The 144,179-nt window shown below is 46.4% G+C and overlaps 1 protein-coding gene across 4 annotated transcripts; it reads right to left on the bottom strand.

The window, feature by feature from the left end:
- Positions 1 to 64,371: 64,371 nt before the first annotated feature.
- ephb3b (eph receptor B3b) lies at positions 64,372 to 116,875 on the bottom strand. 4 transcript variants are annotated; one of them, XM_084675539.1, is made up of 16 exons: positions 116,214 to 116,875; positions 90,358 to 90,422; positions 85,780 to 86,452; positions 82,559 to 82,714; positions 81,033 to 81,368; positions 78,374 to 78,498; positions 77,400 to 77,562; positions 76,710 to 76,818; positions 75,035 to 75,087; positions 74,352 to 74,570; positions 72,371 to 72,618; positions 71,233 to 71,448; positions 70,884 to 71,033; positions 70,414 to 70,610; positions 67,960 to 68,115; positions 64,372 to 66,167 (listed from the first exon to the last, which is right to left on the bottom strand). In XM_084675539.1, exons 1-16 carry the CDS (start codon positions 116,275 to 116,277, stop codon positions 66,059 to 66,061), a joined length of 3,039 nt encoding a protein of 1,012 aa, XP_084531665.1. In that variant the 5' UTR covers positions 116,278 to 116,875; the 3' UTR covers positions 64,372 to 66,058. The 4 variants fall into 4 exon arrangements, with proteins under 4 accessions (XP_084531665.1, XP_084531666.1, XP_084531667.1 ...); XM_084675540.1 differs by having other exon boundaries at positions 74,436 to 74,570; XM_084675541.1 differs by lacking the exon at positions 67,960 to 68,115.
- Positions 116,876 to 144,179: the final 27,304 nt, after the last annotated feature.

The following is a 144,179-nucleotide window of genomic DNA, read 5'->3' as shown; positions in this document are numbered from 1 at the left end:
GCACCCCAGCGAATAAACACTTAAAAAATAAGAAACCATAGCAAAACAAAAACAGACATGGATTATAAGCATTTGACGTGAGCATAATTAAAGAGATTTCACAAACAATACCACCACTTCATTTAAATTAATAATGACACTGAGAAAGATTCCACAAATGTAATAGTTCTGATCACATCTGGTTTTAGGATACTATAATGATTAAACTTTAAAAATGTTAAATACAGTATGAGGTTCTAATTGTGAAACACAACTGGTTCCAGAATGTTCTGGCATAGATGGTAAGCTAGTCTTATTTTTCTCAGAACATTCTAGTAATCCAATATGTTGTCATGGTAGCCTCAAAGTAATTGGCGTCTTTCCATCATGGTTTCCTTCTATAATTGAATTGGACTGGACATATCACAATATATCACAGCCTATTATGGACTAAACAAGTTTCAAAATACTGGGAATTAATGACTATGTGCAGGGCTAAGAAGGAAAAATTGCCCACACGTGAAGAGATAATCATAATTTTACACCATAATTGCTTTAGTTGATAAAGATAGCATCTTCGCAAACAGTGCACTTATAATATTAAAGCAAACAACCAACGTCATGGACAGGAAATGATACTGTACCTGACATTGTCTTTATATTGAAAGGTCCACATTACTGGCATATGAGTCCTTGACCATTTGTATGCTTTTTAGGGGGAAAAACAAATCTCTTTTCACGACTTAAAAAGCACCAAATGCAAGTTTCTTTCTGAGGCGTGATCTGATAATATTGAGGGCACCTTGGACATAGGCCCAAGCCCCTTTTGCTCCAGAGTTTGGGATCCCAGAGTAGTTACTGAAGCTGGATTGTTGTCTTCCACAGACACAACAACCAACATAATCAATAGGCTCCCAGATAGTGAATAATACAATTTGTTTTGTTTTGGAAACTGTTGAGATTGTAACCAGTGTACGGATGCAGGACTCACGTGTAGAGAATCACTAGACCCCTGCAGCGAACAGTGAATCATTCATATAAAACAACAGCAGCACAAACAAAACCATTTGACAAAGCAAAACCATCTTCTGAGAACTTCATAAAGCTCCTAGTTCAGCTTGTGTCTTGAGCAGCAGGCTTTTTTGACAGCTTGACAGCCGTCGATGCACGCTGTACTATTCCTCACTACTTCATTGCAAATACATCTACATGTAGCCAGGAAGGTCCTATGCGTAACCCATGGCATTCCACGCCATTCAACTTGACTGTTCGGCACTCGACTTTCACATTAAATCCCGGGCACTAGCGCATTTCATCATTTATTCATCTGGGCTAACGCTACCGTCTTTGGGGAATCCATGATCCCCTCTCTCCGAAGAGATGCACTCTCTTCAACCCCCAGCAAAAGCCTCTTACACCCCACAAATTGCTTTTTTTATGAATAAATGGGGGGGCAGTCGTGTTGTCCGAGACATGGCTGTCGGCTCTCTGGGGAGACCCGGGTTCCCTGTAATTGACTTGGAGACACTGTCCCTGTCACTCTGGTCTCCATCTGGGAGACCGAGCGGAGTAAGTACCTGAGTTGCGGATGCCTGTGGTCGGATTAAGAGGCTAGCGCAGGGAGCACCATTAGAGCGGTGAGAACTCTATGACTCTCCAGTGAGAGGCTCTCTCTAAATGGGCTGGCGGTGGCGCTTTAGCATTGTGCTCCGTTGGGACAAGCACGCTTCTTCTTTTCGTTTCTGCTCTCAAACCGGCTGATAGGGGAGCAGGTCATGACATTTTTGGTTGCTGCGACTGTCTATACTGGATGCTGTATACAGCATTCTACCCTGTAGCCGTGACAGTTAAGGCAACTCCAAATGTAATTTGATACACTCAAATACAGTAGGGAAACGTGTCTTTCGTTTTACGTCAATCGAATTGAAACAAGACAACTTTCAAAGAACTCTGAACTGCTATTTGTAAGTCAGTTAAAGGAGACATAATTCAATAATCTAATTTCGAAACCATGCATGTTTGAGAGACCAATTGAAGTTCAACAGCAGTGTAAAATACGATTGAAAAAGTAACAGTGTGCCGGGGGAATACCCTGCTCTCAATCAAATTAAATACTTTGTGCTGGATGGTGACTCGCCCCCCCCCCCCCCCCCCAAAAAAAAAAAAAAAGAAAAAAAAAAAAAGATTTGAAGGATGCTGTCATAGAAATTAAAAGCCCTGTGATGGTGTTTTCAGCCAGCAGGAGACAGAACTGATCACTCTTTGGTGACAGAGACAATCCATCATTAAAGAAGGAAATGCTGAACGTAAAAGCAGGTTCAAGCCAATAATCCTAGTCATGTTATTAAGAGGATTTCTATAGTCAAGGACATAACAAATATTAAAAGCTCAAGGAGAGTTGTACCTTTCTTGGCGGCCAAATAAGCTCATCCGTGAATAAACTTTGTTCATGAAATAATAATTATGTATTCCTTATTTTTGCATTTTGCAATAGGGCCCATGGACAAGAATGGAGACAGGATTGAAAAAGTTGTATTTACTTGTTGAATGTTACTTTGCTAGATTCGTAAAGTTTGTGTGCATGTGGATGTTTATGTGTGTTGGTGTGTGTGCATCTGTCTGTGTTTGTGTGAGTAGGGTAAGGAGAGATGCAACATCAGTCACCCATGGTTGACCCCTAGACTTGCAGCTCAAGAGATGACCTGTGAGGCAGTCTTATTTTAATCTGATGGGCTGCAGCCTCACTCTAAATCTCTTTCTCTATCTCTCATGCAATTACAAACACACATGCATCCTTCCATTTTAAATTTTTTACATTTTTAGTCATTTAGCAGACGGTCTTATCCAGAGCGACTTTCAGAAAGTACAGGGACATTCTCCCGAGGCAAGTACAGTGAAGTGCCTTGCCCAGGGACACAACGTCATGTTGCACGGCTGGGAATCAAACCAACAACCTTCTTATTAATAGCCCGACTCCCTAACCACTCAGCCATCTGACCCCCCTCCAAATATACATTTAGTCATTTAGCAGACGCTCTTATCCAGAGCGACTTACAGTAAGTACAGGGACATTCTCCCCCGAGGCAAGAGGGTGAAGTATTTTGGCACGGCCGGGAATCGAACCAACAACCTTCTGATTGCTAGCCCGACTCTGTTCACAGACACATTACTCAGTGAAGTCTGTGAACATGTATGTGCATTTGCATGTACACACGCACAGACGTATTCTCCTATTACTGTAAACCGGTACAAATTTACAAACATGTTCAGGTCTGTTCATCTGCTTCCCTTTCCAACTGCATTGTTATGAGTTTTCCTCAAACACAAGCTTCAAACGTTTGTAGTGGGGCTTTGAAGTTACAGTAAGTCTGTAAATCTGCCGAAGATTTGGGTTTTTGAGGGACGTCAGGCTCATGTGAGAACGCAGAAATATTGTTGGAAATGACTTGTAATTCATCAATATTCGAACTGTTCACAAATAAAGAGAGGATTTACAATTGGCGGAATCCAGAAAATACTGCCAATGAATGCAACAGAAATTCAAGACATATGTTCAATACGTCCCATCTGTCTTCTGAAAGTTGTTATTCGCCCCAAATGCCTCAAAGTGAAAAGACAATAAAGAGCCCAGTTGCTTCCAAAAATTCATGAGTTTCTTTAGATGCCCGTCAGGATAATAGACCGCATACATTTGTATAGCAACCCCTGGAGAGCCATGTTGCTGCTCTCTAAGTGTGGCTCTGTTTTGGTGAACGGGCTAATAAAACACAGAAGCGGTCTTTCCCTTGTATCAGGGAAACCATTCCCTGGCACTTGTTGATGCATTTACCCTTAGATGGCTTCAAATGAGTGGTATTGATTTGGTTGGTCCCGTTCAATGGGGTGGAGAGGCATTGAAATGTCTCTGAGTGAGAGTCAGCAACTTAACAGTCAGTCCATTTCCCAGCCAATAGGAACGTGTGAGTTTTAATGATGTCTGGAGCGCAGCTTTGATTTCAGCTACTGCCACTGTTTGGAAAATTGTAACTGTATTTTTTTTCTACTTTGTTCTTCTCACTCTCTGCTCACACGCAAATCGTTTAGGTTTTTGGATTTGATGTTAAGCTTTGGAGACCCAAGTGTACGCCACAGGAGTGATCCACAGTGCCTCGCCATTCTACATTTCAATGAGACGGAAACAGACAGCAAAACATTTCATGACAGAATCAACCGGAGAGATTGACAAAAGACCAGCTCAAAGCTGAATGTGACCCCATGAATGTGTACCGCCGTGTGCTTAATGAGGGGTCAGATGGGGGTCAGATGGCTGATCGGTTAGGGAGTCAGGCTATTAATCATAAGGTTGTTGGTTCAATTCCCGGACGTGCAACATGACGTTGTGTCCTTGGGCAAGGCACTTCATCCTACTTGCTTCGGGGAGAATGTCCCTGTACTTACTATAAGTCGCTCTGGATAAAAGCCTCTGCTAAATGACTACATGTAAATGTTAATGAGGGACGACAAAACTCAGAGAGTGTTGAGGGAAGTTGATAGGCTTTTTAGACGGGGAACAAGAGCTCTAATTACCAGCAAATGAGCAGTGGACAAACATGGGGCTACAGCAACTGGATTGTCTGCAAATATTTAAGCTTGCGGGGTTGAGAAAAGACTGAGGAGTGTGCTTTGGGGGGGGGGGGGAGGGGTGCAATTAAGGCTTTTACAAAGACGGCCCTCCCTTTCTCTCGACCAATCCCGCAAACCGACGGACCCAAACCCCACCTCCTTCCCCTGAATGCACTCACCCTCCAACCGTCTCTCTATACAATCCCTCTTGAGCACTTCCTTTTCAGGAAACTGTCAGTCTCCAAAAGTTAAGGCGCCCACTTACGGCGGGGCATGGTGGGTGAAAGGTCATAGGTCAACTGCCGCTCTCTCGGCTGAAAGGAACTTTGATGACAAGTTGGGTTGCTGGTGGACAAAGTGAGGGGGTCAAATGGTCCCTGGCAAAGCTAAGGCCTCTCCATCACTTTAACAGCAAGAATAACAATCAATTTGTCAAGCCAGCCAGGGAGAAGGACTCCGCTGTCCGGCACTGATGCATACACATTTAAAGTATACACAGCCTTTGTGAGAGATTGAGTTGATTTTGTGAGTTCACGGAAATGGTGTTTTTGGTGTGAGGGATTTCTGGGAGAAGTAGTATACCCTTGACACTCGGACACTTGGATACAATCAGGGTTTTCCGTTTTTCGATCGTCAATCTATCTGAGCTGAAAGGGATTTACTTTCATTTACTCTGGATACCATTAGAGAGAAATCCACTTTTTTTTATCCTACCTCCTGTCACACAGCATATCGCTAGCTTTAAGGCCAACAAGATCTGCCTGAGAAGGCAATACATAGTATAATCTATTCTCGATAAAATGCATGTTGGTGATATACAGCCTTTTTTATTGATGGACCATTTGAAGACAGCGTTAACTGCACGATGCATTTTTGCCATTACTTTCCTGACCCCGTTCTGAAATAAAGACAACATTAGTCATGCATGTCGCAATACTAGGCCCATGGGGATGGGAGATTGAAGGGGGGGTGCTTGTGGAATTATCATCAATAACCCAACCTAACCCAACCTCTCCATCATTACATTTGGATGAAGGAGAGAGAAAGAAGGAAGGTGTGGGGATGGAGTGTTAAAACTGGTGGGGGGGGGGGGGGTCACAACCATTACCCCCCCCCCCCCCCCCCCAAAAAAAAAAGAAGACTGTCTTGTGCTATTTATAAGTCTTTCTTTCTGTTCCGCCACAGCTTGGGGTAATTTAGGAGTGTCCGGACCAGACACTGTATGGAGGAAAAGTCATTTATCACCCCCAGTCGACACCAGTGTTCATAAGGAGAGAGGGATGAGAGACCCAAGAGATGGAGGAAGAGAAAGGAAGAAAAAAATAGACAGGAGATGAGGCAGTGCTCTTGGCTTGCATGTTTGCGGATTTAAAAAGGTTTTTAATGTGTTTCAATGTGTGTGAGAAAATGTGGGCTAAGTGTTAAGAGCATGCGTCTGCGAGAGAGCGTGTATGTGCAGTATGTATAGCTTTAGCCTGTGTGCATGTGTGTCTCTATTAACCGTATATTTAGCTTTGACCTGTGTGCATGTGTGTCTCTATTAACCGTATATTTAGCTTTAGCCTGTGTGCATGTGTGTCTCTATGAACAGTATATTTAGCTTTAGCCTGTGTGTCTCCATGAACAGTATATTTAGCTTTAGCCTGTGTGCATGTGTGTCTCTATGAACAGTATATTTAGGGTTAGCCTGTGTGTCTCTATGAACAGTATATTTAGCTTTAGCCTGTGTGCATGTGTGTCTCAATGAACAGTATATTTAGCTTTAGCCTGTGTGCATGTGTGTCTCAATGAACAGTATATTTAGCTTTAGCCTGTGTGCATGTGTGTCTCTATGAACAGTATATTTAGGGTTAGCCTGTGTGTCTCTATGAACAGCATATTTAGCTTTAGCCTGTGTGCATGTGTGTCTCAATGAACAGTATATTTAGCTTTAGCCTGTGTGCATGTGTGTCTCTATGAACAGTATATTTAGCCTTAGCCTGTGTGCATGTGTGTCTCCATGAACAGTATATTTAGCCTTAGCCTGTGTGCATGTGTGTCTCCATGAACAGTATATTTAGCTTTAGCCTGTGTTCATGTGTGTCTCTGTCAACAGAGTGGTGTGAGCATCTGTTTGTCCGTACGCGTGTGTTCCGTGGTCATGATCCGTCCCTCTTGTATGAGAAACCCAAACATCTGTTAGAGTAAGCCTCATTAAGCCTCTGGACCAGATCAGAATAGTCAGTCAGCCATGGGTCTGCAGCCAGCGCTTTCTATTCACACTGACCCTCAGAATCACGTCTTCGCCTCTGCCTGCGTTTGAAGACTCTTGTCTCCCACGCATAGAAGTCCATGGTCCTGGTTTCTGTGCCATTGTTTTCAGTTGATACCAGCTAAATCCAGATCCAGTAAAACAAATCATTACTGCATTCTTAGTACTTGTTCAAACCAGAGTGTATGAGGGCCCAAGAGCCCGGAGCCCTAACTTCCTTAACGGCATGTGTCAGGTCTAGCATGTCAAATACCACACGGGAAGACAAGACTGAGGAGAACAGGTGAGGGCAAGATTCCAGTCCGCTCCATAAAGGAGAGAGAGAGAGGGAGAGAGAGAGAGAGACAGAGAGAGAGAGAGAAAAAAATTACCTTGCATGCACGTCTGACTTCACCTTCTGCTAATCAGGCTGTCAAGTGCACTATGGGAATGGACCGTATCAATGCGTCTTCCAGCAAAGGCGTATCCCCGTGGCAACAGAGCAAATCAGACTCAAAATGGATGTCAAGCACACGTGAAATTGTCAACATGATCACCTGAAAAAAGTTAGCTTGCTTTCACCCGAATAGCAGGCCTACATTGTTCCTTAATAGCATGTACTGTACAGTAAATAACCACAGTTACCTCAACATCGCATAGTTATAGTGATCAAATGTCTCAGTGCTTAACGGTTGGATATTTACATGTATTCATTTAGCAGACGGTTTTGATATATAGGTTAATTTACTTAGCATGGATTGCCACTAGATGAGGCCGGACACCAGATAACTCACTGATGGAGTGATGTCCGACTGTAGTCTCTTGTGTCTAGTCTCTTGTGTGGACATCAAACATCTCACGCTGGCTCTGTAACCTGTAACCTGGCTCTCTGCTTGAAACCACACACAAATCTCATCTCTAAATCCCTAATCTGACAACCGTTGTGACCTTCCATTGACTCGTAATCTGCTCGCGTCTAAACAAATGTATCAGGCCGCACAGCAAGCCCTCTATTTGTTGTGCTGTGGCCGGTTTTAAATGGCTTTAAAAGAGGAGACAGAAGGAGAGGAGACCGGGGGATTATAGAAAATACTACAAACAAGCATACTATTTATCTTGAAGAAAGATCTCTGATTTGAAGGAAAACCCAGAGGAGGAAGGAAGAAAGGCAGCAAAGTGCAAAAGGTGGAGAAGTGAGATGGGATGGGTAAACAGAAGGGGAAAAGGGAGAGGTGAGAGGAGAAGGACAGGGCGTTAAAAGGTGGCCCTGTTATGCTGTTTCCCTCCACCGTCTCTCCCCACCAATTAAGAGTCCGGGTCTTGGCCTAGCTATCTGGCAGCAAGGTGTTAACCTAACGTGGCGTGAAAAAATCATTATGCCCAGCTACAGATGGGGCCAGTCATGCAGAGGGACCCCAGTGCTCTTCTTCAGAAGGGCTTTTTAACCAGGGACTCCTAATAAACTCAGAACCGACGGGTGTTTGTTGACTGCAAAGACCTGCTACGGAACTCGGGGGAGGCGAGGAAGAAAGCAGAAGGAATTCAACCGAGAGGAAGGGTGGATGGGAAAAGAATTGAGGAACGGAGTGCGACAGAGCAGCCAAATATGGAGGAGGGAGAGGAAGAGAGAGGATGATGATGATGATGCGAGAGAGAAAAAAGGTCAGGGAATCCTAAGGGGGGAAGGAACAGACACAGATACAAGATAATTAACTTACACAGGAAGTTGGGCGTGCTGAGAAACCAAGGGAAAGATGGGAGAAACTAGTTAATTGAGGAAATGGTTAAGCATATGAAAATAGAGTGTCTAAAAAGAGAAAGGTTTCTTTTATTGCAGTTTTATTCAAGTCAATCTTTTATTGCCGTTGTTCTCCTCGTAACTTCAGAACATTCTATTTGGTTCAACTTTACAAGGTCACCTCATTTCATGTATTGATCCTCGCAGTGTCTTTCTTTCCCAGCACCATCGGCAGCACAAGCTCAACCTCTTTCTCTAAATAACAGAACGTTTCTCTTCCAAAGGCAAGTGCAAATACAATAAATCAAAAGTCCCTTCATTTTCAACCGCCCTAAAATGTTTGTTTGAAGTTTGGACCGATGTCCTGCACTTGATAACCTCTTCACCTTTTTGCCCTGGGCCTTCGAACAGGCTGAACCCATGTAAACATGTTTTACAGCTACATAAAAACTCTGGGGAGGTTGAAGCATGTCTGGACTTCCTTTGGCTTTTATTGGGAGACCGTGAGGCATGTTCCCTCTGAGCTCTTGAATACAGAGGCCATAAACATGTATGACTAAGTGCAAGGTAATGGAGGGGGGTGGATAATGGACTCTGTAGTATCAGGTTTAACCCTTACCTCACCTCACAACTGTCATGTGAGCCCTGTTAGACTAGTGGGTCAGGGTTATAAACATGTTCAGTTGAACAAATGTTTGACGTTCACCCATTTCTGTTACAAATGGGAATGGCGTGTAAGTGACAGTTGCTTGTTTGGTTGAGTTGGATGGGCAGTTATATGTCTGTCTTTCCTGGGTCGTTCCTATTGCCATAGATACCTTGTTGGATTCACAAGCATCTTGGCAGGAATTCTGAGGTAGACTGGAGACATTAGCCAGGTCCCAGGAGACTGATGTATTTACTAGCTGTTAGTACCACGAGGGTTAGGCTTCATGATTTTTATTGTGTTCTATACAAGGAACAAGGCTCATAAGTTTCCTATAGTTCAACCGAACAATGAAATGGGAGAAAGGCTTTTAAGATAAACAATTCTACATGTAGTAGTTGACCACACATGGGATTAATTCACCTGCATGTTTGTTTGTAACTAAGGGTGTATTTAGTTTGTAGTTCTCTGAACCTTTTGTCATGCGTGTCTTTATGTAATAAAAACTGTATCTGCGATTACATCATGAGAACAAACCTTTCTTGTTATATATATATTTTGACCAAACTTTTGTTTTAGAAACTGTTTCAAGTTCAATTCTAATCTTACCACTTGGTGGCAAAGGTGGTTCACAGTCAATGCACTTCCCTATAAGATACTGGGGGGCCTTGGGAAACCGTCCCACGTGTTTACCTCCCAAATTATAGTGTTGCAAAAAAAATGACCACAGAACTCAATTATTTGTGGAGCAACAGTGATTGAAATAACAACCACTACAGCGATAATTAATTCAAAAACATTAGCTGTGGTATTGTAAGATGAAACCACCACGAAGAAGAAAATATCCCAAAGCCCCAAACAATTACTGACATATCACACACTTGACCGCGAACCTCTATAAACAAACAAAGAATGCGGCATGAAAGCATGCCTTAATCTCTAGAATCTCTGGTCGTAGATTGGCAGAGCTTGCAACAAAGCCCTGTAAGTCAAATGACGACACAGCTTTTCAAATTCCTCTGCAGTGGGTGTATACAGTAAACCAGGGAACTCTTAGGAAACTCCATTTTGACAAAGTTTTGTTACAGCCTGATCTCATATTTAACCTTTTGTTTTATGTCTCTACATCACTTACAATTTCACAGTGACAGAAAGGCTTGTGGATTGCCTTGGTTGAGAGAACATTGACATTTTGGTGGTTGTTAAGTTATAAATGATTCGCCTTCAGGGCAGAGTGACTGTATGGGATGAACTGGAAAACCTAATGGCTGAAAATGAAACGGATAAGTAATTTTGTGAAATAGAATGCCATAGCCACCTATGGAAATGTAGGGTAACAAATATCAAAAGTATCAAATGCTAAACCAAGTTTTCCCACATTTGTACCTGTGATTGGGATTAGAAATGCACTTAACCTTGCTAAAGTTTGGAAAAATAACAAACAGGGTGAGCCCGAACACAGCACGCTGATACACACCTTTTACTTCGACACATTTGTATTACACCGGCAGTCTTAATTTATTTCTGAAAGTCCTAACCGCAAAGTCAGCTGTACAGCACAGTATGAATAATGAGCTAGGTCTGTGTCGGGCTTTGAGTGAACAAAACTAAACCGAAAATTTACCATGAGCTCTGCAGATATCAGCTAGGAGCATTGCTGGCCCGCTGTCGGACTTTACTTCTGGTGAAACTGATCCATCAACGTCTTACCCACGCTTACCCTCCACCTTACCTGTGGCACACTTATTTATCTTCTCTCAGCTCGTGTGATTAATGGACAGAAACGCCGGGGATGAATTAATAACGCTGTTAGCACAGATCATAACGGAGTGTGCTAAGATATTATTGATGACTCAATCATAGACATCCAACGTTCAGCCTACGCCACTGTAATTTGTTCCTGGTTTACGAATTTGCATTTTAACCTCTGTCAAACCTACCAGCGCACTGTTAATAGACATTATTTTCATAGTTGGTCACCATTTTTGATCGCTACGTAAAGCTGTTCTGCAATTGTGTTTCGGATTGGTTTGTATTTCTACAGTACAAGTGTGCATTCATTTGTTTATACTTCCCTTCTCAAGTTTGACATCTCCTTTTTTATTATTACATTATTGCTTTCACGCATAAGCTGGTGGGAAAAGTGGGACTAATAGAGCCACACAGTCATGCAAAAGGACTGTATAAAATTTGCCCTCATTTAAAAATGTCATCGAGTGTTTAAAATAATGATACTGTAAAAAAGATAACTGTGCTTGGCAAAAGATATATAACCAGTGTCCAAAGCCATATTTTGTGCAGTGTATAGCTCATGGTTGAAAACAAAAATGAATGATGAAAATACATACTGACCAAGTAATACATTTACTTTCTATCTCAACATTATGAAAATTAGTCTCTCCCTGACATACTTTTCCAGCTAAAAATATAGACTCGGAACAATGTCAATGAAGTGTGGGAACATCGCACCACTTACAAATGAGTTGTGTCAATTGCTTGTTATTTGAGCTGTATGAGTGCACTATGGGCAGATAATCAATAACCAATTCAGTCAAACAGGCAGGAGCAATGTTTGAGATCCCTGGCCCTTGTTTGGCCTGGCCGTGCTTGAGAAAGAATTAGCCATCATTCATGGTGTGTCCGCATACTCAGCAGTGACAGTTCTTGTTTGGACAGGTGTGTGTGTGTTTACCTGTTCTATTGGCCTTCACAATGCCCTGGCTCTATGCTTGTCCAGGGAGGGGCTGATAGGTTGGTGTTTGTGTGCCCACTCTCTTTAATTTCACTCTGAGAGTTTCTTTCCACAATGAACTACTGGCCTTTCAGACCCCTTAGCTTCTGTATTGGTTTGAAAGAAGGTTGAAAAACGATACGGCAGCATGAAGACAAACTTACGCTGAGTCATTCCCTGACTCCCAGCCCAGAGAACATACCGGTGCTCTGATCCTCCCAGGCCTCTGAAAAGGTCCTCATCTTTGTCATCGGACAAGGGGGATTGATTCGATTCCCTTCGGCGTGCAGTTGGACCATCTCATTTCAGCTATGCGGGTCCAAACAAGGAGGCCATTCTCTCGATGCCGCTCGGCGCATGGACGCGGAGAAGGCGAGGCAGCTTCCAGCAGAAACCAGACGCTACCCCTATCCCCGCAGAGCGATACCCAATACCCCCCCCCCCCTGCTGTTAGCACCCCCATAGCCTTCAACATGCTACACACATCCCCAGCGTTGCAACGACCCCCCCCCACACACACACACACACACACACACTTTGTCCCCCTACACTGTGCTCAGCCACCTCAATGCAACGGTACTGCAAAACTTAGACACGATGTCAACCCGTGGTGAGAGGTCTGGAAGAATGTGTACGGATGTGAGAGAGAGAGAGAGAGAGACAGAGATAGAGAGAGAGAGACAGAGAGAGAGAGAAAGACGGACAGATGCCACACGACATCTTTTGCGCTCAACGTCGCTGAATGGGCCTTTTTTCCGGCATGTTCCCGATGACACACAGTTGTCCGGTCTCCCAGCACCAAACACGGGCTGAGTCACTGATGAGCTGCCAACAGATGAGCTGTGGGACTCGCGGCCGATATCCGGATCAGCGCTCGCCCTCAGGGCCGTGCTCACACGCTAACCTGGACACAGCAGACTTCACACTGTGTACATTACACAACACGGAAGCGGGACTTTCCCGTAGCGTGGCTGCGCGCCACTCGCGCCCGCCCGTCATTATCGCAGAGTTCCGGGCCTGGAATGAGAGTGGATCGACGTCGGTGTCGACAGCGAGGGAATTGCTGACGCGTCCATGTGTCAGAACTGTACCAACGATACCATGCTGGCCTCTCCTGTTCTCAAAGCACCACCACTGCCTTTTTTAACTAGGCTGTGTTGATCCCTATGGCTCACTGGCAAGGATGGATTTCCCCCCTCCTCCACCTCCCTCTTTCCAGCTGACCTCTCCTAAACTCAGGTCCGGCTTAGCGCGCCACTGCCGGGGGAGGCACACAGAGGGAACAGTGTTGCACATTTGTCGCCCAGAGTGTTAAAATTCCTCCAGGAATGTTAATCTCCCGGCCCTCCTCGTCCGCGCACACTTAATAATCCACCTATTGCTTAAGAGGGATTTGGACGTCCACCCACCGCCGCCACTGCCCGAAGCCTTCCAACCTCCCCCCCCCATCCCCATCCCCACACACACACCCTCACCCCCGCGTCCTCACCCCGCCCACAACCACCTCCAGTCCTGGCCTAAGACGAAAAAACAAGAAGTGGCTTCGCAGTCCGAATGAGCGAGGACATGGGGGTGGGATGCTAATGTTGTGAGGACAGGGTCCGAGTATGAGGGGGAACACCGTTCGTATGTGTCTGTGCTGCGGGGTAAAGGTCCGTTAGAGGTGTGCGCGCGCGGCCGTGTCGAGTTTAGCAGTGGCGACGGCTGCTGCGGTGAAACGAGCCGCTGTTTACTTTTGGAAGAACATCCTCCTGCTTGCCTATGTGTCCTCATCCTTGTATACGTCTCTTTGCCATCAGAGGTAAATATGGAAGCTCAGGTCCTTTTAACTTCTCGACCTTCAGACAGGATTGACTTTGTGCTGCTGCCAAGCAAAACAACGATCTCCTGGAAGTCACAGTCAGCTTATGACTCGGCCGTTGTAAAGAGATAGAACGAGAGGAGGAGGGGGGAGAGGGAGAGAGAGAGAGAGAGAGAGAGGGGGGGGGGGAAGGGAGGTCACCAGTCCTAGGCAACCTTTACTTATTCAAAAGCTCCATCTGTTATGTGGCATGCGCTTGGCTTCCCTGTACACATAGCCCCGCACAGACACACAATCCCACACATACACAAACAGATACACAATCCCACACATACACAAACACAAGGAAACTTGGCAGCAGAGACCAAACAGTTTTGAGTCATTTTCCACCATGGCGCTTACCGTCATGCATTTCCAAAGATCCCGGCCAAAAGTCTCGCATCTCGTTAGGCAAGTCGGGAGCACATAGGACACAGACCCAACCCCAACCTGTTTGTAACTCGTGAATTTGACCCCGTGACCCAAGTCGATATTTTGGTCGGTGTCCAGGCAGGTCACTGTGACAGGCCACTTAGGCCACTAACTAGCCACACTACAGGGTTGGTCAGCTGGCTAAAGGATCAGGCAGACTTAGTCACCTTTGACCTGGATAAGTTGCACAGCAGGAGGACTGAGTGATCACTGGCAGATAGAGTCCATGCTGACGTTTGACTACTTGTGTGCCGAAAGTGGCTGTTTTATTTGTAGACGACAGAATCACGCACAGCAAGCTACGAGAAGGAGAAAAAGATTTAGGGTTCCTCAAAATGACGTCACGCAACTGCCAATCAATGATCTTATTGGGTGTAGCTTGAAGTATTGTAGCCTGAAAGTCAAAGCTTGTTGAGAGATTAACCCGCAACCGTGAGGTCAGATAATAAGGAAACTTCAAAGGCAAACAGATCAATAGTCAGGTGTAGGAAGTCCCTCATGTTTCTCACTGCTTTTTCACACACACACACACACACACACACCGCACACACACACACACCACACACACACATGCACGCACACACACACCACACACACACATGCACACACACACACACATGCACACACGCACACACACCACACACACATGCACACACACACACACACCAGCTCATGGGGGTAGTGTTGATAGGCCTTGTAAACAGACAGCTGTGCAGGTGTAGGTCTATAAGCAGTTATGACACAGAGACCTTGTACGGTGTTGACTTGCCGACACGACTGCTTTGTGTTATCGACCGAGGAAATCAGTCACTGTGATGATGATTTACTACCTCTGGTGACAGGCCTGTGGGCGAAAAGCAGGGACCACTAAGCGCTGAAATGTACAAGTGTTCAAACACGCACGCATATACAGAAACCCATTCAACAGCAAATATCAAATGCGCCCTTAGACAAGAGAACAACCACGGATTAATCCAGAATGTCCATGCCACACACACACACTTAGACACACACAGACTTTTACATACATGTGTAATTTGAAACACAGACACATAATCAAAAGCAAATTATGTTTTCTAATACTAACACACAGCTACAACCTTTTTTTATTTATTTATAAAACACACCACACACACACACACAATTCCTTCAAATCAAATACACTATTGTGGGGTTTAAAAAATGTACAGTTCAAAAACAGACCTGAGAGGGGTATTTGGACACTGACAGCTTGTCCTACAGCTCCTTTACCAAGTGACTCTTTGTAAGACACCTCGCTGGCAAGGGGAGCTCGCCAGACAACGAGAGACACCTAGCGTATCTTTTTCCATCCCACCTCTCCTTCGCCCAAGCCTGAGTAGAGGGTCACAGAGAGAAAAGGGGTCTTACCAGTGGGGTGAGACAGAGGGAGAAAGCGAGAGGGTTGAGGACAGAGTGTATCGAGTTAGCCTCCTCCTGCCAAAAGACCTAAGGAGTCACATTATTGGCATTTTTCGTTTCAAGATCCTCATCCTTGCTCGGTGCCCAGGTTACCAGATGCTTTTTAGGAGACTCCTATTTCACTCAGAGAACAGGCCATTGTGCTCGGGTAGAGATCTATGGCCCCTTCATCTGCTCTGCCTATACCGTAGCCCGAAGAGTGGGCATAGCTTATGCCAGAATGTGTACGCAGTAACCCTATAGCATTGAAGAACTTGCTTGATGTCAGTTATATACATCTTCCAGGTCTTGTGTGTCACCGTAAGAAAGCAGTGGCCTTTTTTATTTTTTTCTCTTCACATAAAATGTCCAGACACGGTGCTTACAGCGTCTGTCTTGCGGTATCTCAAACTGAGAAAGGAGGATGGGTGTGTGGGTGTGTGTGTGTGTGTGAGGGAGGAGGGAGGAGGGGGGTGTACACCAAGGCCAGATGGTGAAGTGGCAGAAGAGAGAGAATAGGCGGGATCGGTAGATGTTGACTCCTGGGACTGGAAAACGTGACGGACGCTCGTGATGGGCCTCCTCTGTGCCTCGCCAATCACGGAGCGGCTAACTGGGTTAGGGTGGGCAATCACTCGAATATCCGCTAGACGCACGTCAATTACTTTCCAATTAATTACGTTCCACCATACTGGTATTCTACCGTTTTCATCCAGATCAAGTTACAGCCACACAATCCTGTCTCTTTTTAAAGACCCGGGCCATTAAAACAACACTGGCAAAGCTGTTGTTATCTATCGTACATGCTTTTCTATTTTAGACCGGAGAAGATGGAGGCGTTTCACAGAAGGGCATCAAGTCAGCCAAGATTGAGACAGAATCCGAGCACTTTGTTATCAGTATTTCAAGCTCTCCTCCAGATTTATGAGGTGAACGAGCTTGCTTATTTTTCACCCGTTGCCTCGTTCTGTCTCTCTGCCTAACTGGAGACAGCATACGCATTGTAACATGTGATTCACTGTGATTTTGATCTCACCAAGCCCCGCATATACGACAAACTCTGCTTGAACTCCAGCAAGTCCTCCAAGTTCCCCCCGTCTAGTGTCTTGCTCCCTTCTCTCTCTCTCTCTCTCTCTCTCTCTCTCTCTTTCTCTGTCTCTCTCTATCTCTCTCTCTCTCTCTCTCTCAATCTGCCTTCCCCACTCTTTCTACATAAAACCCATGATCGACAAATCGCTTGTACAAGCAGAGGACAGCAGTAGTACAAGATCGAGAAAGGGAGGAAGAGAGAGTGAGAGAGGGTGAGATGGAGGTAGAAGGAAAGAGAGAGAGACAGGGAGCAAGAGAGAGAGAGAGAGAGAGATGCATAGGGTAACAGAAGGACAGCAGCCATGGCAGGAATTACTACCAGGGGGTCAATCTGTAATCCAATATAGTTAGACTTCATTACACCATCTAATTCTGGAGTTCAAATCAAGTCACAGGAGCATATGCTGTCCATTGTGTAGACAAGGGGTTTGGAACAAAAGCACTCTTTGAGAGAAAATCATATCTGAATCTGCTAAACCTGGTCAGGGGTGAGAGAAAAGGACACAAAGGGCCGGTGTGTAGACATGGCTCTGCGTGTACAGTATGTGTGGGCGTATGAGTGCCATACCTCTGGTTGACTTTATTGGTTACCTGATATAGTCACCCCTGACTGATAAGAAGCATTAGCCCCACAGTAATTGCGTTGGGAAATGTGTTTTGATCACTTAGGTGACAAATCAGGTGCTAGGCTGTGGCTAACTTGAGCAATGGGGTGTGAGGGATTTCCTTTGGGTGATTTCTCCTAGGATAATAAACAGTTTCAGAGTTAGGATGGTGAAGGGATGTGAGTCATGAGAGAAAGGCCACAGGATGTTAGATAGCAGACAGAACACATTTGCTGGACAAAACGGGGCAAAGTCATGACTATCTGTCTCCAATCACAGTATGTGATTCAATCTTTGGAATGCAACTTACAGTAAGATTCAATTTAGCCCTTGTGTTATCTTCGGGTCATTCTGACCCATCAGTCATTGTGACCCACCGTCGTATTGCGACAACTTTACCGAATACAAAAATAAAGTTAAGCATTTTCTTTTCACGGGCGGGCTGTCTCAGAACCCCCACATTGACAAGGTTAAAAGAAAAAGAAAAAAAGTAGTTTTTGTATTAGGTAAAATTGGATAATACAACGATGGTTCGTCATGAACCTTCGGGTCATGTGACCACATCCAGATCGAGTTGTGTTGCACTAATAGACCACATATCTGATTGTAGGTAAGACATCTGGCACTCAGAAAAGCTTTTTGTGAGATCTCAACCAAAAAATTCAAAAACTGATCAGGAAAAGTGTCTGGTAAAACAATGTAAAAAAATTCCCACACATGTCTAGCCGAATTTGACCAGCCTTTCTTGCTCAGTGAGCACAGTCAGAAAACCAAAGGTCACTGGTCCAATACACATCCATGACATTGTGTACTCTGTGGTATTTTCCTTCCACACATTCCTCGGCATGGGGTACCAAGACCCATGCCCCTGACTCTTTATCGGCTGTGGAGAGCTGGTGTCTTTTTCCATGGTCAGCGATTCTGAGCTGTGCGTAGTGGAAGTCCATTGTACATGGGTCAGTTGGGTCATAGCCATACTCATATTGTGGCACACCATTGACATGCTAATATGGGCATGGGGCTGAGAGTCAGAGAGCGAGGGAATTCGAGAATGGCAGTGAGTGAGAGTAAGAATTGGCGAGGACGAGAGAAATGGAAAGAGAGAGAGAGATTACGCGAGAAAGCGATAACAAGAAAGGGAGCTAGGGAGAGAGTGACTGACAGAGAGAGAAAGAGACAAGGCAGAGAGGAGTGAAGACTGTCGAAGTTGAGACTGAGGGTTACGTTCTTAAGACAGGGAGACACTTTTTTTTTACAACAGTGTGCTTTTATTATCCATGCACAGTATTTACAGATACATTAAGTTTTCCACAGTACATACTCTGAATGGACTGACTTACATGTCAATCATCATCAAAGAAATCCTACCCCATATGTCGACCAGTCGCGTCAAGTTGGCTGCTTCCCTTCAAGCAGATTAACACTTCTTGTAAACACGTCTTTAGTGGGGATGGCAAAGCTCTGCGAGTTAATTCAAATGGATCTGCCTACGCCAAGTATTGTAATACTTCATAGTCACACTAATCTGTTTCAGACCTCCTCAGAAGGTCATGCTGATAGCATCTCAGCCCACAATGTTCAGGCCAGCTTTCACACTGAACTGCACAGAACACCATGTTCTCACTACAGGATACTTTTACCGACCTCTAAGGTCAAGATGGGCGTGGTGTGATATGCCTGTCACTGTTCTACCACATGCCGATAGGCTCCTTAGCAAGGAGTTCTCTGATTAGTTTTACGGACCCGAGAGTTGAACTTTCCGGAACTTTCCAAAGTCTGTATTATGCCCCCCAAAAAACACTATCTCTCTCTCACCCACTCTTCCTTCCACCCATCCTCCCTCCCGTCCTTTCAATCCCCCTCTCCTCCCCTGTGTCAGTCCCCCTCTCAGGTTCGGTATCTCACTCTCTCCCTTCCCTCCCTATCAGCGTCTTTAATGTGATAAAACAGCGGCCAAACATCGGCCCTTCCCCCCGCGTTGCGGCGGGTGTAATTGCAGGCCTCACTTCACCGCAGAGAGGCCTTTATCTCTCCATCCAGCCCGGCGCAGTGGCAGCGACCTCCGTCTACAGCCGACCCGAGCAGGCCCTCCACCCCTCCCTCACGGCCTCACGACAAGCACCCTCACAAGCACCAATTAAACCATTACAGCTCAGGCGTGGTGGAGAGAGGACAGAGAGAGAGAAAGGGGGGGGGTTGTTTTTACCGAAAGATAGTCAGAAGTATCGGAAACGCATCCAAACACGGAAACTTCCAAAACAAGGATAGACAGAGTGGAAGCATTTCATGGAGAAGGAGGACGGGAAGAGAGAAAACTGTGGAGGCATTGATTTACGCTCCCTTTCGTCTTCATGTCCACTAGGGCCTGCGGGGAGAAGACAGTGGCAGGAAGCACAGGGAGATAAGACTTTGTTCTACTGAGGTGTGGAGATGATTACATTCCTGCCAGACAGCCTTACCCCCTCTTGCCTACTTTAGTCAACAGTCAACAGAGAGTATGTGTCTCAAAGGCCAGCTGACACTAATTAATTGTTGTGTAAAAAAAAAAAAGTTAATATATTGTGTATAATGTACAGAAATATTATGTGCAAAGATGGTGTGGCCATACTTTAACTGCAACATGGCAATATTTGTGTAATTGTTTTCCAATTTGTTGTCAGACAGTGAAGAAACACAATAACAAAGTTGTTGCAGACCACCAATTAAAGTGCAATACAATGATTTAGCCTACCCCGAAAATTGGTATCATCTTCCCTGCTTCCTGTATGAGTCTTGAATGATGAACCCAATCCAAGTAGAATGCAGGAGTCGCATCCGTCGTTAGCTGTGCTAGCTCTATTCATTATATAGCAGCTAGCTACCTGGGGGGACGTAATACATGATAATACCCTCTGTTTTGTTTGTCATAAATGTTTCCGTGGCAACGCTTGAAAGCGGCACAGGAGAGCTACAAGCTACGTTACCTATTTACCCAGAGCAGCCAAGCGCTTCGCCATCTGTGCTCACCCGCATACGACATAGCACCCTAAGGTGTGATATATCAGACGTAACTGATGCTGGCCAGCAACAACCATTACGGAATCTGAGGCATAGAGAACGACACAAAAATGGCTCATTCTGCCCGTTCTACCGTGCCAAAGGTTTAGCCGCTACTGGCATCGGAGTGGTAACATCTTACACTGCATAATGTGATGGCCCACAACCGTCTCACTGAACTGAATCTCGTGGCAACGGCTGGTCACTTTATGAATGATGAGCCAGCAAAATCATGCTTTTACAGGAAACGTTTATTTTCCTGCTGTATGAATTAATCTGGACCATGAAACCCTTAGAAATAGAAGAAGAAAAGAAGTGTTGTCTACATACGCAGAGAGGGAATAACGAAATCATGAAATCACAAAATAAAGACGTGGGAAGCTAATATTGCATATCATGTGTTGTGCATGAGGAGTGACTTCGATGGGGAGACAAAAGGAAAGAGGAAGAGAGGAATGGATAATAGGATGACCTGTGGGAAATGGATAAGCAGTGGTGGTCTCTGACAGGAGGAAGGTGAGGAGCTACCACCCAGGGGCTTATTTGTGGAAGGATGGGGGGAGATAAAAGATAAGAGAGGATGGGGTCAAATTGTGGGGGCTGACTCAAGGCTCGAAGCAGCAGTGTGTGCAGGACTGTCAGGGTCTGTGTGTGGGTGGGTGTGTCAGTGTGTCTCTGTGTGGGTCTGTTTGTGTGTGTGTGTGTGTGAGGGGGGACAGCCATGCTGGGTCAATATGGCCTGGGAGTCGTCCAAGTTGCCGTGAGGAGAGGGAGACAGATCACCAACCAGAAGGGAGGGGCACACACACACACACACACACAGCAGGAAGCTGAGTGTTTGGACATCCCCAGTCGTCTCTTTTTCCTCAACAGTCCACGTCCACAGACCCAGATGAGATGTTGCTGATAAGACATTCAAAATGCCCCTCTCCCCCACTTGTTTATTTAACGCCAGACACCCCACCGAGTTTCTCAACGAATCCAGGGTCGGAGTACTAGACATCTGATAAACGTATAGGCGATGACAGGCTAAAACACCATTGCAAGCAAGACTAATAGGGACCCCTCGGTGCTAATGGAGAGAATGGTTTATTGCCAGTTCAATCATCCTAGACATGTGTATGGGTTATCTTTGAATGGATCCCTATCGCTCAGCCCATTACGTTCAACCTCTTTCCCTCCGGGTGTGAGCAGGTAAAACTGTCGCACTAATGTCAGTCGTGCATTAACCCTAAGAGTAGCTTTAGGGGAGTTTTCCTTGTAACGGCTTTGACTTATTTGAGATACCAAACACACAGGGACCTCCAGATAATTCAACTCCCTCACTCGTTTTCAGGGATAGAAGTGGGCTTACAGTTATGTGGGGGGATCGGCAACCTTATTGTTTGCGAGGAATAAGGAAGGGCCCCTACACGTGTGACGAATGCAGTCGTCGTTTCACACACCGTTGGAACTACCAGAGAAACCTTGCCGACTGAACCTTCACAGATTCACACACCAAATGGAGAACGTGTGAGTTGAACGTCTGGCAAAAGTGTCATTGCCAGCCAGCACATTCACTTATTTTATTCATCCGGTATCTTGTAGAATGCTAGAAGCTTATTAGAGGCGAGGCCTCATTTGAATTGGCAGCAGAGCAGACAGTGCACATTCTCCGAGGACACGGCGAGCAGCGAGACAGCAAACGGCAGATGGCAAAGTGTTTATGTTACTCCTCATTCAGAAGCACTGTTTGGGAGGTGCCGAGGTACGTGCACTCTTTGCCTTGAGGACCTTTACTTAGGAGTGAGATGACAGATACGTCTGCACATTTTTGTTGCCCTCTGAGCTTACGCAAAGGGCGTACAGCTAGCAGACAACTCATGCTTACTCACACACACACACACACACACACATGCATGTACACACATTAGATCTCATTTGGGAGGAGTGGCTAGGAGACAGAACAAATAAGATAAAGGTAACATCTCGGGAGAAGAAAAGAGGCATGACGTATCATTTTCCGGGGCTTTTGTCTGTGCGGAAGCGCCCACACACACAAAAACACAGACTCCCGTAGCTGAGACAGCAGGCCAACCTTGTCTGCTGACTCATCTAATAGGATACCAGCAGAGGCTGGAGGTTTTCACCTTTGATCTAGTGGCACCCTCCTACATATTCAAGAAAGATAGATGAATTCCTTCGATGACTTAATATAGTCTCGGTTTTAAACAGTAGTCTGTTTGACTCTTTTGTATCCTAAAGAGATGCAAGGAGTCACACATCAACTCTTCTGTGGCTCATTTGATCTCAGTAAAATCCTTCAGTAACTGCAGATGCCCAGTACAAACATTATGTGAGGTAGACTGCCTTAAAATGTCACGAAACAGAACTGCGACATGCAATTCTCCTTGAAGAGAAAACCAAACGACTGCCCTATCCAGACAAGCTGCCAGACATGGTGAATTGGGAGGAGAATGACCACGGGAACCCGCCTCTGACTCAGGTATGACAAGTCTTTTGTCCATTAAAATTCAGATCTAACCACTGGAGAGCAATCGTGTCATCGTTCTAACAACAAGTACTGCTGATGGCTCAGAGAGAAGGAATGCGTGAGAGTGGATCAGTGCATACAATGGCAATAAAAGGGAGTGACTGAGGACATAAAAGAAACCGTCCCTGATGGAGTGCATCGACAAACAGTACAAAGTAACCCAAGACTGACAAGAGATTGTACAGTTTGTAACTGTCTCATCAGTAAAAAAAAACTACTAAAGGATATGACATTCCATGACTTTATTATTGAACTTTTTAAAATGGGTTTCCATTCCTCCTTAAGGCAGTGTCTCCATGCAGTTCTGACCCTTTTAGTAGTACTGTTTAAACCACATCTTTTTCCAGTTATTAATTTTACATTATGGTATACAGCACAACTTTGTGATACTGTAGTGACATTTCTTTCTTTAACCCTCTGAAAAATTCAGTGCAAAATGTAACCACTATTGTTCATTCTTTAGCATAAAATGACAAGGATAGTGTTATAGTTTGACAAATTTAAACTGTAAAAGTTTACTGTTGAATCACATTCTTTATTCATAATTAATAATGAATTTACTGATTTTTACTTACACATATCTCTGTTGGTACTCTACAAAATTCAGAACCAGGCCTGTGTTATGCTTCTGCATTTGTCTTATGTAGATACATGTCAAATAAAGGCCTGCAAATTAATCGAAGGCCAACTTCACTCTCCTTTACTCCACTTAAACTAAATTCCTATAAACCTGACTTCACTCAAGCACTCATCCCACCTGTGTCATTGAGTATTGTGCCAGCTTGCACTACCTTTTCACCACCACATCCTTCAATAACACGCTGAAAAACCTAGTTTCCTTGGCGTTTGAGCTGAAGAAAAGCCATTTATGAATTCAGTGTGGTGAGAATTTTTGGTTCAGTACTTAGTTCTGTTCAATGTAGCAGATTCTCGGCTGCAGTTTAGCCTTGGCTGCAAATTGTCAGTGACATTTTTACTCATAGGTTTGGCAGGATTTCACAAGCTCATAGCCCTGACCATGACTGCATTACTTTAAAGCTTGCCACAAAATTTAAGGGATATTCATTTCAACAAGTTTGGGAAATGGCTTAAGCACAGTGTTAGAGGAAGGAAGGAAACACAATTATATAAATGCCTGGCCCTATTATTAAAGAAAGATACGATTGACGATTGAAATATGTGGGGGGGACCACAAAAAAAATACATAAACAAATAAAGTGTGCATTTGGGGATAAATTAATGCACTTGAAAAGTTGTGTTTAAATAACACAATATAGTCATAAAAAACAACACTTTTACAATAATGTTACAATATGTAGAACAATTTGAAAAGTTCCAATAATAAAAAGAAAAAGAAATTTTTTTGAAGAAAAAAATAAAATAATTGTGATTTGCCTAAAAAGTATCCTACTGTCTTTTCTGATTTGACTTATATATTCCTATCCTGTGGGTGACTCCCAAAAATCAGAACCAGATTGTAAAACGACCTTGGTCACAAGTGATTAGCGGGTACAAATTGGTTTGGTCTATTAGCACTGGTTCTTTATTTTAGTTATGTTCTGTGAAACTGTCACTTTTTAACTCCATGGCATTGACACTTCTGGGTCTATAAATCCATCATAGGGGTCTAAAACATCTTGTGCTAACTTTATACATTTCTATATATATACTCTTCTGTCCACTTTGCTGTTGTAATGCCCGAATTTCCCCATTGTGGGACAAATAAAGGTATATCTTATCTTATAAGAATTTAAACACAATAATTTAGCATAGTAGCATTATAGGCACAACTGTCTGGTAACATTGGAAATTTTGAAAAAGATAATCATGCTGCATATTTGCTTCCAAGTCATATTTTCTTCTTCTTCCATGAGTTTGAAGACCTAAGCCCTACCACACATGCTCCAGAGTTTTAATTTGCTCTTCTTTGGGAGCTGAGATTGTGGGGCGTTCACTGGGGGAAATCGATGGGAAAATGGTTGGAAATCTGCTGAATGGACAAGAGCAAATGGAGTCAGCTCTCATGGGCATTAAGAAAACATCGGAATGAGAAAGTCTGGACTATCTCTTGTTCCAGGGTGGGAGACAGGAATTTGTAGTTCCAGTTCCCTTGTGGTATGCTCACAAAGATTAATTTCTTGTTATTACAAATTGATAGTTTCTGTATGGTTTCGTGATCTCCATCCTGGTCAGCTCCAAAGCTAGGCTACCTGCCAGTGGCACCACATTCTCTAAACACAGGACTCATTTTTCAAGGAGGATGTGTGATTGACAGCTATACAAATCTTCCAATATTACTTCCAATATAATACTTTGGAAAGCTTTGGACTGAGAGCAATGGTCCATGTCTGCATTCTCCGTTTTGCATCACTACCTTACACCAATTTACGGTGAAGCAACAGTTTGATTGATTCTTCCTGTACTCTTGGCAATAAAACATGTTGATATTCGTCGAGGTGAGCTCCATTGCAAACATCCATTTGTCTATTTTGGTTAATTAACAATTACATTTGGGAAGAAAACCTATGTTCCAGTTCACCATGTCCTAACTGTAATCCATTTAGTACAGCTTGTTATAACAAGTATCTGAATTCAAACCATAGCTAGACAGTACGGTAGAAAAGTCCTTGTTTTAACCTTTTTCTAATTGATTTTTAACTCTATTACACTAATTCAATAGATTCTGTGCATGTGCATTTGAAACATGTAGATGTGCCAGGTTAGCTTGTTGGTTCTGTTCCAATATACTTTACATCCAGTAAAGAAATGCATTTGGAATAGGTTAGAAAATAGGGGTCACAAACTGCACTTTATGTTTACAAATGTTTTAGAAGTCCTCTCATTTCATAGCTTACCACAGTTCTCATTCCTAAATATAATCATACTGTCTCCGTAGACTGTATTTCACAATTTACGAAGTTGTCAATTGTTCAACGTTTCCCTTTGAATGTGAGTAAAAAAAACAACAACATCCGAGCTGTGATGAAGATGATCCCCAATTAGCCCAAAAGCAGTCTCGTTGACGGCTCCTCTCTCTCACACTTTCTCTCTCAGTCTAATGCTGTGTCATACTGTGCCTGCTGCCCACTGTGAGCTCAGAGTACACAGACACGCTGTCGTCTCGCTAGGCTCGTCAGTGTCGCCCCCAGTTACATTTAGTCATTAAGCAGACGCTCTTATCCAGAGCGACTTACAGTAAGTACAGGGACATTCCCCCGAGGCAAGTAGGGTGAAGTATCTTGCCCAAGGACACAACGCCATTTGGCACGGCAGGGAATCAATCCGGCAACCTTCTGATTACTAGCCACCCATCTACCCACCTCCCACACAATTCACAAACACACACACACACCTCGTCCGGCCTTGAAGATGACAAAAGTCGATGTTGTCTCCCCGTTTGTGTCAGGGCAAACTGAAACACGGGGTGGGAATGATGCTCTGGGATGATGGAAAGTAAAAGTACATTCGCATTCTCCCTGGGCTTTACAGTTATGGGCTTGGCATGCAGGCCATCTTTGAGTAATTTTGAAATACTCATGGTCAGTATCTCCGCCTCACTTATTCCTAACCTTGTACTGTACTGTATTGCCACATATTTTTGACAAACAGTTTTGTTTTCGGCGTCAACCTGTGTAGTTATCAGTCTAGAACAGGAAGGCTTCCGAGCCTAAGCTAAAATAGTGGACCCATGGGACTGTGTTTTGTGATCTCTGTTTGTGTTTCAAGCACAGTAGTTTCATGTGTTTGTCCAAGGTCTGTTTTGTGCACATGTTGGAGGTGTGATGCAATTATGAGCCGAGCAGTTAGGGTAATTAACACCTATTAAGTGACTAAAACACCGGAGGCTTTTATTGTACTTACTCCCATTTCCTTTTCTTGAACGTGACCTTGTTTACCCTAAATGGCAACTTTGGCCTGTGTGCAATGATTGAGCATGACGCTAAAATGATAGCATTATGTTCTAAAACAAACTTGCTACAATTATATGAATTATCTTAAATGGTTGGGAAAAACAAGATCAATCAAGATATTCAGTTAACACACCTGTTCTATTATGTTCAAGTACCAAGTGTACCAAGATGATGTAATAGATTAATAAAGACATAATACAATTTGTTCCATTTGGTCGGAAATGTGGATGCCTTAAAAAATACAGACAATTACATTTATTGGACATTTTCCACAAAGTGATTAACATCTCCAGCTTAAAGTATGAAATTGAATGTAATGTCCTTGGGGTTCCTAATTATGACGGAATGCTTACACGCAAAATTCTTATATGCAAACCTCAGTATAGTATTAGCATTCTCAATGTGTATAACATGTATTCTAAACGCTTACTGAGCACAGATTTACAGTACTGTGCAAAAGGCTTAAGCTCAAAATAAATAGCAAGGCAAAAAGGCTTTCGGAATTAATGAAATGAAAAAACTAAATAAAACATTTCACATAGCCTACTGCCACACAAATCAGAAAAAAAAAACGACAATATTCATGTAACCAATCGTGGTTGTCTAAGACTTCTGCTATACTGCATACAGTATTATCATCTGCTAAATAAAGATAACTTCTGCTTCTTTATTTCCACTAATGACTTTGTGTGTGACTATGTCTTAATATCAGCAAAAAAAACAATATGGAATTCCAATGCAGCGACCAGTCAGAGAACAAACAGAAAATGCTCCAAATGATGACTTGCGCACACAAAACAGTGGACACCATACTCAATAAGTACAGCAGCTTGGTTATTTTGGAAAGTGGAAGAAAAAAAAGATGCTAAACAGATACCAGTCTCCACTTCTCAAGCAACAACTGGAAGCTAATTATTTCAATGCTGCGTCTGAAGGCTTGATGATGGCTGATACGTGACTGCTCACAGTACGGGACTGGGTTTGATCTTCAGATCTGTCCTCTTTGACTCCACTAATGAATATTTGGTTCAGGCTGCCTCAGTCATCCTTCATCACACATGTGACAAAACAAACAACGTCAGGACAAGAGGTTTTGCACACCTCATAACACAGTTTCATCGCACAGGGGGCCCTTTTGATATCCAATTCTGGCATCGGTTCAGGGGAAATTACCTTTTGAAATCTTGTTTTGCGAGCTTGGTAAATGTCAGGAGCCATATAATTCTGTCGTGGATTGCATGGAATTGATTCGGTTGCGTAAGGTTAGGTTTGCAATTAAGTGGATAAAAAAAGAACCGAGATATTTATGGTATATTGAAACTCCCTCTTGGCCAATGCAAATGAATCCGGAAGTGTGTTTCAGCTCAGCTATACCTCTGTGGGTTCAAGTGATACTCTTGGGTTCCTCTGAGTTGTTGCAGCTTTCAAAGTCAGCTTTCCACTTGAGTCTTGAGCACTGCACGCCCACCTAAAATAAACCTCTCCCGTCACCATGCCGCACCATCATAGACGTAAAAGCAAAGAGAGGTTGTTTACCCAGGATGTATGACAGATGTGACATAATGGACACACAAAACAAAACAAACAGGGACCCTCTCGAGCGAGCCACAACTATTACCTCAACTCTGTTTACAGCAAATGATTCCCAAGGCTACCACCTTCCTTGTCAAACAGTGAGAGCACTCAGCGTCAGCCGTCTTTATTTTTGAACACGGACATCGAAGTACGTACGGTATTTGCTGTCAATGCAAATATCTCATGCCACAGCTTGATGGGAAATTTGTCTCCATGGTGGATGACGGTAGAAAAAAGAAGAAGTTTGAAGCATCATTACAAATTTATAATCACACTGTCTTCAAACAGAGTGGCTTCAGTATCACATTAACCAGGAGCTGTCGTGTTGTGAAAAATTCTCATCTCAAGGGTCATTACTGGTCTTTTTATACATTCTTTCCCAGCTGCGGGCTAGAAAAGTATCATTTCACCCCACTGCATTGGCTCTGGAGCTCTGCAGTTTTTTGAGCGTTCTTCACTTATGAAATTAATGCAATTTTAATTTGTATCACTCCTTTGCCTTGTTAACTTCCCGGCACTGTTCTATTGAGCAGAATGATTGTGACACTGTTTGACTGCAGGACATATTGGAGCAAAACAAAACAGGGGCATTATATATATTAGAGGATTATTGTGAAGAGGGTGTGGAGGGCTGTCTGGTTACAAGTAATTCCATCGCGCAGTAAGTCTGGGGTTCCATGTGTGAACAAAAATATGGCTGAAGATAGGAAATACATAAATAAAAGATGGATTGGAATGCAATAAAGTGCAAATGTGGAGATTAAATTAAAGAGCGACGATCCAACAATTCAACCTAGTTTTTCTATGACTCGATGTATGATTCAGAAAGTAATAACTTTTCCTTCTAAGGGTAATGCACCTGTCACTAAGGGATTCACCTTGAAAAAAGGAGTGATTGAAAAGGGTGTATTGTTTGCCAAAGCAGAGTCAAGCCCTCTTTTGCATCGATCAGCAAGAAGTCGATACAACATCGCTTGTGAATTATTTTTTTCTCAAAGCACAGGTCCATTGATCACCCAAGCTATCATCGTTGAATAAGTCTGTCTTCCTTTAAGGGGGAATTCTGAATTTTCTATTCAAAATGTGGAGACAGAACAAACCCATTAGTCTGGTAGATGACATCAAATCAATTTCACTACATACTCTCTGTCTTTGGTCCGAGTCGATAATCAATGCAATGAATGAGAAGAACCAGGAAAGGAGTTGTCCTGCTAACCATCAGACTGATGAACACAGTGTCATTCTCAAGCATTTGGGCTGCTTGGTTTGGCACTTTAGAAAATGCTTAACGAGGGTCATCGGTTAGAACTATTCATCTAAATGCAAGAAATGCTTGTTAGTCAACCTCACACAAACAGGCATTAGCTTACGATACAAATGCTGTATGCTGACTTAGAGTTTAGTGGCAGCAGTGAGACATGAATATCATACATCGTGATATCTCCAAGAGTCATTTCCAAGGAAATAGGGTTATCCACTTTGGGTAGCGCAACCACGTGTCTCTCGAGACCACGTTGAAATGAACACTGTCAATGTTGCAGTGGAATACTGTTTACAAGTATGGTCCTCTGATCACATGGACACAATCAGAGGTTTTATTCTGGTTTTGTTTATCCTCCCGGTGGGTGGGGGGGAGTTTGTTTGCTAAATGAAATCATAAGGGCCGTCTCAAGTGTGACAGGCAGGTTAACAGACGGTCCCGGCCTACTCCTCCAATCCCTGGGAGACTTCGGATCTCGCAGCGTAGCTGGCACTAATGATTTCATTAACACCAGTAAACAGGCCAGCGCTACACCTGTTCACAAGCCCTCTGCTGATACCGCCGTAACCTTGAGTCAACAGTTCGAGTCCACTCTGGTCATGTTCTACCCTTTTACGTTGAGGAGGATTAGCAATGTTTACGTTGGAAGCATTCATGCAAAATTATACTTTATCTTGAGTTTATGACTTAGCTCCATACATTTGATAGCTGTATGACCGTGCGCTATTGTGTGTCTTTTGAAATCACTCCAAGAACATTTGCACGGGTAGGTAATTATCACCGTCAAAGTGTGTTTGTCTTTCTATTTTCATCAGAACCGGATACATATCCTGGAATGGACCTTTTTTAACTTCCAACCTCGTTGTCAATTTCACAGACGTAGACAGAGATGAAGTAGATACAGGCATCCATGCTTTCTCGGAGGAACGTGGCAAATGCACCTCAAGCACTGTTTACGCTTTTGCCATATTAAAGTCCTCCTGCGGACACCAGCTCTGGCACCTAAATCGAAACAGCTGGATTCCGACTCCTGCTCTTTTTCCAACACCATCGCTGGAGTCTCCTTTGAATCCTGATTGTGGCTCTTCCCCAGACTACTTCCCTTTGTCTGTCTGCATGCCTTTATGTGTCGTGTCAGGGAGGCACATCCATCTCCCAACCTAGTCTTCTGACAGTCTGGCTGGGACTAACCCACTCCATGGTGTTCAGCGTTGATCGATAGACCCAGAGTGCTGTATGACAATCACAGGTGGATCTAATTATCTAGTCCTTGACCTACTAGCTCCCGATCCTTTCCCTTTATACACCCTTTACTGAGTGCTTCAAAACCCCCTCTCTCACACACACACACACACACACACGCACACACGCATGCAGTTAGGCCTCTGATATCTCACTATGGCCCACTGCCAGTAAGGATGCCTTCGTAAGCACATATCCCAGACATGATGCCCCACTTAGTCTAGGGCTTATACGCACAGAGACTCTGATTATACAGAGCTCAGGAATCCAACTTTGGCCAGAATTCTCCCCCAAGTGTGCTGAAATGCTATCATAATACTATAATAAAGAGTTCATAATAACGGATGCTAGTGCTCAACAACGGGATGAATCTCATTTTTTTGTAATGCCATACCCACACGATGTAAGATTTGAAACCACACTTAGCTCCAAGGCTTGCCTGCTGAGTTTTCAGTAACTTTTCAGTAACTTGAACAAAGGAACAAAGGAAGCCAGTGGGGTGATAGCTCCAACCTTTGGTGAAACCACCCCTGTCCTAGCTTTCACAACAAGCTGATCTGATGCCTGACTTTAACAAAGGGTTACCGTGAGCCCAGCCATACTCCAACTTGTGATTCCAGCTGTGACCATGACGAACCGTGCAATACAAGAGTTATATTCACAAGCAGCCTGAACTTAACTCAGGTCAGTCTAAAATTCACACACACACACACACACAACGCACACACAGAATCCCTCTCACAGACATAAACACACACACACACACTCCTGTGTAAGATCCCGTAACAGAACAAACATTGTCCTCTGGACTACTTTTTCTAGACAGGGAAACTATGCATCGCCCCAGCATTAATAACATTATTATTGTAATATGCTTGAATGTTTTTCCAAATGCTAAGGTTGCAGTAGAATAACTCCGTACGTGTTCTGTTGATAGAGGCTCCGAAATGGATTATGAGCGGATCAAAACTGGTTTGTCTAACCTGTGTACCAGCAACTGTGGTCTGAATGACAGAGCTCAACTCTGTGTCGTGGTAGACGTCCGTACGGGCTGTGTCTTGCATTGCTACGTTATTATCGACCCCAGAATGCACAGGGGCGCACGAGTGCTGCATAACAGCAGTTCAACGGGAGTTTCCCCTTAATCGTATTACAGCTTCTAATCACAGTCTTATAAAAATAATTTAGCTACTTACAAGTCGTTAGATATCACCTATTAAGTTCAGCAGGGATGATAAAGGAAGGAAGAAATATGCCAAAGTGCGCTTGCCAAAAGCAAGGGTGGTGGTGTCTGGTGTGTCTCGAGTTATCTCCTTGTAATGAACCTCCCTACCTAGATGAGGAGCCAGAGGATGATTGATCAGGGAAGGAGGGGCCTGAATTAGAGAACACAGTACAGTAGCGCTTGCCAAGACTCCAGGTTTCCTTGGTTCCTCTGTTTAAATTGGCCCAATGTGCGAACGTCATTAAAAATAACCTGCCGAACCCTGACTCTCATTGGTCATTACCGGTATCTCCCCTCCTCCCCCTCATCAACCTGTCAAAACATAATGTTGAAAATATGTGTTTTCTTTTTAATAGATATGTATTTGCACGTGTCTGCACTAAGCTTCGACCACTGAGAGAAAGAGGTGCAGCAAACCTTTTGGTGTTGGCTAGACATTCATTTTTTCAAACATGCAGACACAGACTCTCTCTCTCTCTCTCTCTCTCTCTCAATAAGACATTGTTTGTTAGAACTCCTTTGGGACAAGTCAATTTTAAGAGTTCAAAGAAAAGCTACAAATCTACCATCCACGCAATCCTCTGACTTCTTATCTCTTCAAAGAAAATCCCCCACCTCTTCTCTCAACCTTAAAAAGTCCACCTCTGTGTTGACCTCACAAATATTATATATAAAATACATATTTTCCTTTCCAACTGTCATGTCTATGTGAGGTTAAGAACCTTTTTTACTGAACATATCATTCACAGTATCTGATATTGGAAAAGACTTGGATGGACTTGTGACTTTGCTCCAACTGAATGTCGAGTATAGACATCTAAGATCTTGTTGGGTTACTCTACTGACTGAAAGACAGGAAACAAACCTGCATGCACCTCATTTGTGTCTTCCAACAAGCTGCTAGTCTGCACCAAGCAAGATGCCCCTCACTAGCGATGGTTTGGCAGCGGGTGGGAGGATAGGGGGATATATTTCAGGGGGCCTCATTTATAGAACACTGACCTCTGTCGAGGTTTTACGCCTCCCAGTTGGAAAGTAAATCTAGGAGGTGTCTTTCAGGATGCTAATTTATGTGTCCCCGATGGCAGCTTAAACCCGTCTCCCTTTTGAATTTGCAACACCACCAGCTGGAGTCTTCGCTCCCATATTTGAAAGAAACCTTGTCAAAATGCTGTAAGAAAGGGCTGTGCCTAAACACATCCTCGTTTCTGTCAGGAGCAGACACAACCATTCAGGCAAGCTAAACATAAGTGTTTTTAAAAGAAGAAAAAAAAGAATCAAGGACTGTAACTCTATTTGCACCTGAGCACGCGCCTCTATTGACTAGGACGTGCACACATTCCAACGGAGCAACACTCCACAGACATATCCGACAATGTTTTACGAGCTCTATGATTTTGGAACATGGTTTCTTTGTCCCCACAGTGGAGATATGGTTTACAGCATAATCACGGCAATTCAAAACTCTTTGATCCTCCCTCATATTATTAAGGCAAAAATGCCTGTGAGAGGAGAGAAAAGAGAGAGGTGGAGTGTACAGTTGCAACGTGTACAGCAGAAGAGTGTACTGTAAGTCCATACCTCCTTTCTTCCGACAGCGCAGATAGCGCTAAGATAGCAATCATGTACATTGCTTCTCCCGCATTATGTATTACTGGCCAGAACGTTAGCTTGTCATGATTGCCGGCAGTCTTTAAGAGTGCAAAGAAATTGCGGGGCAGGTACTGGTGTCCTTAAATCTTCACAAACCTGGGGCTGTTTGCTCATTAAATACAAACAGGTTTAAAAGTATAGTATTAGGGGAAATATAACATCCATGAAAAGATTCAAGGTGAATTTCAAAAGAGATTTATTTGCCATGTGCACAACATAACACAGGTAATTCTGGGCAATACAATTATTACAACAAGGCAAGGCAACAGCCTTGATTTGTCAAAAAAACAAAAGCTAAAAGATTATGTTAGATAAAAATACTGGCAAAAAAGTGACTACATCAAAAACAGCAATAAAAGTTGCAGAAGTACAACAGCAGCAATGAAAACGAATGCAATAAATGAGGTATGTTGACTGCAGTCAGGAAAGTTACAACTGTATCTGTTGTACGAAAAACTGAAAAACACCTTTATCACAGACGGAAAATGTTAGATCAGGTCAACACAAACAAGCATACAGTGTGATTTCATGCAAGCAAGCTACAGCAGGACAGTACATGAGATGATTTTGATCATTTCACCATGATAAGCACTGGTAAAGTCAGAACAGGACAGGGACTTAAGATGTGAGTTGTGTGTAGTTTGGTGAAGGCTGCACTTTTAACATCCTCAACCTCACAATGGCAGCATTTTACTTCCAAAACACAATACAGAACAAACCTATTTACAGAACGTAACCTATTTACTTAGTATGGTATTGTTTACGGTTCAAATGAACTAAGTTGTTGAGTAACATAAAGGGAGGCTTTAAATACATATTTGTCTGAAGAGAGATGTGCAAAGATCAACATAATTTACGGAGGAACAGAAGGCAGGGATGCATCGTTAAAGGGCTTTTAACTTAGGGGACAATGAAGGGGTAACCTGTAGGGTTACAGTTCTATAGACATCAATGGGTCTGGACAGGCCCGATACTATCTTTCATATCTCTCTCAGTCTATCTCTCGTTCTCTCTCTCAGTTGTTAACTGAAAGGGTGGGGTTAACTTCAAGGGCTTTTGTTCTGGAAGGTTACAAAAAACAGCTTTGCTATCTCTAATGTTTTATATTAGTCATAAACACCATATGAAGGTAACAATACAAGGTTCCATTGAGGCTTTGCATATAAATGATGAACAGAATGGAATAGTTCTCCTTGATTAGAAGCGCAGACTCGTCACTTGATTTTCAAGGCCAATCAGATTAATAATTTGCCTGAAGGGGAACACAGAATATTTGAACAGCCTTTCTTTATTATCCATCTGTGTTATGACACAAGGCTATGAAACATACTTGGAAAGGGGAGGGAAAATGGCATTGTAAACAGTCAATAGACTCTATGCAAGCAGAAGCATATGGTTTGGGTCACAATGCCCCTATCTTTACAATATCAAATGGCCATCTCCAGTTCCCATAATTCCCCTTGGCTTCCTTCTAAGTATAGAATGTATGTTTTGATGGAAATGTTTCGACCCAGAATGTCCCTTACAGGACACTTCCTTGATCCTCCGCTTACCCTGACGTCAGTGGGCATGTTCCGTATGAGAAAGGCGGGTAGGGGAGGGTGGAGGTGTGTACGTGTGTGTGTGAGTGTGGGGGTCTGGGGCAGGCGGCATCAGATGAAAAGAGGACACTGAGCTTTGTGAGCGTGCCAAGGCTCCGGCAGCACAGGGCCTACACCCAGACAGGCGTTGTGAGCAAACACACGACAACAAAGGTTTGCACTGCGCTGCGGCCTCCAACACCGAGGCCGAGGTGGGCATCAGGCGTCTTTCGAAACGTTTCGCTGCTTTCATGACGACGTGGTCCTGTCGGTCGCTGCGTGGTAATAAATGGCCTCCTCTTTTTTCAAATGGAAGTTTTTTGTTTTTTTTGTTTTTTGCTTTCCACTGAACGTGTGTGTGTGTGTGTGTGCTCTAATATGTGTGCTATCGGTGAGTTAGTTTCTCATGAATAGCCAAACTGGTTATTCTGCTTACAGTTTCCAGGCTTTGTAGCGAAACACCGGTCATGAGTCACAACCTGTATCTTTTATCCTTCAATCTTTTTCTTCCGGCTCTTTGTCCTTTTTTTTCATCTTCTTTCCCTCTGCTCTGCTCTTCTCCACCTCTCGTTCAGTCAATCTCCCGCCCTTGTTCTCTGCCCGCTTTGCTCGGCTTTTGAACCGGTCTGTTATCGGTCGCACAAAATGCAACATTCCTGCGGAATCACGTCACGCCACCTTCCCGATAAGCGCTCACCCCAAGATACTTTTTTTCTTCTCTCTCTCTCCCCATACACAAACTTCTTGAACCACCATCTGTCTCAACCAGCCCCCCCCCCGCCCCTCTTCTGTCACAGCTGATGTACAGTCAGTGGGCCTGACGACATGGCGGGGGTTGAGACACGCAATGGGACAACAGGTATTCCGGACCGATGATGGCTGTCCACACCTGCTTTTTGAACCACCAGTTCACGGGAAAACCAGTTTGTCTCGGTCGGTTTACAACACATCCGTCTGAGGACCGATGGTCTTGTTGCTCTGCTTCTCTGCGTGGCCCTGTGCTGTTTTCATTACATGTCAACCGTCACCAAGAACCAAGGACACTCACCGGCTCTGAAAATAAACTTGTCCGAGCAACTCTGAACATTTTGTTTCTCAATGGAGCTCAGTTTGAGGTAACGGAAAACTGCCCACATAGAGATGTTCAAACAATAAACAAAGCCAACTCTTGCTCAAAACAACAGGACAAATAGTCGACACAATCTGAACTTCCACTGGAGACAGTATGTGTGTACAACATGCTGACTGGGTGTTCGTCCTGAAGTCATCCAGTGATCGCTATCACTTCAGAGGAATGACAACATGCTTGAGGGGGGAACTCAAGCATGTGAGTTTTCACATTGTGAGCACATGTCAATTCCCCATGTCAGAAGGCCCTTTGCGAAGCCGCGTCGAGAAAATGGCTGTCATTCTACAACTGAAACATATATTTACGGCTGAGTCTCACCTGTACATGGTACCGGTGTACCTGCATGTTCCTCGGCTTTGCTCTTTGATGTCATGACTTCAGTACACAAGGAGTTGCTCTCATCAATTAAAATGATGACAGTTATAGTCCCAGGCAAGTGAAGGGGCAGAGTTAGTTGAAAATGAGGGAGAGAGAGAGAGAGGGGGAGAGGGGTGAGAGAGAGGGAGAGAGGGATGATGCACCCCTCCCTGTACTGCCTAAAGCTATACATCTCCCCAGAGAGGTTACCGCTGACAGCAAGACATAAAGATGGAGTGAGAAAGAGAGAGAGAGAAAGAGAGAGAGAGATGAGTGGAAAAGGTAATCACCTGCTAGCGGCATGAGAGGTATGGAGATGGGAGTGGGAGATACCCCGACTTTTCCCATCACTCAAAAGTGATTTTCAGATAAGTACAAAACAACTGACATAGGCAGAATACAGATAGGGGATTTGTTCAGTGTAATACTGACAAACTTTTACCTTGCTTTCGCAGTACGCCACACTGTTGGAGTAAAGCTGACACCTTTACTGTTCACAGCAATCATGAATTGTTACAACGTCTGCCATCGGATGTTGCGTTGTCATAATTAAGCCGGGCATTCAACTAAGATTCACCCAGCAAATGTCATCAAATAATACACAGAACATGTTGCATGTCGTGCAGGTTTCTGATAGTGACAGAACATGAGGGTGCTGAACTACACGCCTTTGGTCTTCCAGGCACGTAGGTGGCGACGTTGGCAGACTGACACTGACTGACTGGGCTTCTGGGACAGCTCCAAAGCCAGCTGCATTGTGTTGACAACAGGACAGATGTGTCAGCTTGATTGAGCGCTTACGTCCCATGCAAGCATTTATCCTTTCACAAAACTGTCACCGCGCTTTTACGATACCCTCACCTTGATGCGACACAAGATGTATCATTTGCTTACAAACCTGGAGTTATTCAGAGTCATCCCTTCGTGGTTAATGTAATAGGGAGATAAGGGTTTGGATGTTCTGCTGTGGCTTGTGTCTTGACTTTGTCAATTTTTTTTTGTTTTTTTGGAGCAACGGTACTTTGCCTGTGCTGTTATTTCTACTTTTGTGGTCACCTGGAGGCAAACGTGTGGATTTAGACACCTCGGTTGTTAATTCAATTCTTCCCCTGTGGTGATTAAATAATACTGTACTACAAGCGTGAGCCTCAAATTTAGACAGGTCTGTCTCAACAGACAACCACTGAGGGGGATATCGACTTTGTTTCCCCGCCAAAAACACTCAGGTGACAAAGAACGCGCCCAGACAGACTGACACATGCACATACACAACCCTAGTCTCTCAAGCACACACAAAGACGGTATCCATCTTGCCGACAGGCAGCGCAGTCCAATTAAAAGAACAGAGCAGAGAGTCATGCTGAATCAGAACAGGAGGACAGGGTTTAGAAGCTGGGGGCGAGGGAGCCCAAGAGCAGAACATCATTTGACAGGCCTGTGATTTGTCTGTTTGTCCAGGCGTGTATCAGCTGGACAGAAACACAAATGCACACACAATCGACTGGAAACAGCTCCTTCTGAACTGGGCCACGCACCCATTTTTGAGCAGCAAGGTGGATGGGTTTCAGATGCGACTGATTCTGATATTTTATAGCAAAATGTTGGTTAAAATGAAGATTGATACTTGTGATGGCGCTGTAGAGATATGCTGAACTGAGAGTTGTCTTCGAGATGGCGATATGTATGACAATAATGCTGCGCATAAAAAAACATTTACACATAATTTTTGCTGTGTACTTTTGGACAGAGCCAACTTTCATGTTAGAGGTGTGACAGTATTTTACCACCATTCAGTGGAACGCTAACTCATATCTTTGAAAGGTAAAGCTCTTCCAATATAACTACATCCAACACACACACACACACACACACACACACACACACACACACTAGCAGCACTGGGAACAGATGGGTTATTTCTCAGACATGTTCGTGTTCGTCCGCCACAGCCAGGTCAATCAAGAAAGCAGCAGAGAGCAGTCAGAGGGAGAGGGAGAAATTGGGAAAGACAGGAGGCAATTTAGTTAAAAGGTACACCAGCAGACTAGTCTACACCACCTGAAACGACGTGAGATACATCCGTCTCTTCATGTTTTCAGAAGAAATGCACATAACACATAATGCAACACATAATGCTACTGTTCATTTGATCTTAGGAAAGTATTCTATCTACAGTCAAACACAGAAAACCAATCACGGTTTCACTTTCCTGAGAAGTTGTTTTCATTTTCTTACGCCCCTTATTCTTGACTTTCAAACTCCCATGTGCTTTCCAACACTACATAATGCACATGTATGTCTAACCTTCATCCATGTCAATTAATAATTTAAAGAATTTGTTAGAGTCCTAACAAACAACGTTGCACTCAGCGATTGAAGCATCTTTGCAGTGCATTCCTCCAGACCAGAGGCAGGTTCAATAAGGGTCTAGTCTATTGGGAATTTATCCACATCGTGGGTTGCCAGGTATTTTACGTTTCAGACTTCAGGTAATGGCAACACTACACAGTGTCTTTGCTCTAACAAGGACTCACCTTCAATATGGACTTCCTGTGCAAAGGCAGACTGCTTGTTAGAGTCTGCCCAACCATGGTTCAGAGCAAAGCCTCATATCCCCTGTGTCATTCTTGAGTTCTGAAACTTGTCTCCTTCTTTTATAAAGCTACAGCTCAGTGAAGTGTACTATTTAGCCACTTTTGTAAGAGTAAAACAGTCTTCTTTTTTTCCAATGTGTTTTATCTTTCATTGAGCCACGTGCATTTGCTACAATTTTGGACAGTTGGCATACAAATAGTTTATTTTCTGTAAGATTTTTTGCATAAATGGCAATATAACTAACCTTAGGGTCTATAGTTCTGTTGTGATCCGCCATGAATGAGTACTAAAATAACACGTTAGTAACACGAAGATACTGTTTGTTTAAAAATGGTTATGTTTATTGTCAGTCCACTGCTGCGTCCACTACTGTGTTTTTGTATTACAAATTACAGCACAACAAACTTTGCACTACCAGTTATATCACCACAAACTTTGCATTACCAATTATATCACCACAGACTTTGCATTACCAATTATACCACAACAAACTTCAAATTCATCTTGAATATGAAAGCAATTTAAAGATGCCATGAGACTTGACAATACAAATTGGTCGTACGGATTTATTATCAGCACCGCATGGCCTCAAACTCCAACACTACCATATAGCCTCGCGACGCGGCCGTGGCGCAGCGTAGCATGGCCCAAATCTCACCCGCCACGTGCCCACCACTCGACGACAACCACCCCTAGACGAGTCACTGACGTGACCCAAGGAGACAATCGACCAACAAACCTATCGGAGAGCACGGTCTCTCCCTGCAGTGTCCCAGTGTAGTCTCCAGGCAGGCTTTAGGAGTAACGTTCCGCTGAGAACTCCGCTCCGCTGCTGCCGTCCCCTGGTGCGGCCCCAGGGACCAGATCAGGCCTCGCGTGGCGACGCACTCCGGGGAGAACAGGAGAGGGCGGAGAAACTCCTGTGGAGAGCGGGGAAGTGAAAAATTGCCTCTCTCCCCTTTTCGTTCGCTCCCTGCGAGGTGTCGTACGAGCTCAAGGAGGACTCTGGAGTGTGCATGGGTGGGTTGTGTCTTTTGTGTGCGTCTGGCTGACAAGACCTGGGTGGCTCGTGTGTGCAGGCCAAGAAATATGGATGTGTAACCGAGAGAGAGGGGGGGGATAGAGAGAGGGCGACTCTCCCTGGTTTCAAACAAAAGAGTGACATGCCACGGCGGTAAACACATAGAGAGAAGGGAGTGAAACTGGAGGGGGGAGGGTGGGGGTGGACCGACACACTGAAGTCGTGCAATCACTGGGGCCACATTTAGTAAATCAAGGCTTTCATTGCAGTGCTGAACGTCCATGAAATTGCTCCCGGTGCGAGTTAACGCCTGCAAATGTCACTCGCTCCATGGGGGCCGGTGTCTGTCCTCTACAGGAAGGACCTGCCTTTTAGCCCGGGTCAGGCCTCTGAGGAGATGACCTGTATCTGTCCCGGCATCTCTCCCTGCGCCTCCCTCCCCTACCCCTTCCCTCTCTCCCTCTCTCCCTCTCTCCCTCTCTCCCTCTCTCCCTCTCTCCCTCTCTCCCTCTCTCCCTCTCTCCCTCCCTCCCTCCCTCCCTCCCTCCCTCCCTCCCTCCCTCCCTCCCTCCCTCCCTCCCTCCCTCCCTCCCTCTCTCCCTCCCTCCCTCCCCCCTCCCTTCCCCTTCTCTCCCTCTCTCCCCCTTCCCTTCCCCCCCCTTCCCTTTTCATTGTGTCAGTCTCTCTTGCTCTTTTGCCCCTTTTCTTTCTCCCTCGCTTTCTGACTCTCCCCGATTCTCTCATTCTTCCCCAGTACTGTTTCCCCCCTTCTCTCTCTCTCTCTCTCTCTCTCTGTCTCTCTCTCTCTCTTTCTCTCTCGTGTTTCCATGACTACCGCCTTTCTTGGGCGAGTTAACAGGGGATTGGGAGGGTGTGGAGGGAGGGCGGGGGGGGTAGTGAGTAGTGGAGGATAGCACAGCTCATCTTCCTCTCCTCCTCTCGTCATTCCTGTCTGTCCATCTCTTTCTTGAGTCTTCCGTTAGTGGGGAAGGTTGTGCATCATCTTGTCTAACTGACCAGTTTGGGGGTCAGGGAACCCTTTTGTCGGTTCCAAGCAAGCTTTGAATTTAGACAATCCATTGCACTTCTGATGCCATTTGAAGTACCTTATAGTGGGGTTTTCATCCTTTCTTCTGAAGTCGATGACCATGTCAAGGCGTTCAGATATAAGAGCTGATTGAAGTTTGGGAAACTAAACTGACAGCCTTTCCTCAGTTGAGCAGACTCAGGGTGAAAGAAGGAGGGAGAGAGAGAGAGAGCGAGAGAGAGAGAGAGAGAGAGAGAGAGAGAGAGAGAGAGAGAGAGAGAGAGAGAGAGAGAGAGAGAGAGAGAGAGACAGACAGACAGACAGACAGACAGACACAGACACAGACACAGACACAGACACAGACAGACAGACAGACAGACAGACAGAAAAAGGGAAGACGGATGTAGACAGATAGAATGGCCAGGGGATGAAGAGGAGGGAGAGCCCACTGCACACTTTCAAGACGCATGAAAGAGGGAACGACAGACGAGAAGGAAGTTCATGCGATGGGTGAGCCTCCAATGCTGATCAAAGCTGAGATGAGCGCAAGGGAGGGAGGGAAGGAGGGAGGGAGGGAGGGGAAGGGAGAAAGAGGAGGGGAAGAGAGAGGGAGCAGGACAGAGGGTGTCTGCGAGAAGGGGGCAGTGATCAAACGAGAGATGAGAGGGATAGCGAGGGGGTAGCGGGGGTTGTATGACCTAAGAGCGACTGCAGGGGCACCACATTTCTGTATTTTGAGTGATCACCCGGACGGCGCTTTACACATAAACCCGTATGTGTGTGTGTGTGTGGGGGTTTTCGGACGTGTTTACATCTACTTTAACGCTTCCCCCCCCCCTCCACGCCTCCCCCCACTCAAATCCTTGGATCCGCCAGGCAGGGAAGCGTGTGACCAAGGGACGTGGGCGCCGAAAGCACGCCGTGCCTTCACCCTCGCCTCGCATACCGGGATCACGGTGGCGGCGTCGAGGAATCGGCGACTGATCTTCAGCGGCGGCGGAGCGCGCGCGCCTCGCGGTTACCTCATCTGCCGGGTTTGGCTTGCTAATGAGCACACACCAATGGAGGCCAAATGGGGGAGCAGCAGGAAAGTTTCAATATACATATCGGCTCGGTTGGTGGAGGAAGACATCATTTACATAATCTCAGCCCACCCGCCTCCATTCTTTTGAAACGTGTCGAACGCGACGTGGTCCGAGAAAGGGAGAAAAAAACATGAAAAAGCGAAACCGGGAGATGGACTTTAAAGGAGGCGTTTAGGAGATGTCGACTGCATGGATGCCGGGAGGCTGAAATCATGACCTGTTTCGTTTTCGCCGATCGCACGGGAAAAATGATTCGCGACGTGCCACGTCATGAACACGAATCCCGGACTGTGACGATTCCACGACCAACGCTCTGCCGAGTCGGCGTCAAATTGCGGTGGGGTCCGAACGTTTGCGCCAAACGTCGCAGCAGATGCGAAACACCTTGTCGGAATGAGGTGAAGAACTCACGGAGGCCTTGTGAGGCTAGACCGCTCAGAAAGTCTGAAAATTGAAGAATGCAGAGGGGCTCTTTCCGACCCTTATGAATGATGCAAGTCGGGCTGGGAGAGAGGGCGGCCATGGAGCAAATGAGCATTGATCAAGAGGGGCTGAAATTACACTGATCTCAGCTCATTCTTCACCGGCAGCCCCCGGAGTGGAGGGTGGAAGGGGGGGGGGGGGAGAGAGAGAAGAGAAGAGGCCGGGGCAGGCCGCATGGTGAGGGGGTTGATGGATTTTGGGGGCCGCGCTAACTTGAGGTTGAGGCAGGTCTGAGGGAGGGCGGTGGGGATGGCAGCGGCGGTGGTGACGAGGATGTGGGTCTTAGCAGAGGACAGAGGATTAAAGGGGGAGATGAGAAGAATGCGGAGGGGAAGAGGAAAGGTGATACGGAGGGGCGGGGAGGCGACAGAGTGATGGATGGTGGGACTCCAGCTGGACGCCGAGCAGAAACAGAGCACGGGGGAAGGGGGGACGGCACATGCGCACCCACGCGCGCTCTCGCTCATTTGCACACGCACGTACAAGCAAACGCGCCTGCCCCCCCCCCCCCCCCCCCGTATGGCGGCGTCACGCTGTGTGCAAACGGTAAACACAGATCACCGTGGGTCCCATAATGGCTCCAGTAACGGTTATTATCATCATCACTCTTCCCTCGATTATCTCGACCCATCGTTACCTTAATGTCTCCCTGCCAGCCAAGTGCACGAGAGGGAGAGGGAGAGAGAGAGAGAGAGAGAGAGAGAGAGAGAGAGAGAGAGAGAGAGAGAGAGAGAGAGCGCAACAAAAGGAATGGGACCACACTCCATTTCTCCCATTAACATCCTCTCCACATCTGTTGACAAGGTGCCATAGTTGTGTGCGCCCTGGCTAAGTGTTTTCTTCATTGAGGAGGGGTGTCTGATTTAAAAAAATAAATAAAAGCAGTTCTTTGTGATGCATTTGTAACATGCAGCTATTTACCCAACAAGCCTGCAACTCTACCATCTGTTTGTGTGTTGTTGCGCAGGCAACAGCAAATGGCAAGCTGAGAGTACAGCTGAAACCACTGTGGGGAGCAGAGACTTCTGGGTAATGCCACGGAGGTGTGTTTGATAGCAAAACAAACATCTCTATGAAAAGACGTGTGTGCTTGTTGATGTCCGCCACATCATTTCCTGTAATGTTGTCGAGGTATGGAAAAAACACGTTAAATGTATTATCTGTCTTTTGAGTGTTTTGGCTGAATTCTTCATTCGAGTGTGTTTGTGCCTGTGTGTGGAAGGTGGTGTATGTTTGGAGAGAATCTCTTTTACGTGTCAAAAGGTGGATGTGACGACTGAAAAGAATGCACTGTATGACTGTGTGGGCTTTCTGCTCACGCACGAAAAGAGGAGATTGGAAGATACTAACAAAAAACGCAAGCAAAGTATCGTTCAAGATCGCAATCATCCCGGCAGTGTCAGTGTTTTCAGTGATGCATCATCTCCAGCTTGTTTATTACAGTCGTAGTACTTACCTCCACGTCCTTGACTTGTCAGACAGGCAATATCTGTATTGCATACTCAATGCGCTAATGCTTTAGCCAACCCCAATCGATAGTAATTGTGTTTGACGACGTGTAAAGCTGTGCATGCCCGTGTTGCAGGACTTCTCAGGTTGCTTGGCCGTCTCCCTTATTGACACTGGAGGTACGCTAAATCATCGTCATTCGATGAATGCAGGCCGCAAACACACTCACATGAAATGTCACTTTATTCCAATTCAAATGTGATTTGATCAAATGATTGAGCCCCAATGCAAAATCACAATCAAAGCTGAAGATTCCCATCAGCGTCGTAGCATTTTGTGTCACCGATCCCTGGCGATGGTGCGCATCGACTTACCGTATATAATCAGTGTAGTGAAAAACCCGTTTTGTAAAGGATTCAAATACAGAGCAAAACAGAAGCCACACTTACTCAAGATGATGAATTACAATGCTCGGCACTTAGAATAAACACAGATGATAAAATTAATTGCTTTTGATCAAAACCCCAGGGGTGGGGGAAACACCAAAAGCCCATTAGTAGGCCAATGTGGCAAAAGTTACGTACCATGTGTGAGACTGTTTACATTCGTTACATGCACACGCGCACACATACTTTCTTTTAAATGTCCCTGTCACACTAGAGTTTGTGTAGACACCAAGGAAGTGGGTGAACGTGTTGATGTATTGATTTGTGTTCCTCCCACTGCCCTGCTGACACATTGTGTGAGTGTAAAGAAATTGGGATCCCGATGTGTGTCAGTATTTCTCTTTAGTCTGTCTCTGTCTCTCTCTCTGACTACTTGTTTCTCTCTCTCTTTCTCTCTCACATACATACAGTCGTTCTCTGACTAGCCTATTACACTCTGTCCTATTACACTCTGTCTTTCTCAAACACACACACACACTGTATTTCTCTGAATAGCCTGATTCTTTCTTTTTCTCACATACACACTCTCTCTCTGGCTAGTCTCTTTCTGTCGTTCTTTTCTTTCTTTCTTTCTTTTTTCTTTCTCTCTCTCTCTCTCTCTCTCTCTCTCTCTCTCTCTCTCTCTCTCTCTCTCTCTCTTTCTCCCCCCTGTCTCTCTCTCTCTCTCTCTCTCCCCCCTGTCTCTCTCCCCCTCTCTCTCTCTCTCTCTCTCTCTCTCTCTCTCCCCCCTGTCTCTCTCCCTCTTTCTCTCTCTCTCTCCCTCTCTCTCCCTCTGTGGGAGCCTCCTGGCTGAGAGGAGGCCCTGCTAAGGGCATGTCAGCCACCTGTGGAGCGCAAGGAGCGGAGCGCAAACACACCAAGAGAGGGGATGAGCTCCGGCGCCCTGTCAGGCCTGATCTACAGAGACGCCTAATCTCCAAGGCAAATGGACCACAAGGGCAGAGCTCCCCAATCCCCCACGGAGCCTGTCTGATCAGTCCCAGGTGGGGTCTCTCCACCTGGAGGAGCCAGACTGGAAGGACGCCACGAGCGAGCGGAGACCGAGGCCCGACCACAAGGCTTGAGCTCTGGATTCTCGCTTGGGCCGTGTGTACACTATGGAGGAATGTGCTTTGGAGGAGTCTGATGTCGGAAGACAGGCGGTAATGTGTACGGCAATGTTCGGGATCTATTCGCGAGACCACCAGGATGTTGAAGTTCTCGATTTAGTCAGTCGTTCTCCTGAAATAAACAGAATGAGTCTGAAAATGTACTTTACAGCTTGTGTATGAGTAAAGGACCGACTACTATTACTATATATGTCAGCACTTAGTCATAACTTTGGACAACTACAGAACACATTCTGTTTTATATGCTGCTTGTCCACCATTTTTATACAGAGGACAAATAAACTTCTATGCAATGTAGCAACACACTTATACAAAATGAATGGCAAGTTTTAGTTGTATTTATTTTTCTCTCAAGGTTTTGCTAGATATTACACTTGCATGGAGTGTAATTGAAGGGTGTTGATTTAAACTGTTAGGAATTAATCTTAGCACTTGTTCCCATGGAAGAACATAATGTTTTGGCCCAGTCATCATAAAATATTTTTTACGACACGTCATGTTAGGTTTCCATCAACTACCATGTATACCTATAGTCAAAAATATTGGCAAATACATCGGAATTGATATGCAATTAAATGGTATCAAATGTTATGGTTTTTAGGTATTTAAAACTTTAAAAAATGGTGTTCTCTAGAGAACATCAACGTTAACATCCACATACCCCTGGAAAGTCCAACCTTACCATAAGTATCCCTTTGCACTGCTAAACTCTATTTCATAGAGTTCTATTTCCTATGTTCATAGAATGTTGTTCCTAAATGTATTGTATTTATTTAGCGGACACTTTCATCCAAAGCAACATACAAAGTGAAATCTGAAACTGCGACTTCTTGACCGGCTGACGAATACTCTAACCACAAAGCCAAACCCATGGAGTTACTTTGCACGATGATACTATGTAGCTACACGGTAGTTTAACCTCGTGTAACCTTCATGCAAGTTTGCCATTTTTTTTCTTCTTAAAACAGTTATGCTACGATAGGAATATACTGTTAGGCTGCTCCCAGAGTCTCTGTGAGAACGAGAACAGTTCATGTCTAGAAATGTTTTCCCATGTTCCCATTCTCTGGAGTGCAATGATATTCATGTCTTTCTGAGGGAGTATAGATGGAGGTTTGAGGTACTAAATAATACATTTCATCCGAGTCAGATCCTTGAATGGTACAACCCTGCTTCCAACCCACACAGTCATACACAGTATGCATTTAATATTTCATAGTTCGTCCTTTACCCTAGAATGTCTGAGTGAATTTATCTGCTTTCACTAAATACAAAATTCACTCAGATGAACGCCACACGGACTCAAGAGGCTTGACATTGTTCCAGCAAAGTCTTTGTAGCCCACCCTCAAAACATTTACATTTAGCAGACGCTCTTATCCAGAGCGACTTACAGTAAGTACAGGGACATTCCCCCCGAGGCAAGTAGGGTGAAGTGACTTGCCCAAGGACACAACATCATTTGGCACAGCCGGGAATTGAACCAAAAATCTTCCGATTAATAGTCTGACTCCCTAACCGCTCAGCCATCTGATCCCTGATACAGTAGGGTAGCCCGGTAGGGCAGCCCTGTGGAATAAATCACCTCTCAAAAGGTCATGGAAAAAAAAACAATCTGCATTTAAAAGCAGTATATAATTTTTGCTGCGCGAAGAGCTAATGAACAACTGGATCGCATGTAGAAGCAGGTCCTCCTTTGCAAATGGCTGCGGTTGTCAGAAAGTGCCTCTTCACATGCAAAGTACTGTTAAGGCCTAATGGAGACAATGGCACTAATCAGTCTGAGCAAACAGATTTTCCTTCCAGGGTAAACTCTACACGCACAACCCCCTAGGCTGGTAGGTGTGAACAGTGGATTGGAGTGGCTCAGTGAAATGGCTCATTTGAATCAATGCCATTTAATGAAACATACTTGTGACTCCATACACACACACACAAACACACAATCACACACACACATAATAAAGGTGACAGGTACAAAGAACGGTGGCCTTAGGTCGGGTCACCAGGAATAATTAAGAGTGCACTGCTGTTCTGATTAGATTATGCAAGCAGGGTGTGATTTATTAAAAAGGGAAGCAGGATAGAGGAGCGATGCACTGCAGTCCTGGTTTCGAGTTGCATTATTTTAGATGGTCCCATAATGCTATAATAATTCCCAAATTGATCTTATCCTCTGGAACGTCGACCACACCAGTTGGACAACCAAACGAATCACAACCGCAGAGAAACAGGGCAGAACATGGTGCGGTCGGCGAACCGAGTACACAAATACCACAGAAAATGGCACAGCCACACATTCTTATTTTGCACTCTGCACTCAAACACACTTCTGTGTATTTGCTGACAGGAATGCTGAATTTGTGTAGAGGTTTGAAACCTTACCTGGAAATCTCTAATACAGATCTTCTCGACAGCCAACAAGCAAGACAAACAGGTATCCTGCACTTCCTCTAATTCTCATCCATCATGTGTAAGTCAATACAGTACATTCCACCTCTGTTACATAATCCACTCCAGAAGTCTCCTCATAGCTGGCACATCTTAACCCTCCCTCCCTCCCTCCCTCCCTCCCTCCCTCCCTCCCTCCCTCCCTCCCTCCCTCCCTCCCTCCCTCCCTCCCTCCCTCCCTCCCTCCCTCCCTCCCTCCCTCCCTCCCTCCCTCCCTCCCTCCCTCCCTCCCTCCCATTGACCTTCCTCTATCATTCTTTCTCTTGGGACGGTGCGCTGACAATTACGCCGAACAATGTCTGTTCTCGTCGTGTTCTGGAGGTACCCTTTCTACCTCTTTGTCAGGTTCGACTGCGGCGAGGATTACAATGAAAGGTGACAATGGCTTCAACGAGGCAGATCCACACCTTGGTGTCCCGTTGCCTGTTGCAAAGATAGCGTGATTGGCCCAAGGTAGCCACACCTTAAGAGTCAGATGTCGAACAGGAGTGCTTCGTTTAGTTACTTGCAAACAGGTCACCCAGGTTGCTGTACAGTCAAACATATGATCAAATAAAGGTGTATTCTTCAGGATATACAGTATTGAGGGCTCATTCGTCTCAGGGAACTTCTCAGATGAGCTGCTGCAATTGTGGATAAACTTGCCACTACTACCAGAACGCTGTAGTCTCCACATAACTTTTTTACCAAGCCCATCTTTTGAAAAGAATACCTGGGTTTCTCCACATCAGCTTGTAGGCTAACGAGGGAAGCTTTCTTCATGTTGTGTATCAAACAAAATCGTGATGGCACTTTGCATGGTCTCCACTTCCCTGAGCACCTTGTGTATGTACTGGTGTGCCCGCGTGTATTCCTTTTGTTTGCGTGTGTGCAAAGGTGTGCGTGCACGCATTTGTGTGTACAGTGCATGGCGTATATTTTCAGTTGGGAAAACGACTCGACATCTGTGGCCTATCGGAACAGACTACGTTCTCCACCTCGCTATGTCCTCCCTCTCGCAGCTCCGATGTAAATAATTGGATCAGGTCCCGGCGCTTGTCGCAAGTCCCTAACCGATGCCCAGTGTTATGCAAAAATCCTTGGCGATCCACTGACAATCAGACAAAGCAGATGCTAAACTGCATGCACCCAAGGTGGGGGGTGGGGTGGGCAGGAGAGGGAGGGTGAAGAGGAGGAGAGGGGGGGGGGCATGTGTGTCTGTGGTCGTTGTGCAAGTGTTTTTTTGTGTGCGTGCGCTACTGCGTCCGTGTGTCTGCATGCACACCTGCAGGGGCATGTGTTTGTACGTTTTCTTTAGCGTGTGCACACTTTTGTGTGAGGAGGAGGGGGGGTGGGGGGGGTGGGGGGGTGATGGCGGCGGTGGTGGGGGGGTAGGGGGGTCAGGCTGTCAACACATGTCCCCCTTCCCCATTCACCCACCCCGGGCTTGACACTTTATGCAAACGGCAGGCTGTGGGGCCTAAGCCTGTTAATGAAGATGACACCCCCAGCCCCACAGATGGCTAATCTAACTATTGTCTTCCCCACCAACCCCTTGGCAAACAGCGCTCCCATTGGCCCTCTATTGAGGGTGCCACTGTTTACCTCATTCTATCCAATCCTAATCCTGTTTAGCAACACTCTCAGAACCTCTGAATGGCCCCTTTTCAAACCTCTCCTCTCCGCCATTTCTTTTGTTTTTTGAAATGATGGAAGAGGGCGCTTTGCCAGAATAGGGGGCATCTTTATCCTTGATTGTGAACAGATAAGGCCAGAGGGTGCAGCTGTGGTGGAATGTTCTAGTTCCTTTCTCACACAAAGTTTACGCCCTGGCTAATTAACGATTAATGTTTCATAGCGTTCAATACTACTTTGGGGGATGACGGGCGTGGCGCTGACATTTCTGGATTCCCACGTCGCACTTCAGCCCTCCCCAGGTTCCTCCTTAGCGTCCGTCACATAAGCCTGTGTCGCTCCTCTTCGGCCCCGGATTCCGCCTCACGCTCCCAGGATTCCTTTCTTCTATCTGGGGGGCCTCTCTGCAACTCCCCCCCCCCCCCCCCCCCCGGCTGACACAGCCTGAAGCAGAGTCTAAATCGAGCTTCTCCCTCCCTAACCTCACACACAGAGGATTGCTAAAGCAGGCCATAGAGGATCAGTGGATTGTCTGAGTGTTTCATGTGGTTCTCTGTCTGTTTCGGACCCTTTTGTTTCCCTGAGTATTTGTTCGTCAAAGCATTTCAGTGATTTAGTTCCCACTAAAATGCGAGGTTTCTCCCCAAAAATGCACTGTTTATACTGATTTGAATAACTGGATAAGGCACAAAGGGCCACGTACAAAATCAAGAAGGACATGAAAACTCATTCAGCACTCGCTCAAAAGCACATTGTCGTTACCGACGGTGCCCCAAAGTTTGCATTTGCCATTTTATGCCGGGTTGGAGGATTACGGGCGACGAAAGAATCCACTTAACACATTTTGTTTTGTATGTCTATCTTTTCTTCTCCTCCTATTTGCTCTGCGCGCCGGTTTTTGAACAGACGGAATTACAGGCAAATGGGATTGGTGTCTATCTGTTACGTCCAGGTACTGGCACGCTCGACTTCAAAGGCCAACTGAGCTCTTTGAAGTGGTTTCCCGAAGAGAGACACCTGTTTTTTCCTGTTGTAATAATTGTGTGGCACACTGACACTTAGCGCAATAGTGAATGACAGAACCGGTTCCTGTGGCCTCACCATCCCTATATGGCACAGAATCCTTCAACTGAAATCATTTGGTGGCAGCATCTCACAACAGGATATAATACCTCCACCGATACTCATTAAAGGCACATAATGAAGTGTCCAGGGCTGCAGATATCAATTTTAAAAGAATGAAATTAGCTCAGCTGGTAGTCACATGGTTTATGAGGGAGGTATTAATGGCAAATCACATTTGTAATATCCCCAAGGTTCAAAAGATTGTTTGAAATGTAAGGTTGAGCAAATCGAATGAGCAAAAAGATTTATGAGCTTGTTAAAGACACTCAATAATCTCATTGTATTTCAGCAACCGTATCTTTTACCAGTGAAATTCTCAGACATGTCATTAATAAAATAGACTGTCTCTAGGGCAGAGGTTAGTGCCGTTCGACCGTGTATGTCTTTTCTTCTTTTCATTTCATAATCCAGAACTCCACGGGGTAGCCTCTTTTGAAGGAAGACTGCGCACACTTTGTGACAATTTGGACAACACTTTATAAAGTCTCTACCTCACCTCAGCCATTTCCTCCAACAGCTCAACCCTGAAGATCGCGCAACCACCTATATCCCCTCCCTGACCTTTCAAAGACGCCACCCCCCCCCCCCCCCAATGACCAGTCCTTTCCCTCGTCTCGCTTTCCTACCGCCTTCCTTCTCCGGACCCCCTTCCTCTTCACCGCACACCTCCTCCACCTTCCCGTCCTCCCCTTTGCTAACCTCCTCGGCTCTTTAAAGGGCTCTTTGCTAACCTCCTCCGCTCTTTAAAGGGCCGTAGCCGAGCCAAAAACAGGAGGGCAGAGCAATAGACGTGGCCGGGTTGCTCCCGTGGCTTCACAAGCAGAGCCGGTGGAAGATAAAAAAAAGCCCCGGGCGCAAAGAGAGCCGCTGTTCCGGCCTCCTGTGATGAGGCAGCACGATCGTCCAGAGCCTCTCTCAATCACCGCACTAGTAAAACAACCCCCCTCCGCCTGCGACCGCTCGTGCCCCCAACGGCTCACTCCGTCCAGCGAACCTCAGCCCCCGTAAAAACCTGCGGCAAAAGGGTCGATGGAATTTCAAATCGTTCGTCGTGTGCTCCGCTTGGAGTAAGTGCAGCGGGAAGAGGGGTTATTTGATGCAGTGCAGTACAGTGGCATTGAGGTAAATGTCCGTAATGATCTGGTTACTGTTAAAGAGGGTATTGCGTTGAAGAGTGGATTTGTGGAGTTATAGATCCAGTTTCTCCCAACTGTATTGCTGTCATGAAATAGATATTAGATTTTTATCCTCCACCCCCCTTGCTCGAAATAAATGTTTTGAATTTCACGTTTTAAGTGCAATAAAAAATACCCAGCAATAAATATGAGCAAAATGGATTTGTAGATTTTAGATTTTGATACAATTCCGACACACTTCAGCTTAAGTAATACAACAACTAATCATCGTAATAGCCTTGACACAAATGAGCAATTAAAGTTGTCCTTCTCATGACCATAGCATACCCAAATCAACATTTACATGTACATCCCATTACTACGTCATAATGCGTTTCATACATAAACCCAGCCACCCCGTCCAGATGTCACTGCCCCGATCCCTTTAGGTTCACAAACCCTTACAAACCCCTCAGACTCCCCACAGTCAAAGGTCACTGACTGCCCTATCAGCACCTGCCCTGTTGGCTAGGACAGAACATGGTGTCCTGTTGGGATGCAACAGCATTCAGATGCTAGCTAGCTCTGCAGGGGGTGGGGATGGGGGTCCAATACGTTGCACTGACCCCCGACGGCATATTCTTAGTTTGCCTGTGACCTCTGGTGCGCTCATGCTGTGTCCTAGGGGGCCCGGCCAGACACCAAGTACTCCCTCCCCACCACTCACCCAACACAGAAGACCATGGCTTTGACAGGACTATGACAGGGGTGACTAAGGTTTGTCACATCAAGTGAGGGTTCAAACATGAGCCCTGTACAAAGAGAAATTCCGTGTCACATGCAATGGTTGGAATTCTCCAAGGGCCATTTGTGTCATCCTCGTTAATACATATGGTGGCTATATATTTTTGAATGATTGAATTTCCATGTAATTGTGTGCTCTGGCTATTTATTACTTTTTATTAAACAAGGGTTACTAACATTAGGGCAGCAGTGTTTGCTAACAAGCATATGGAAAGATGAAATTAAAACTTTATACTTCGGACAAACTTCAGCTTTCAGTAACTTTGTGAATGCTCATGAGAGCAAAAAAACTTGGATTTAAGTAATACATTTCTATGTAATTGTGTGCTCTGGCTATTTATTACTTTCAAACAAGGGTTACAAACACTAGGGGCAGCAGTGTTTGCTAACAAGCCTATGGAAAGATGAAATTAAAACTTTATACTTTGGACAAACTTCAGCTCTCAGTAACTTTGTGAATACTCATGAGAGCAAACAAACTTGGATTTAAGTAATAAATCCTTTTATACAAGGTGAAAAGTGTCTTGATGCATGAGAACAAGGCCTCCTATCAGATTGTAATGAATTTTTTGACAAAGCAAACCAAATAGCCTTTCGCCCCCAAAAGCAATTAGATGACTAAACTCTTTCCGAGTGGTTCCTGAACCCCATTCTGTTCTTAGATTGAAAGCTATTCATCACAGCTGGCACTCTGTCACTGGGGCTTGTATAGCACACTGGGCTGCATTTGAGCCTTTTTAAGTCGTTACACATCTGAAGGGTAAGTCATGTCTTGTGTCTTTATTTATCAGGCCAGACAATTGTGTACAGCCTTAGCATTCATTGGATAATTATCAAGTCCCCAAGGAATAAACATTCCAACAGCATATGACCTTCTACTGTATGACAGCTGTCTCAGATTCTTTAAACCATATGATTGGTTTTCTTCTGTGATTCAATGTCTGGTTAACAACAGGTACATCTGATGCAGTTCGTGGTGCTTTACCCAAAATTGAACTTCTGACTGTGATCTAAAGTGTGATACCACTGATATACAATATGCAAATAAGCTCCAAATGCATTGTGCAATCTTATATGGAAGGCATCTAGATAAACACTGCCACAACACAGACATAAACACAGTTGTTTATTTTATGCACGAGATAAAGAACCACATTCTATGTACAGTACTGTGTCGTATGTGTAAAAACATCTCATCAAAAGTCACTCTAAATGTGCATATAAATCATCCAGACAAACACTATGTGAGCGAGTTCTGGAGCTATTCATGTGAACACAGCCTCATGTCAAATACGTGTGTGAAAGAGATGTGTCGCCGGGCGGTGTGCGACGCGGTTCCTCTATGCGTGCTGATAGCACGTGCTCTTAATTCTCTCAGTCATGCGTTTGTGTCCTTAGGGGAGGGGGGGGGGCAGTAGAAGATAGAAAATTAGAGCAGGGTTGCGAGAGCGTTTTTATTTGATTTCTCACAATAAATACCGAAACATAAACAACGACTTTACAGTAGGCCGATATCGTCGATTTCTCACAAGCAGTTTTTTTTCTCCCGAAAACATGACCGCTCCGTGACCTCAGCAAGGGGGCAGATGGCGGCATGGATTAAGGGGGCTGTGGGGGCTCTGGATCAAAGAGAAGGAGAAAAGAGGAGAGGAGAGCGCCGAGAAATCAGCCGGCCTTCTTACAGCGGCCCCATTTGCCACGGCACAAAGAAGCATTATCATAATCGCCGCCAGTCTCCGACCACAAATTTGTCTGATTCCCCCCCCCCCCCTTTGCTCCCTCCTGGAAGAGACCTCATTACCTGCCCATTCAAGATGAATCGTGCACGTGTGCACATACGATGTGTGTGTGTGTGTGTGTGCGTGTAGGCGCGGAGGAGCGAGCCTGCGTAGGAATGCGTGTGTGTGGGTTTGCATTAGCAGGGAGCACCCGCTACAGTAGGTTCCCTGAAGGAGACTGCACAGCAATAAGGCTCCACGACGCGTCAGGCTAATACCCGGGGCAGGAGTCCGTCTCGGAGCAAACGCCCATGTCACGGTGCACTGTGGAAGCCTTCATTTAAGCAGGTCCTTCCTAAACACACAATCGATGTGATCCCTTACCCCGCAATGGCATTTTCATGTTCATCCATGTTTTATATGCTTTTGAGATACGGGTCGAAACGACCACCAAGCTGAGGACGTTTCTTTCATCTTTTAACATTACAAAAAGCAGGGCCATGACAAATTAGAACACAGTACTTAGACGGAAAAGGACTTCCAGACACACAAGGTTGAAGCCAGACACATCCACACAAACACATTTTCAAGGTATTGTAGGCTAAGGGATCGAATAGGATGTGACACGAGAGCAGCGGTGCTGGGTGGGACTTAGGAGTATTTTTCGCTGGGTTGCTGCATGCTTTGTGACTGAAATGTGCGCACCTCGAGCAGTGTGACTGACTGAATCACATAACAGAAGGCTGCTGAACCGTGTGCTGTTGACTGCCTCGACCACATTCCTACCTGCCTCTTAATCACTTCCTCAGCACGTTCTGCTGGGATGTTGTCAATGCAGTATTGTAGTTACGCCTTTGCCACTCGCCCCACACACAATGCACCCGTGGAAACACAGTTGCGCATTGCCCTCCGCTCCGATTTTTTCAGTTGTGAACCGCCGATCTTGCTAGCGGCTCACAGGCTCGTGGGGATGGAAGAACGTGCACGTCGTGCGCGTGCACAACGCGGTTGCACACATGCATGCGCACGCCGACGCACGCGCACACATTCTCAACTGTAGACAGATTCTAGGCGTCTGCGTACAGGTACACTCTCGGGACTGACTGTGAAATCCAGCCATCTGTGCAAAAGTGGAAGCAAGCAATGAAGAGAGGGATTGCGAGCAAAATAAAAAGAGACGGGGAAAGATGGATTGTAAAAATGGTCAAAACAGTCAGTCTGCCGGTGTGGCAAGCAGTGGCATTTAAAGGGTTTTTGAATCCTGCATGAATGGTTTTACTCAAACAAATCACTTTTCTATCTTTTTTTAAATGTGTTTGAGATCATTCTTGTTGAGATCATTGTTTTAATAAACACTTCACGGCTTGCTCCATAGAGAGAAATTAGCTCACATCAGTTTTACTGTTACATGAAATAGTTAGTGTATTCCATCTTTGTAAGTTTTATTTGTGTGCTTTATGTGATGGCTATTAATAGTTTTGAACACAATAATTTGAGTATGAACTTTTGAACTTTGAATATCATTATTTATTTTTTTGGTACTTGTTTAGACAAAATGTGCCCCTACGTTTTTTTGCCTGTCAAAAAATACCCCTTAGCAAACTTTTTCCCAGAATGCAACATGATTTGTCCCCTGAATGACCCCATCTGCAGTGATGTCACAGTCTAGCCGCAGGCGGGGTCACATATCGGTCACTTTGGTCCAATCAAAATCGTCATAGTCAACTCCTCCTCGCTGTCACTGGTGCTAAGCTCCGGTCTGCCTACGCCATTGGAGGGCGTCTCCGTACCGCCGATAAACAGAAACAACGGCTATAACGAAAGATTCAGACCTAATATGGTCAGCTTCTCTCTTGCTCGGTAAATACATGTCCCACTTTTTCGCTATAAATGTCCGTCTGTATCCTTTGTTGGCGTGAAACGCTTCGCTTTCCTGCTGTGTTCGCCTCATACTCAAAATCAGTTTTTCTTTTCCTTCGCTTTGTTTCCTGACAACGCTGGCTTCTTGTGGTGTTTACAGGTCATTGGTGGTACGAAGAGTTTGTAATGAGTTGACACTTTTCAGACCATATAAACACGCCACTTGCCGTCCTATTTAAACAGCTGCGATGCTTGGAAGAATGTTAACACTGTATCCAACACACCCCCATTGTCCTTGCCTTTGTCCTCTTGTCACCTGGCATTAGAGTCCACATAGACCCTTCCGGAGAGCAGGGTGGGAGACAGTAGCTGGGGAACACCTGGCAAAAAATGTTCATAAGAGAATTTAGTTTATAATCCAAGAAAATTATTTTCTGGGTGTAGGCGGCCATATTGCCCTGTCAACTGTGTCAGTTCTGAATAAGAACTATGATTGAGCTAATGGGTTCACTCAACTTTGCAGTCATTCCCATTCAAGGTAGGAGGCGTCTGTGTTGGGAAATGTGTCTAAATAATTGTAAAAAAAAAAAGTATATGTTCCAGAGTTCGAAAATAATTATTTATTTTTTTAACAAACAAATGTTTGGTTTGAAAATGGTGGCGTCAGTCCAAATCCTTGTAATATCTTGTCAGTTTTCCAAGAGTCTAATGCTCAGCCCCTATAAACCTATAGAGTGCGATTTTGAAGAGGGAGAAAACAAATCGTTTGCCATTATCTCGACGGTACAGGCGAGTGTGCATTATCCCTGTTTGCTATTAGGACAGATAAAGGTGAGCCAGCCGGCTGGCACTTGGCTTGCAGGATGCGTCCGTTTATATTCGATTTGGTCTTTTCACGGCCTTCGCACAACTCGTCCATCGCAGGGACGGTTGGTTTCTCTAGCCTCTGTATCAAGGACGGGGCGGAGGATGCGGCGTGATTGCTTTCTCAGCCAGGAAGTAATCACATCGGACCTGCCACCGCTCTGATTAAGACTGATAAATATCGACGGCCGGCTAATGAGATGTCAAGCGAAAAACAGCCCCGCCCCTCAATTCCTACCACTACCACCGATGAAGAGGGGGGGGTGGAATGACCTTCCACTAACCAATGCCATGACCATCTTTCACAAGTACAGAGCACTGGTGATTAATTGTCCATAGTGATGACATTAAAGGGATAGGCGGAGATGGAGGGGGCGTCACGTCAAGTGCAAAGTCTCCAACGGACGCTTTATGGGACACAGTCCTTCGCATGTAATGACCATATCATGTTGGAGATCGTTATTGCTGATGTTTACCGTTCAATTCTTTTTCTGTATTCACATGCAGAACCGGCCCCCTATAGGAAGTCCACTTTGAAAAGAAGCTCAAGGTGTGCGGGTCAATTTTGTTAATGAGGAGATAATCTTCCAAGTTTAAGTTTCAATTGAATGACTGCTCGTCCGACGCAAAGCTTAGCGTCTCCAAGTTCTTGAAATGCCTAAATACGGTAGATTAGGTTTGGGATTTCCTTAAGTAGCTCATATGGAATTTGGTTACTCTGATAACCCTGTTTCTATCACAAAAACCTCACCCTTCAACCCAGATTCATTGACCGAGTACACACGCACTCGCGCTCTGAGACCCAGGAGAAGTCTGTTGAACTGTGAGGAGGGCGTTTGCTCAGTGGGGGGTTCGAGGAAGCGGGATTCATTATCTTGTGGAACATCTTGTTTATTTGGGGTGCGTGTGTGTGTTCCATTCTCCAGCATGAGAGTCCCATGGCTTCCTTCTTAGCATGCCATGTCAAGCTGTGCTCTATGAACCTATTTAAAATACGATGGACGGCGAACATCTCATCAATACCCAGCCCCGAAAGCCTGTGCCCCAACATCCAAGTTCAAATCTCATTCATTATTCAGTTTTGACTGTAATCAAACCCTAAACCCTTTTATCCAGTGGAATATGTTTCCATGGTAGGGCTACCACCCGTTGATAGGGAACCATCAAAGAAGGGGACACCCTGCAGTTGGACCCAACCAGCCAACAATGAGAGGCTTGTTAGGGGGCAACGAATGCAGGGTGCCCCCTTTGGAGAAGAAAGAAGAAGAGGGTTCTTTTTTGGGGGGTGGAGTGGGGGGTATGGGATAATCTTGTGTGATGTTACCCTGAACAGAGGCATTGGCCTCAGATTTTGTGTGGATCTGAGAAATGTTTCTTGTGACTTGGTGGAACCAGAAGAACGTATGCAGGGTCTTAGTTTTAAGAGTTTGGTGGGTTCCGAATAGTGTTCCAAAGTCTCTGACACCTTGTAGGGTGTCGAAGAGATTTTTTTAAAATTTCCTTCTGAAATCATGGGGGGATGCATAATAACCCACAGTTGCTTGTTTTATGACAGGTCATGAATAGAGGGAGGAGGGAGGTTTAATGAAGGAGCAATGTAATGACTACCAGCCATTCAACCATCCTCCCATTAGTGCTGTCATGTAGGGCAGATAGCATAATGAAACATTAAATAATAAAATGATAATAAGACCAAAGATTTGTGACTCTGCAATTCATGGGGCAACATTAACAGATGACTGGCTGGAAAAGCAATTAGAAGACTTTTATGACACAGATTTTCTCACACTTGTAGGCAAATGTCCCCATTGGATTAGCACATATTTCCTTTCCCTCTGTCTTGGCTCTGGTTGTTGTTGTGTGCTTTCACATCCAACCCATTTACACACACACACACACACACACACACACAGACACAAACCAGCACACATTTTTCTCTGCGCCTTTTTTGTCTTTCACATAAACTCACAGACCACAACACACACACCCTCACCCTGCTCTTTGTTGGAAGTCGTTGCCAATTACTGAGCTGTGGCTCTGCAGCTGTAATTAGGCCTTCCAGTTGGTTGGTGTCTGTGCACAGCTTATCTCAGACAGGTCTGATGCTAAACGTTGCAGTATTTGTCCGGCAATTATATCAGGTCCCTATGTCACTGTACAGACGTGACCAATTAGATACACCAAGCAGAAGAGAAAAGAAAAGGATTACAGCGAAAGAGACGGGGGGGGGGGAAAGACCAACAAAAAAAAAAAACAGAATAAGGGAGATGGAGTGGGAGGAAAGGAAGAGTCTTGGGGGAATAAGAGGAAGAGAATGGTAGAAAGAGAGAGGATTTGCAGAGAGGGGAAATTAGATGTGTAAGGGAGTGGATTTCTCTGAGCTATGTATGTATAATCATGCTCCACATTGATCCTCTTTACAACCAATACACAGCTAAGACGTGTTAATGCATTTACGATATTAATGCAAATGCTGTTGAAGCAGCCAAGGGGTAAGAAATTAATCTTTATTGACAGCTCTATAATTCTCCATCTCATTATTACATATTTCAATGAAGTAGGTCAAAACCCTATTGATATTCCGAAACTCAGTGAGGACATGAATCTATATCAGTAACCGCAGGTATAAATACAATATCTAACACTGCCACTGATCCATAGCCCTGTGTACTTCAAAGTGGAATGACTTCAATGTCTTTGTTCAGGTTCTGCATGCTATACACATTGTCCAACATTTCCTGTTATCATATACCCTTTTCAGTCTATTGAATTAGCTAAAGATACGATTTTTGTAATTGTTTTGTTTGTGTTCACAGTGGCTGACATGGTGCCTAAGACCAACCAACCTCACAAAGGAGACTGACAGCAGCGGGTTGCTGGCAAGTGAAGAAACAGCAAACAATGCCGGCCCTGTGTGTGAATTCCACTGCTCCACAAAATGTCCAGACGTCTTCCCAAGTCAATGTATCGAAGGGGGCCTAGTTCAGGCTCGTGTGTACCCTTCCAGTCTCTGATCTCTAGCAAGAAATGTATTCTGCTGCTGCAACCGCAACGAAAAAAACAACAAAAAAAGTAATCCTCAGTTGAGACTTTTCTCAGCGCATGTAGCGACGAGAGTTTGAAAATATCTGCTCTACTCAGACACCGAGACCGCCTGATCTGAGTTCTGTTTTAATTGGACTGGCAAGCAAAGAAGGAGCCTGGGGATGAATGGATGGGGCTTACAAGCAGTAGTAACACATGATCCATGACACTTTCTTTTGCTCTCTAAACAAGAGTATTCACTTGCTAGTCGAGTAAGCTATGGTTGGGTCCTGTTGTGTTTGAGTGGTTCACATGTGTGTTCATCCAAATATTTTATTTTTTCCAACTGGAATAGCTTGTTGCTATCTATAAAGCAGGACAAACTGGTATGTCCTCTCTGGTTAAATTGCTGCGTTTGAGTGAGGTTTGACAGGTACTTTTGCATTCGTCTAGTAATTTGCAACTTGGTATTAGTCCATTGATTTATTTATGAACTGTCCCATGTGGTAGGGTACTAATGAACCTTTCTTACAATTAATTTTGCAACTAGAGGACCAGATTAGATGAACTCGGTCTACCATGGATACATTAGGTGCCCTTGTGACTAAAAGGTTTTTTCTTTGTGTTTCACCCAAATTTATGTCAATGACAGGAGTCGGACTAAAATACCTTATGGCATTTATAAAGGAAAGGCTACACTTAATCCAGTCTGAAACTGAAACACAAAGGTTGAGGGATGTAGGTGGAGATAAAAAAAACAAAAAATTTGAATGCTCCTGGTATGTCGGGTATTGGCGTAAATTGGAAAAGTTATGTCTGGGAGTGTAGTCTGTTTATTTTAAAGCAGATCACTATCTTGAATTGAAGTTCTGGGACTATCAACAGAGACACGCTGTTTAGAAAATGTAAGTACTCAAGTGTTATGAAATGCCGAAAATGATTAAGAGGGAGAAATCCGTTTTCCCCCAAAAGGGTTGCATATTTTCTCATAGACAAAATACAAAACCATATGGTTTAGCATATTTCAGATTCAGTTGTACTGTGGAAGAAATACATTTTACTCATAAATTGATATGAATTCACCACTCAATGACTCAGACAAGAAAGTGTATCACATTTCTTAAATAATTTAATTGCAAAAGGGTCTTTTAAAAATATTTCTACAAGAATGCATCATTTTTATCAATTTGTTGTTTATGTCTGACTCTGCACCATTAAATACATCTCAATGCTTTCAAAGAGGAATAAACAATTGCATTTTCAACGGTTTCTTCCTTCCCTACAATACATGTACAGTACTCTTAAACATCTCACTTCTTTTTTTCTAGGGATTTTCAAAAGTGACGAGAAGACAGGCATGTTAAGTGAGCTTGTTTAAAAAAGTTGTATATATTCATATAAAACAGTGACAGATGAACACAAAAAATGCGAAAAGAAAAAATCAAGGGGAAAAGGTTAGGGGATAGAACAGTGGAGTTGGATGGGGGAATCACATGGGGTAGAAAGGGAATGTTGGGATAGAATGGAGCCCCAGAATACTGAAAGAAGGGTTTGTTGGCACACAAAGAGAGAGAGGGACTATGTTGAACATAAGTTGAACTCTGCTGCTTGCGTTGGTGCTTTTGAAAACTATAATACTAGCACTTGTATCCACACACACATACACACTGGCACACACATAAGCATTGATTATGTCCTCACATCAGCATTTAGCAGAGAAACCAGGCTACGAGTACAACGAATGCGGATTAATGGTCGGTATGACAATTGAAATTAATCTGTGAACCATCTTCAACTAAACAAGTGAAAAGCTTTTTTTTTTTGTTCATCTGCAAGCACTTGTTAGAATGTGCAAGAGCGTAGAATTTCCTCCCTCACGTTCAGTGTTTGTGAGGTAAAACCACAAGCCAGGACCCAACCTCATCAATGCTTTAACCAGCCATGCACTGCCATTGTTTTACGAGTGGGTATGTCTACCATTTGATTGTGTTTAGGCCCCCTCTCTATTCAAGTTCATCAACTGTCTTGTTTTATGTTTTATTTATTTTTTAATTTAATTTTTTTTTTTTTTGGGGGGGGGGGGGGAGCTGCGTGCTTGTTAGTAACAGTGGTTGTCTGATTGAGTGGGAAAGTGGGGCGGAATATTTTTGCTGGACGATTTCCGTTCAGCGAATTTGTGATTGCTCTGACCTGCATTCTCATTTATTCCACTGCCTTCGTCGCCGTTTGGGTTTCTACAAACATTTGTTTCAAATATATTTGACTGACTTGGCAGCTATGAAGTCAATAGGCTTGTTGTGGCATGTAAAAGGACTTTAAAGACATCCGTACTGTTAGGCAGAGGTCCTTATGTAAAGGACCAAAGCTAGTGGAGTGCAGTTTTATGATCGCTATCAAGTATGCTACTTTCTATCGTGCATTCTACATTTTGGGGTTACTAAACCCGTTTTGCACCCTCATCTGTACTGTAAAGGGTAGAAAAAAGTGATAGTAATTGGGAACACATAATATTTTGGCGTTGACGCCTTTCACAGGGTTGACAAAAAGGTTTAAGAGAGTCATATGGCGAGGCTTAATGAACGGACACTACATCACACTATTATTACACACAGAACTCATATTATTCACAAATTGCATTGATTAAGCCCTATCCAGAGACTTCACAGACGCTGTCTGGATCATCTGTAGGATCAGCACTGCAGACGGCTACCATCTCCCCCACGTTTCAAACACCCACGCGATTGGTAGAACCTGCCCCTCATGTCAACCCTCTTCAGAAAACGCCAATGGTACGGTCTAGGTGATACAGCTGCTATCGTTTACAACGTGGCCTCCAGATTTCTGCCTCTCTCCAGGCCAAGGTTGTTGATCCAGCACTGTACTAATCAGGATAGAGCCAGTACTGAGACAGGATGATTGCAGGCTGGACAGGAAATAAAGACAGATAATCATAGGTCGGCCGTCCGTATGTCTGCGCTGGCTGCGAATGTATTTCCTGGATGCTGTGGATCGGCTGCTGCATTTATCAGCCTGACAGGCTTGGACCGGTGGGCCACTTGTCTGACTGGAGCTGACGGGTTCCAGTCACTGAGGAGCAGATTGGGCCCTCTGATGGAGCTGGGCCTTCTGATGGAGCTCCGTCTAGGGGCTCATTGGGACGAGGGACAAACTGCTTGGGCCGTCTGACGGAGCTCCGCCTGTGAACCCATTGGTGGTAAACTATTGTAACTGAGCCGTACAGGGGTGAGTGGGGTTGAATCCTGTTAGGAGGTATCTGGCAGCTGTATATTACTGTAAATGAACATGTTGCAATGTACAGACATTTTTTACATTTCCATTGACCATAGGGGTGTGTTTGAAGAAACAGATAGGGAAGGCAGGACTTTTTCTTTGATAAAATTGTATGGAAGACAACTACTGACAGCTTCACAGGGCTACACAATAAAACTCCTTTTCATGTAAGAATGAGAACAGAGTGGGTACAGCAAGATCCAGTATGGTCGTAAATTTAAAGTGTTGACCTGGAAACGCACACTCACTCAACACAGCCATTCACTAACTCACACACACAGGAAGTAGTAGGGAGCGACACCAACAGTCGGATTACGAGTATCCGACGGCCTCATCGTGGCATAAGCCCCTCCTCTTTCTCTTCCTTTATCGTTCTTTCTTTAGATCTCTACCACATCCCCTCCCACACTTGGCCGAACCCAACCAGACACAAATCATCTCACAGTGACACTTTTCCCAGCAGTTTCTCAAAACACCATTTTGATTCATGTTATTTATCTTATTTTTTGTTACAAAACATGTACAGGCTGTTTAGAACAACAACAAAAATACAATTTCCAATTCTATATGCAATTTGTTTGTATAATCAATTCATCAATTCATTTGCTGAATCCTCTTGGGTCACTTCTTCCATGTGATTGATAGAAGAACAAGTCCATAGTTCAAATGGCCAACAGTCTAATAGGCAGGGGTAAATAAATACATTCGAGGGCATTGAAAAATTAAACTACAATTCAATTATTCGTGAATTCGGATAATAGTAAAAAAGAAAATGTGGTGTCTCTCATGGTTGCTTTCAGTTTCTGTACGATGCATATATATATATATATATATCTCCAAAGTTTTGGATTTGCTAAAAAACGTTTAACAGTTTGTCCACAGAATATAGTGTAATTGATTCAGATATAATTGCTCCTTGTCACGGTTCAGTTCATGCGTAAATTCTCCACGGTGGCGGGTAGCTGAAGCTGTATTGTACAGTACTTGTGTGCAACTTCTTACACTCACTCATTCACACGCATACACAAAAAACACAAATGCTCGCACACACGCACGCAGGAAACGCACACAAAAGGCCAGGCGGTCTTTGTATTTGTGTCGCCACAGTCCTCATTCTCCCCCATCACAAAAAGGGTCCAACAGGGGTACTTTTTACCGGCCATTTTTGAAACACATATCTCCCAATTTATGTTGCACAAAAAAACAATATGTACTGTGGTGTTGATAAAACAAATAAACAGCAATTATTATGATACGAAAACACAGGTAATGACCCAATGTTCCCAAGATGGGGAACCATCCGGAATTCTCTCAGGTCTGCGTAAGTGATCAATCCAGGATGTTAGACCTGTAGCCATCCAGGTGTCACCAGCTCAGCTGCTCCCATGAGACCTCATGACCTCTTTGACCCTCTGACCTTTGAACCCCAGACTGTCTGCCTCCTCTTCGTTTTTATCGGGCATGTGCCCTTTTACATAATACACCTTCAATATGAAGATGGGGAGAATCACACACACAATAAAACAACTTCTAACATGGGAAGGATTTGTCCCCTGTGTCCAAAACACATGATTTTTTTGGTGTGAATTTTCATTCACTTTTTTTTTCTGCTCTTTTTGAACTTAAACAGTTTTCACTCTTTCTCGTCAATTCACGTGTCCATCAGGGGGCTTTAAGGATCAGACTAGGGGGGTAGTGGTGGTGGTGTGGGGGTGGGGGTGGGGTTAGAGGGTCAGGGAGAAGGGCTTTCACTTGAGGAAGACCAAGTTCAAAATATCGAGGGTTCAGTCCCAGGCTGACTTGACAAAAACACACGCTCGCATGCAAACATCACCCCACACTTGTCCTGATGAGGCACGGATGGGATATGGGATTCATTTTTTTCTTCTTTAAAAAATGTACAAAAGAATCCTGACCAATGTCTTGTTGGAAGGAACAGAGTAATTCTACCGGGAGAGGTGGGAACAGGAAAATGGAAGTTAAAGAAGAAGAAGAAAAAAAAACATAAACGTGACTAGTCTGAGGCACTGCAAGCCAGTCTGATTGGCAGAGATGGTCAGGCAGCTAGGGTGTCCCATTGGCTTTCTCTCTCTCTCTCTCTCTCTCTCTCTCTCTCTCTCTCTCTGGCACAGTTCCTCTCCTTCCAGTTTGTCTGTGTGCTTGTCTCAGACCTGGACAGGCAACGTTTGGTTCATCTGTAGTCTCATGTCCTGAATGCTGCCTAGGATCTTCTTTTGGTGACCGGCCAAAGTCACTCCTATCCGAAGCAAGTCTCTGAGGGGAGAGAGAGAGAGAGAGAGAGAGGGGTGAAAAGGGAGGAGGGGGAGAAGGGGGGGTCAACTTGTGTATGGTACCACATTAGGAACATACGCACGATTCTTTAGAACTGTCGCCAGCACACTTTGATGACATGGAAAATAGACTGACTTGATTTTTACACTCAAACGACGACATATTCTTGTTGTGTACATTGAGCTAGCTTAAGTAAGAGCAAACAGAAGGTGCCCTCATGCGAGAACAGTAGCAGGTGAGCATCAGCACTGGCCCATAAAATGGCTTCTGGAGGTCAAGTCAACAAAATGGTTGACATTCATCCAAGAGCATGGATACCTAATGTAACATACTTATATTGCCTGGCAGATGTGTGTGTGTGTAGAGAGAAAGAGAGAGAGAGAGACAGAGAGGGAGGGAGAGAGAGAGAGAGAGAGAGAGAGAGAGAGAGAGAGAGAGAGAGAGAGTCATAATGGAGGGTTAATAATTGAAGAAAGATCGGTGCTACTATTGGGCAGCTGGTGCACTTCATAGCACTAAAGCCAGTCTGCCAGACAGCCAGTAAGTAAACCAGGCTTTTGGAATAACCGGACATTTATGGATCAATCAACTGTGAATGTTAGTCATATATCAGCAATTTCAACTGACTTCTAAATTACCTCAATTGGTTCAGTTTACAGCTTTTCACCAAAAAGCCAGAACTCAATTATGAAGTAACAAACAGAGGGGAAATGTCAAGAACTGGAAACGTCCATTAGAGTGCCCAGGGACTGAAATGGTGCACCTGTTGGGGGGGGGGCGTTGGTCAGAGACAGCGTTTACGCGGTGTTGTTTTAACACCACAGCCTCGTACAGTGAACTGGAAGAGACAACATCCCTAGGAGCTTGTGTCCCCCCCCCACCCCCCTCCCTCCCCCGGCCGATAACCAAGGACGAGAGCAAAACCACGGCTGACGTCTGGAGGAACGATTAGCAAACCGCCAGGGCCCGGCCACTGTCTGCGTCCTCTCCATTCACACACACGTGAACATACACACATGCCGCTACAGAAGCGTACAGTCACACAGACACACACACACACACGCGCAAATTCAATTTCCCTCACAGACACCATGCCCTCTGCTTGTCTCAGCGGTCATTACGGTCCTATCTATTTGCACATTCGTGCATACGCTCTCTTTCTCTCTCTCTCTCTCTCTCTCTCTCTCTCTCTCTCTCTCTCTCACACACACACACACACACACACACACATAGAAATGCAAGGAAAAACACACGCACGCACACTGCCAATTGACACCGGCATTGCTCCAATTTCACACAAATAAATTGTGTTTTTTTGCCCGCTCCGTTTGCCTTCCCCATCACCGCAGCGACGGCGGATAAAATGATAATAAATGAAAGCCATTAGAGGAATTACTGGCCATTAAGGACAGCAGAGACCCTCAGTACGCCACACCTGTCTGCCCGCCAAATTGAAACAAATTACCCCCACCTCCGTCCGCTATTACGGGTCTAATGAGGATGATGTATTCATCATTATTATCCTAATTCATTTATTTGATCATAACTGCTCCCATTTCCCACGACTTCGGTCGCGCCATTTCCTAGATCGCAACCAGCCGGATATCGGCTATTGGCTGTCGACCGCGTCTGTGGTCAACTGTAGGTCAAAAATGGCGGCATCCATTGTCACACGGGAGCGGAACGGGCTGTGTTTGTCGGTTTGCCGTCTCTCCCGAGCAGGCCGCGCTACGGGCGAGAGTCGACGGGCTCTTCCCGAGCTAAAGCAACTCACTCTGCCGTCATTTGGGCCACCAGGTCGAAGGAGGCAAAGCCGGCGTTGAGGAAGTTGTCGCGGTACCGGCTCATCTTGATGGCGTCCAGCCAGTCTCCCACGGTGGTGAAGGTGGTGTAGTCGGGGACACAGCGGTCCAACAGGGGTTGAGATACCCTACGGGGGGGGGGAGGGGGGGGGGAGTGGGAGGGGACAGAGAGGGAGAGAAAGAGAGAGAGAGAGGGTTAAGGTCAAGCCTCGCCTCCACCACCTGAACCTCACCCCCAAACCCCCCCAAACGCCACCTCTCGGCCCCGCCTCCCCCCGGCCACCCCACCCCCACCCTCCAACCAGGGGGGCGCGCTGTGGTTTCCGACTGGCGCCGCCTTCGTCGACCGAGGAGACTGGACTGGAGGCGTAGCCGCTGGTGAGGCGTGTTTGTCGAACGCCGGCGGCAGATGCCGCGCGCCCGCTCGGGGGGAAGCGCGTGTCCGTGCGCGTCGCGCGCTCGCGTTGCCGTGACGAGTGAGGCCAGACGAAAGGACGTGTGCAACACAATACCAGGGAGGTGGAAAGACATTTCCTCAAGAATCTCAGACACCCGAGAGATATTTCGGGAATGTAAACACAAATGTGTGCGCGCATGCGTGTGTGTGTGCGCGCGCCCTGACTTACACCTGTCTACACCCGCACGGGCCCTCGGAGTCAAATCAAACATCGACTCAAAACCCTTCCCTGATCAGCGCGGGAGATACAGGGGGCCACCGTGGAAGTTTAATAAAGCTCCCCACGTTGGACCGAGACAGAGAAATGCGAGGGAAGGTGAAAGAAGCGAGGGAGGGAGGTGGAGGGACGGATGGAGGGGAGGGAACGGACAGGCCGCGAGGGGGGAAGAGAAAGAGAGCCACTGTCTCACTGCGCTCTCTGCTCTGTTGGTCCTTGTCGTCTTTTTGATGGCATTAGGTTCATTAACAATTAAAGAAGGAGGAGGAGGAGGAGGGGAGCAAAGAGGAGAGCGAGTTAATAAGAGCCATACAGAGGCTCCATTGAGGAGAGGGCTGCCTGTGGATGGATAGAAGGGATTTTTAATAAGGCCTTCACTTCAGGGCCTGAGGGGCTCAAAGAAGTTATTAACCCTAAATACAACCCGCTCTTAATAGAGCGTTGTTAGCTTGTTAGCATCATTACCTTTGCCGAGACCTGCCCCTGACCAGGAAATGGCCTTGGGTGTCGTTTCGCCAAACAAGGAACCCGGAGGAACACTCGAGGAAGGCGACTTTGGGCTCTGTCGCGACAGAAGCGCCTCAGACACGGGTGAGGCGAAGTGGAAACGAAAGGGTGGAACGTTTCCAAATGAGCTCGCGTTGCTGTTTTCTCACGGGGCATTTGGAAGATAGGGGTGGTTGAGGGCCTTCAGGGGTCATTGTCTGTGTTTGTATGTGTTATGGAAGTCAACGTGACATACGTGCACGGCTTCACACACGCGCACGCACGCACACACCTCCGGTCTCTCGGTCGCCACGCTCCTCCTCCCCTACGCGAACACCCGCACACAGCAGGCAGTAATTACAGAGGGCACGGACGGCACTGTAACGGGTCCTCCCCGTTGGACGGTATCGTTTTCTAACCTCTGCCTCTCTGCCTTAATGTCACTCTGACGAGAGCCTGATCCCTCACACCTCCCTCGTTAAGGCTTGGCAGGAGGCTCTCTCCTCTCTGGCCCGTTTAAAATCTCGTTAGCGACTAATTAAAAGCGTTCCCATCTCTTTTACTCCCCCCCCCCCCCCACCCCCCCTCCGCTCGCCTTAATCTAGATAATTACCCACGCTTAATCTTCTCAGCTATCATTGTATGTATCACTATGGCGGCTCCAGGTCCCCCAAGAGCCCCGCCAACACCTAGGACAGTCCCATATCCTCTCCCAGGATAGGCAGCCCCGAGGCGGGGGGCAGGTAGGTAGGTCAGCCCTGCCTTCCACCACCCCCTCCAGCCTCCTTTCCAGGAAAGAGGTGCGTTGAGGAATGCGGCGCAGTGCGAAGGCTAAATGTAGATGTGAGCTCATTGATCAAACTCCCTGTAGGTGGGTCTTTTGCCTCGAGTGCTTTACACTGCCGTGTCAATACACATTAGCGCAACACAGCCACGTTTTAGCTAGGTGCGTGGTGAGAGGAGTGTCCAGTTGAAAGTGTTTCGTTTTTCTCAATGACCACTTCACCTGGTATGTGAGCAAAGTCACTTCACCTAAGTTATGGTCGTAGTGTAGAACCAAACGTGCATGTTAATCAACTAGGCAAACTAGCATTCCCGCTCCATTGAAAGCTTAGCAAAACTCTCAACAACTATCGAGGCTAAATGGCACGACGTACTTCTAGCAGAACACCATTGTCTCTTCCACCATTGTTAGCTTCCGATGCTAACCCACCAGCCACGGCTAACTAGCCAACACTTGACTATACACCGGGGCTTTCGACTTACCCAGACTGTGCACTGCTGGTGACGACCTTGAGGCTGGCGGCGTTGCGGATCAGCTTGTCCAGCGTGGCGACGATCTGGGAGAACTTGGGCCGCAGGTTCCTCTCTTTCACCCAGCAGTCCAGCATGAGCTGATGCAGAGCCGTGGGGCAGTCCATGGGCGGGGGCAGCCGGTAGTCCTGCTCCACTGCATTGATCACCTTGGGGGGGGGGGGGGGGTGAGCAGGTCAATAGGGGCCACGAGGGGGGGTTAGGAGAATGTGTGTGAAGGGTCGGCGAGGGAGAGACGGAGATCAAAAGAGACCGAAAGATCGAGAGAGAAAGGAAAAGAGAAACATATAGAGACAGAGAGATAGAGAAAGAGAGAGCCAGAAAGAGAGAGAGAGAGAGAGAGAGAGAGAGAGAGAGAGAGAGAGAGAGAGAGACAAACAGCGGGCTGAAGAGAAAGTCAGTGTGTGAGGGCCTGAACTTACATCCTGGTTGCTCATGTCCCAATATGGCCGCTCGCCGTACGACATCACTTCCCACATGACGATGCCGTAGCTCCACACGTCGCTGGCCGAGGTGAACTTCCTGTAGGCGATGGCCTCGGGGGCCGTCCAGCGAATGGGAATCTTCCCTCCCTGTGAATATGCGAATGAGTAGGTGAGCGTGAAATACTGGGGGATGGAGCACGCACAATCAGACACACAAGAGGGAGAGAGAAACGCACGGCTGAGAAATCGGGACGCCAAATGCAAAAGCCGGGATACAAAAAGCACACGCAGAAGAACGCACACGCACACAAACGACACACACACAAAACCGAAACCCGGGCCTCACCAGTGAGCTGGTGTAGGTGGGGTCCGTGGGGTCGTCCTCGAGGAACCGAGACAGTCCGAAGTCGGACACTTTGCACACGAGGTTGCTGTTGACCAGGATGTTGCGGGCAGCTAGGTCTCGGTGCACGTAGTTCATGTCGGATAGGTACTTCATGCCTGCCGCGATACCGCGCAGCATGCCCACCAGCTGGATCACCGTGAACTGGCCGTCGTTGAGCTGCCGGCGGCGATAGCGATAGAGAGCGTGTCAAAGAAAGAGAGGAGGAGGGAAGAAGAGGGAGAGAAAGAGGAGGAAAAGGTCAGGTTGCATTTGCACTCGTCTGACGAAGCACATGCTAATTTCGTTGTTTCGCACCCTCTCTCTCTCTTTCTTTCTCGCTCTCCGTCTGCTGTGTCTGTCTTCATTCCTCTGTCTCCTCTGTCTTTCTTTTCATCAATCTTTTCTCTCCTCGCGCCTTCTCGACCCACGTCCCCCTTCCCCTATTTCTCTCTCTCTCCCCCCTCTTCCCTCCTGACAGCTAGTGTTTGATATGTCTGGGAGCCAGTGATTCATAGGCAGCTGAGCTCTCCGTAAATGTCAGGGATAGCCAGAGCGGAACATTTGTCAGATATTAGCTACAGCCGAACCGCAGGTAATGCTCTTTTCTTCAGACATGGAGAGTCTTGAATGAGGGAGAAACTAATAGGAAGATTAAGAAGGTTGGGCTAGGTGCGTTTGTTGGATTGTGCTATAGGCACGCACAGAGATTTAGATATGGAAATATGGAGTACTTCTGACAATCACATTGCTTGGTTTTCGTGTGTAGAACACGCTTTGAGTTCAATGTAAACCATAGATGGCCTGTTTGCTTGAAATACACAATAAGTTAATTGAGCAAATGCAAAACAGACTTATGTTGACAAAAAGATATTCGCCTCAGGTTATCCTGAATAGACATGTAACAAATTACTTCTATAATTTCTCTGTCAAACTAGCCTCTCTCCAAGCCTTCAGAAACAGGACAGATGTTTTTTCTTTCAGATAAAATCATGCGAAAATACATTCTCCTTAGGATTGCGTGATCCTTCAATGAGATTTGTCATTGTTTAGCCTGATCATCGATATCAAATTCCTTTGTGAAATATCAACCACTTCTTACCCGAAGGAAAGAGTCGAGCGCTCCGTTCTCCATAAACTCTGTGACGATCATGACCGGCCGACTCTTGGTGACCACGCCTTCCAGACGGATGATGTTGGGATGGTCAAACTGGCCCATGATTGACGCCTCAGACAGGAAGTCCCGCCTCTGACGATCGGTATAACCGACCTTCAGCGTCTTGATGGCCACGATGATCTCCCTTCTTCCGGGTAGCTTGAGGCGACCCCGGCACACCTCCCCAAACTCTCCTGCGAGAGCGCACGGGGGTGGGGGTGGGGAGCACAGAGAGAGAGAGAGAGAGCGAGAGATGGAGGGAAGAGAGGAAGGTCGGAAGAGTGGAGGAGAGTGGGGGGAGAGAGGGGAGAGGGACAGTTACTGGTTAGAACCAAGGAGTCGGGGAAGGACAGCGGGAGGGGAAGGGATAGGGAAAGACTGCCAGAGAAGCCAGGATTCAGGGGTGGGGGGGCAGGGTGTGTGTACAGTGTCTCGGAGTGGTAGATGTAGGGGGGGGGGCAGTGGCAGCAGTTAGGAGCATGGATGGGCGTGAAGTCGGGTGAGAAGTTGGGGGCTGTGGGAAATAAGGAAAGGACAGAGAGGTTGGGGAGAGGCAGGCGTGGAGTGGGGAGGGGAGCGGGGGGCGGGGTTAGGCTTCAGAGGGGTCGAGGGTGTGGGCGGAGGAGGAGGAGACGGGAGGCGTGAGGAGCTTGGGGGCCCTGGGCGTCGTGGACGCCTTGTGTCGAGGGCCTGTGCCGAGCGTGCGCGCGAGAGAGAGAGAGCCAGAGAGGAGGAGACAGGCAGCGTTGGCGAGAGAGAGAAAAACCAGGGGAGAGAGGGAGAGAGGGAGGGAGGGAGGGAGAGAGAGAGGTGGAAGAGAACCCAGGGGGTGGGGGGTAGGAGGGGAGGGGATGGAGGGAGGAAGGGAGGGAAAAGGGAGGGAGGACAGGGGTTGGGCTTTGTCACTTTTGGCGGAAGGCTTAGGAAGCGACGGATTACAAGTGGCAGCAGCAGGTGTTAAGGCTGTTTCGTAGTAGCAGCAGTAGAAGTAGTAGCAGTGGTAGTGCGGTGGGGCCAGCTGTACACAGCCTCTCGATCCCCATCACAGCGTCTTCACTTCAGCTTACATACACAAGGCTAAGAGTAATCTGAATCAGTAAACATAGTCCTACAGCTGTTTATAGCAGGAGAAATAAACCAAAAAAAACGGTTTCAATGTTCAATGTTCAATTAAAAAATTCCTAACTAATACAAGACAAGGGGGGATTCAGGGAAAAGGACAGAACAAGAGGATTTCTACAGGAACAGGAAGAACGACCACAAATGGCAAAGCCGATAAGTGATAAGGTCAAAGGTCAGAATTTTTGAGTAGGTCCTCAAAGTGCTTAAAGAAAGAGAGCCAGGGTAAGAGTTGACCAATCATGGGCCTGGAAAGTTGTTGTTATAGTTAATTCTACTAGATTCAAGTAGGAAACTAATCAATTGAAGTGCTTCTTAGATCAAATTCAACAACTTCCTCCGAGGGCCGTATCCAGAAGCAGGATTGGGCAGCCATTTGGGGGAGTTGAACTTCATGATAATCACTTATTGAACAAAAACAAAATGGCAATCATCGCTAAGGAGGACCAATGAAGAAGACACAGGTCAAATTTGTATTTCAAGTATTCAAAACCGCAAAGTTGCATTCAATTGGTCTTGCCTCTCAAGTTCTCTGTATTTCATTGCGGCTCATTGGGACCAATGGAGCCCACTGTTAACATTGTCAATACACATTTGGCCCGAGTCTGAGATATCTAGGGCGTTTCTACACAGCTGTGAGGGCAGCGGGTCGAGGTTGAGGAGGACGCATCTTGCGCAAAGGAAGGCGTGCGGAGTCCGATTGAGAAAGAGGAGAAGGTTGCGTCGAGGTTGCTAGCACGGAACGAGGAAGAGAAGGCAGGTGGGAAGGGAAGGGTCGGGGTGGGACGATTGAATTGAGTGAAAGTACCGCTTGGCGTGAAGTCCTCTAAGGGAATGGCCTGGAGGTGACTAGCATTCTTCCCCCTGCAGCTCAGGAGCTTTGGTTGGTTACCTGCGCCGATGACCTCCTCGATCTTCACACAGGAGATGTCGATCTCCTTGGCGAACTCGCGGACCGCCTCGTTAGGGTCCTCATAGGTGAAGGGGTCGATATAGACCTTCATGCCCGGCGTGACTATAGGGGATTCAGTAGTGAGAAGAACAAACCACATGAATCGAGGCCGTCAATCAGGACTCGCCAATGAAAAATGATGCAAATGAGACAGTTGACTGATTGGGTGATTGATTGCGTGGTTGAGTGATTACGTGGTTGATTGATTGATGGATTCAAAGATTATTTTAAAGCAATTCACGTGTAGCCGCTATTGCTGCTTCAGCCTTGAATAAAATTATGCGATTATAAACCAGATTGTGTCATCTGATCAGTTTAACATTATAGTGTGTATAAACAGTGCTGAAAAGCACATATATTATCATCATTATTATTAGTATAACATCCATCCATCAACAGTGATGAGGTGTTACTTCCAGTCGTATGGAATAGGGATTTTTTAACACTCTGTTTAGGAATAGTTAGTGTGTCCAACTAGGTTTACGGTGTTCTTTGGAGGATGCGTAGCAGCTAATGGCTGACTGGCAGTAGGGACTTACTGTATTGCTGCAACTTCTCTGTGTACTCGGACTCTGAGCCGTTCCTCTGCTTCCTGTGGGCCAACAGAACGAGAACAAAACACAAACGTCAGCCAAAGGGATTTTTCACACAGTCTGCGCGGGCCTACTCAAGCCAATGCTACGTGTTCTCTCATCACTGAGGGCCGGGGAGAGAATAATGGGCAGCTGTGTCGCTGCAGATGGAGGATAACCCCGGTGAGGATATGCAGTCGTGTATACTGTACTGTGGTCGCGATGCCAATCATATACTGTATTCACACAGCATGTCTATCCCCAAGCCAGGGGCGGGGAGATTGTTTACCAAGACACACAAAGAGGCGTAATTTGGTGTGAAAACATCGATTTCCATTTCCTTTGTCTGATGTGGCAGCCGTGTAAACCCTCGCACACCCGTGATACCCCCCCCCCCTTAAATGAGACGACCTCAGCTGCTTCCCTCCTCACCCTCGCTCACACCGTTTCAGACTCCACGCGGCTGATTCCAACGCCCCCATCCCCCTCTTTCCCCTTCTCGTCTTCCTCTCCCCTCTTGTCTGTATCAGTCCATTAATGTGTGTGGTGGTGGTGTGGGGGGTGGGTGGGGGTATGACAAGACAAGGGTGTATGGGTGTATGGGTGTGTGTGGGGGGTTGGGGGGGGTTGTTGAAATTACATGTTAATGTCCTTCCTTTGTTGTCTAACCAGTAACCGGGGCAATAATACCCGCCGGTGATTTGCATCTCATTTCCAATTTAAATGCAGTTCCGGAATATGTGGAGGCTCCGTTTTTTCTTCTTCCATTCTCTCTTTTTCTTTCTTTCGGGGACAGACGCAGCACCGTGGCTAAGACACGGAGGAGACGCAAAGTAACGGCAGTGGAAAAAGCGCAGGAAAATGAAAGGAGTGGAGAAGGGGAGGAGGACCACGATTCGGTCGAGCGCGACCGGGCCTCGCGTTTGCCAGACACGGGCCGCTCGGAGCAAGACCTCGCCCCCCCCCCCCACTCCCCCTGCCCCCAGAGGCGGGCCCGTCAGTGCCAGTCAGACGGTGCCAACCCTCGCGCGCATGGCGGACGACCGGCACAATCACCGCCGCAAACCGTTAGCCGCCGCCAGCAGATGGTTGATGACTGGCAGTCTGACTGGACGAGTCAACAGGGGGCACTTCTGAGGGAGGGAGAGCTGTTCTTTGTGCCGGGCGGTGGCGGGGACACCCAGGACGGCTGAGCTACGCTATCAGGGCTATCAGTCCGGGCAGCTGGCCCTCGTGCCGAGTCCACAGAGCTTATTAGCTTGTTCGCTAGCTAGCGCCGAGAGCTGCTGCCATTTTCACATCCAAGGAGAGCTAATCTCCAACTGCCAAACCTGACAGGGCGGCTGGCAGAGGTGGGTGTGTGTGTGTGTGTGTGTGGGGGGGGGGGCTACATTTGAGGGGTTTTAGGGCTGACTTGAGGGACATTGAGGCACACATTGAGGGACCAAAAATGAGTGACTTGAGGGACATTGAGGGACCAAAAAATGACATTTTGAAACCGTCCTCTCTTAATCCGAAACGAACGTCGGCACCGTGCGTGAGCAGGTGAACGGGTCGGGTCGGTGTGAACCTGTTTTGCCATCGGCCACGACCGCGTGCCCTGTCGGTGCATTTTGGCATTTGGAATGTCTTCCGTTCCCACCTGAGGCAGACGATGGCTATCACGACGACAGCAATGATGAAGACGAAGCCGGCCGTGGCTGACCCCACGATGAGAGGAAGCTGCTCTTGAAGCGACTTATCTGGGTCAGCTGTGGGGGTCGGGTCAGGGGAACAAAGGTTAGCGGTGTCGTCGTGAGAAGCAGGCTATGCAAAGAACCTGTCGCCAGCACGTTAAGACACCCACGAGAGTGCATGGCTCCAGGAATGATATCATGCCACATGACACCCCTTCTATGTATAAGCTTTGGCCTCCCACACGATTTACAGAAACATATGCTTATGTAATCCACAAGTTTGTGCCTATGTGCTCCTAACTCATATCAAAGACATTGAGAAATATCTTTACGATGCCCAAACATTTTTGTCAGTTGAACGGTTACATTTTATGATACTAACTTCAGTCTAGCTGATTGGGAAGTCGTAAAATTATTTAAATAGGGACAGATATCTAGCTGGGTCGTACCAGTTCAAACAGTTCCCCTCTAAAACAACTAACAACCAATCGTATCGCTTCTCAGCACAATTTTGCACGACTTATCAAAAACACTGCACTCCAGAGCACTGGAATAGATACTGAATGTAGGAATTAAAAGATGTGCATACATACAGTGCGTGTGTTCAGTTTTGGACGTGACTACACACATACCTACGGCCGTTTTGGAAAACGTACTGTTTTGGTTGGTGCTGAAATCGGCGGGGCTGCTATAGCGTCCGTAGCCGGCCACTGTGCGGGCCCGGACCTGCACCACGTACGGCGTGCTCTGCTTCAGCCCCTCGATGCGGGCCGAGCTGCGCTGGGCCGTCATGGTGTGAGCGACGGCCTCGGCCTGGTCCTGCCGGGGGAGAGATAACGCTTAGAACCAGACGCGGGCTGAAGCGGGAACTCACAAAGCCCTCTCGTGCGTCCTTCTGCCCTTTGGTATTCGTCCGCTCTGTCTCTCTCTGTCTGTCTCTATCTCTCTCTGTCTCTCTCTCTCTCTCTCTCATCTGCCTTTTTCAACAACAGCTCTGGGGCGATGCGGCCAGCCAATCTCAGTAAACAGCCACTGAGCAGGCTCGGGTTTAATGCGAATGAGAGAGAATTAGAGGGAAGGAGACTGTGTGTGTGTGTGTGAGAGAGAGAGAGAGAGAGAGAGAGAGAGAGAGAGAGAGAGAGAGAGAGAGAGAGAGAGAGAGAAAGAGAGAGAAAGAGAGAGAGACAGAGAGAGAGAGAACAACAAACAACAAATGGAGCCGATACAAGGAGTCTTTGTTCCCTCCCTAAGGCAAATCCATAGCTTTCTGGCCCCCTGCTTAGCTTATGGCACTGGCCACTAACACAGAAACTTTGAAACGACGAGACGAGACGAGACGGGGGGGATTGGACTGATCCAACAGACAGAGGATCCAAAGGAAGGGAAGACAAAAAGAAAAGGAAAGAAAGAGTGACAGAAGGGGAGATGAAGGGACGAGGGAGAGGACAAGGGGAAGAAGAGAGGAAACATAAGACGGAAGGAAGGGATTTGATTCAGTGCCCTTGTTGGGACTTGTTTGGTTACGATTAGTTGCATTTTGCTGTTCAGTGACTTGATTTCCTATGGGGCGCTCTAAATTCTTGAGAAAAAGGGGATGGAATTAGAACCGTTGACTTACATCGCTGCTTACCTTCTCATGGTACTTAATCTCGTAATCCAGAATGATTCCGTTGGGTTTCTCTGGTGGCAGCCAGGAAAGGCTCATGGTGTTCGCTGTCGCCCCCATCAGGTGGACCGTGGGCACTGCAGAGGGAGCTGCGGGGAAAGGGGGGTGGGGTTTACAGAGGGGAGAATTGGTTTCATTCACTATCTGTGTGTTTCTGAGTTCTACTCGCTTTTGTCTAGGCACACAGGCCTAAAATCCCAAAGTCTAAGACCTGCATTGAAGCTTTGTGAGGTTTTGTGAGTTGAACTGGGAGGCTAAAGTTGGTGTTTGGTATGCAGCACCATTCCCTAGAATTGTCCCTGACCAACTCCTCTGGGACACAAGAGATTTGTAATTCCTCTGTGACAAGGAAATCACGCCACGAAACCGGCAGCTTAGTATCTGGAAGATGTTGCCCACCTCCCCCTGGTTACACACACACATACACACACACACTCATTCACACACGTTCATGTAAACACAACCAAACACACACACATGCACGCACGCATTACCCTGCATCACACCCGCCCGCATGACTTGGAAAGAATCTCACCATGATGCCAAGAAGTCTGTCTCCCTGCATCTCACCTCTCTCTCATTTCTACCTCTCTTTATTGTCCTTTCGTTCCCTCAATAGAATTTACTTACTTCCATGTTCCCACCCTTTTCACTCTTAACATCTCTAGTTTCCTCCCTCGCGTTTAGGTCTCTCTATCTCTCCGTTTCATACAACAACATCCCTCACTCCCTCATTTGCTCCCTCCTTGCCTTCTGAGTCTGCCTCTGTCTCTCCTGCTCTCTCTCTCTTTCTCTCTCCCTCTCTTTCTCTCCAAAACTCTTTGTTAAAAGCTTTCTAATCCCTAGGTCCGGTTCTTTGATCCTTTTCCTTGTACTTTTTTTTCTCCATCACTCCGCCTCTTGTCTTTGTCTCCAACCCTCCAGACATTTCTTTGTCTTTGCCCTCCCAAACTCCCCCATCACCACCACCACCACCACCGGCCACCCAACCCTCCCAGACCCCTCTCTCCCCCAGGAGACAATGCCTCCTGGGCAGATCCCCCGGTCACTCTAGCCTGGGGATTAAGGGGCCTTCTTCCAGCTGAGACTCTAGAGGAACCACAGGGCCAGTCCTCCAGGGCTTATCGCCCCCGGTATTTATTTTTGTTCTTAAAAGGTGAATGTGTATGCATGGGGGAGGAGTCCAGCAGGGGTATCGCAGCTAGCAGAGAGGATAATCTGATCGCCCCCCTCCGACCCTCCCTGACCTGGCACACTGGAGATGGACGGGGGTCCTTGTCACCCTGGTGCCCGAGCCCCCGTTAAAACAATGGGGGCCTCACTGGGTCTCATCCACCAATAGGAAGGCATTCCTGACACTCTTGTGGAAGGCAGAACAGAAGGAGGGAGAGGAGGAACACAAGAGCACGGAGGAACCCTGGGAGATAATCCCCGAGGCGCTCTGCGCATGCCTCCAGGAACGGCCCCGAGACGCTAGCTTCGTGACGCAGGACTGCTTCAGCGCAGGAACATAAACGTGGCCTTCTCACCGAAGGGCTCCAATGGACTATCAAAAAACGACGCAGCAATTTGACTCCGTGGGAGTCTCCTGCAATTCTGAGTCGGCCATTTTCCCACGGCAACGTGTTCGATAGCCAATACAATTGACTTCCACCAAAGTGTACAATGCAGTTGCATTTACCATGTATATACAACATGCACGTCTATCGCTCAGCGAGCGTGCAGCCGACATCATCTTAGACAGGATGTGCTGACGAGGCCAGCCAAAGAAGGACACGCCAGCAAACTACCTCGGTGGCCTAGATCCGCACTGTTCCTGTAAATGTAGTGGGCAGCGAGAGAGAGGGAGAGCAGTGGGCCGGCTACAGTGGGCAGAAGACTGCAGGTTCAACACATCGGTGTGCTCCCATCGCTTGTGCTATATGCGTCAATGTGCGGAGAACACTGTGGGCGTGTGGGAAAAAAATGGTCCGTCTCTCTTGAAAGCATTCATGCAGTGTTTTTTTTTGAAAGCCTTGCAAATCCTCACTCAAAGGATATATACTTCAAACACACACCTACGTGTATGTACTGTACTAGTACAAATGGTCTGAATGTTCCTTGGCTTGGTAATGCAATAGGATGGATGGGGGATAGATTTAGGCTATGACTGGGAATGAGCAGGTTCATTATCTTTGACCTGCCTTCCCAGATGGTTAGTTACACACATCCATCTGGGAAGTCGTCCTTGGAAACTGTTTGCAGAAGGTCTCGCTGTCACCCTACTTGCACTTGTTACATCCTCCATAAGTCTCGGAGAGACTCTTTAGGCCATTGCACACTACGGAGTCCGAAATTTTCGCATGTTAAAAAATAAATACGACCTCACGTTATGTCAATCGCGCTTACACACTGCCTCCGAAACTTTCGTCCGTCAAAAAAAAAAATTTCTGCATTTTCGCATCCATAACCAGTATTTTATAGTTTTTTTTTTTTTATTCAGAGCCACCGAATGTTGAGGCTGACAATGGCGAAAAAACGCATACGAAAATCTCGGACTCAGTGTGCAAGGGCCTTTTCCCTGACGGTCAGGGTTAGGGTTCGGGTTACGACCCGTCACGGAAGCAAGCGTAGGAGACCTTACCGGCCTGGTTGGTGGTGATGTTGACGGCATAGAACTGAGGCGTGTACGGGCTCCTGGTGGACACGCCGTTGACCGCCTGGATCTCGAAGCTGTACTGGGTGTGGGCCTGCAGGTTCCTGACAGCCACGCGGCGCTGGGTCAGGCCCAGGTGGCGAGGGGAGATGTCCACGTTGTCGTCGCAGCGCGAGCACACGCCGCGCTCGGGCAGGCACTTCTTGCAGATGACGTTGTAGAAGACGTCCTCGCGGCCGCCCGAGTCGCGCGGCTCGCTCCACTCCAGCACCAGGGAGGTCTCGTTGACGTTGGAGATGACGTTGCGAGGGGCGGAGGGAACGGCTGGAAAGGAAACGGTGGAGTTTTGCGTCAAAGGCTTGGCCACATTTGGTCGCTGAAACATTATGGTTATATTGACTACCATGTTACGCCATAGCAATACCTATAGCACAGTGAAGGCACAAATGTGTAGTATTCATTATAAGTGGTTTAGGTTACTACAAAGGAGTGTAAGGAGTGAGTGGGGGATGTAATGAGACAATTAAGGTTTGTGTTTCACATGTGTAATCGTTTGTACTGTAATGAAGTATCAAGTATCAATCATTTGGTTTTGATCAAATTCCACAATGACGTTTTCCCTGCTTGTTTATGGGTTTAAGGTTATTGAGACAGTTGATGACGCCTTGCCTCATTGAAATCACCACATTTCTAGTCTATTGTGTGTTTATTACAAAAACAAAAAACTTCTAAACTGTCCCATGTTTCTGTATCTGTCTCAAAAAAAAGGAGAACAAGAGTTTGTTCTGGAATGGCCTTGTTTGCCGAGTGTCACAGGATACTGCTGTTTGTGAGTGGGTGTGTGTATGTGTGTGTGGAGGGGGAGTCTATTGGCAGATCCAGAATGATTCTTATCCAATTAACCAAGCCTTATCTCCGACTGACTCTGTGGGAGAATCAAACAAACCCGGCAGCTACAACAACAAAGATGACTTCCAGTTCCTCCAAAGGCAAACGGATAAGCCGTTTTTTTTTTTGCTCTTAAGTGAGGTGTATTCGCCAGACAAGTTCCTTTTCTCTCTCTCTGTCGCACATGGATGGCAACCGTGCGGTTGTGTAGCCTATGCCGGGAAAGTGGACTTGTAGTGTTCAGATAGCACTTAGATAAAATTGGGAGGGTGGTGCTGTTTGAGGTGTTGAGTTGAGGCGGTGCTGTGGGAATGTGTTCCGGGCCGAGCAGTTGGGTGACCAAATGTCTTGGTTTTCAGGTCAAGGTTCAGTCTCTGGTGTATCTCCCGACTCAGCGCCAGGCGAACACTGCAGGTGAAATCCCTCCATCAACCTAAGCTGAACAATCACCTCTGCTTTGTGGAGGCCAAGACTACGGTCGACGTCCCGACAAGGCTACCGTCAGAACGCACGCATACCAACACCTGCTACAGTACCATTCGCTACCGAAACAGCTTTGAACGGTGTCCCGCGAGAGCAGCAGATGCCATCGACGGGAAAAGAAAAAAAAACGCGCGTCCACTCACTGGTGCAGGCAGAGTCCATGGAGTCGGTATCGGAGCGATAGTAGCCGTTCCTGCAGGCACACGCGCTGGCAGCCCCGGCGCTGGCTCTGCTGTTGGGAGGGCACGGAGAGCAGAAGCCGAGTCCTTGCTTGGATTTGAATGTACCCGGGCTGCAAGCTAAGGACAAAGAGGGAGAGAAAGATTGAGTGAGTCAGTTAGTCTGAATGACGAGGTTAAAAGGGCTACAGTAGGGCTCAGATGGAACGTGAAAGTCAAAGCTTTCAAATAGATTCTTGCTTTTCTTCGGCGGAGCGGGGGGGGGGGGGGGGGTCGTGCAACAGGTGTGCGTGTGTTTGTGAGGGCTGTTTTTCCAACTATCACCGAGCTTTAGTCGGAAACCAAATAAAAGTGCTCGAATCCGTGATTGACAGCTCTCAGTTGTGGGCCTTGTGTGCTGGTGTGTCTGTCTGTTTTGGTTAGCTTTTCACCCCTTTCTCTGGAGCACGTCCTCCACAAAACCATAGAGGAAGAGGAGGTTTTAAGCAACACGCAGGCCTTTGCATAAACCCATGCACTCATGCTCACCCTGTCATCCCAAATGACATACACACCCCTCAGAGGAAACACCCCAAACATGAAGCCTTGATCTGAACTTGCTCTCTGCGTAAACACACACACGCACACACATACACACACAAACGTTCATGGAGGTGATTCCAAAGAAACATTTTCATCCTGGAGGAAGAACAACGTTTTATTATATCCTATTATGTTGTATTCTCCACCAGAAAACAACCGTCACATCCTAGTAATGGTCTCATTACTAAGAAGCTTTTCTCCAAACTCTGTCCCCTTTCTCAAATCTGTTCAATTGAGCTTCCTTGGATTTGACTTTAAGCGGAATGCTTCTCAAAAGAAGCGCTAACTTTACCCTGATGAAGACTGTGATAGGAAGGAGATCCTTTGTAGAATCCCTATCCATTTAACAAGTGGCTTATTTGGAAGTTTATAACACAGCCAATAAATGATAAGCGAGCTGGGAAGCTGTGACAGCGGCACTGTGATCTAGAATGCTCCGGCTGGCGTTATCTAGAGGTAAACTGTCTTGTTAAAAGATGAATGAGGCCGCCATTTCATTTAACGAAGGGCAGGGAGTAGGCAAAAGTTTACTGGGGCAGTTGATTAGCTGACTTGCTAGCTCGCCGGCATGTCAAGGACAGCCTGTTTTCCAGTGTCAGTAACACTCTAGCCTCTGGCTTTGTGTTTCTTCCCAGTCGAAAATACCGAAGGGCAAAGGTGAGCACTCGCCTTGCAGGTGTTCTGTTCACGGTCGTCACGTCTTTGTTTTTCCTTTTTTAAGATTCAATATTAGCACAACGCTACATTAGCCGACTGAAAGGTGTACATTAGCGCTGAGTGTGTTTATTCTTCCACCATTAATCAAAGCCTTTGCAATGATTGCTAACAGGAAGTGCTAACAGATGATATGGCAAAAAAATAATATATTTGACCGGGTGTTAGCGGGAAGAAAAGTAACAGCTTCAAATGTGGGTACTGAGCTCCTGTAACCGGAAATGAATTCCAGTTCAACATTTAGGATACAATTACTGCACTTAATGAGCTTTACAAATGAGAGCTGCAGAATGCAATTCTGTTTACAAGCTAAGGCAAGACCAAGAGATGGAGCATTTGATTAAGGCACCCAAAAAAGATCTAGCAGAGCTTTTCCTTTAAAGAGGCAAAGTTGTTCTGCGAAGGACTAAAAGTGCTGATCAATCGCTTCCAGTGAGGTAAGAAGTCATTCCTTTCCTTTTATCCTCCTTCTCCTTTCAGCAGCACTACTGACAGGGGAAAGGGGTGAGAGAGAGAAAAAGAGAGAGGATGAGGAGGAGGAAGAGGCAGAGAATATGCTAATCCTGCAGGCTTTTTTAGCGGCTCCCTCTTTCTCTCTCTCTCTCTCTCTCTCTCTTTCCCCTTTTCTGTCTCTTACCCTCTCATGCAGAGCACAGGGCTTAAGGAACTGATTAGAATGTATGCAGAAAATTGGATGTGCGGGGAAAAAAGAGGGGCAAAAAAGAATGGGGATTAAAAAAAAATTGGAGCTGGAGTAAAAAGAAAAAAAGAAAGAACGCGTCAATTAATATTCATGTTCATGTCCTCCTTACTGTGCTGTGGTGGAGTATTACAGTAATGAGAGCTATGGCCTTCACGTTCGGCAGAAGAGGAGGGCAAGAGAAGACTGAGGGATGAGGAGAGGGAGAACACAGAAGGAAGGGGGGCAAATGTAGTGAGAGGAGATCGGGTGCGTGAGAGAGTCAGGGGGTGAAAAAATGAGCACGTCGAAAAGGTTCACGCAACGCATTCGAGAGAGAGAGAGAGAGAGAGAGAGAGAGAAAGAAAGAGAGAAAGAAAGAGAGAGAGGGATTTATCCCCAGTGGTTTCCGGTAGACTTGATTAGAGAGTTTTTTATCGGGCGCAGTCGCCAGGGCTTTGACCTTGAGCCGCCACGAGCAAACGAATGAGTTTTTAACCACGCACCCTGTCATGGATTTACAGTGCTTTCTCACAGTGCCCCTAAAGGTGGGCACACATTCAACACCCACCATAGGGCCCATCAGCCTGAACCCCTCATTCGATCACCAAGTCCTCCTTTTCTCTTACTCTCTTTCTACTCTGTTTCCTCACTCTTTCCTCACTGGGAAAACCCAGGCCCTCCCTTTGCATGGTTACAGTTCCATGCTGACACACGCACGTCCGCAAACACACACGCACACAGCGCATCACTTTCAAGACCACCAATCCATAAATCTGACATCTCCCCCTACTCTCCATTTGACCCGTGGCCCCCCAGCGTTAGAAATTCCACGTGCGTCCGCCTCATCCTTCCCCCTCCTCCCCTTGCTGTCACCTGCACTCCATGTCTGGCGTTGGGTGTTTTGATTCACCTTCGGCTGAACCTCTGTGAGCCTGTCATGTTCTCTATCACACCTAGACCTGTGAGGCCATGTTAGTGTCATAAACTGACAGCTGCCCAAGTACTTGCGTTTATATATTAACTCGCTGTCTGGCCGTACCGCGGTCAAAGACATAGACACTCCCTTTAGGACTGGAATATGTTCTATATCTTATCGTGGTTGATCCTTGTGACATACGGATATCTTAACCAAAAAACAAATAATAATGCAGATGAGTAGCCTGTAGAAAAATAGCAATGAACTCACAAAATGGCCGACAAAACTGACCTTGACACTGGGTGTCCTTCATGGCGGGCTCGAATCCAGATGCGCATGTGCAGGAGCCGACAGGAACCATCCACTCGCCGTCCCCGTTGCAGTACAACTTGAGGGGCACGGACACCTCCAAGGCGTTGGACACGCACGTCCCGGGGGCAATGACCAGAGAAGTCGCCTCCGCCCCGGTCGCCGTTTCCGGGAACACGGCAAAGTTCGCGATGGTGGTGGAGCACTTCTTATAGAAGACCCTCACCGAAATGAGGGACATGCACGCTCCAAGGTCCTGGAAGGCCAAGTAGAAGCCCGCCTTCGAGAGAGGACCGAAACTTCGAACTTTGGTGTTGACCCGGCCCGACTCGAGCATGGAGAAGCTCTCGTCCGGCGCGATGGTGTCCACTTTGACGTAAGGGTTCTCCATCCAGAAGGGGCTGGTTTCCGTGGCCGAGTCAGAGTCCGACTCGTAGTAGAAGAGGTTGAAGGTTTCCTTGCAGGAGCCGGGGATGTTGGGGATGCTGTTGCAGTCGCGGACGGTGAACTTCATCTCCACGTAGACGCGCAGCACGTCCTTGCGAGGGATGAAGTCGCTGCGGAGCCAGTTGTTCTGGTTGACCTCGCGGACGTTGCACACCTGGTACGTCCTGATGGGGTTCATGGCGTCGTCGTATCCGCTCACCTCCTCCCACTAAAGGGGAAAGAGAAGGCAGAGGGTTAGAGGGACGTGAACGCGTGTCCTATTTTCTCAAGGAACTTGGCACACGTGGCTATCAAGAGGAGATACAGAGTGAGAGGACTCAGATTGAGGTTTTGGGTACGGTCAACACCTCTAGGCTTTATGGGCCTTTGGGAACAATCATGGATTACACAAACAGGCTTGTCGTCAGAAGCTTTGCACGGCGCTCAGAAATCACTTTCTAAGGGCTTGACATGAAATGACGTGGCAAAGGAAGAAGAGCGGTACGCTAGGGCTCAGTGGGCACGGTTCGATTGTCTTTCGAGGTGAAGCGTTTGCGTCTTTTCCGACGACTGTACGCCGCGGTCAGCTTTGTGAAGCCGAGTGCGGTTTCGCCCGTCTGCGTCTTTTGCCTTTCATCTCTGGTTACCGTGGCAATGAGTCAGGGACGAGGACGGTGGATTCATCACAATTACCGCGGCGAGTCAACCCCCGGTGCTTTCCGGCGAACATCGCCGGGTGTTTACCTCGTTCCTTTTTGGCGGTAGTCGCCGCATCGCTTCACAACCAATTACACTTCAATTACAGCGCAATGATATCCTTGTCCTCTGGACGGCGAAGAGAAGGAGAGCATGACCTTCATAATTGTATATTTTCCCTCTCCCACACTGCTACAGCCAAAGCGGTGAATTACAAGGGCTAAACTGCGATTATTGGTTTTGTAAAATGAGCATGTCAACTAAATGTTTTATTTCCCTGAAGGAAAGGCTTTTATTCAGGTAGGCCTACTTATTTCAATCGCAAACAAGTCTGAATAGGTAATCCCCGTCAGCTGATAATGTTTTGGTGATTAAATCTATCAAAGCAGCTCATTTAATTTAAAAGGAGCGAAATGGATCAAGTTAACATGCACTTTTTTCAGCTAAGAATGTCCTAGATCTCCATGGGTTTGCTTGCACTTTCTATGCTTTCAGACAACGAGCCCACACCCACTTAGCGCAATGTTCTTCAAAGAAAGCCTCACCAACTATGAGCAGGCGCTATCAGTGAGCGTTCACCAGATGTTCAAGAAACCACAAAACTCTAGGGCGAACCCTCCCCCCCCCAAAAAAAAAAAAAAAAAAAAAAAAAGTTGGCCTTAAGAACTTTGAAACATTTCAGAAAATGGGGGGGGGGGGGGGGGGAGAAGAAGAAAAAAAAAACATTTGTTTTCAAAAGCAGTGTTACTCACTGAGGCTTCCGGGTCTTAATTAAGTCTGTGATATGGATGCTGGAGAGACAGGCTATTCATCCAGGAAGACCCAGGAGACTGGAGGGGAGGGGGGGATGAGGCTTAACTCCAGCCGAGGGAGGGCATTAGTATGGCGGAGCGGTCTGAAAGGGGAGGGACCACTGGGGAATCGATAATCACCAGCCGGGTCAATGGGACGAGGGGGAAAGCATGAAGTGTCAATGGGTATTTAGTTTGGTGTAATAAATCGCTGTGTGCTTGTCGGAAAATATGGGAGAGATGCAGGAATCGTGAGGGTGTGTTGTGTGTGTGTGTGTGTGTTTGTGCGACGGGGTCGTCCCCGCGAGACCACAGAACAGTGTCAGGACTCTAACAGCTTACCAAACCTGAATGAATTAAGTGGGTCGCTCGCAAGAGGGTCAAGTTCTTTGGCATCGATTTCTAACAAGATGAATTGTTGTGTGAGCTTCACAAGTCGACTTCTTTTCCCTTTGTCCTTTCCAGTCAAAGGCTCTTATTTTACTTTCAGATTCAGCCGGACCTTCCCTTGTTCCGTTCCGGCTAGATCTAGAAAAAGGGACGAGTGTGCGGCGACTTAAGACTTCACCCTTCCTCCTGACCTCAGTGCGAACCGAGAGAGATAAGATTCACAGTTAACAACAAAATATAACTCAGTGTGCTCAGACAAACGTGCATGTTTGTAGCATGTAAATAGCATGTAGTATGCATGTAGAAAACCTCTAAGCCGACAGTCCAATACCAGCCACGTGCTACCAGCTGTCATTAACGACCTGGGCCCCAGAATGCTTTAGGCTAGCTAACGCTAGCTATTTTGTTATCTGTGGATAACCCTAGTTGCAGAATAAGTGCCCCAGAGAAAGCTATAAACCCTCAGAAGTGTCTGTCTGTCATGGGGCAGAGAAGCAATTTAAAACCGTTTGTCTGGATCCCTTCACACACCTTTGTGATATATCGTACGCCTGATCGTGTAATATTAAGGCAGGACCATGGGTTTTCACAGTGAACTCCCAGAGAGAGAGACAGAGAAAGACCTGGAAGTGGAAACCTCGACAGATCATATGCTCCTCTCAGGCTCTCTTTTCTTTTCCGATTCCATGTTCCTCTCTCGTTCTCTCGTTCCCCTTCCTGTTTTCTCCCCTCACGGTGGCCATGTTGCTGTTTCGCGTCGACGCGGCAACACTTGTCACCCAAAACAATAACAATCTGACACGCTCCTGAGGAGAAACCGAATAAATAAACATGCGCGCGTCTCGTAAATAAAGCAAGAATCCCCCAAAACAGGGGGCGGGGGAGGGCCGCTCGCCAGCGAAGACAGCAGGGCCCATATTTCTGCATAAGGGTGGGATGAAAGGATGAAAACCAATGAAAAGGAAGGGAAAAAAAGGGTGGGGAAGGACGCTCATGGACAACCAACGTCTGGATGACATTCCATTAAAAGACAAATGGGGGGGGTGGGGGGGGGTGGAGGGGGTATCACCATGTGGACAACGGAATCAACCAACCCTGGATTTTGATGGGGCAAATCTGGATGGATTGTGGGTGTGTGTGTGTGGGGAGGGAGGGGGGTCGGAGAAGTGGGGCACTGTACCAGATGAAAAGAAGCATCTGTTAGGTTTTGGCTGGCAGACGGGATGTTAGCGTGTGTCTGTGTGTGTGTGTGTGTGTGTGTGAATTTAGCAGGTGTGGGGCGGATGTGTGTTGGGTGGGGGGTCGTTAGTGTTGTTACCATCCTTGGACTGGTGGGATATTTTACAGTTTCTTTTTTTTTACCAGTGGAAGTGGGAGAGGGATGTATGGAGGGAGGGATGTATGGGGGGGGGGAGGGAGGGAGGGATGTATGGAGGGAGGGATGTATGGAGGGAGGGAGGGAGGGAGGGAGGGAGGGAGGGAGGGAGGGAGGGAGGGAGGGAGGGAGGGAGGGAGGGAGGGAGGGAGGGAGGGAGGGAGGGAGAGAGAGAGAGAGAGAGAGAGAGAGAGAGAGAGAGAGAGAGAATGAGCAGCGGGACCTGCTGATTGTTGGGGCCGGGGGTCACCAGTGTGTCTGAGGTATTAGTGTTTAGTTGCTCGGAAGTAAGTGAGCAGGAAGGAGGGACGAGGGGCTCGGGGGGGTGACTAGGAACAGCTGGGTTGTCACTGGCAATGGTCGGCGATAGGGCAAGGGGGTGGGACAGGATGAAAAAGTGAGGGCTCACCCACCAAAGTCAAAAGACAAGGGGGTACCCCCAAGTCAGTGAGCCACACAAAGCAATAGGAGAGGAGAGCAGGGGTCTTTGAAGTAAAAAGGAGGGGCGAGGGGCGGGGGGGGGGGGTCAGGACTCTTGTCGTCTTTGTGGGACCACATGGGAAAGCCAAGATGGTGCTGTCACCGACACTTTGTGCGTGGGAGATTTGGAGGCCCGAGAGTGAAACAGGTCACCGCCAGGAAATATGTCAGAGTCCTTTCGGCGTTAGTTCACGAGCGCTCTCGGCATTTTTCGCATTTCTTTTGGGGTATTGTGAGGAACATCTGTGAAGGGCGGGCGTCTGAAAACGGATGGTGTGTGTATCTTATCCCTCTGGGTCAACTGACATGTCTCCTGCGGCTCGCTCGCGCATATCCCGTGTGAACCAATCTCCTCGTCGCACACACATGCGGTACATACGAATACTTGCGGCGATGACTCACCCCAGTTTCGGGATGCGCGGTCCACGCCAATTCTGTTGTAGCCCACTTGGTGTCCATCAAAGTTTCTGCGAAAAGATCACAAGAAAAGAAGATAACGTTTAAGACAAGGACAAACTGATTCACCCGCAAAATCGAAATCATCTTCAACCGTCGCTGAGATTACGCCATCATAAAAGACAGAGCGGTTCCTTTTTGAAACTTTACTTTTTGAGATAAAGATGAAAGGAGCTATAAAACTCTTTGTTCAAAGTTTGAGCGTGGCCAAGATAACCTGTCTGGGGTGAAGAAGCACCGCAGCTCATTGATTGAGAAGGAATTTCCCAAAAATCGATTGCTCAACTGTTATTCATTTGGAAGAAGCACAACAATGCAAGTGTGAGTGAAAAGGGGAGCCCTGAGAGACAGAGAGAGACAGTGAGAGAGAGAGAGAGAGAGAGAGAGAGAGAGAGAGAGAGAGAGAGAGAGAGATTGTCTGAGTGGGTGATCTAAGAGGTATTGCCGACGCTTTATTGTGGCCCTCGTCAAGCTAATTTGTTTTAATTAGCAGTGTTTTTACAGAGGAAACAATCGCGAGTGTCGCTGAGAGTCTGTTCTGCTTCCTACAGAAAGACACACACACACACACACACAGACACACACCTACACACAGCCACCCTCAGGGGCAACAGGTTATAAAACTCCAAAAGATATATACCCGAACAGAAGGCTAGGATAAGGGTGCAATAAACTTCAGGAGCACAAAAGAAAAACTCCTCACCCTGAACAGAGGTCAATATACTTCAAACTCCCTTGCTTTTTTGCCTTCTTTTTTGTCAAACCAACCAATCCTACCCTGCCTTTTCCCTCTCTCTCTCCCCATTGCCTTGGAAAGCAGGAGCGCGGTGTGGAGATAATGGAGCCCTTTCTGTGAACTTATTTAGCACCAGGCACTGTCATTATCCTACCAGTACAATGTTTTACAAGAGGATGAACATGATGAAACATCGCTTCGCATGTCTTCTCCGACTGTAAAGTTTTGTAACGGCATTCCTCTTTCAGCCGCAAAACAACCTTTCCTTTCCCCCGAAAGCGTTTTTATGTATTCTACACCTTCTCTCCAGCCCAGCCTTTTATCCTTTCTTCCACAGTACGTGTTTCAGATGAACTGAGGGTAAATTTTACCCTTAAAAAAAAACAAAAAAAACACAGGAAATATACATTCCCACAGCAAATATCTGTGTCGGAACACGAGCGCTGACAGAGGCAGATTGTCGCACCGAACTCAAAGACCTCTCTGAGTCATGCAGTGCAGGCTTTGAGGAGTATGTGCCTTTGGATAGGAATTCCCATTCAAGTCTCAGACTGTGTTTGAGTGACAGTGGCAGTGTTTTTGCATTGTCTTTGGAGATGCAGGATTTCCCTACTTGACTCACGGAATTACAGTGTGTTATGTAGGCCCCTCTTACAAGCAACCTCAAAGAGAGATGATGGGGTTGAAAATGATATACCTCGACTGTACCTAGTCTATTAAATCCTGTTTTGTCCCCCTTGCCGTCTCATTTCTGCTGACCTCACCGATGTGTTCACACACACACACACACAGAGACACCTGGAAGGCCTGACTCAGTGGTAACTGTGGAACATTCGGGACAGCTTAAGTAGCAACCCAGCCTGTTCATTCCGCAGCGTTTTGTTTTGTTTGCATTCTCTGGGATGTGTGTATACTCGGGCAAAGCCCCGCATTGTGCCTTTTGACGGAGGACCGTGCCCCGAGTCAATGGAGTCAAGCATTGCCCCCCTGACCCGTTCGCAGCCTCTCACAAACACGCGCAAACACACACAAAACGATCGCGAGCAGACGCGCACGACACGTGGACAACCTGAAACAAACACACGCACACAAACACACACACATCCTGCATCAGAAGCCCGGCCAAAGTGAAGGTGTAGTTCCCCCAGTCCAAGACCCCTGTGGAACTGCAGCGCAATCACCACGACGAGCCAGTAGAAGAGAATCCCATTCAGAGACAGAGTTTTTTATTCCACTCGAGATGAAAGGGAAGAGCGACCGCCGTACAGCTCGCTGCAGAGAACACATGTGAGACGGACAGATTCTGCTGACGCGTGAGGCAGAGAAGAAGGGGTTTGTCAAGCAAATAACAAAAAAAAAGGCAACACCGAGCCTGTTAAAACCCTGGCAAACCTCCTCACAGTGCTTGTTCAAGAACCTGAAAGACAAGGCACAGGCTAATATGACAAGAACCCTGCCTCTTTTCTGGCATCTCCACCGTTTCTCCTTTACCTCCATTTTAGCGTCCTCTTTGAGAACGTCTGCTGCAGGATACCACAAAGAAGCCAAACAAAACATAACAGAAGGACCGAGGATGGAAAGGATTGAGGACTTAAAATGGAGCAGAGAGAAGGGGGGGGGGGGGGGAGGGAACCATGGCAGAGAGAAGCTGGATCAGTTGGCTGTGGCGCAGCCGAAAAAAACTGACATGCAAATGTACAGCACATCATGGGTGGTGGCCCTTGAAGAGAGCACACAGAGGCAGCAGTGCTTTTTAATCTCTCTCTCCCTTTCTCTGGCTCTCTCTCTCTGTCTCTCTCTCTCTGGCTCTTTCTATCTGTCTCTTTCTTTCTCTCTCTCTCTCTCTCTCTCTCTCTCTCTCTCTCTCTCTCTCTCTCTCGATCTCTCTGGCTCTCTCTCTCTCTCTCTCTGGCTCTCTCTCTCTCCCTCTCTCTCTCTCTCTCTCTCTCTCTCTCTCTCTCGATCTCTCTGGCTCTCTCTATCTGTCTCTCTCTCTCTGTCTCTCTCTGTCTCTCTCTCTCTGTCTCTCTCCCTGGCTCACTCTCTCTCTCTATCTCTCTCTCACTCTCTCTCTTTATCTCTCTCTCTCTCGATTTCTCTCTTTATCTGGTTCTCTCTTCCTCTCTCTGTCCCTCATTCTTCCTGTCTGTCTCTCCGTCTTTCTTTCTTTCTCTGTCTCTCTCTTTCTCTCGGTCCCTCTGACCTATCCTCTCACAAAGAAGCTAAGCTTTACCTGTTTTCAAACTGTGTCTTGATGGATGTCTATTCCGGGCAGAGGTAATGCTTTTCAGCCTCTTGCAGAAAAGACGGGAGATTAGTGACTCAATGTTTGACGAACTCTTGGCACTGCCAGAGTCAAATGTTTTCATGATGTCGGTCAGATGCATCATCGGGTAAAGTACTCTAAACAGTGCATGCGAAGGAGACACACAAAGCAATGACGTGGGCATAAATCACTGACTGCAGTCCCACTCGCACATTAGAGATGTGAGCGGTCGAAAGCTAGGTTTCAGGTCAGTCCACGACAGGAGACACACATCTCACATAGGGAAACGACAAACACACATGCACAGAAACACACACACACACACACACTCGCACATCCTGAGACAAGGCCGGCCCATACACACTAATCCCCTAATGACAGAGCAGGACTAATAACAGGGGAGACCGATGAAACACCCGTCCCTATTGCATGCACTCACACACGCAACACACAACACACACGCAAAGTGCCTAGGGTTACAAGCCTTTAAAAATATGTCTTTGTTCCAACATCCAGACTTCTTAAAAAGAGAAGAAAGGGCAGTGGGGGTTGGAAGCAGCATTATTGACACAAAGGAATGTGTGCTGGTTTCACAGGCTAACTGCGACCAGACAGGTGAGAGGAGTATACGACGATTTCACAATGGCTACTTTGTGCCTTCAGTGTGTACACGTCTACTAATGTTTGACCCCGAGGGACACAGACAGAGCGAAAAGAAACAAACACTGAACGAATCACAGAAGACAGACTCGCCTGACCTGATGTACGTAACTATCATACTTTTCAAGAAATCAGAGAATGACACTCGGTATCTGCTGCTGTTAGGATGACCGAATGTCCTCCTTGACCTTTAAGAAGGATTCCGAACACCTCACTATTAAACATCAACAGTTTTGAAAACGTGAGGTTTCGCGTTTGGAAAAACTGGCGAACCATGCAGCTGCTTAATTTCTTTCTTCAGTCCCCCCCCCCCCCCTCGCTCCAGTTAATTATTTTCCTCTTCTCTCCGTCGCTTTGTTCCCTGGTACCGTAGACACAGAGAGGAGCATGGCAACGCAGTTCCCCGGTCTCCCCTCTCTTAGAGAGCGAACCCACGCCCTGGCCAAACACTTGAGCCGTGTTTAGCCACAAAACAGTGAAATGTGTCAACAGTGAAAGTGAGGACCGTGTGTTCGACTTATTAGCGCTATTAGCCTGATTGCTTTGTGGCTACTTTTGTCGCTAGCCTTTTGTGAACCCCCCCCCCCGAGAGAAGGAGAGGCATGGGGCAAGAAAGACGAGAGAGAGAGAGAGAGAGAGAAAGAGAGAGAGAGAGAGAGAGAGAGAGAGGGAGATGGGGAGAGGGAGGAGAAGGAGAAATTCTTTTCAAATTCAAATGGGGGGCAGCCAGCCTCTTTTCTTTGTACCTCGCTAGAGTGCCATGATTAGGAGAAGCCCTTCAATTTTTGGTCCCCCCCCCACTCCTTTCTTGCATCTCTCCCGGTAATTGGTCGACGGTAGCCCGTGTAGCTCGATAGTGGTGGTTCCTCTGAGGAATTCCCTGAAAAGGACGCCCCCCCGCCCTCCTTCCCACACCCTCCACCCCTACCACCAAGACATCCCCCTCTCCCATCTCCCCTCCAAGACACCACCTCCGACCCTCTTCATCCCGCCACTTGCTGTCACTCACCCAACAATGGCTGTCACCGGGCCCTGGCCTCTGTATACTAACAGGGGTCCACTGTCAGTCCTCGGTAAATGAGCCCTCCCCAACTCGCCGTCGCTCTCTCGGTCGACTCGCTAATGAACACGGTCTTTGGGGCTGGCTGTTGTCGCTGCCCTCCTTTTTGCCTCCCCGCGTCAAAAGGATTCCTCCGTGAATGGCGGTTCGCGGGGGTCGGCCTCAGTGTCGCTGCGCTGAACCAGGCTCACTTTGTTTCGTACGGGCCTTTTTCCGGAATAAAGGGAGTGTTTATTAAACAGGGCGTAGAGACCTTTTGAGGTTGCGCATCAATGGGAAGGGGGGTTGGATGGGTCGTAACGTGGCGGGGAAGATACGTTCTCGAAAGGGACGGATGAGGGGAAAGGGTTCGGATGGGGTTGATCACTTTTAGGAAATGGCGAGTGTCTAAGTGAAGAATGAGCGGGATGGAAACAGGAGAAGGCGATTAAAAAAACAGAGCTTCGATCACCCTAGGGTTAGGGTTGAAAAAAAAAGAAAAAAGGAGGGATAAGTTGACAGAGCCAAATCTCCTGCGTCTAAACAATGCGAGCGTGTGTGTGTGTGAGAGAGAGAAAGAGTGGTGGGTGTGGTTTTAAGTGTGTCTTTCAAGACGCATGCAGCCTGTGGTCGTTCTTGTGTTGCCAGCAGAGTGGCTCTCTTTTGGTCTGTTCCTTCTTCCTTCTTTTTTTCCTCTCTCTCTCCCTTTGCTCCCCACATCCCCTCTCCCTCTGCTTCCCTCCCACCCTTTCTACGCTAAGGCTCGTAATTACAGAGAGGACAGGATCTGACAACCACCAGGTACCCCTCAGGGGCCGCTGTCTGCAAACCAGGTGTTCCTGTGTGCGCGTTTGCGTGTCTTTTGACATGCCCCCCCCCAAAAAAAACTGTGCCATCACGCCACTTGTATGACTACATGCAGACGTGCGTGTGTGTGTATCAGCGTGAATATGTGCGATCGCGCGTCCGCGGGTCACCTGTTCATCCGTGTGTCGGTGTGCCTGCGAGCCTAGGAAGAGGAAGGGGGATAATGGCATGTGTTTAACTACAACAGAGTGCATTCTGTTCCCCCCCCCCGCCCTTCCCCGCCCCCCCCCCCCCGGCAACCTGTCCCGTCCTCGCTGTCCCCCTCCACAGTTCCAGCATTCCTGACTCACTGCATTGTTTAGTGCATTCAATGAACATGGCTGTATTCAGATCCGGGGGGGGGGGGAGGGTGTGACAGTCTAGCCATGTTGAGTGACTGGAACCCCCCCCCCCCCACACACACACACACACCACACACACTGCGTTGAGGTTCAGCTGCACACACACACTCCCCAGGGGGAAGCTATGAGACCCGTGTGTCACTGACCACTTAGCCTCTGACTGTCACAGGTAATCAAGATTTCAGTTGGCCCCACAACCCATTCTGGGAGCACTTAAGCTAATATGGTCCCCAACGTGTTGGTGTGTGTCTGTGTTTCATCGTGGTACATCCACTCTGAGCCGTGGTGACCAAATTCAACGCGACACATTTTGGCGACGGCTCCGAGATTCATCGCTCGAAAAGCGACGCGGAGCCATAGTGCGTCTCGAACCAGAGTTGGATCGCAGCAACGTATCGCTGAGACGTGTTGGTGCCTGTTCAGCAGCAGTTGAGGCACACGATGTGGACAGCACAGTTTGTTTCAAGTTGACATCGCAAGGGTGGGTAGTCATCATCTCCGCTCTGAACTTCTAGCTACCTGTCCACTTCCCCAAACCATTAGGCTACTCTCGTCTCTTGTTCTTTGTCTGTAATGTTAACATTTATGGATTACCCGCATTCTTCAACCTCTCCCTGACCTTAGTGTGTGTGTGTGTGTGACTCAGGCTGCGGAAACATGTACGTGCGTGTTTACGTGCCTGAGCAGTACTGCTGACATCGATGGCATCGTGTCAGGGCTTTAATGATAGTGTTCAGCTCCTGTCTGAAAAGACTTACGGCTTCCACAGCAGACTCTCACCGTGGTGACGTTGTGTTGCCGGGCACACTGCACAGACACGATGGAGTCATCCTCAAAACCTCAACTGATTTATGATACAAAACCTTCCGAGTGATTTTAAAGAAAGTCAAAGCAGACAGTACTGGAATTCAAACATTTTCCAGAGGAAAGACGTGCCCGTGATCCCCAAGAAGAAATCAACTTCTCTGTCTCCCGCGGAAAAGACTGTTTCGAACAGTGCTTTGTTTTTCCTTTTATGTCTTAATTTCTCTCAAGCACACTCGGTGCATATATTTACATAGCGACAACCACAAAGGAATATTTGTATTCACCAATCACACTTTACAACTCAATGTGAGCCGTCGCCGTCTTTGTGCATTGTGACGTAGCTCGATTCCATCATTGGGAGTTTACAAATGACTCTCCTGCCACAAACAAAAAAATGCAAACAACCAGGTAACAAACACACATCCTGCATTCAGCATCTGCATATGGAAATATCTATGTGTGTGTGTCTGTGTGTGTGAAAGTGTGTCAGTAAGGCTGTTTCATTCAGTATCAAGTCAAACTACCCTTAGGCAAGATTTGGTGATTCATTGGGGGATATACATACACGGACACACTCACACAAACAGGATAACCACAACCTCGACCTGCTCTGATTCACAGCGGTGGCGAGAAGGGAACGTACCCGCACACTCAAGCGTACGTCACTAAACCACTATAAAAAGGTCCCCTGTGATACAAACGAAAATAAATAGGTGCAGGTTTACATGCCCTGCAACGTCTTGCAGGTCATGACCGAACCGTCGACTCACCCTATTTATAACGCAGGCCGTCTCCCTCCGGCAAGCCGTTTTGAAACATCACCCTATTGCTTACACTATCAGGCGTTTTCAACAGCTTCTTTGGCTACGAGCAAAAAACGTGAAACATCGTGTTAAACGCGTCGGCGAGAATGGAGGAAATTGGTGGTGGCGGAGTGCTTTATTTGATAAGATAAGGCCGTCGTGATATTCTTTGATTCGTTCCTTTGTCTCGCCCCAGCTTTGCATGCTCTCTGATGAATCCTCCATGGATCTAACTAATGAGGTAAGGCGCTCTCCCATTAACGAGGCTGATAAGAGCCATATGACAAAGTGCGGACAGGAATACATATGAGGGGCCTCGCTCGGGCCCTCAGGCACAGTGCGCGTGCGTGCGAGTGTGTGCGCGCGTGTTTGCACAATTCACCTGGCGCCTCTCTCTCTTGGACGGATTTTAGCTTCAGGGCTAGCAGCGTGACAGTTGACTGTCAGAGCTCAGAAACCCCGACATATTTAGCACACGACGACACGAAACAGGACTGAAGGAAGATGAGGCCAAGAATATGCCTTGAAGAGTGAGTGCTGATAGCAGAGAGTAACTCGGACTGGACATTTAGGAGGGACAGAAATCAATTGCATATTCAGGTTTGGGTGTGTCTGAAATTAAAAAAAAGAAACAAACTAAAAAGACACAGATGTAGGGCATTTCTTCTAAAACCAATATTGTTTAGTCACCTTAAACTTTAGAAAGACAAAGTGAGAGAGCGAAAGAGAGAGAGCAAGAGCGAGAGAGAGAGAGAGAGAGAGAGAGAGAGGCAAATAGGAGGGACAGACCAACAAAGAACACGGTACACAACCCGTCGAGAGACAAAAAAAGGAAGAGAGAAAGAGGAGGGGAAAAAAAGGAGGAAGAGAGGGAGAGAGAGAGACACCCGCGTACGTATTCCCCGTTCTCCTCTGTTTTTTTCTTTGGCATGCGCGGCGGCCTTGAGTGTCAGTATTTAACATGCCCACCAATAGGGAGCTGTCGTTGCTCACTAGCACCCAGGGACCCTTCTCCCCCTTCCCCCATCTCCCCCCCGTTCCCCTCCTTCTCTGTCTGAGCGTTAGCATTGCCACTCTGCCACCAGCGAGACACATTCATTATAGCTTCACTCCGGCAGCAAGCTAGCTACAGCTCCGGGGCCCTGACCAAATACAGTAGGAAAATAGGATAGCAGCATCATTGTCCTTGGGGAGCGCTGTCTGTTTATGAATACAACACAGAGGAAGCCTGTAGTTTCAATATGATGTACGTGTGTGTGGTTGTGTTGCAAGTACACATTCAACGCACACATAGCGTCCTTCTACAGCAAGACCTTGGATTTACTCTAAACGACACTTTCTGCATCGTTTGGAAGGAAAGATTGAAACAGCTTTAGTGTGTCAGCAACTTACCCCCAAAAAAGTACGGAACCAAATTACGCAAAGTACACAAGGTCAAAAACTCTTGCACATGTACAGTACAACCCCTTATTGACAGGCAAACATACGCGCGCACACACGGACGCACGCGTACACACTGGGGGAGACAATTGGGATACAGGCTTTTTTGACTCACAATGCAAAATCCTGCTTGTTCACTCGATGTCGTGCCCAGAAAGCTCTGGAACTGGGCAGGGAATAAAAGCAGTGAGTTTGAATGGCCAGCTTCAGAAGAGGAAGGCTTAACAGTTCCGTTGTGAATAGCTATTGAGTCGCCCTCCCTAACGGCTGTTGCATTCTGAACGCGCAGCCTTTGATTGAGTCATCAGCTGAACCCATATTGGATCATCTTACAGTGTACTTCGACAATACCATGTCATGATTGTGTTCTAATTAGAGATGGTCGCCTGCCGTTCGCAAACAGCTGTGTCTGGAGTGGTTTGGGTCTAATGTGGGACACATTTTCCACATAAGGGTGGCTTTCAATTCCTCTGTAATGGTTAAAAGTATGCCATAGGGAGAGCCAAAGGACCTTGAGGTTTATGCGGTTTTAATTTCCCTCCCATTTGGTCTTTCTCAAGTCATATAAACAACAACAGCAAACGACTAGCCAGCAAGCCGGACCAAACCAGTGTACACTCGCAAAAACGACACAAAAAGAAACAGTTGATCTCCAATCATACTGACGGTGATTTATGAAGTCATAATTGTCAAGTCAATCATCACCGTTCACTTCTCTGGAATGTCCCCCTTGTACCTGTACCCAGCTTAATAGATGAGTAATTACACTCCTTTCCCCCCCCTCCTTCCTTATTCTCAAGCAGAGCTAAGGAGATCCAGGTGACGAGTTAGCCTGGGGCACCCTAGCTTGGCTGGGCTCAGCTATACTACCGGTTCTCACGTTAGCTCATTAAGGGAATGGAGGGCCTGCTCATGTTTACCTGCCCACACATTAACCATTCAAGTCAGCAGCAAAACAACCAAAGCTGACAGGAATGCAGCCATCTGGGGGTCTTTAGCTTTGAGTGCATGTGGCTGTGTGTGTTTGTGTAGTGGTGATTCACCCACACAGTAGATGCATGCGGGTATGCAAATACACGCACACATACACACCCTCACGACGATCAGAAACGTTGACACACCCTAACTTGGGCATACAGCCTATAATGCAAACAACCTAAAGCAATGCTACAGATAGGCTCACGGCTGATAATCCAAAACGAGGCTGGGTGCCAGACCTCTGTTTCCTCTCTGTCCGTCTCTAACCCCCTGTCCTTCCGTGTCTATCGTTATCTCCCTCTCCCTCCATCTCTGCCTCTCCTTCTCTGTCTTTGAGACAGATTCTCTCCTTCACGCATGGGGTCTTCCTCCCGTTCTCCCTTGGCGTGTGTTAGCTGGCTAACTAACCTGAGCTGAGGGTACGTACGCATGAGCGTGTTGGGAGGGTGTGTGCGTGTGTGTGGAGGGGGGTGCGTCCTTTGGAGGCTTGCCCATCTCTATTCTCCCTCTGGAAGGTTTCACAGCTACACCTTGGCGGCTACCTCTCCCAGAAAATATCTGGAGCCTGACACCAGCGGTTACATCGTTTTTTCATGCTTTACACCATAACCAACTGTAATGGTCTATGATGACAAGCAGCTGCGGGTTAATCATGAGACGAATATATATTTATTTCGGGACTTTGATTTGGCAGATAAATGTGTTTATTTGCTATTTGGCATCATTAACTTTGAGAGTAGAGGAGGAATCATTATTATTTATGGCGATTTTGTATCTCCTCGTCCCAAATGACTTGGCGAAATAAATCATGCCGATTTGTTTCGAGCTGCAAGAGTTTTCTTCGCTAGCTCATCCCACGCCACACTCTTCCAGCAGATCCTTGTCGGCTGCATTCTTAATCGCCACTCAGTTAATTAATCTCACACTCGGCTGCAGTAATAACTTGACTCGTTAGACCTTTTACAAATGAGCCTCGCCTCTTTAGCTTCCTGACGCCTGAGAGAGAGAAGAGAGCGACGAGCGATTTCTGCGTAAAACCCCTACGCCGACGCCACAGAGCAAATGTATGCACGACCTTCCTCAAACGACATTGGTGGGGAAGCCAGGAATACGCCTTGTCCGTTCCTGCTCCTAGTTACCTGTTCCTCAGTCAGCACAATCTCATCACGGGGCCGGACTGGGACCAGTCTATTCCCTGCCCTAATCATGTATTAATGTATTTAACCTATAGCGTAGACATGGCGCGACAGAAGGCCGCGCAGTCGAAAATGCGCCTCTGTGCAATTAAAGGAATTGACGGATGGACGGATCGACTTCCGAGGCGGCGGGAGCCCATATGGCATGGGGCTTTAAGCGGCCCGCTACAATTACATAAAGACCTCTGTGCATTGCGTTGACACACGGAGGACCCTTTGGAACCGCAGCGAGACAGAGAATAAATCACTCTGTACTTAAGCTCAGACACACACTTACCATCTAGCAAGCATCTGCCTGGCACAGGTTGTACATGTAGTAAACGGGTGGGCTTTCCTCTGACTAACCCTGTCTGTTGAAATCATCGGGTGTGCATGCGTGAGTCTACATGTCGTCGCATTTGGCCACACAGCTAGCTTTTACGGTTGTGCTCAGCGGCCAATCACGTGGTCGTTTTTTTTTCTTGCCTCCCTGACCATGTCCCCATATGATAGGCTGCAGACAGTGGGTGTCAGTGGCAGTTGACCTGTGACTCAGGATTCTCACACCCAACAGTGTGATCCAGTCCATCGGAGACGATCTGATGCCCCACTCCTCCTCTCATCCAGCCCACAAGCTGGTGTCCATTAGCCGCTGAATGGGAACATCAATCTACCGCAGAAAGGGACCCGCCATAGACCGGACTGAGGGAGAGGTGTGAGATGTTGGCTGTCACAGGTCGTAGAGGTGGGCGTTCTCTCTCCTCTCTCTTCTCTCTCTGCCTCTCTCTTTCTCTCTCTCTATCTATCTTTCTATCTCTCTCAAACACGAACACACATACACACACCTTCCCTTCGCTCTCCCCCACTCCCTACCTCCCTCCCTCCCTCTCTCTCTCTGTCTCTCTCTCACACACTCTCTCACTCTCTCTCTCTTTCTCTCTCTCTCGCCTTCCTGCCTTTTCTACCTTCCTTCCTGTTAGGGGTGGGGGTGGTGGTGGTGGTGGTGGTGGGGGGGGGGGCAAGTGTGTAGGCTGTGCTGGCTAATATATTATTCATCCTTCATTGATGTGTAACTAAAGCTGGCGGTTAGGGGGGAAGGGACAAGCTGATACCCCCCACAGAAGCCTGGGCCACAAGGCCACCAGGACTTGATTGATTTATATGCTGACACAGACACACAGACACACACACACACACAGTCTGGGCAGGCACAAGCTAAGTGGAAAGCCAGCCGTGTGTGTGTGTGTGTGTTTCAGGACAGAGAAGGTCGTCTGGGGATTTCAACCTGGCCACACCAGTCCAACAGAGGTGCCACTGCAGCTGTGGTCGTATGCACGTCTGTGTGTGCGTGTGTGTGTGTGTGTGTGTTTAGCCTCCAGGCCAACATGAGAGGGCTGCTGAAACAGCTTCAAGCGGCTAGTATGCGAGGAGGGTAGAGGCTGCCAGGCTGGAGGAAAAGTGAGAGGGGGATGAGATGGAGATCAAAACGACAGAAGCTTCTAGAGGGCCAGAGAAACAGGCCTGACAGAGGTCACAGGCTGATGCGGTCATCTTCCATCACCCAGTCAATCTGTGATCTATACATTATCCCCGGTTGTTGTGACTGCTCATGGTTCATGATGCCGGGTCAATATCACCCAATAGGTTCCCAGTCACGTTGGTTGATGTTATAAAATATGACAGCGGTTCACCCCGTGACACAGTGCACATAACATGATCTCATAGAAAAGCCGTGAGGGACAATGGTTTGTGGGATGGATGGGAAGTGTGTTTTTTGAGGAATCTGGTGGCGACGGAGAAGACTTGAATGTTTCTGTTTGCGTTTGCCTCCTTTGAAATTCCGACCTTTTTTTGTTCCACCCTCTCGGTCTGTCAACGAGCGCCAGCCCGTCGCACGCAAACAGAAACACACCCACAACCACACACATACATGTACACACACACACACCTGGAATCTGGTTTGGCAGTGACATACATGATTATAGCCTTCTTGACCACACCCCTTGTTCTTGTCAGTCAGTTTGATCTCATCGCCGGAGCTATATATGAACTCTCCACATTCTGGCCTCTGTCTTCACATAATTCCAGTCACCCGGTCTGGCAAAGGTAAAAAGTTAATATACAACAGTCCCATGTTTATACCTAACCTCATCATTAATGGCACATGGGTTCATGGATCAGCAAGTCTACAGCCACACAAATATACACAGAAAATGCCGGGCTACTTTTCTCTCAGCGAGGAATCCATAATACATCTTGGATTCAATATTTACCAGGCAACAGGACCTATGGATTTACTGCAACACACCACTTAAAACTATGGTTAAAACTATAGTTTTAAGTCGTGTAAAAATCCACTTCTACTTTCTATCTACTGGTAGTGTGAGTTAGGTGGGGTTAGGATGAGAAGATTCTCTCCAGACCACAGGGTGTGGAACCGCTTGATTCGTCATAGGTCCTGACCCCAAACTAGCTGGAGAGGCCAGAAAACTAATGAGGCCCAAAGTGCCGGGGCAGTAAATCTGACTCAGGACCTGTGTTTATGGCTTCCCAAACCACACCACACAAGGCCATGGTGGACAGACTCGCTGTCCCTGCAAAGTGACTTCACCCAACCAAATGGCCAGGGTCAGTATGTTTCTGGGCAGTGCTGAAGTATTGACATTCATGCACGGGTGAAACAGAACCGACAAGACTGGATCTATGTCGGTTGTAAGCTTGGAAGGCGATATTTCACAGATATTTCCTCTCAAAAACAGTGTCTATTTTAAATGATGGCAGATTACTCATTAACCGTTTTGGCCTCAAGGAAGATGTAAATACTTCACCAACCGGAAGAGGGTCTTATTATTTCATTTCAATCGTATTCTTAAATTTAATTTCCACAAATCTGTGGCTGTACCAAGTCGGAAGATCTCTTAGATGTCTCGAACTTCAATCAAGATGGTGAAACAGATGGAAATTGAGTGGTGGGCATCCCATGAGAGGACTTTCATGCTGAAACGCTCCAACATAACCCCAGACGAGGAGCTGAGAGTGTAGAGTCAAGGTCAGAAAAGGATTATGGTTTCGTTTGCAGAAGATAGCATGTGGTTGGCAGTCAACAGTTATAGCGTATGGATCGCCCTAAGTGCACAGCCATTACTAATGGACTAATTAGGGGGACCAAGTGGTCTCTACCTTACCGATCGAAGCAAAGATTCATGAATAAGTAAGTGTCGAGGCGGCTCGGTCGCTTAATTAACAAAGCGGAAAAATGTGTCAGTCTCTAGAGACCCCTCCCCCCCCAGTCCCATTTTTAGGTTGGGGGCTATCAACAGTTACCTCCCAATCCCGCCTGACCATCATTGATTGATGGATAGCCAAATTGAATCTCTAATCATCACCACCCTTTTAGCCATAGGTGCCCTGGGGACTCGCAGAAGGGCCAAAGTAGCTTCGGGGGGGTCATGTTTTAGAATCCCGCTTTTGACACCATCGGCGTAAACATCGACCCCCTCATTCTGACACCGTCTCCATCTGTCCGGGGGTCATTTGACCCCTCTGTGTTGCTTCCACGTGCTTTCATGTCCCGGCCAATTGTTTTCACACGTCTCGTGTGTCTGGGGCCCCAAACACCTCCCATGCCTCGCCCAGAGACACCCTGCACCACCTAAAGCAACATATTCAGTTACGGTCCAACCAAAGTCATCGTACGTTCCCCCATTTTTTTTTCCCTTTTGTACTCGTCGTTTCTGTATCGTCAGAACTGACAAACCATCCAGGAACCAGGTGTTACTGGTAAGCGCTGAGAAGATGAAACAGGAGCTCGTGTCAAACCTGTCATGTAGGTGTCAGCTCTTGAACCCTGCTTATTTTACATACAGGAGCGTCAGTTAGCCTTGACGGGAAAACAATGTCGTAGTGGAGGGCGGGGGGACCGGTCTCACCTTGCGCGCCGAACCGCCACAGACTCCTCTCAAGTCCCCACACAATAGGGAAAGTCTTGTGACAGTCAGCCCTTATCAATGGATGGACACAACAAGGGGTCTGGCGGCATTAAATAGCCCTGTCTCCCAGCTGCCTGCCAACCACTGCCAGGAGGTTGATATCGGCAGGGCAGATAAGAGGGCAGGGGAAAATAATACCACAATTAGGACCTCTACTGTACCTCAGATAAGGCCGTATCGTGCGATAGTGGATTGAAGAAGATCAGCGAGGGGAAAGACGGGGGAGAAGGGGGAGAAGGGGCCCGGAGGAAAGAGTGGAGGACGGCAATGGGGAAACGAGAGGGTGGGAAGGAGAGCGAGAGAGTGACAGGGAGGTGAAACAAGGGAAAGTAAACAGAGGACAGAAAGGGAGGCTTTGTCTGCGTTGGGTAGTTCAAAGCCCACCTGTTTGGATGGGAATCGGTGGACCTTAGGGTTCTTCCTCTTTGGCAAACCACAGCGCCAAGCTGTCTGCCCTGCCCTTCTCCTCTCTCAGGACCTCGTGGCTGCCCACAGACAAGCCTGTAGTGTCATGTTTACTCGCTAAATTGCGGCGGAAGGGCTGCAGTTCTACGTTCCCTTGAAGGAAACCACCTTACAATTTATTGGACGATATAACCTAGGCTATAACTGGCCTAGGTTATATTAGAAGGTAAACATTGTTTTCCAGGTATATGTTCTCTCTCTGCTTATTTTGCCAACAGGAATCTTGATGAGGTCTGACAGTTATTTTATGATCCATGGTTGAAATCATAAAAAAGTATGAAACATATACATAAAGTGACAATTTAACTTCATAATTGCATTAGATAACTATTTACGCCTACTACTTCTCTTTCTCCTTGTTCTCTCTTGTTTTCATTCACCCTGACATCTCAGAGATATGTTGTGTTGAAATTGTGGCATAGTGTTGTCATTGATCGGCACCTGGTTGCTTGTCAGATTTATTAAAATCCCTGCCAGATTCCTTCCAGTCTGCATCAGAGCCCAGCCGTTTCATCTGAGAGCTGTGTGTGTGTGTGTGTTAGAGAGAGAGACAGAGAGAAAGAGAGAGAAAGAGAAAGAAAGAGATAAAGAGAGAAAAAGAGACATATAGAGAGACAGAGAGAATAATGGACATTTCTTCTTCTCAGGCATCTCTAGATGAAGCTAGTCAATCAGGAGATGTTGAGGATAGATACGTGGCAACCGTCCAAGAAAGAAGGGCAAAAATCAATCTCTTCTGCCGGTCCCACCTCCCCACACCCACCCTCCCTCCAAACTCACTCATTTTCCCCCAGATCCCCCAATCTCTCATGACCCACTCTGTCCTCTTTGTCATTTCTCTCATCGCCTTTTGAAATGAACCGGCTGGCCAATAGTGAAACCAAGTGGCTTTTGGAAACGAGCTCCTTCCCTCATTCTCTGTCTCAAACACGCACACACATATACACACACCTTCCCATTGCCCTCTCCCTCTCCCCCCCCCCCCCTCTCTCTCTCTCTCTCTCTCTTTCTCTTTCTCTCTCTCTCTCTCTCTCTCCTCCCTCTCTCTGCTGGTTCAGGTTCCGGGGGGCTTCAATAACTGATAAGCCCTCAGACTGAGGCTCAGTGGGGAACTGGAGCGCAGCGGAGAACTGACCCACACAATCACACATCTTTCCCTGGCACTGGCTAAAACCAGGGAAGGGGAGGGGGAGCAGATAATGCCTGGAGAAAAGACCAACTCTGGGGGTGATCAACCCCTCACAACCCGGTCACTTGTTATCTACAACCTCCATGCCTGTGGGTGGAAGGCTGGTTGCGGGCAGGGCAAGATGTGGTAGGGTGTGGCGGGGTAGTACATGCTAGCTCCGTGTGTCCTCTGATGAGAAACGTGTCCGTCTCTCGCGCTCTCTCTCTCTCTCTATGCCCCTCGCTTTTGCTCTTTCTCACTCACTCTCGCTCTCTCTCTGTCTGTTTCCCCAGCCTCTGATGTGGTATGAAAACACCATATTCATCTTACGAGGAGGAGTAATGAGGAGTCTTTGAACTGTCTGCGTGCTTCTCGTCGGTGCCTCACATCCCCCCTCCTCCACTCCCCCACGAGGGTAGAGAGAGCAGCTGATCGATGGGCCCTGACAGGCCAAAATGAATGGATCCATCTGATTGATTCATTAGGAATCGGGGATGAGATCTGGGCTTTGACCCTTGCCAAGTAGGAGGAGGAGGCATATGTGTGTGTGTGTGTGTGTGTGTATTTGTACGCATGTGTGTATGTGTGTAGGACATAGGGGGTGTAGTGGGGGGTCTTAAGGGTGTGAGAGGGGAAAGAGAAGCTGTTTGCAGCCTCACTGAGCACAGAGGGAGGGGGTCAACACATTTGTCCGGCCTTTTTCAAGTCCCTCGTTGCAATTAGTTACTCCCCGCTCTCGACTTCACACACAATCTTTTATGACTTCCTGTCGTGACACGTCCAAAATCAAATCCCTGCTCTTAAGGCTCGGGCCTATGATAGATTTTCTTATACAAGTAAATAAACACAGGGCAGCTGGTAGATCATTCATTCACTGCATGATTACTGGCTGTTCCGGATAGCAAATCCAACAAGAGACTTATAAATAAATAAGGAATACAAGCCGTCTTAAGGGCCTTAAGGGAGATAAGTTAAGGAATACGAGTTGTTTCAGATTCATTTATCATGCCTATTGCCTTGGATTGCGTGAAGCATCTCATTCATCTCCTTCCCCAAAGTGAAAGCGCATGGCAGAGTTGAGCATTTGAAAACAGTCTCCCACTACAGTCACTCACTGTGGAGGGTGAACTTGGTACTGCCCTGGAGGGCTTTAACATTCCCCCTCCTTCTACACACACACACACACACACATCCACAAAGACAGCCAGACACACAAAAACAACACACCAAACACACCAGCTCCTCTGGAACCCTGTCTCGCCAAATTGGAAGTCAAGACAACTCAGTGGTAAAAAAAAAACGACCTAACACTTTAGTCTGACACCAGGACATTTGCTGTGGTGAACAAAGGTTTGGTCATAAAGAAGACACAAAGACACCGGTTGGTCATTTGTACTCCTCTCATTGTCTCAAGCATGCTTTTAATGCTCGTATTTTGTGTGGTGTTGTGACTTTACTTTCATACTTAGCAAAGGTTAGAGAAATGCTATCCACAGCTGGCATCGACTGCAGGAGACCCCAGCACGGAACCATGGGGATTATGCAAATGACACGGCAAAAGGTCGCATGATTGTTGCTATTGCCACCGAACTGTTGCACATTCTTTACATGCCGCCTCCCTTAGTGGAAAAAAGAATGAAAGAGAGAGAAACACAGTTTAAGTCATTGTGGGTAAATTCAGTCCAGGAGTGGCGGGGAGGGGTGAGGGGGGTGAGGGGCACGGTTTGAGTCTGCTCCCGTTCAGCAGAAGACAAAAAGGGAAGAAAAAAATTTGCGCTGTGGAGGGAAGCCTTTTCTTTGGCACTTTGCTGTTTGAAGTGTAGATTAAATGCAGGTGGAGGGTGTTTTAACACAGGAGAGAAAGAGAGAGAGAGAGTGAGAGAGAGAGAGAGAGAGAGAGAGAGAGAGAGAGAGAGAGAGAGAGAGAGAGAGAGAGAGAGAGATTGAAAGAGAGACAAGGAGTATGGCAAGAGAGAGTGTTTTAGTAGCCAAAGTAACTCTACTCCCACGCCATGAATACACACACACTCATACACCGTCACCTCACTTCACACTGTCCATAATCAAAGTGGACGTTCACACCTGGCACCTTAACTATGACTTCTGAAGTTCCCTTCAAGGCCCCCTATCACACCTCGTCCTCTTCACGACAGCAATTTGAAAAATAGCAAAAGTTGTTTGGCCAGCCTTACAAGCCATCTCCTGGAACAGCCAAGTGCCCAGAGCTAAGCATTTACCTACAAATTCAAGTCCCAATAGTCAGACATTTCTTCCCTTCTATCTTTCAAACAACAAGACTTCGGAAAGCTAAAACCCGGTAGTGGCCATTTGACTGTCCTTCAGGCACACTAGTCTAAATGACCATTCGCTCTGACAGAATATTTACTGACGAATATCAAAGATCCTATTCTGCTCCATCGACAAAATTTGTTTCAAGAGCCTATACCTCGTAAAAAATGTTTTTATAGAAAAATAGAAAACATTGCCGAGCCTGTAAACGGATCAAACCGGCATGTGGGGAGAAGCCCACAAGGCGCTTGCCCCAGCCTCCCCTTCGCCCACGCTCCCGAGAAACTCTCCCCAAGCCGTGTAATAGACGTGGCATACCCATAAAATACGTTAGTCATCTCCCAGGAGCGCACCAGACCCTACATGTGAATAGCACATTGGCCGTGAGACTGCTGGCAAGGCCCAAAGCGCATTTCTGCTTCAGTTGGTGCCCTTGCGTGACTGTTTATGTATGTCAACGAGCAGGAGTGGCAGACTAGTGTGTGTTTCCTGTTAAACACACATTGGCTTCCCTTTTCGGCTTATTTTTATTAGGCCCTGGAAAGGATAACCCCGAGGGCTTGATTGTGTTGAGACGGCTATTGTCTGTGAGTAATCGGCCTGAATTAGTCAAGAGGGCTTGTTTTGACCCTTACACAAAAGTCAAAGTGAGTCGGTCACTGTCGGTGAAGGGCTCAGTGGGCCCCAGCAGTTATGAACCGGTCTTTGTGGGCAAATGGTCATTTCAACTGCTTTATGGACATCCGCAGTAGAAGGGTCCATTAACAAGCTGATGGCTATAAATATTATGTCAAGCAATGCAGCCAATTAATACAGTTGAGTGGGACGACAACAAATTAAAACACGTCATTCTTGGCCAAGTGCGAGCAGCACACCCACCTATGCTTAAACACACACACACAGACACACACACACACAATGACTTTGACGTGCAGTGTGGAAGCTGTATGTTTTAAAAGTGAATTCAAAAATTCCAAACCAGACCAGTTATTCTATCTTAAACAAAAGAGGTGACAGGAATTCACTTTGCCTGGTACCACTGTAAAACTACCAGCGCCTGTAGTTTAGTTGCTGGTGACTGTTTGGGTGGCTTACACCGTCTCTGTCGTCCAAGGTGGTTGGCAAGGGTTACGCAGACGGGCCCGAAAAAGCAGCGCCACCCATCTCGCTGTCTCCCTCTAGACGGAAAGCAAGCCCAAACGTCTCTCTCACTCTCTCTCTCTCTCTCTCTCTCTCTCTCTCTCTCTCTCTCTCTCTCTCTCTCTCTCTCTCTCTGTCTGTCTCTCTGTCTCTCTGTCTCTCTTTCTTTCAATCCCTCTCATTCTCTCTCTACCTCCCTCCCCATGGTTCTGCTTGGCTGCCCGTAGACAGGACCAATGGGGATTTGGCAGTGGGCAGGCCCAGACACATTCACCTCCCTCCTTTGGCGTTCTCTCGAGCGGGTGTCAAAGACCTGCTATTCTACAAGACCTTCCATTAGCTGCCAGGAGGACAGCGCTGAGGACAAGGGGGGATTGCCTGAAGGAACACACACAGACTTGCTAAACACAGACTTTAGCCATTCTTGTTGGAGTCCAAAGCACTCCTGTGTCCATTAGCCATCTATTTATTTCACAGTCACAAAGCTTGCATCCAGCTCTGCTGTTGTTTAGAACGTTCTGGAAAGAAGAAGAAAACACATTCACAACTTCAGTACTGCACATACCTATGTGAGCAGGTCAGCTAAGTCTCATCCTCAACATGTTTTGGTGTGTGTGTGTGACAGACGTTTTCTCAGGAGGAGCAGAGAGCTCGCTGCTTTACGCGAGTCGTACCAGCAAACTGCACATGAGTGCTCCACAGTCCCATAGCATCTATAAGCCTGTCAGCTCCACTCAGAACTCCCCCTGTTCCAACCCTCCCACCCCCATCAACCTTCCAACTGCATCCCTCCCTCCCACCCACCAACCCCCACCTCCCCTCTGAGCTCCTTACGCCAATCTGAACCAAAGACACTGTACATCTGCTCAACATAGCCTCTCCTTAGCATGTGACCTTTCAACCGGCTGGGGCCCTATACTGATTCGGGGGGGGAAGAAAAAATAAAATGTATTTCTTTCTTTTAACAAGATATATGTTTATGTATAAATTGCATGTTCTTTTGCAATAATATTCAATAGCTCATGATTAATTAATTTTATCTTAATAGGGTCTAGTTTAATTTAAGATCCAAGCATTCCTAGCATAATCCTTGTTATTAAAGTCGCTGCATATAATTACAACATATTTCCTGCATAAAATAAATGTAGGCTATATATGTATTATTATTATCATTATTATTATTATTATTATTATTATTATTGTTATTATTATTATTATTAAGTAGTATTATTGTTTCATGCTCTTTGGATAATTAATGTTAGTACTAGTAATAAAATTCTCACAATACGATAATTTGCGGGATCATTAACCTTTAGGATTTGGATGTGTGTGCACAGACTGAAAGCTGTAGGTCTACACAAAATAGTGTATGGATTTTGTAGTTGGTCTTGAACAGATACAAAATGAATCAATGTCAAACAAAACATTAAAATGGTAAATTCGTAATGTACTTGAGGTGCAATTAGTTGATAATTTCCTATTTCAGTCGCAGATCGTAAAGCCAGTGAGTGTACCGCAGACAACATGCTCCTACGTGGCAGTTTGATAGGCCCTTCCACCAGACTATTTTCTTCTAACCCACCATTAATACATTTCCATATGAATTGGTAATTGCAGCACTTTAGCGTTTCATTCTCTGATCGGCTGCAATAAAGCCTTAGTAGGCTAATAGATTGTTTCGCTACAGGGACTGGTCCCAAGTCACAAGCAGACATTTTGCTCTAGTGGAATGGACTTAAACAGAACAGTTTCCAGTCATCTATTAGGTGCGCCATATCGATTCCGATACTATGGAGGAGTTTTCATAATATAGGAGCGATAAATAACTGATACTAAAATAGTTTGAGAATGCAAGAACTGTCGTAAGTTGTGTTTTACTTGTATAGAACTTCTTTGCTCGTAGTCTGTGTTTTAATTGTCATGCAATGGAAAAGTGCAGATGACACTACCCAACGCCTAACTTCGGGTTTAACGTTTTATCGTTTGTTATTATTGTATTTCAGTGTCACTTTATTTTGTGTCTTTGGATTTTATCAAAATAATCAAAATCGAAATAAAATCGAGTATCATCTCCTTTAATAGGCTAATTATTCTGTTGTCGGCCTATCACAAGGCTAAAGGTGGCGGAAGTTCTCTTTTTTTTTCTTTTCTGGCTTCAATGAATTCTTCTATTTAGCAAAATCGGGGATACGCCTCTTTGCCACCCAGTTTTGACTCAGCTCTTAAATAGGGTTTTCCTGTTGAAGTTAACCTCGGATCTAATAGTTTCTTTTGTCCATTGAATATAGACCATTATCTCCGATGTGAGTGAAAGCATTTGCCTTGGAAAGAAATGCAAAATAGTTACTCCGTTGACGGCTTGAACCACGTGGTCAGTAAACTAGAGACCGGTAACCTATAGACCTAATGGTACACAGTGAAATCTCTGTCAATTCTGCAACGGGCCTTTTTGTATACACAGGGTTATCCTACTACACTGACACCATGGCCTTATGCAACACAGCGCCAATACTGCCGGACAAAATGGCCCCCGCTGCTTTCCCAAAGAAGACCATATGATGATGAGAGCGAAAAAAAGGAGAGAATGACAGAGTGAGAAACCGTGATAGGCTATTCGCCAACTGAAAAACAGGGACGGGAACAGGCCCACCAAGACGTTAACTCGCTTGCAGTAAAAACATAAACTGCTTCAGACCCATGAATTGTGCCTAGACTCTCAAGACGACAAATAGCCCACAAATAGCAAAGCGCAGACAAACTGATTGGTTTGGAACTCAGAATATACAAGACCGGTAGTCATCAGTTTTGCAAGAAATAATCAGAATATTCCCACAAAGCAGTGCATGTAAACAGCTGATATCATGTGATGCTCTTTCCGCTGACCCATATGACTGCATAATTAAGCCCTATATTTTAGAAATAGGCCTTGTAATGGGATATTTGATATTTGACAATAAACACCCAAGTAGTGTTTTGCTGCTGTTTTAGGCCTAAGAGGTCAAATAGTGTTGTGTGTTCTGCGCACTTCAAACAGACCAGCGTCAATCATAAACAAAATTTACTATGCAGAAAGATGAACTTATCCTTGTCGCCTATAGGCCAACACTGAAATGCAGTTGACCGAATCTACGTTTTTTTACACAATGTCCGAGACAATAACTATTTAGTAGCTCTATAAGGCCCTAAAAAGATGCAACGGTGAATGGACACGCGTCCAGTTGCATGAAAGTGTATTCTTTTAATAATCAAATATTGCGTTCATTAGCTTATTATTGCTATTACCATATTATATCCAAACTACCAAACTGCAATATTTGACCAAATAGACGGGGCTACTGTGTCCATAGCTTTTCCCTGGAACATCATGACAGTTTGCATGTTTGCACCATCACGTTTTATAACAACCAAACAGGTTTCTCCAATTCCTCATCACAAGTACGCTATGACATTCAAACATTCATTATTTCAAAAATTAGGCCACCCAAATAGCCCTGAAGGGTATCCAGTAGGCTAGTCTCATCAGGAATGGTTCATGTGCCATGAATAATGTAACATTCCATGGAATCATGAACGTGGATACTTAGGCCTAGTCTAGGGCCTATCAAAACTACATACATAAGGATTTCATATTCTTGTGTGTCCAAACCGTGCAATTATTGTTAACAGATCAAATTTTTCGAAAGAGTACTGTGGGGGAAAGAATAGCATTAAACTGTTAGTAACGGCCCTTGCTCGGACCTTATGGCCGTGTATTGTTCCCCGGGTGGGCGCTTTGCCTTTGCCCACATCACCATAAACTGTAGTATCTCTCTGAGAAGTCTCCGAGGCGTGTCATAAATCACCTAGCCATATTAAAAGCTTAGCTTCAACCAGGCCAGCAAGGAAATTTATGATATCACTTACGTTGGGAATAGATTGTTAGAACGAAATACATTCAACTTAAGCCAAAAGCTGTAACACAAAGTTCTACGCTGGGCCCGAGATCTCAACTTTAACGTCTCTGAATAATTACTCGTCTACACTGAGGCAGACCTTTTCCATAACTAAATGTGTTTCATGTTATGTGAACAAGTTATTTTACAGGACATAGGCTACACTACATAAGATACTGCGTCAATGACATGAGCTTTATCAGGAGAACTGATAGCAAACACCGATGAAATAACAAAGCTTATCAGATAAGCTTTACATTATTTTGACCCTCGGTTGGAGTCGTGCTTTATTCTTCACCGCTATGCCAAGGGTCTTTAACAAGCAGAGAAACACTATACAACTAGGCCTATATGAAAACATTTTAATCTTAGAAGTGAAATAAGTTAGTCTTTTGTTCGTATCTGAATAATTACACTGCTACCAAGCAAGACCCGTTGAATAGTATGCTATCAAGTTGAATCGAATTGAAACATCCTAAATATCTGTGTAATTTAAGTTAACAAAAATGTTAAACAACATGCAAAACAAGTGAAAAAAAGCTCTAGGAGAGAGCGCGTTGAAACAGTGGCACACTGTCCTACTTCTAGTGGTAACTGCAACACAAGCCAACCGAGAAGCTTGTATTATGATATATAGGCTACAAGCAGAGGATTAAGCCACATGTTAAAATTCAAGTTCTTCAGTAAACACAAAACATTGAAACAATGTAATTCACAAGAAAGTGTGAAATATCACAGTTATTATGTAAAAAAAAAAAAAATATATATATATATATAATTAATTACATCCAGCTTTTAAAGCCTATTTTCACGTTACAATCTTTCAAATAAACAGTGACAACTTGCTTCGCCGTTGCGCCAGGGTTTGTATATAGTCCTACAGCATACAAAAAAAAGTTAAAAAATAATTAACAGTTGCCTACGTTGAAATTAATTTGTTTGTGAATAATAAGGAGACCAATTTGTGAATAATGAAACCCATTAAATGATTCGGGTAGAGCATAGCCTGTATCAAAAGTGTCTATCCGGTATTACATTATTATTTATTGAATTAGAACGGCGACAATAGCTGGACCATTTGTCAACTTCATTCTATACTTTTGCGAAACCCGAAAAAGGCGAGCAGCTGACTTAAGAGAAAGTACTGTAGTTGAGTCTGGGGCTTCGCTCGCGCTGCCTGGGAGACCAGCGGAGCTGCAATCTACGTAAAGCTCAGACTCCCTGTTGAGATACAGTGTTGCGCTAATTTCCTTAAGGCAATAATGAAAATGCAGCCAACAAGGGAGAAGGAACGATCTTAAATATAAGAATACACATCGATTGGCCAATGACTAGTACGCATATGCATAACAAACGTATAAATGCGTATTGAGGACCTTTGGCATGGACTTCTGCGCAAAGCTATACGATTAGCCTACTCGTCCTATATGTTTGAAATATGAGAATGAATTGAGGTTTGAAATGTGTTAAGTATTCGTTGAAAATGCCTTATTGTAGAATTTAGCGGATACACGTTTCACGGGCTGTGACCAATTTAGATGTTATTCAAACAGACAGGTCTACTCCAAATTACGCGCAGTGTTGACTGACCTTAACAGAGCATAATGATCTCGAACTACGCAACCATATGAGGCTGGGGAACAGCACCAAATTCAAAAAAACGCTAAATAAACTACGATCAAAAATGTAAGTAGAAATGTGGCTTACCTTCAACGGCCGACACCATCGGCAGCATAAGGCTGCACAGAACCAGAAAGTAATCCATTGTCATAATGCACTCAGCACGGACATGAAACTAGACCCACGGGAGAGAGGGATGGAGGGGGGAATACAATCCGAAGTGTTCCGACGCTCCACGCACCCAGTCCCAGCTGCGTCAAGCCCCAAAACCCAGAGTTACCTCCATAAAACAGCAGCGAAAACGGTAATATGTGGAGGTCTGAAGGACGATAGCGCAGGTTGAGGCTTCTCTGCTTGTTCAATAATTTCCGTGCCGGAGAACAGCGAACTTGCACAAATCCTCCAGTCAGTCTGTACCTCGCATTTGCCAAATCAACCCGAAGACAAATTGTTCAGCTGTAGGCAACCGTTTAAAGCATATCTCCAGTAAGAATTCGTGTACAAACGAAATGGAAATATAGGTCCGTTTCACTGAGTTCGTTGGGAATGGTCCAAATACTTTTTCTGTAGTCAAGATGTATGGATTCCCCGCACTTCTTCTGTCATAACCATAATGTTGTCCAGTTATGCATGTTCACGCGTACATACAAACATGATAAAGTGTACTTCCCGAAAAAGTCGCCTTGGTTTATATATTGTAGGTCCCTGAGCGAATTATCGGCGTGTCTGTGGAAAGCTTATGCTCCGCTCGGTGTGTGCAATGGAATGACGAACGGTTGTGCAGGAACAAGGGAAGAGTGAACGAGAGACGCGGGGCACAGGAGGAGGGGTTATGGTTAAAGCAGCTGTCACTCTTTCATACGGTCACACCCCCGCAACTAGCTTGGAAAGCCGCTGCTCCAGGGCCACAGCCTTTATCGGGATTCCCAGCCCGGGCTAGACACGGCCGTTTCAATGGGGGCATAGCGCCCCCCTGCGGGATGCGCCACAGACATTTCTGAACTAAAAGACGAAGTTTATGATCAGTTTTGTAAATATGTTTGAAACATTTCACTGATTTCTATGCTTTGCCGTTTCCTATTTCAGGAGTTTTAAGGATAGCTATTGCACAAGTGTTAAAGCTCCGTCGTAGACATTTTGTGAGTATGGTGCAGTTTTCCCTTCTTTGTTAAGTTAATTGTTTTATGGAAATAAAATAGCCCATCGATAATGTAAGGTTGTCATTCCAATGTAATGAGTACATTACAGCGATCACTGTGGACTGTGGCATACTTTAGCAAAGTGTCCAATTGTTTTTATCATAGTTTGCGAAATGAAGCGACGCGTTTGAAAAGCAGTCTGCTTTATAATGGGCACACGGCAGTGTTTTTCTTGAGCAAAAGATCAGGGAAAAATGTTTTCTTTTCCCTTTGAGAACCAAAGTAAATAAAACCTGTGACTGCTTTCTCCTTGACATCACATATTTTATAGTCTTTTTATTGCTGTATATCATTCTACACTTAGGCTACTTCTATACCTACTTTATTCAAAGAATAGCCAAGGTCATAAACTAAGTAAAGGCTTTAGAAGTTGAAACCATGTGAATGTCAAAGCCTACAATTCACATTCTCTCTCCGCACCCTGTGAAATTAAATGTACAGGTCGTATACACTTCCAATCCATGGATGAAGCCATTGATTATTTGCAGAGGGTCTGTATCATAGAGATGACATCTCTGACATAACTTTATTGTAAAATGAATGTAATTCCTCAAAATTCATTCATTTATATGATTATCTAGGTTTCACATCATAGCATGGTAGACCGAACTATCTTGTGAGCCTCGGTTATGAAGATATGTGTCATTAAATTGTAGGGTTAGACCCTAGTCAACGTCACTGTGATAGTTTTTTTTCTCTTTTTTTCTCGGAACAACGAATACATCATTACATGGGCCTATCCATCTAACAGAGTATATTTTATCATCATTACTATTTTATTGATGAAAATATATTAATTTTATGAAACAAACATCACACATAAAGTCAGCGAGTGTCTTTCCAGAAGGTGTCTTCACGAGACGCTCATCTGTCTGCAGCCCAGCCAAGTTCTTGCGTTTCCCATCTCCCTTGTTTATTTTAATGGTCTCGTCGAATAGTATATGGATCCTTCAATGTACCGACTCGACGACGGACAGGTGTTAGAGGTTCCACAATGTAACAACATAAGCCAACACGATTTTCACAGGCCTTCGTTATTTAGGATAGGCTACTCTTTGGCAACGTTACAGAGACAAGAATAAGAACCAAGCCATTGCATGTTTAAAATGTGTATTGTTTGTCCCATTCACTAGTCAATTGATAATTCATTAATCAACTTAAACGTAGTTTTTTGTTTAAAAGATGCGTCTTTTTATAAATTAAATAGATAGGCTACGCAACATTAGTTAGGTTGGAGGTTTACTGGTTAGCAAATATTTTATTAAAGACTGTTACGGTACTATGATAATGATTGTGTTGAGAATATTGGATAGGCTGCTTAAAACTATATTTCGCAATGTATTTATTTGTTCATGTAGAGAAAGCAAAGAACATAGAGAGATGTACGTTCTCAAAGATAGAAGGCCGTTGCGCTCGCCTGTCATTTCTTCGGAGGTGCGAGTGCCGGAGATAGTAGTCGGAAGGGGTGTCGTGTTGAGGAAGGTCTGTTTGGCTTTGCGTTTTGTTGTCCCCCCCTGTTTTTGTTTACACACCGGGGTTAGGTACTTGTAATCTCCGGGGTCACTCTCCATTCCTCAGGTGTCCAGAGTGACACGAGTAGAAAGTTCTAAAAAGACAACCTTTTGGTCAACTGCGGACACCAACGTTGTCGCAGTAGGCTACCAGTGCTAATTGACTTGATGTTTGTCCTTTCAAGGTGCATTCTTGTCCAGCAATACGATATAACTTAATGTTTTGTTGCTATATATGTAGGCTAGACAATGACATTGCATAATTCAGTATTACATTGTTTGATTTGCATTTAATGAATTGGCTACCAGCTACACATGGACCTTACTGTGATGTATGCACATTTTCAATGGTTTTATATACTGTTCAAATGAATTGTGAAAATAGCATATGAAATTTGTGCTTTTCCTAACATAATCAGTTCACCCAAATGTTAAACTGTAAGTGTGTAAGTAGGACTATATTAGAACTCTGACCACATTCTGGTTATAATGAGCTAATTAGTCAGATGAAAAAGTTGTTTATCTTTTCACATCCTTCTCTTTCTGCTGCAATTGCAACCTGAGATTGAAAGGGAATGTTTAAATGTACAAAAAATATGTCTGGCATTTGTGTCTTTGAAAATGTTTTATTTAATTGATCTAAAATATATATTTGATCATACTTTTGGGGTTGAACTCAGTCCTTTTACCTTGAAGCCAGTTCAAGTCTACATCCACACTAGACGATATGGACAAGATAGAACACACAGCTCTGTATTCTTGTATTCTACACAAAGTCATTTTAAGCCTTTGAGTGTTTTGTGTTGCTGTAATCAATACAACTAATAATACAGGTTTGATACAGCGTTGGATTAAATGTGTTCCTCCTGTATCATGTTTCTTTGCTGTGTTGAATAAATTAGTCTGAGAACACAATGTGTCGATCTGCTGAATGCTACTGAAATATCAATGGAACAGCATGACAGATTTTGTCAAACAAAATCACGCAACATACTTTGGCGCTGATATATATATGTTTATGGTCATACTTCTGTAGCTGTCTGATATTTCATGAATCAAAACAATGGGGCCGAAATTTGTCAGACGTCTGTACGAAGCCCGCAATGACTTCCAACGACGATGGCACTTCGAAAAAGAAGTGTGGTGACTTGAGTCAGAAGATCCGCAGGAGCTTTGGTGGAGATTGTCTCGGCTATAGCCAAAACCACATTGCAGCCTTCACTCTCCTGGTCTGCATTATGTTGGGGGGGAGTGGGAGGGGCAGGAGAGCGAGAGCTTGTCCCTTGATACCACCTGTGTTATTTGTGTGTTTCTAAAGGAGGGGTGGGAGTGTGTGTGTGTGTGTGTGTGGGGGGGGGCTTAAATGAGTGTATGTGTGTGTGTTTTGAGGGGGTGGGTGGGAATGGAGCAGGGGTCTTTAAAAGTGGGCCTGTTGTTGTGAACGTTTTAAGGAGCAAGTCTGGAATACCCTTAATGGATTCTTCTAGAACTTCAGAGCAAAATGGCCCTTTGCATGAACAACTAAACAAAACAAGAATTAGAACTTCTGCCAGAGGACTGAACCATAATGTTTGTCAAAGTAAAAAAAAATAAGAGTGTTAAAACCACAAATATAGGTTTGGTAAAAAACAGATACACAGGGATGCTGTTTGCATGGATGGAAATTCCAACTTAATATATCGTAGGACCTGCACTTTTACGGCCAAGGTCGGTTTTATGAAACTTTTATGGTCAGTTTTATTTTTCTTGCTTGTTTTTAATAGTACATATTGTTATTTGGGTCCGCTTTGACATTGAAGTGTTTTCGGGGCTATGAATGGCAACAGTGAAACCATATATTGCCTGCATTATATAGCATGGTAACGGGTTCTCTCAAAGGTCTGTTTTTCGTAAAGTGGCGAGATTAGCTCTGAAAATGCTCCCCGTTTGTTGAGGGGTCCGCCGAGTACACCAAAGAACACCCCCAAGCACCTGGCCTGAATTAGAAACTCAATAAGTAAAGTGGCAGACATTTTATTGCCATATGGAAATTTCTCATGCTTCCACTGCCCCCTCCCCGATGTCCCTAGCCCCTCCGCCTCCTCTCTCACTCATCTCTTGCCCTCCCTCTCCCCAACACACACCTACGTAATATTGTTGTGTATACACACCCACACACACACACACACCAAACCCCCAAGGTTCCTGTGTCTCCTCCCTTTAGTTAGCCTAAGTCCGGCCTAATAGCGGCGCTAATGTGATGTGGTCATGAGAGGATCGGCTTTCTTTGGATGTGTGTGTGTGTGTGTGTGTGTTTGTGTGTGCGTGATGGGCACGCGGGTGGGGCCAGGCAGATGAGGAGTATTGAGGGGTGGCGGTGGGGGGGTGGGTGGCTGTTTCTGGAGAATCTCAGCGGGGATTGGAGCTGGATTCCAGGCAGAGGGGAGGGAAGACAGTGAGGGTTTAACAGGACGCCTAATCCCCAGGTCTCCCCAAGCGGCCGAGCACTTACGCTGGATCACAGGGCCAGCCCCGTGGCCTCTCTCCCCTGTCTGGCCCGGTCCCTTTCCCGTAAATCAACCTCTCATTTTCTTTTGGTCTCCTTCCCCTCTCCCCAAGAGGAATACCTGTGTGTCAGCTGTGTTATATTTATATAAATATTTGCCATACTCCTTGTCTCTCTTTCAATCTCTCTCTCTCTCTCTCTCTGTCTTTATATATATGTATATGTATATATATATATATATATATATATATATATATATCCATCTCTGTCAAATATTCAGATAATCCTTTCCTCATTGATTCCTCTCCCTCAATCTCTCAGAGCCAATCCTACAACTGTTTCATGACTGGCCTGTTTTGAGTGGCTCAAAGGGAAAAGAGCCAGGTAACTGCAGTAGCAGAAATAAAACTATACGCTTTACGCTTGAGTGATTTGCTCTATTAAACCAACGGGGGAACTCTTTGTGCATGTGTATGTGTGTGTATGTGTGTGTGTATAACTAGCATTGTGACCGCATGGTGTCTCCCAGTGTGATCTGCTCCCCTGTCTTGCGGACTGCCTGAGTTTGGAGATTTACATGCTCGGTTAACACCCTTGACCCAGTCTGAAATATCTCCCGATACATTTGGGCCAACACAATCTTTTTACATTCATGCATACCTGCAGTGTTTCCATCATCGTCATATTGTACTTCACACACACCGTGGAGCAGAGCGAACAGAGAGGCTCCAAAGACAAAAAGTACGATTCACTCAATGCACAGTTGGAAGGATCTCCCCTTCAGATTTCCTGAGGTGAGACTCTGAGCGCGGAGCGGGTTAGCAGTAGCTCTTTGGCTTGGCTTCCACCAGAGGTGGGATGAGTAATTACTGGTGATGGACCAATAACAGAATGATGGATTTGCTCTGCTCAGCTAACCGTCTGAGATAACATTGTTCAAAGTGGCCGACCACAATGTAAACAGAGCGTCTCCCTCACGCCCTCTCCACTTCCCTTTACCCAGACTCCTCGGCTGACCTTTGACCCCCCCCCCCCTCCTCATGTCCAGCTACAGACACAGTCTCCCAGGCGCGGTATAACCCCAGAGAGCTGACGGCAGTAGCGTAGAGGTTAATACTGTCTCTCCACTGTAGGTCAGTGAGGGTCAACGGCAATATGCTAGCCAACTGCTAGGGAAATGGCTTGCGAAGAATGTCGGCGGAAATTCACCGCCGTTTCAGAAAAGAAAAATGCATCAAACACAGTGATGATATAGTTAGTACTGGATCACAGTGAAAAGCCAAATTGAAGTCACTGAGGTCTCATTCTTTCTAGCCGTGATCGGTTCAGGGGTTTCGTTCTTTTCACAGACGCCCAAAGACCCCCAGAATCTCTGTGGCAGTCCTAACGACACAGCTAACCGCAAATGCACGTGGTTTACATTTAGCCCCAGCTACCATTTAACATGGGTTCCCTACCGTCGCCCTCTGCATGATCAAACCACCCCTACCATGACCCACTGCTACATAATGGGAACCAGAGACCTCAACCCGGGTCTGGACACCCTATGGGAAACCCACCGCCACATCTTTGGGTTAGCGCTCGCATTCATAATGGCTTCCTTTTATCTGAGAGATTTTCTGGTGACTGATGTGATCCAAACAAGGGCCAGACGAAAAGGAATCCGCCCAGCCCAGGGAGATGTGTTCTGGGAGGGGAGGGGCCGTTAATCTTGTGCCTCCGCGGTCAGCGAGGAAACGGCGTGGAAGAACACCTGGACCGCCTGAGCGAGACTTGAGGCAGGTTGTGTGTGCCTGCCTGCCTGCCTGGGCGTGGGCCTGGGTGCTTTGTGTGTCTGTGTGTGTGTCTGTGTGTGTGTCTGTGTGTGTGTCTGTGTGTGTGTGCCTGTTTGTGTGTGTCTGTGTGTCTGTGTGTGTGTGTAGTCATATGAAAGAGAGGCCCAGTCTTTCTTGCCCTTCTACAGCAAAACGGATGTCCAGGGCTCCCTAAGCGGTAGTTAGTGTGTTTAACACCAATCCTCTAACAGAGCACACACAGGTACAGTAAAGCCAGTCATAAGAACATAGAAAGCCCCTCGTTGACTTACAAGTTTCATTTTACCAAAAGATTGGATGTGAGCCAAAGCAGGTGAATAGTAAATTGTTTCAGAAATTGTTCTACACACGGATAGAGGTCTATAGTGTACATTTGTGTGATGCTTCACATGATAAAAAGCAAGCTACCAAACAGATGTAATATATCTGTAAGTCAAATATGTAAATATGGTTGGGGCCAGTGTATGAAGAGTTGGAAGTCTAGATAAACTCATACAGCAGACATATTTCACTGTGGATATGCAGTAAAGTCATGGTCCAGACACTCGCATGCATTTTACAACATGTTTTGAGGCCGTCTGGTATCACACTTGACTCAAAGTGCAGTCATGCTGTGAATAGGAATAGAAATCAAGTATTTTACCGACTTGGGAGTTTCAAAGTGGTCTAGACTCAAGCTAGACTCACAGTAAAGTTAGTGTATAGCCTGAGGTGGCTGAAACATCGACGTGTTGCTGCAACATTATTGTCATCATCGATGACATCATCACTATTTGGACAAGACAAACACGTAGTCTCTACATGGACTCTCTATGATTAAAACAGTGTTGCTATGGATACCAGTGTAAGGCATGATAGATACTATGAGACCATATTTGTGGAACGTCAGATAAGTCACACAAAGGAACAATTTACACCAGACCTGTTTCCTTATCAACTTTGAACACAAGACTGTTCTCCGATCAACTTTCTTCCGAGGAACCACATTTTGAAATATATATATATATATATGTACCAATATATCTGAGCTCAATAAGAGTGTGGACCATGGTCTCTGTGTGTCAGTCATGCGTGTTACAACAAAGAACCACCAGGGCCAGGGAAGGGCAAGATTCCTGCAGAAGAAGGTAATCTATTCACAGAATACACACACACTATCCGACCCACCGACACACACACACACCATAAACACCATGCGCCTTGTGCCTGCTGACATAAACAGACAAGCCCCAAAAAATCCATCTGCCAAGAAGCAATCAGTCAGAAGAATGGCTATGTGATTTGTTTGGAGCAGGTGCTAGAAAGAAAATTGACAGGTGATATATTATCAAGACAGCCGAGATTTACAGCGAGCAAAGTGATAGGAGACATCATGAAACAATAAAACAGTTCGCAGCCCCAGAGATGGCTAGGTGCCGCATGGGCCTGCCACGTCAACAGAGACCCCCAGCCCTTCCTCGTACGGACAAGTTCTCAACGGACTAGCACACCTACTCCCATTGTCTGCCCGCACCTAAGTTCTCAACTGTTGGAAAACAATGGAACATTCTTTTCAAGAAAGACATGTAGATACACACAGAGGGAGGGAGAGGGAGAGGCCGACCGATTGAAAGATTGACGTACAGACAGAAAGAGAGAGCGAGAGAGAGAGAGAGATGGCAAAGGGAGGAGAGAGAGGGAAAGAGGAGAGAACAGAAAGAGGGTTTTAGGCCGACACAAAGTCGCGGGAACGGAGAGGACATGGCCGAGGGACAAGCACGGACAGAAAGTGTTCAACACATGGTCAGCCTCACACAACTGCCCTGGTGTCACTGCAAGTAAGTTGTGACTAGCTGTTACATACTTAGGTTTCAAGGTCCCCTCTTGTTGATGCATATATACCACTTTCGCCAACATGTACACACACACACACACACACACAATGGCGATGCTGTCACCCGAGGCGACGTGACTGATCTTTGCACCGCCGATGCTCTGCACAGCTCAAGGGGCATCTGGACTTTCTCCCCTCGCAGTCGTTGAAATGTAAACAGCCCCGCTGCTCGAGATTTTGCCAAACGAGCACCTGGTATTTCAAAGTGGCCTCTCGGCTATGCCGTTTCCATGAGAGGGGGAGCGACTGGCTATGGTGGGAGGCTGGGAGCAGGTCTGCATTATGTATCCCCTTCCCCCCCGCACACACACACACACACACACACGTACACACACACAGACACACCCACCTCCACGCACACTTTGTCATACTCTCACCTGGTCTCATGTTTAGTCTGAATCCTCTGTAATTGTACACAGGGGGATTACTCAGTGACTCGGGAGCTGTCATGGTCTATGTCAGGGGGACAAACTGTCCTGGCTGCCCACCCCCCCCCAGTTGGTGGAGGATGTCATCGTCACAGAGAGCTTGACCAGATAACATGACCGTATCCACGGGTGTCACGGCCTCGTGCACTCATGCTAGTTCTGCCGTTTGCAAACACCTGAGCAACTCGGCAAATGTTCTGGAAGGAGTTCTACTACAAACACTTTGCTTCCGGAGAAATGTGCTTGTCACTCGACAGGTTGTGAGGTTGTTGAAAGAAAGTCTTAGTATCGTCAAACCATGAATGAGTAACGGATGGCTAGACAAAGTCGTGCTCACTGGTCCCAGGTTTTTACGAGATATAGTCACCATCACAATCTGCGGCACGTGACCATGCTGCCCAGTTTTGCTCCATTTCTTTACGTCATTTATTTCCATGCTCCTTGCTTTTAATTGGAATTATTTGAGTTGTATGTGGATTGAACTGTAATTCAGGCCACCATCGGAAAACATAAGTTTACAATTGATTTATCACTGAATGAGAAACGAAGACATGAAAGAAAGTCGGGGATTCGGGATACTCCTGAAGTTCATGAGAAACATGTGTGACATGACCCAAGCCGATTCATCTCTATTATGCTCTCCCCCCAAAATATCTGTTGTGTGTATAATTGGCGCTCTGTCTTTACGCTGTGAATCACCTTCAAGCTGTCAATCGCTAACAGGGTGTGCAAAACATTCCTCACCATTCACACTGTCGGCCTGAACGGTTTTGTCCATCAACACGACACGGGCTCGTCCCCACCTGCGCCCACCCAGACCTGGATGAACTGTCTGCATCATGAGTTGTTGCCCTGGAGTTCGAAACCAGTCTCCTTTTAGAGTCCCAAACACATTCCGCCACACTTAATCACAAGCTCAGGAAAGGTGAACGCACCTATGTCACATGGGGGGGGGGGGGGGGTGGTGTGTCAGAGAGAGAGTATGTGTGTGTCAGACAGAGAATATGTATGGTGTGTGTGCCCATGTCTATGTGCCTGTGACAGCAATAAATATGTGTGTTAAGTACACGAGTGTTGTCGCTGTGTTTGCGAATAAATCAGACCTGGTTCCCTTTCTTTCACCTTGCAAACTCTCTCTCAAGTGCTTCTCACGGGGGAGTGAGATCTCTCAGCATAAAGCAGGAGTGTTTGTTGTGTTGTGAATCTCCAGTTGCCGGACTGCCCAAAGTCTCTAGGGAACTAGACAGCTTGAAAAGACAAGCATGAGAAATAGCAAAAACACAATATGCAACAAAAAACCTGTAGCTGAGAACAGAACCGCTGATAACGTCAGTCTTGTTCCGTTTATTATTTATCTCCATCGTCGTGTTTCGGGGTTTTGTTCTCAACAATGCTATCTGTCATGATTTGGCATTTTGTTTTGAGCATGTGCCCTTTTTGCAGTTCTGTGTGAACATTTGTGTGTTTCCCAAGAGTGCTGACAGAAAACCTGCTAACCCTCCCTGCGTACGTTGCCAAGGTCGCCCGTCTCAGCGGCCCGCCTCCCGTCCTCTCCGACTCGTCTCTCTCTCTCTCTCTCTTTCTGCCTCTCCATTTGCTCCCTTTTTCTTCTCGTTCTGTTCATCAAACTCGCCCAAATTAGAAGTCTACAGTCTCCTCCTCTGTGCTGGGGGCAAAGGTGTTCTAGATTAAAAAAAGGGGATCTGCAAATTGAATTCACACTCGATGAAACAAACAGATTTGCCAGTGTGCTGTGTGTAGTCACTCGAGACGAGATGGCCAGCTTCAGGCAAAAGACTGTCCCATCTCCGAACGATGTAATATGCAATCTAATTAATAAGCCGTTATCGCTCAAATATGTCAGTGAGTTCGAGGTAGGACAGTGTGACCCCAGTCCAAGAAAGGTTGAGACCGTATGCATTGATTTCTACAAGGTCATTTGACAGGACCAAATTAACGTTTGGTTCGGAGTTTCTTGTGCTGTTGTCAGTGCCACGATGTAATGAAGAGAGTGGATTGTGAAGCTTTTTAGTTGAGACCTTTGTATTTAGTTGACAGCTAATGTTTCATCGTATCTCTTTCTTTATCAATGTACCTCTAAGGGCTCATTAAACGTTTGTCAATGTCTGAGATGTTAAATCCTCAGCCACCATTTAGCACATTTTCCCATTTTCCCTATTAGAACTGAACAGGATGTTGGAAAAGAAAAGTCGAGGCGTGGTATGCCATCCTCAACAACAGCAGGCAGTAACTTTTTTAATGTATGTCACATGGCTATCAACTGTTGACAAGCCAATTCTTCAACTCTCCAGGAGCCTCTTAGCTTAGCGCTCGGCTAACCCACGAAAACGTCAGCGGTGCTAGGCAGTAGATTGGTCGGGCCTCGGCGCCCACAGATAAACCGTCTTCTCCCCGGGTATGATGGGAAAACCCTTGGGGCCGGTGTGGGCAGACAGACTGACGCCCCCCCACCCCCGCTCAAGTATTTACCAGACGGAGGTCCAGGCAGGAATTTCACACCCTATTGACAATGTGGCTTCTGTCAGCTGGTCTCCAGTGCCCATTAACAAGAATTCTTCCTTCCTCGTCCTTGTCTCCCCTCCACACCTCCCTTCCTCTCTTCTTCTTTCTTTCACAGAGGTCTCTGTTGGGTAGTGAAAAGACAGGATCCGGAGGACAGGATAGAGTGGTAGACACTCGGATGGATGGTTAGTTGGGAATGTGGGGGTCTGGGTGCGGTCATGTTCGAAGGCGTTGTGTTTGTATAGATTTGGGGGAGTCTAGTAGCCGCGGGTGAGGTGTTGAAAGCGAAGACAAAATGGTGGTGGAGAGTGGCCCCTGAAGATGACATCATCTCAAATGGGAAGATGAATCATGTTTTGGAAAACATTTCGAGGCGTTTTTTGTCAGTTACTTGTGAAATATTTTCCGAGGACTGACTTTTCACCCCAACAACTGGCACCTCAGTGTATTACATGTCGTTCAGTTGTTATCCCTGATGACCACATCCTGTCATTCTCACATGGGTGTGAACCATTTGGGGTTGTCAAGTTGTTTAGAAAAATGGTCATGCATTTCTTTAAGTGAATACAAGGTTTCAGACTATGATAATTGTGTTCCTAATTTGTGGACACAACCCAATGGATGTGTATTCTGTGTTAAACAATACTTACCTCATAAAGGCCCGCATAAACAATACATTCCTTGGGTCATCTCTTTTTGTGACAGAAGGACTCTGTTCAAAATAGGGAAAGGCACATCATCTTTCCCATTAACTGAATTTGACCAAAGCACACTTGTCTGTGTTTGCATTAAGATATAAACAAGAAAAGTGTCCATATATAGATAGATAGATTAGACAGTGAGTACACATTTACTGTATATATTTTTAACAAAATTATTACTTCTTGAGGAAGAATGGTATGGTTCATGACAAGCACATAAGAGCAATTATTGATATAGTCAAAATCCATTCATCATCCATTGAATGCGTTTTCATCTACCAGACACACACCAGCAAGGTTTTGTTAAGCAGGTTTTAAGGTCTTTGAAGGATCTGCTCATGGAGAAACGACGCTTAATCCAAAATCAAGCTTCATACCACATTGCCATGGAAACAGAATGTCCGATTTTTTCTTCCCTCCTGATAGCATTTTTTCAGGTGGAATTTGAAGGAAGCTGAGCGCGATGACACATCCAGGAAAAGAAGTCCTTGTTTTCCGCCACACGGGAGGGGGGGGGGGGGGGCATTCTACTCTACCTCTGACCCAACAGGAAGAGGGGAAAACAGAGAAATGAAATAGAGTGAAATTGGCGGAGGGAGAAAGAGTTAATTAGCTTAATAAGATTGGGTAGATGGGGAGTAGTGGGGGGGGGGGGGGGGGTGGCGTTCCACTTTGCGACATGGCGGGATGCTAGGGGCGCTAATCTGGAAAATTGAAAGGCTCTCGCTAGGAGGGGTGAGGGTAGGCAAAGGGGTAGAGCCCAGCTCCCGTCCTCGGAAAGAGCAACAACAAAAAAAACAAATTGAATTTTCATACCACCCCAACGCTACCCACCGTTCTCGTTGCTCTGATGACATTTCCGAGTGGGATGTAATTGCATAATTGTGAAGAGTTCCAAGGGGTTCTTCAGCAAGGATAGCCTGTCACAGTCAGATGAGGTGGTCCTTAACCACCTTGGCTTGGCTTTAATCATTCTGTTTGGACTTAGTCAGGACCTGCTACTGTAACAGCATCACAAATCAACACTGTTGGTTTGGGTGAAATCTTTCTTTTTATCACCCAGAAGTATACTTGCACATTATAGACACGGTGGTAGTCATGGTTTGGATGGAACATTCATACAAAGAGACTTTCACAAATATTATATATATATATATATATATATATATATATATATGTAATTGACTTTAAAGTCAATAATGCTAAGAATTAAAAACATTTGTACACTTTGCATATTCCTGTAGTAACGTGCACCAAATCTTCGACAGTCTGATGTTACTCTGTGTGAATATCGTTTTTTTATTGTGACCTCAATAATGAAATAGACTTTATACTTCCCATAAAAGAAACCATTTTCCGATCTCAGATTTGATTATCAATGATTGCTACCCTCACCCACAACACAATGTCGAGCGGCAAAGATCACGTTGTCTCAACCTGACACTATTCGATCAATACTTCATTTTTCGTGAGGGAGACGTTGCGCTTTGCTAAGTTAAATGCTCTCCGTAAAAAAAATATATAGTGTTTGATCAAAATCTCTTTTCCCCTGGAGGTGTTTGCTCCGTTGAAACTGAGAGCTCGGAAATCGGCAAAGTATTGCCCATGTCTCTCATCTTAGGTTCACTTATTTCCTTGTAACCTGAATGAAGACGCATCTTGTCTATTTGTTTCAATAACGACAACAAGGCCTGTTCCCGGAAGCAATGCGCACATTGAATCCTCGCTTTTAATCATGGAATAAGAATTGATCTGGTCGGTCTGGTCTATCTGGATGGACAGGTAAAGTACGCGAGGAGTTCGGAAGAGGCGTGCAAGTGGAGTACAGGTCAACAAGTTGAATAGCGCAAAACTTTGATTGTCAAAGTGCAGACTGTTCTTTTGTGTGGTTTGCATAGGAAACACCTCCGCAATGAAGTTAAGTGTCAGGGAACAGAATCGCAGCAGCCATTCTATTGTGCAACACTTTGCTAGGCGGAGGTCATGGGGCATGGTGTGTGTGTGCCTAAAGATGCAATTCTGCAGAGGTGGATTTTTTATACAGACAGATCAGTTAGATTCGAAGTTGAGTCAAGATTTTCACAGGTCAACTGACCACGAGATAAGCAATGCACAAATTGCATGTTCTTGCTAATGCTCTGATAAGTGTGCAGTTTATGATGCTTTCTTTTAGTAGGCTGTACGTACTTGACTGAATTCGTCTTTCACCTTGTTGAAAACAGTCATAATGAAGGCCAGCCATAACTCTTTAAGCTACATCATAATCACTGCTATTGTCTGTGATCTAGCTTGGTCTGTCGTGTTCTGGAGAAACAGTTCATCACATGCTTTTAAGTCAGTAAATCTTATTATAGCAAGCATAATATGGCAGCTCATTCACTCCCTGCTCAATACCCTACCTTGGATGCAAAAACCCCCCTGCCTTTTCTTTCTAAAATGACATTCCGTATCTTATATTTTCATGTTTAGTGAATCGTGTTCCTGGCAAAACCAGACACCAGAGTTTTAAAGTTATGTTTTTGTCAGCCCGTCAAACCATTCATCCATTCTGAGGACGGTTTTCTCAGTTCTGAGAAAGCTGGAATGAGAATGTGGTCCCATCTAACTGGATTATGATGTAATCTATCTCTCTCGAAACCGCCATGTTGGGCTGCCAGTGGCTACCCCACAAACAAGCGTGCCAAAACCCAGACAGCAGTTATCCCCTCAAAATTCCATTCCCATCTAACACTCTCCCCCCCCCCCCCCCTTTCGCTTTCTTTTCCATCTCCTGCTGTATGCTGCCTGTTGCCCTAAAAGAAGGCAAATAAATAATTCATGGTGTGATTCAATTACAATTTCCATTGTAAATGAGATGATGTAAATGAAAACTAACTCGATGGCAAACAAAATCTGACTGCATTTAATAATTTCAGTCACTGCTCGCAGGAATCCAGGAGAAGAAAAGTCTGTGAAACAATTTGATTACGCTCCAATAAATCTTTATTAGATTGATTTATTGTACAAATTGTAGATTCTAAATTGTACATTCCAATCCTAACTTGAACCTTAAGTACAGTGTGCGGCACTGAATGGATTGGTTTAAATCTTAACCAACATGTAGTTTCTTTGAATTTAGTCCCGGTTATGTTTTTGCCCATTACTCTTTTTGTAATACAGACTTTGCCCTCTGACTCAGGCCTGTTGGACTCCTAGCAGACATTGGAATAATTCTCACTACTAAACGGACACCTCTGTAGCCTTACCACAGTCAAAACAAACAGCGTTCTCTCAAATGATGCAGTCCTCTTTGCAATACATCCCCACCACATTAAATTAGACTGGGTGTCATTTAGAGAGAGTAGCCAAAAGTGAGAGAACATAGAATGTACTTACAGTTCCACAGCAAAACATTGGATTTGAATGTCTAAGTAGAGCTCAGAGTGAGGATCTGTCATTGAAATGCAACCTGTTTTGCCAGCAGAGAGGCAATACCCCAGCAATGGAAATTAACATAAGTTTGATTTTCAACATAAAAATAGCTTTTCAGTCAACACGCTACAATGGGGAAAAATTCACATATTCAATTGATTTCATATTCACACACCCCGTGGTTGCTTTTTCAAAACCAGGTTACAGTTTTAGCCTGTGGCCTTTTGATGTGTTCCCCTAGCTAGCCATAATGGTCCTCAAATAGACACTTTGTACTTGTTTTTTGTGAAGCCCCAGTAGTCTCGAGGCCAGTCTATCAGCAAGTCTAGATAGAACAGCCACACAAAGCTCAGTTATGCTGCATTCACTTTGAAAGCAATCACACAGGATGGAGGTCTGACCAAGTGTCCTTCACTTCCTGTTGTCTGTCACCTCCTAAACATTCTAGTCACCTCTAATTTTAGTGGTCGTCTCTCTTCGTCACTCAATGGTCACTCAACAGCAAAGACAGGTATTGTAAAAAAAAAAAAAAAAAAACACTGAACCATTTGTACCTATTTGTCAGTATGGTACTAACCCTAACAAACCAACACATTCCGCCTCGGACGTCAAATGTGGTGCTTCTTTCACAGTTCAAAGACATCCCTTCTTTTTTTTCATCACCATTTTTCTTTTGCTCAGCTAATGTTAATTAGAGAGAAAAATTGGTCTTTGCTATTCAATACAGAGGGGATTATTTGATCGGGTTGTCTATTCTGTTCTTTCTTTCATTTCCTTCAGGAAGACTACGTATTTAAGATGATGAATGTGCTCGCAGCAGTCCAGTAATTTCATTCTGAATGTGCTTAATCATGATTATTCCAGTATTTTCCCCATCCATTTAAATATTTGGCTCGTTCAAGACAAAGCATGGAGGAAAGCAAACCTACAAACTATCAACCGGCTCGTCATCTTCCTACGTGAAAAAAAAAACAACCCCTGTGTAAACGGTATAAGGTTGACACACAAGCGCTACATTTACTTTCACACCTCGATACATGGTCTCATCTCTGGCGTCATTTGCATTACAAAGTTAAACATGTCACAATCCAGTTAACAGTTCAATCGGAGAATGGGTCTCTGAGTCACGTTGGTTATTGTGTGCGTGGACGACTCATGGCCAGTCTTGGGACGGTGTGGAAGGGAAGAGATCTGCATGCAGGAGGATGTTAGAAGCGCTATCTGCCAGAAGTCACGCCGACTGATCGCCAACAATGACAGCTAGATTGATTAGCATGGACGTGTGTGTATGTATATATGTGTGTGTGTGTGGGGGGGGGGGGTAGTGTGTGGATGAGAAGGTACTGGAAGGAGTGTTTATGGTTTTCTTGTGGAAGCAGCATTGGTGATAATGGTGGCGACCCTAGCCCCCGCCCTAACATTCTTACTGAGAGTTAACAACTTGTGAAAAGGTACATTTTCCTCTTCTGTTTTAGCCTGTGCAAAAGACCAATAGCTAGAAGCTTTTGCAAATCAAGATAAATCTAAGGGACAACAAATGTTATTTAACTGCAAAAAAAAAACCCTCATACATGGAAGATAGAGACAGTGCCTGTACCTTTCAAGGGGGAAAATCTTCAAATCAAACAAATAATCTCATCTGGTATTAATTCCCTACTTAATCTTGCCTAGGGAGGCTAAACTTTTGGTTCCAACTCTTGAAACATTTTTTTGCTTTTAGTTGTGGCAGAAAGCACTGTTAACAAATGAAAGACATAGCTTGGGGTGTGACCATATGACAATGAAAACGGATGTATTGTCCATTGAATTCCGTTTTATGAAAATCAAGATGATGAATGCTGGGCTCAAATGCCAAGGACGCTAGCAAATAGCAATCTTTGCGTGCGTGTTTGCATGCGTCCTCGCTGCAACGAGTGCTGCTACGGAGAAGCTCTGCTCAGCAGACATGCTGTACTGTACACAACCCTGACTGGTCGTATATCTCCACACTCGCGACTTATGTAACGACTCTCAGCCATAACCCCTGCAGGGCGGACAAGTGTGGGAAGAGAGTTACGCGAAAGAGGGGCATGGAGAGGTAGAAGGGGAGAGAAAAGAGAGAGGGGAAGGGAGAGGAAGGAGGAGCACAGGGAGAGAGAGAGAAGGCGATGGCGGTCGGAAAGGAGAGAGGCCAGAAGGGGAATTTCGAGGGAGGCTCTCCATTCATCTCTTCACTCTATTTCCTTGGTAGACTTGCATTTGTATTATTATTTGAAATGGGGGGGAGAGAGAGACTTAGGAGAACAGAGGAGGGAAGAGAGGGCCGCGGAAGGGAACAGCGCGCGTGTGTGTTTTTGTCTGTGTGTGCGAGCATTTTTGTAGCACACTCGGAGAAAAGCGAATGCAGCCCCTTGTCTTTAATGTCAGAAGAAGCGACCTGCATTTCCATCGCAATGTTTTATTCAGCAGGATACACACAGGGCCGTCGTGGCAACCCTCCGGTAGGGCTGTCAATGGAAAATGTAATCGTAATGAACTGAATATTTAGATCCTGTAAATCTCTAGGAAAAATGTGTACTTTGTGTGTGTGTGTGTGTCATTTGCTGTGATTTGTGCTTCTGTTTTTAATAAAAATACATAAATAGAAGACTGTTGGATTAAATGGAATTTCCAGACTTTCTAACTTATCTCTCAAGCAACAATTTACAGCTCCACAGAGGACATCCCTGTAATTAGGCTAGTTCTTCTTCACAACCATGCTCTTGGTGTCTGCCTGCATTTCCAAATCACTGCAGTGTACGTGAACACCAAACACTGGATTACCATGGAAGAGAGAAGGAATTAAGCCCTATTGAGTGTCAACAAAGGAGCCCCAATAATGATCCCAATCCACCTGCTGAATACTGGCACAGAGCCTGACCTCTTTGGAAATGGCCTTGACCTTTCAACCTTCCACGCCACATGGCGGGTCTGAGCTGTGACCCTAGTTGACCCCTTTAGCCAGTGGGGTCAGTTGTGCCAGGGAGGTGAGTTTGAACAACCACCCCCCCCCCCCCCCCACACCTTAGGTTTGACACTAAGACTTGTTGGGTGAAGCGAAGCATGGCTAATGGTTGCTGATGGGGATTTGACAAGACAAAGGGTGAACAAATCCATAGGAGCTTCCTTCGTTGCTTTGGTGAACATGGGTCTGCTATTGCTGTCTCTCAGTCCCTTCGCCGTATGCTTTCTAGTGTGTCCAGGATCCTGTGCATCGGACAACATGGAGTGAGTTGTTTGTTTAGAGTTCATGTGGCGCTGGGTCACAGTGTACGATGTGATGGCTTACCGACCCGTTGTCTGTTAGTCTTAGTCGGACCACACACACACATACGCACGCGCACACTCATTCACATCTGCGTACAATGGAGGACAATGTACGGGTCCGCCCAGGGAATCCAACCAGACAGGAGGCATTTCAAGAAACGAAGCTGACATTTATTGAATCAAATTGAAATAAAAATAATGAAATACAAGCCAGCTTTCGCTTGCCTTCCCCAGGCCTCTGGCAAAGCTTGAAGTCGTTAGAAGGAATTCAGACTTCCACTTCCCCTCTCTCTCTCTCTCTCTCTCTCTCTCTCTCTCTCTCTCTCTCTCTCTCTCTCTCTCCTGGGTGTGCTCATCTAGAGCAAATTGTTACGCATAGCAGCCAGTCATGCCATTTGCCTGTAAAATATTTCACCCCGAATCCTACATCCCTCGATAGTACATTTCATTACCGGTTGGTCATTCAGACCTCAGGTTAACTATTTGAGAGAATAATCATCAAAAATGCAATTTGGAATCAAATGTGACTTCACTGGACTTAGAGAAAAGGCCTAGGTGTAAAAGAGAGTCTGTTTCAATAGGGGGCACTGCTCTGGTGGTGTAGCCTATTTGGTCCCTGCTTCCAGGTTTAGCTTGGCAGAACCTAAAACTGCCTGGTTCACACACGTGAGACAAACCCCAGTGGTTTGGCCCTTGGTTCCATTCGCAAGAATAAACACACTGTGAAATAAGGGTCAGCGCCACGAGCTTGTGCTAGGCCAGAGCTCAGGAATAACAGGCGTGTTTTCACAGGGTTCCTCAGCACTCGTTTTCACGGGCCACAATTAGCCTCGTCGTCTCTATCGCACGCCACCGACGGCCGAGCCAACGAAAACTCGAAAAATGGAAACTTGGTGGAAACCCTTTAATTGGGGTGGCGTCTGGCTCCTGTACAAAGGAGCCCCAAGTTCGAGTCGCTCTGTTGTTGCCGCTGTTCAAAGCTTCGCCACGTATTCCAACTGCGTCATCGTTTGTCCCCATGGAGTGGGCGGCCCTGCTGCGTGTCGCACAGCAAAACCAACACAATCGGCATGCTTGTTTATGTCATCCATGCAAGTGACGTACAGCTGTCTCGAACCCCCGGGGAGAAGATAAGCCACAGAGGGGTTTTCGTGCGTGCCTGTCAGGGGGGAATGACACGGCGGTCTGGGTGTTTGACTTCTCCAGGGGCGCGTTTGATCCGGGCCCTCGCGCGGCCCTCCCGCCACGGATCTTCTCTGGGATTCTAACGCCGCCGCGGTCCTACACTCTCTGCTTGTGAACTTCAAACAATAGCTCCCTGACTGAAGACACCCCACACAGAGAGAGAGAGAGGGAGAGAGTTGGAGAAAGAGATGAGAGGGGTGGGGGGGGGGGGGGGGTTTTGATGGGGGGGGGGCGCTCTTCTGAGGAAGATAGCGATCCCAACGTCTTCTCGGGAGCCGTGCCGAAGGGAGTCACGGCGCTCCCAGACGAGGTGTCTGCGTCGCGTTCTTCCTCGGCGAGGAAGACGGGCGAGTGAGAAGTTGAACTTGTACTGTTGATGATGATTTCACTAATCAGACCCATTTTCAACCTGAGGGGACATTGGGGACCCGAAAATTGAAAGCCGAAAGCCGAAATCAAAAACTGATCCTGCAAATTCGAATTCTCATTGTTCCCCATATGTGACACACATTCAAAGGAGAGGAGAAGAGGCTGCCTGTTTGTGTTTGTGGGCAGAGAAAGAAAGAGAGGGAGAGAGAGAGGGAGAGAGAGACACAGAGACAGAGAGAGACAGAGAGAGAGAGGTGGAAGGGAGAGGGTGAGGAGAGGCAGAGTGGAGGCCTCATTCCCCGGGAGGAACCCAGGCGCGGGCATTAATCTTCTCCGTTTGACAGGCCCCCAAAAACTTTCTCGAGAAGCGGCGTTTCCTTGAGCCATTATAATGCTCCACTCAACCACAGCCTCTGTGTTGAATGTTTAAGGGAAGGTGTGTGTATGTGTGTGTTTGTATGTGTTTCTGGGGGGAGGGGTTGGGGTAAAAGGGGTCTAGGCAGGGGAAGGGATGCAGTGTGAATGAGCTTTGTGTGTTTGTGTTTGTGTGTGTGTGTGGATGAGGACCAAGAGGAGTTGAGAATGGAGAGTGAGGTCAGTGAATATCTTTGGTTACACAGGCAGTAAATGTAGTTCATCCAGGGCAAAGGTCAATGAAACGGAGCTTCCTGTCATGCATACATATTTTGCACCTGTGATAACCGCTGCCGGTAGTGACCCAACCAAAAGGGGCCTATAGAGGCCCACAACCATATTGCAGACAGCAGATATCCCTTTAAAATTCCTTTCCAACCACCCACCCACCCACCCATACTCCCTCCCTCCCTTGTCTTGTCTGTGTGTGTGAGAGGTAGAGTGCTGCCAGGCTGCGACAGGGGGCAGGCAGGGGGACGGTGTTAGCCGTCACCAGCTGTCCTTCACGCAGGGAGACACTCAGGTCCCACCGACCCCCCCCCCCGCCAGGGATTAAAATTCACACCGTCCGCCTCGGAGGGTCGAGGCCACCGTCCGGGCAGGCCGCGGCAAAATCAGACGACAAATGAGTTTCGTGACCCTCCTCCAGTTCAAGGACAGTCACTTCGTCTCACCGGGAGAGACTGAGAAGACTTGACAAAGAGCAGGAGAGAGAGAGGAGGAGGAGGGGGGGAGACAGAATGAAATGTAGAGAGAAAGAAAGGAGTAGAGAGAGGAAGTAGAGGAAAAGATAAGTGTCCCTTGTCTTGGGTAAGTGTAATATGGCCTACGTTGATGGCATGAGACAGCACAAAACGAGGACTCCAGTAATTGCTTTGTGAATGGCTGGTTCTGTATGTTGTTGACGCCAAGCAGACGCTTCAAAAAGGCGCCTCTGGGCCCCAACTGTTGTCATCAATTGAAGTGAGCGACTGCAGGTAAGTGTGAGAAATCACCTTGAAACCGAGGCAAAGTAAGCCGGCGCTCCGAATGGCGACGCGTCGGAACGCAAACCCAATCCGCCGGGGCGTTCGAGACCCGTCCTGCTGGCTTCCGGCGGCACCTTCCGGAGAATAAGGCCACCCTCGCTGTCTGCAGGCCCGCCTGTCATTAGCGGCTCGCTCGCTCGCTCTCTCCTCCGCAGTCGACTAACTCCTATTCTCTCTCTACCCCCCTCCCCCCCTCCCAGCCCCACCCCTCCTCCTCCTCCTCACTGCAGGAGCCCACAAAAAAAGAGCGCACACCGGAACGAGCCCTCGGAGGCCCGCGCTTTTAGCGTCGGGGAAAGAGTTTCCCTTTTTAATTGCCTTTAATTATCTCCAAATTGGGATGGGGGAAGCGAGGGGATTGGTGCGCGCGCGCGCTCATCTCAGCCCGTCGCGTCTCAGAGAGCTGTAGACACACGGACACACACGCGAGAGCGCACACACACTCTCGAGGCGTGGGAGGTAGGCCTCTGCCTAGAAGCTGAACAGAGCTTGGGATGGGGCCAGCGAGGTTACAGCGCGTGGTCATGTTCGATTGAGCGCATAAACGTTACGGTGTGATCAGGTTGGTTTGACCCGGCACACTGAGAATGCACTGGACGTTTTATTAAGCATGACCCTATTCTGCTGATAGGTGGAATTCAGGAACAGTATGGTGTGGGGACTTTTAGTTGAACAGTGCAGCTGGCTAACTGAATTCGTCATGCTAAAACCATCGATGTGTTGCGCTGTTGACCATACATGTGCATAGCCAAGAAAACAATCCGGGCTCACCAAAAAGTCTGGCACGACACCACAGAAATTAAAAAAAGAACACTATGAAAAGCCTCGACGGATACAAATACAGAGCTCGAATCCGAAACGATGAAACCTCAGGTGAATTCTCCACACAGACCACGAACCGTCGGGGAAGTCAAATTGGAAGCAGACCACACGTAGGTCATGCATGACCATCTTGGAAATTGATATCTAAGTAACAGATTTCAATGTCCATTTTCCACGCCATCACTCAGCAGAAGATCCTGTAGGGAGCCCAGACGGACTTTACCCATCAAAGAGTGTAGGAGGTATCTTCAGTGATCCTGGAGTGGGCCTCCTCATCCATCTTCTCCAGGACTTCAAATGGACCAGGACACCAGTGTCCGGCTCGATTGGATGCGCTAATCCTGATGGATCGCATCGGCCTTTGGTGGGTGGATGTTTGGACAGCTTTCGCCTACGGTGGGGTGGGATGCAGGAGGGTTGCTTGGACGGTGGAGGAGAGGGGATGGAGGTGGTGGTGTTGGAGGGGGAAGGCGGGGGGGGGGGTGGGGAGTAGGGGTGCGTGCGTGATCTCAAACACACGGATGATAGACTAAAGGGCACGCCTGTTCTTCCCTTGCGAACGTCCGTGTGAGAGGAGCAACCTGTGCTCGCGCACAAACATGGGAGTCAGGTGGCTGAGCGGTTAGGGAATCGGGCTGGTAATCAGAAGGTTGCCGGATCGATTCCCGTCCGTGCCAAATGACGTCGTGTCCTTGGGCAAGGCACTTCACCCTACTTGCCTCGGGGGGAATGTCCCTGTAGTAAGTTGCTCTGGATAAGATCGTCTGCCAAATGACTACATGTAAATGGCAACACACACGCATACACACGCATACTCACAAAACATCCAGCACATGACGAAAGCTATAGCACACAGCAATCACAAGGCATTCAAAAGAAGGAAGATCCACTGTTCTGTCAGTTCGCCCAGACAGGCCCACTGAGCAGGGTTTCCTGTCAGGTTTGAACAGTTAGGCTACACATCTCTGACAGCTAAGAGACATCTGGGCCATCACAAGACCAAGGTTCCTACTACCTTTTTGTTTTTTTTCCTCCCTTCCCTTGTGCTTAGGAAGAGCGGAGATCTTCATTGCATGGGTCTGTTTTGTGGCTAACCTTATCGAGATTTCTCAGTACTTATCTTGACGATGGCGGGGGCCAAAATCTGTTCATGTTTGTCATACAATTGGGTCTTTATGTGTGTGCGCGGGTTTGTCATTGTTTGGATGGATTTCTCAGTGGTCGTCGCGATGATAGGGGCTATTTTTATGACTGTGTATTACTTATCTGGATGATCGTATTATTTCAATTACTATTATAGTCTGTTTCTTTGCCACGATCCACCACAACTATGTCACAATACAAAATTACAGTATTACATTAAAGTTTGGTTGTGTATTGGAACAGCGTTGCGGTGGAGTATGGAAAGGTTCCCTCGCCCAAACGTGGCGAGGCTGTGGAGGCAGGCACAGGCAGGGACACCCGAGGGACCCTCAGCCGTGAGTAATGGCCTCGGCCTGGTGGCCGCTGGGAGATGGAGTCGAACGGATCGATACGTTATAATGTTAACAACGATCCTCCCTCATTGTGCTCCCAGAGACAAATCTATTAAAGACCTGTCTCGTCCTGGCAGTCTCAAGGCCTTCTGCTGTGGACAGGGAGAGAGAGAGAGAGGGAGTGGGAGTAAGAGAGAGAGACAGAGAGAGACCGAGAGGGAGAGAAAGAGAGAGAGAGACCGAGAGAGAGAGAGAGAGAGAGAGAGAGAGAGAGAGAGAGAGAGAGAGAGAAGAACGGTGAAGAGAAAGTCTACCAAATAGTGATACCATTTTCTGAGCTTTGGCTCCAGATAAACGCTGCCTACGCTGAGAACGATTGCGAATTGTTGAGGTTTCATGTGATGAAAAGGACAAATGTAATGAAATGCCAGCTGGAACGTCAAAAAGTCCAGCCTGAACAGTGAAGTTTGTCCCTACATGTCACGAAACTCGACGTACATGCATCCGTTGTCATCGTCTGTGTAAATCTTTGGAATCTCTCTGTCCTGCAAAAATGGGGTGAGACGGAAAATGCCCGACGCCGTGTCTTATGCGCCACATGTGGAATTTGCGTTACCAAATCCCCCATCGCCCATACCCTGACAAGGATGAATGAGGGAGATATGGTTGGTTGATGGTGGCCAGAGATGGCGGTGAGGGGGGGGGGGGGGGGAGGGGGCGAGTGCAGGCCTCAGCTGCCCTCCAACCTTCAACCCCATCAACCCCCACACCCCCACAGGGGCGCACACACAAATGCAAACAGTTTGTGCCAATGAAAAACTGAAGGTGTTTTTTTCCCCCACAGAAAAACCGTGTTGACATCACAGGGTCGTGTTCACGGTGCATGATGTCAACGAACACGGCTCGGCTATTCGACACCGTCCCCGGTGACACTGTAAGCTTGGCCACACACACACACACATCACACACACAGATATGGGATACAAATAGGCTTGGACTTTACCCTTTCCCCCCAACACAGGCCCTCAGACCCCCTGCAACTCGCCAACTGTACATTCTGATGTTTTACGATCTCGACCCCGCATGTGCAAGTGCCAAACGGCTCCGTGAAGGGATCAGCTTAAGTGAAAGGGTCCCCCCCAACCCCCCAACCCCCCTCCCTTTTCATACCCAACCCCCCTATCCCACCCTCCTCTGCACCCCCCACCTTCGCAACCGCCCCCCCCACCGGCCACCCCCCCCCCCCCACCGCCCCCCCCCAGACCGTGAAAAAGTATCGGGTCCCCACCCTCCAGATGTGCGACGAGCCAGACTCGGCTCTGGTGTGTGTGTTTGTGTGTGTTTGTTGGTGTGTGTCTGTGTGTGTGTGTGTAGTGCACACTCCAGCCAGCACCGGTGGCCGTACCCGCCCAGGAATGTCACACCCCCTGGCACTTGACGCCATCGGCCTGTCACCCAAGACAAATGGATCCCGGGTGCCTGTCACTGTGCGGCGTGGCACGGCTCCTCGGGCCTCCACGACGGCTCCTCGCCGACCCGCCTCGACCGTCCTCGTCCGCCGCCTCGCCCACCGCGTGTCCCCCCGGCAGGCACGAGGCCCACGCTGGACCCCCCAGAGTCTTGGCCACGGACTGGCTATCTGACAACCCAAGCTCGAGGTCTCTATTAACGATTTTATTTTAAGCCGGGCAGGCTCTGACTCATGAAGCGCAAAAAATGTTTACACACCCCCCCCCCCACACACACACACACACACATAGCCCCTGCAGATGGACCCCCCCCCATCCCCCCATCCCCGAGGTGTCCATTCCCAAACGGTCACCGGTCGTATTGGGATTCAGTTCAAAGAGCTCGCAATGTGACACCTTGGGGACAGGGAGGGACGGACGGACGGGGGTAAACGTTAACACTTCTGATCCATGATCTGTTTATACTGCAATTAATACGACCGTACGTCTTATCGGATTCTCCGGTTCGGGTTTTAATGAAGCCGAATGCGGCAGGGGATTGTATTTCGGCTTCGAGGTAATCGTCTTAAATCAAGAAAAAAAATTATCTCCCCCGCTTGGGATCGCGTCCAGGTTCGACCGGAGCGAGACATTCCGTCCAAGACGAATATTCCTCCTCACTTTGAAGAACCCCCAACTCAGACAACTTCTCCCCCGTGGGCTTGAATATTTTATACGTAGGCATCTCGTGTTACAACTCAAGATGGAAGCTGTAGGACTTGTCGTTACTTAGGACGTGCCAAGCCCTGCCCGGCCACAGATTGGTTTCACACGTCGACGGGTGTTAATTTATGTTAACCGCTCAGAACTGCGGTCAAATTCCAATCAATAAAGTATCCCCAGAGAATAGGGAGATTGACCCGTCCCTAGAAATCAATTTCCTCCTCCTTAACTATGAAAGGCTATACTCAGTGTCCCTAAGCACCAGACATGCCTAATATCTACACTTCGGTGAATTTTAAAATGTGTTCTATTTGGAGGGCTGACTGAACAAAATGGCTTTGGGACTATTTCATATTTGTTTCGAATTAAGTAGTGGAGGGGAGAGGGTGCTCTGGGTGAAGGATGTGCGATGCTTTTGCCTCATCACATTTTCCATGAAACAAATCATTCCAAACGCTGAGAAAATGCATTCCAACCCCACAGCAACAAACCCCGTTAGCCCGCGCCAAGCAGTCGAGACACGCCACAAGTCTTCCCATTCCACCAACCCACCCTCCTCCTCCGGCTCGCGCAGACTCACGCTCGCTCGCAGACACACACACACACACACACACACACATAGACAGCAAGAGCTCCCAAACTGGATCCACAAACATGCACTCGGGCACGCACACAGACAGACAAACAGTGTCTCTCTAATCCACACACACACACAGACACACACACACACACACACACACACTTGGGGGATAGGCTTTCTCCCTGGGTGAATCTGCTGAGCCTTACACACATATATCAACATATGCTATCTTGGTGTCACTGGAAGCGCCTTCAGAACCTTTCGGAATTTGTTTCGAAGGGACACGGCGTGCCAAGAAAATGCTGAAAAATGAGTCTGGGAAGGACCCTAACTAGACAGTTACGTCTGTCCAACGCACTGTTGCTTTTCCTACACAGAGGAAAATAGCTTTGCTCTTGATGGCTGAGAGGCAGAACACACGCAGGTCCCCGAACAGGCGCGTAACACCTTTTCTTAATCGACTGCTAATGAACTCATTTGTTTTATTGGGACTCTTCAGTGACTTGGAGGTTGAGGCTGAGGGGGTGGGGGAGTGGGGGCCCAGGTCGAGGAGTTTGTGGGTAGGTGAGTACAGAACTAGGAATAGCACTCCCCAATGAAACATTATCTGGTCATGGACCACACACACACTCATACGAGGGGCTCGCTGAGACATGTGCACGCACGAATACACACGCACACGCCGAGTTGCGTATGCAAACACGCTTTTTTTAACACCCGGAGTAAACAAGACCACATGTGCACAGGCAGATATCGTTACACACGTATCGAAATTAAAT

This window comes from Hypomesus nipponensis, chromosome 16, assembly GCF_054491055.1.
Source record: "Hypomesus nipponensis isolate SF chromosome 16, ASM5449105v1, whole genome shotgun sequence".
Taxonomy (NCBI): domain Eukaryota; kingdom Metazoa; phylum Chordata; class Actinopteri; order Osmeriformes; family Osmeridae; genus Hypomesus; species Hypomesus nipponensis.
This window is presented reverse-complemented; position numbering and strand designations above follow the sequence as displayed.

Excerpts from the sequence above, each read along its gene's own strand:
- ephb3b (XM_084675539.1), bottom strand. The coding sequence starts at position 116,277 with ATGACAATGGATTACTTTCTGGTTCTGTGCAGCCTTATGCTGCCGATG. Across the intron at positions 71,449-72,370 it reads CGCTCGACTCTTTCCTTCGG|CTCAACGACGGCCAGTTCAC; the intron begins GTAAGAAGTGGT and ends CGCCGCCGGCAG. Across the intron at positions 70,611-70,883 it reads GGGACATGAGCAACCAGGAT|GTGATCAATGCAGTGGAGCA; the intron begins GTAAGTTCAGGC and ends CCCCCCCCCAAG.